The sequence below is a fragment of the Podarcis pityusensis genome, assembly GCF_964106645.2.
Source record: "Podarcis pityusensis genome assembly, chromosome: 14".
Classification (NCBI taxonomy): Eukaryota; Metazoa; Chordata; class Lepidosauria; order Squamata; family Lacertidae; genus Podarcis; species Podarcis pityusensis.
In genome coordinates, this window is record NC_138039.1 from 35,955,901 (window position 1) to 36,084,998 (window position 129,098).

General features: G+C 45.1%; 2 protein-coding genes across 7 annotated transcripts; one reads left to right on the forward strand and one right to left on the reverse strand.

Moving 5' to 3' along the window:
- Positions 1–17,074: 17,074 nt before the first annotated feature.
- ACAN (aggrecan) lies at positions 17,075–102,764 on the forward strand. 6 transcript variants are annotated; one of them, XM_080980232.1, is made up of 20 exons: positions 17,075–17,452; positions 46,742–46,820; positions 55,834–55,910; positions 57,024–57,410; positions 58,605–58,779; positions 60,211–60,338; positions 61,387–61,680; positions 63,011–63,493; positions 64,311–64,485; positions 69,327–69,454; positions 71,534–71,827; positions 72,948–73,127; positions 74,381–76,768; positions 77,331–77,444; positions 84,052–84,165; positions 90,468–90,626; positions 91,430–91,512; positions 92,797–92,941; positions 95,633–95,815; positions 98,888–102,764. In XM_080980232.1, exons 3-20 carry the CDS (start codon positions 55,841–55,843, stop codon positions 98,974–98,976), a joined length of 5,589 nt encoding a protein of 1,862 aa, XP_080836358.1. In that variant the 5' UTR covers positions 17,075–17,452; positions 46,742–46,820; positions 55,834–55,840; the 3' UTR covers positions 98,977–102,764. The 6 variants fall into 6 exon arrangements, with proteins under 6 accessions (XP_080836358.1, XP_080836356.1, XP_080836359.1 ...); XM_080980230.1 differs by lacking the exon at positions 46,742–46,820; XM_080980233.1 differs by lacking the exon at positions 46,742–46,820 and having other exon boundaries at positions 57,027–57,410.
- A 2,589-nt stretch (positions 102,765–105,353) lies between these two features.
- Positions 105,354–117,930, reverse strand: HAPLN3 (hyaluronan and proteoglycan link protein 3). Its single transcript, XM_080980507.1, has 4 exons — positions 117,743–117,930; positions 115,421–115,789; positions 110,246–110,548; positions 105,354–106,972 (listed from the first exon to the last, which is right to left on the reverse strand). The coding sequence occupies exons 1-4, from the start codon at positions 117,861–117,863 to the stop codon at positions 106,692–106,694; spliced, it is 1,074 nt and encodes a 357-aa protein (XP_080836633.1). The 5' UTR covers positions 117,864–117,930; the 3' UTR covers positions 105,354–106,691.
- Positions 117,931–129,098: the final 11,168 nt, after the last annotated feature.

Consider the following 129,098-nt stretch of genomic DNA (forward strand, 5'->3'; position numbering starts at 1 on the left):
TCCCTGTTCACAAATATTGACATTGCAGTCGGTGAGTCCAGTGCTAGGAATAACATTTCTAAGGCTGGCTTTAATCTGACAAGCCTTTCAGTTAGTTGAGTAGCAAGAAGAAGAAAAATCAGTTCCACTCCCCACTCAACTCATTACATCAGCCGTTTGGACATGAGGGTGTAGAACTTCTGATACCAAAATTCTCCCTCAGGCAATTCTTAAAGGGCTCGGAGAAATCTTGTTGAGTTTGAACTATACAGCGTAGTTCAGACTTTCCCAAACTGGTACCCTCATAAGAAAAGCTCTGCTGTATTTGGCCAAAGATCCACCTAGTCCAGCATCAGTTATCTCAGTGGCCATGGGAAGCCCACAAGCAGGACTTGAGTGCAATCGCTCTCTTCCATTTGTGATTCTCTGCAGTTGTTATTCAGAGGCAATCCTAAACTGAACTGAACTGCGTGGGCTAGCTGCTTCCCTCCCTCAGTCCCCAGGCAGCCAGGCCAGGCTGGGCCACCGATACCACTGGACACTGAGATCCAGCGCCGAGGGCCTTCTGGCGGTTCCCTCATTGCGAGAAGCGAGGTTACAGGGAACCAGACAGAGGGCCTTCTCGGTAGTGGCGCCCACCCTGTGGAACACCCTCCCATCAGATGTGAAGGATATAAGCAGCTATATTCTCTTTAAAAGACATCTGAAGGCAGCCCTGTTAAGGGAAGTTTTTAATATTTAATGCTGTATTGTTTTTAACACTTGATTGGAAGCCACCCAGAGTGGCTGGGGAAACTCAGCCAGATGGGCGGGGTATAAATAATAAATTATTATTATTATTATTATTATTATTATTATTATTATTATCATTATTATTATTATCATTATTATTCCATCAGAATTATGGCAAGTGGCCTTTACGGAGCATCATTCCCACTTTCCTTGCACGAAGCTTCTACAGAGGTTAGACTACATTCAGTCTCTACTGAGTATGTGTTCTGATTTGATTGCAGGCCAGTTATACAACTTTGCACTTCCTCATCACTTTCCTAACTGCAAAAAATTAAATAAATAAATTCACACCATACATTTAAAGCACATTTAACACTTGTGGCTTCCCCCAAAATAACCATGAGAACCGTAGTTTATACCTTTCAGAGCTACAGTTCCCAAGACCCTTAAGAAACCACTGTTCCTATTATTATTCGGGAGAACCCATGCGCTTTAAATGTATGGTCTGGATGTGCCTTAGGGCAATTGATGACTTCGGTCCACTTTAACTGAGCAAACCTAAATCTCCTACATTCCCTTTAATCCCTTCAGCAAAAGAATGACAGCCTGGAGTCACCCTCAGTGTGCCTGTGTTGACAACACCATATTAATGTGAATATGTGAAGCTTTGCAGAGTAGCAAGGAAATAACAAGAGACACCTGGGGAGTAGAGGGCTTTATTATTAGGACATTATTCATCTGTTTTCTGACCATTTGTGTGTATGTCCTGATCTTATAGTCTTGGTGGAAAAGTAAATGTTCTATGTACCAAGTGACACATTCTAGGCTTCAGTCGGAATTCCATAAAAAGATTCCACTAAAAATATTGGGAGGGGCAGATCCTGAAGCCAGTGGTCCCTTCTACAGTGAAATGAATAAGGCAAAAGATGAGGGAGGGAGGGAGGGAATATACTAAGAATATACCCAACGCGGGAGGTAAGTGAGGCATCTGGCTTCTTCTCCCTCTAGCTGTGTCATGGTCTGGAAATGTGTTGGACCACTACACTTTCAGGGATCATTTCTATAGCGTCAACCTGGAAAAGCGTGCTCAAAAACTGTACTCAAAATGGTCCACCTAGTCCAGCATTCTGTTCTTACAGTGGCCAACTGGATGTTTGCAGAAAACCTTCAAGCAGAACCCAACACACAAGCCCTCTTGGCCTCCTGCTGTTTCTAGCAACTGGTATTCAGAAGCATACCACCACCGACGGTGGACGCAGAAGATAGCAATCACCAACCAATCACTAGCCAGTCGTAGCCTTGTCCTCCATGAATTTCTCTAACCCTCTTTTAAAACCTTACAAGTTGGTTGCGCTCACTGCCTCGTGTGGGAGCGGGCTCTTTAGTTTAACTATGCACTATGTGAAGAAGTACTTTCCTTTGCCTGACCTGAATCTTCCAGCAAAATCTCTTGGGGAAGGTAGCAACAAGATATCTGAGGGAAGCTTATTTTGTGGGGGGGGGGGGAGCCATATCTCTAATCTTCTGTGGAAACGCGATGTTCAAATGCAGCCACTATAGCAAATAGCAGCATTTTCCTGGCCAACTGTAAAAGTAAAAGGACCTGACCATTAGGTCCAGTCGCGGATGACTCTGTGTTGTGGTGCTCATCTCACTTTATTGGCCGAGGGAGCCGGTGTACAGCTTCTGGGTCATATGGCCAGCATGACTAAGCCGCTTTTGGCAAACCAGAGCAGTGCACAGAAACGCCGTTTACCTTCCCGCCGGAGCAATACCTATTTATCTACTTGCACTTTGACATGCTTTCAAACTGCTAGGTTGGTAGGAGCAGGAACTGAGCAACGGAAGCTCACCACGTCATGGGGATTCAAACCACCGACATTCCGATCAGCAAGCCCTAGGCTCTGTGGTTTAGACCACAGCGCCACCTGCATCCCTCTGGCCAACTGTATTATAGCTTAATTTATGCCAGTGGCCTGGGTAACACCAAACTGTAAGGAACCAATCCTCTCATGAAGAACCACAAATGAAGTAGGGGTATGATTTTGCATGGTTTTCCATTCCACCTTGTACTCATCGCATGCAGCACTGTTTCTGTTCCACCACAGTTTGTCTTCTGCCAAAAACGACATTATTTGTCTTGCTGGCCTCTGTGGTTCAATTACATAAATTACACAGTGACTTTCTCATTACAGTGGTACCTCTACTTACAGACGCGATCCGTTCCGGGGTGCCATTTGCACCCTGAAAAGTCCATAAGTAGAGTGGCGCTTCTGCACGTGCGCATGACGCAATAGAGCGCTCCTGCACCTGCGCGTGTTGCGAAACCCAGAAGTATACACTTCCGGGTTTGCCGCATTCGCAACCCGAAAATCCGCAACATGAACCTAACTCAACTAGAGGTACGACTGTACATAATTCCACTTCACTTTCCACCTCACCCTCTGAGAATTTGTCACTTGGTCTGTCCCTGCTCTGCCCTCTTCATACCTCTTCTGGTTCTGGGAGACCAGCTTCTCCTCCTCTCCAGCATCCACTTCTGCCTCTGATTCTGGACTGCTCTCTATCACAAACTTTTCCTGCTCACTTGAATCATGTTGCCGGTCCAGCTTCCAACACCCCCTTTTTCCAGTCTTCTCTCTCTTCTCCCTGTCACCCTCCAGTCACCTGGGTGTGAGCCTTCTCCCCTTGGGGGTTCCCCAGCAATGCAGTTCTCCAGCCAAGAAATGTGTACAAAGAGGGACATCATGGGGGGGGGGGCATGGGAGGCTGCCTAAATCCAGTTGCTGGTCATCATCATTGTGGGCCCCTCCAGATCTATGGACCAAAGTGCCAATCATCCATGGCTGTTGGCCATGCTGGCTGGGGTTGATGGGAAATGTAGTCCACAACATCTGGAAGACACCATGTTGGGAGTGGCTGCCGAGACCACATAGCACTGGTCCTGAAAGACCTACATTGGCTCCCAGTACGTTTCCAAGTATAATTCAAAGTGTTGGTCTGACCTTTAAAGCTCTAAATGGCCTCGGCCCAGTATACCTGAAGGAATGTCTCCACCCCTATCATTCAGCCCAGACATTGAGGTCCAGCGCCGAGGGCCTTCTGGCGGTGTCCTCACTACGACAAGTGAAGCTACAGGGAACCAGGCAGAGGGCCTTCTCAGTAGTGGCACCTGCCCTGTGGAACGTCCTCCCACCAAGGAAATAAACAACTATCTGACTTTTAGAAGATATCTGAATGCAGCCCTGTTTAGGGAAGTTTTTAATGTTTGATGTTGTTGCTTTTTTATTATTGATATTGGTGTTCTGTTGGGAGCTGCCTAGAGTTGCTGGGGAAACCCAGCCAGATGGGTGGGGTATAAATAATAAGTTATTATTATTATTATTATTATTATTATTATTATTCCTACTCTGGCCTATAACTGATCATGTGCTGCCTCTAGCTTGGATTATGGGGAAAGGGAAATGAATTGCCACACTCATGGATGTCCTTGATCACCCAAACCTTTTCATCATAGCCAGGTTTAACATCATATGTGTCATCCAAAAGTACTTGTCAGTTGACAAATTAGCCTACCCAAATTGACCTTATATAGACCAGGAACTATGTGTACTTGAGAAGCAATTCAGAAGTCCACTCCCCCCCCCCCAAAAAAATCCCCTGTAAATATCAGCTACCCACTCGGAGACCAATGGAGAAGAATTTCCTTTCCACCCTTTCATTTTTCTGTTCTGTTGTGCTGAACTTGTTCCTCTCTATGTTTGGATACACTGGAGGGAACTTGTGGTTATATGGGGAGGTAGGAAAGGGAATGTCCCACTTCCTGTTTCATTCCTGATTCCAAGTGTCACCATGTCAGAAAGGGACAAATAACAACATGAGGTATGCAACCACTTTAAACAATGTTCTTTAGCTGAAAAATAAGTAAATAAAAGACTCCCACCACATGATCCGCTGATCTAACGATCTGCTGGCCTGCTATTCATTCTGTGTCCATCATACTAGTTTTGAATCCTTACCAAAAATGAAAAACGCTCCAGATGGAATTTCTTTCCAGACACTGGGGTTCCAATCTTCCCCCCTGAAATGGTGGGATAGTTTTTTGGGGTGTGGAATGGGGAATGAGGGGGGCAATTGGGGGACACACTGTATGCTTTGCATTCCTTTTTAAAGGAGAAGGGCAGGAAAATGAATTGAACTGCTCTCCCTCCTTCAGGTTCTCCCACCAGGCTATGTACACACCAGACACGACTTCCCTCAAGGAATCGTGGGAACCGTAGTTTTCTAAGAGTGCTGGGAAACATAGTTCCATGAGGAGTAAATAGAATTCTTTGGGGAAAGTCATGTGCTTTAAATGTTCTTTAAATGCATGGTGCATAGACAGTCAGAGACAGTGTGAGCTACCTGCTACTGTCTGGTTGGCCACTATGAGAACAGGATGAGGGACTATATTTGCCATATGTCTGATATAATAGGGCTCTTCCTATGTTTTTTAAATGTTGACTTCCTCCCAAGGGATGCACAGCTGGTCTCTTCAGTCGTGTCATTTGAAAAAACAACAACTTTCAATGCCTATTTGTTTCAGGTAACAGTTTTTGAAAGATGAATTTTTTTTGTCACGACTGGATCTTCTTTAAAATATTGCTGACGGTGTTTTTTTGGGGGGAGGGGTGTCATAGAAGCATAGAATTGTAGCATTGGAAGGGACCCAGAGGATCATCTAGTCCCACCCCCTGCAATGCACTAATATGCAGCTTTCCCTTAAGGGGATCAAACTTCAACCTCAGCATTAATAGCACCATGCTCTAACCCAGTCTGGATTATATTCATGGGTTCCTTCCAGGTCTGTAATCCTGCATCTGAGGTTAGAATATACAAAAGGAAACCCATATATATAAAAGGAACAGTTTCTTTGCAAGATACTGGCCTTGGCTGGGCAGATAAATACTTCCATTTACATGTCTAAAGAAGTTGCTCTGTTGCCATAGAGACAAATGGGTGGGTCTTTTCCCATCTCACCTGAATGGATTGTCATCCTAGAGAAGAGAATTACAGGTGGGGAAGGGGCTGTGTGTGCCAGTTTTAGCTGATGCTGGAAACTGGAGACACCGAGGCATGTTTTGCTGTGTGCTAGGGAACCTAATGGAGAAGCAGTATCTGTTGGGATGTTAATGCTGTGAGCCCTTCCATCCTATGCTCAGGATGTATATATGCTTAAATAAAACTATGTATCCCCGAAGACACAGCAGCCTCCATTGATCTTCATTCCAAGAAAACCAAACCCTGGGTAAGCACAGGTTTTCCTGGAGTCTCTTGCCATTTGGAGATTGTGGCATGTACCACTGTTATTTATTTTTAAAAACCTGATTGATTGATTTCTCAGATCCAATACAATGCTACATTACAAGTCGTATGCAATGTTAGTAATACTTGGAGCAGACCTACTGAAATGAATTGATGCAGGGGGCCGCTAGGGGCGCCTTGGAAGATGGCTGACAATACCATCTATCCAGCTTGCACGAGGTAATTAAAGGCTGATTATGGGGAGTAAATCAGTCTCCCTCATCTTCCCAGGGAAATGGGAAGATGCTGCCCTCGCCCACGGTTGCTATAAATCACCCCCGAGTTCGGATGAAGGAGGGGGTGAGAGGCACTGGGCGGATAGCCCTCGTACAGGCTTGGAGCTCCCTGAAGCTGCTTTCAGGAGTGAACCGGGTTGCGTTGCTTAAAAAGAAGAAAAAATGGGAGAAGTAAATGCACATGCTTCAAGAGAGGTCAGGAGTGTTTTTATCTGCTAATAATTTTACCACTGAGATGAAGAAGATCGGGACGGAAAGAACAGAGATAACATCAGAGAATTGCAGACATGTTGGTAGGTGGAACAGAATGGAAAGGGGGGGGAAAGACTTTCTATTTTTTATGTGATTATCTAACAATCCTCCCCCTTAAAGAACCGTCTCAATGACCAATTTGCAAGTGGGACTAAAAATGAACTGGGGGGGGGGGAAATAATATGAATTAAAGGTTTTATTCTGTGAAAGATTTGGAAAGAAAAGAGGCTCTCTTTGTGACGCAGCAAATGTGATCCAATATGGACAGGCAGACCTTTGCTGCATGATATATGGTCTAGGGAGGATGAGCCGTGGACTGGTTATCAGCTTGGGATCATAAATTTGAAAGGGCTATTATCCTCCTGGAGGGACTAATTTACGATGCAGCGGGTCTGGAAAGTTAATGAGCAGACATTTAGACTGTATTTCATTGGAGTGGAACAAGATGGCGAATGTCTGCTCGAATGCCTGCTCGAACGGAACGCCTGGACTATTGGATTTCTGTGAGAGATCTACGAGAGAGCATTACAAAGTCCACACAGAGATATAAATAAGACTGTTTCTTTCAATCCACTTGTGGAGAGAACTCGGAGGTGACTGAAAAGGAAAATGAGTAATGACAAAGAGTCGAGAAGATGTGACTGGAAACATCATTGTAAACATGAAAGCAGCAGAAATATAGATGATTGGACTCCTGCCGATCGCGAAGCATGGGTACCCCCCTCAAAAATTTATAATTCGGAAAACATTTGGACTTTATGATGTGTATTGATATAATTTGGACTAATTGGTATATGTTTAATTTGGTAAATAGAAACTTAATAAAAATTATTTAAAAAAAAAGAAATGAATTGATGCAACTCCCCTAGGTTGATTTATTTCAATGGGTTTACTATTAGTTAGAATAGGGGTCAGCAAACGTTTTCAGCAGGGGGCCAGTCCACTGTCCCTCAGACATTGTGAGGGGCCGGACTATATTTTGAAGGAAAAAAATGAACGAATTCCTATGCTCCACAAATAACCCAGAGATGCATTTTAAATAAAAGGACACATTCTACTCATGTAAAAACATGTTGATTCCTGGACCGTCCACAGGCCGGATTTAGAAGTTGATTGGGCCGGATCCGGACCCCAGGCCTTAGTTTGCCTACCCATTGTGAGAACTTAGTTGGAGACAACCCTATGAAATTTTATGTCGGCATTCTTGTTTGTCACCTTGAGAGGGCTTCTCTCCTGCCTCATCCTGGGAAGGCGGTCTATAAATACAGCGGTACCTAGGGTTACGTACTTAATTTGTTCTGGAGGTCCGTTCTTAACCTGAAACTGAAGCACCACTTTAGCTAATGGAGCCTCCCACTGCTACTGCGCCACCGGAGCACAATTTCTGTTCTCATCCTGAAGCAAAGTTCTTAACCCGAGGTACTATTTCTGGGTTAGTGGAGTCTGTAACCTGAAGCGTATGTAACCCGTGGTACCACTGTATTCAAATTAAATAAATATAAAATATATAAGAACGGAGTAGACATGTGATGGAACAATGCCTCTGTTGAGCTACCCTCAGACCTCACTTCTGTAGCTAAGGAGAGAAGCGTTTCATGGGCACAAATATCCAATACAGCAAAAGCTCTTCACCTGAGGTAATCCCACCATTCATCTCCAAGGTCAACAGAGAGCTGTTTATACAGTGCTGAACTAGGAAGAAAATTCTGGGAGAAAAGTCAACAAGGGAGATGTCGTGTGTCCGCCTGCACAAAAGACACCATTTTCTCCTACTTACCTGGTTCATCTAGTGACAGGGCAAACATAAAATTAGCCCTGTTTTCATTTGTTCATTAGTGCCAGTCTTTGCTCTCTCTCTCTCTCTCTTTCTGAGTTTTCAGACCTGTGAGCAGCAGAGAAGCCAAAATAAAGACAAGGGAGCAGCTTGATGAAGAGGTGAACCACAGCGAATGGGCAAAGAAAGGTTGTGTGTGCCCAGAGGGCTGGTTCCAGATTTGAAGAGACCCCTCAGAAAACCACTCTCTGATTAGCTGCTCTTACATTCAGGGAGCCTGGCTGTGGACTTACCTAGCAACAGCGGTGGACAGTGACAAACGGCCATTTTAGATTTCCCACAGTGCCCCTAAAGGTAGCATGACTCTGAAGCATTGTGGGAAACAAGCACTCACACAGGAGGTTCTAGGCAGGTGTTGATGCTAGTAGGCACTGCCAGGACCTCAGCATCTGCCCAAGGATTCCAGGTGCTGAAACCAGGCCTGTGTTCAGCCCAGGGGAGTGTCACATCCACAAAATAGTGGGATGCAACATTGACAAGGTGGATGTGAGATCTAGTAGGGCCTAGTGGTCAGTCTGTCTCTGGCCTCTGCCGCTTCAGATATAGGTAGCTGTGCTACTTTGGAGAACAGCGCTTATTTGATGGGGCCTTCTGTTTGAAGAGTTGTCTGACCCAAGTCCAGATTAAAGATAAAGAACTATAAGAAGGGAAAGCTGGGAGGTGGAGCTTGAAGTTGCCCATCAATTGTTAGCCATATCTGGAAAGCAGACAGAGCAGATGTACAGGTGTCCTGGTCTTTCCTGTTATGGTGATATGAAAAAATACTGAGAGTCAGTTTGATGTTGTGCTTAGAATGTTGTTATTTATATCTCTCAACCACTGAAAACACCAAGAGGTCTTCTATAATGCTTTTTTAAAAAGGCTCTACGCCAGTGTCCAGCCTATGCCTGTATAGAAAGGTGTGTCTTCAGCTGGTGCCTAAATTGCATAAGTATTGGCACCAGCAATTTTTCAGAAGCAATAAAAAGACACAGAAACATTTTTCCAAATAGAATAATGGGAATACCTAGAGAAGAAGCAAATGTTGGCCTGCAATTGTTCTGGGCTTGGAATTATAGTAAAGAATAAAGTTTAATATTGGCATAGCATTTCTGAGCGTTTGATGCACGTCATGTGAATTTTCTAGTTGTAAACCCTTAAGCCACAGAACCTAGGGCTTGCCGATCAGAAGGTTGGCGGTTCGAATCCCCACAACGGAGTGAGCTCCCGTTGCTCAGTCCCTGCTCCTGCCAACCTAGCAGTTTGAAAGTACGTCAAAGTGCGAGTAGATACATAGGTACCGCTCCGGTGGGAAGGTAAACGGTGTTTCCGTGTGCTGCTCTGGTTTGCCAGAAGCAGCTTAGTCATGCTGGCCACATGACCCGGAAGCTGTACGCCGGCTCCCTCGGCCAATAAAGCGAGATGAGCGCCGCAACCCCAGAGTCGGCCACGACTGGACCTAATGGTCAGGGTCCTTTTACCTTTACCTTTAACCCCTTACGAAAGCCTTGCAAGATAAGTGGGATCACAGGAAACAGGGGAAGCTGTCTTATATCATTGATCCATCTAGCTCAGGACTGCCTGCACTGACTGGCAGAGGTTCTCCCGGGTTCCAGATAGCAGTCTCTCTCCAAACCATACTTGGAGATTCCAGGGATCTTCTGCATGCCCTACCACTGAGCTGAGGCCTTTATTATTCCCTATATTGAATATGGGGAGGACTGGGGCTGAAGCGAGCAGCATCATATCACTTGAAACAGTCATGGCTTCCCCCAAATAATCATGGGAGCTGTAGTTTGATGCAGAGTGTTGCTAGGAGACCTCTATTCCCCTCACAGAACTACAATTTCTAGAGTGGTTCAACAACCAATCCCTCATCCCATGGAATTCTGGGAATTGTGAGGGGGCCTCCTAACAACTCTCAGTACCCTTAAAGGACTACAGTTCCCAGGATTCTTTGGGGTAAGCCATGACTGTTTCAAGTGATGGGACATTGCATTAACTGGGACCATGAGAGAGTGTGTGGTTTGCCTCAGGCCACCTTGCGAGTTCACAACAGAGGCAATGCCTGAACCAAGGATCCGAACCAGAGCTCAGCTGCTTTGCTGCAGCAGTTACCAAGCTGTGTCTTGCTTTTTTCCTCCTGGACAGAACCTAATGAGTAACTGGAAAGATACAGAGAGAATATGAGGGACAGGGGGCTGGGAACAGCTTCTAAATAAACCCCGCTCTGTGTAAGCAAGGCCCATCCTTCCTGGAAGCCTCCGCTTTTATTTTTGCCAGGTGATGAATAAGCCACAATATTGGGGTGGTGGTAGAGAGGGAGGTGGGAGGCGGGGAGGGGAGAGGACTGTGGCTGTTTACAACTAACCTTGTAAGAGGTGCCCAGTCTACGCAAGGAGAAGGAGCCTCATTCAGAGCCAGCCGCTGCAGGTTAAATAGGTGCATTGTCCCGGGGGCAGCAGGCTTGGGCCAAAGCAAGGTTACCAACCTGAGGCTCCAAACTGCCAGGCAGCTAAAAGGGGAGGGATTCGGCCGCTCCCAAATATGTGCATGAAGCTGTCGCTTGTGAAATGAAGAACAGGGAGAAATTTGGGTTTCGGGTTGGGCTCTTGAGATGCAAGGACCGAAGAAGAGCTGCGCTGGATCAGGACAACGGCCCATTGCAGGGGGAGCCAATGTGTTGCCCTCTGGACCCCAACTTCCAGCAGCCCCAGTCAATGCAGCCTGTGCTCAGGGGTAGTGGAAGTGCTTCTAGAAGGAACCACATTGGTTACCCGTGGTCCAGCTCAGCTAACAGTAGAGAAACAGAGGACACCCAGGTGCCTTTAAGCTGCCCATCAGTAGGCATGAAGGCATTGCTACCCAGCACTGGTATTCCATAGTCATACTAAGGTAAAGGTAAAGGTACCCCTGCCCGTACGGGCCAGTCTTGCCAGACTCTAGGGTTGTGCGCTCATCTCACTCTATAGGCCGAGAGCCAGCGCTGTCCGCGAACACTTCCGGGTCACGTGGCCAGCATGACAAGCTGCATCTGGCGAGCCAGCGCAGCACACGGAACGCCGTTTACCTTCCCGCTGGTAAGCGGTCCCTATATATCTACTTGCATCCGGAGGTGCTTTCGAACTGCTAGGTTGGCAGGGGCTGGGACCGAACGATGGGAGCGCACCCCGCCACAGGGATTCGAACCGCCGACCATGTGATCGGCAAATCCTAGGCGCTGAGGTTTGACCCACAGCCTTTTCTCTACGATTTTGTCTAACCATTCCCCTTTAAACCCATCTAAAATAGTGGTGGCCCTAACTATACCTATTGTCAGTGAATTCCATACATTATGCTGTTACAAAAGGTGGGTGACTCTGCTTCTCTCTGCCGAGTGGTAACAAAATTTCAGGGGGTTTGGTACTCATCCATGGTCTGTGTTGCTTTGGAGAATTGAGACACAGCAGAGACTGTTGCAGCTTTAAGAAGTATGATTTATTCACCTATTTACACCTTCATTCTGTATGGAGGGAGTCCAGATCTTACAGCATAGTCATTTCAAGAGGGGCTTGTCCCCCACAGCAATGCAGCTAGCCTTCAGCCAGCCTGCCCAAGATGGATCCCAGTCATTCTTCCTCTCCTTCTTCTTCTTCTTCTTCTTCTTCTTCTTCTTCTTCTTCTTCTTCTCCTCCTCCTCCTCCTCCTCCTCCTCCTCCTCCTCCTTTCTCTCCAAGGCAAAATATTCCTCTCAAATGGCGCATTAACCCCATTAATACATTTGCTGCTCTTCACAAGGCCAGCCAGGCTGGTTTGCATAAACCAGCCCAGGGTTTCCCTGTCTGGCACAACTCTGCAGCTTGTAGTTTCATCCATATCCCAATTAATCAAAATCCTACCATTTATTAATTTCTAGGGCTTTGCCCCCCCCCCCGCCCCATATGATAACAATGCACTGACCCACAAGTTATTTTCAATTCGTGAAACTGTTCAGATGGGCAAGGTCTGCAGAATATTTGGAGGTCTGGGAATTGTGGCTCTGGGGGGAGGGTCTCCTAACAATTCCCAGCATGCTTAAAAAACTACTGTTAGAGTGGTACAAAAGTGCTTTAAATGTGTGGTGTGGACATGAGCCAAGTCTCTGTCAAAATCCTGGCAGTTACAGTTCCCAGACTGTCTTCAAGGGTAGCCCTACACAAAGACCGTTTTAGTAATCTAAAGTAGCAGTAATCAGGGTGGGCATGAAGCTTGGATATGGCCAGGTGTGGGGTTTTTTAGAAAAGGCAACAGCTGAAGCACCAGCTGGCACTGAATAAAAGCCCTGCTGCTGCCACTTGGACATCTGGTACCAATGCTGATTTCAGGAGTAACTCCTTCCTTCCCCTCCCCAAACTTGTGAATGTGATCTTTGAGGGGAATGCAACTCAACAGAGAACAGATTGTATATGGGCACTCAGATCAACAGAACCCCAGCCAAGAGCATTTCACTGGCTGGACAGGGGTGGGTGAATCTGTCAATTTCGGCTTCTGTCCATTTCTCATTCCTAAATTCCTCTCTCTAAATTTCTGCATCAGTTTGCAGCAGATGTTTTCTAAAGCCCTCGTGAAAATTTGCCAGCATTTTAGTGCAAATTTCTCCGAACATATCCGTCTTTCTATGCAGTTGGACCCATGTTTGCAAGCAGTTTCTCCCAATACAATGCATTTTTATACGTTGTTTTCATTAATATATGCATTTTATTATTATTTTTTCATTAGTTGGCTGGAGAACCACCTCACAACATTTACAGAAGTGAGAATTTCAAAGGATGGCTTTCCTACAGTTCGCATATTGTTTCAGAAAGTGCAAATTAGATAGGTTCACATTAAAATATGAACTGTACCAAATTTCTCCTCTATCCCGTTGGCTGGATTAAGTTGTGGTTTGTTTGCCCGTATCCACTCCTCCAGCAATAATGCCAAACACTGACTCCATATCTTCTTCAGAACCTCCCTATGATGTGCTCTATGTGGGGCTTCCCTTGATCCAGAAGCTGCAATTAGTGCAGAATGCTGCAGCATGATTGCTGGCCGGAGAGAGATCTGTCAGCATATGACACGTTTGCTCAGAGACCTGCACTGGTTGCCATTTTGCTACTGGTGGGAATTAAAGGTGTTAGCATATCAAGTACGTAGCGGCTTGGGACTAGTTTACTTGCAAGATCTCCTTACCTCATAATATTCCCACTTGGTAGAGAATGAGACTATTAATCTCAGGACTGTGGCTTCGAACATCATGTTGGCATGTTGGTCTCTTCCAACTCTATGATTCTGTGATCTGTGGAACTGCCACATAACACTCGGTGAGCGTTTGTAAGGAATCAATCTTTTAGTTTGGCCATAGCCCCACTCTAAAAAACCCTGCCTTAAGGCAGTCTCCTTCACGGTACAGTGGTACCTCAGGTTAAGTACTTAATTCGTTCCGGAGGTCCGTACTTAACCTGAAACTGTTCTTAACCTGAAGCACCACTTTAGCTAATGGGGCCTCCTGCTGCTGCCGCACCACCAGAGCACAATTTCTGTTCTCATCCTGAAGCAAAGTTCTTAACCCGAGGTAATATTTCTGGGTTAGCGGAGTCTGTAACCTGAAGCGTCTGTAACCTGAAGTGTATGTAACCCAAGGTACCACTGTACTGTTTTTATCGAGTGCTTTTGTTTAGAAAAGCCTATCCAGACATGTAGAATATTGATAAGTTTTTATTTGGTTTCTTAGCTCACTGATGATTTTAAATATGTTTTGAATGTGTTTAATAGTTGCTTTTCACCGATAATTTTATTGTTTCCTTCCTTTGGTAAAGCACCTGGAGGTTTCATGACAATCAAGCAGTATATAACCCTTGTGAATTAAATAAATGGGATCCGAAAATCAAAACAAGAGGGAAGAGCTGAGTGTCAACAGACTGCTAATGTCTCTTCAGCACAAATTATACTTTGCATCCAGAAAGTTCAGCCCTTGACATCTTCAGTGAAAGGGGTCAGGTAGCATGTGAAAGACCCTCTGTCTGAGACCCTTGAGAGCTGCTGTGAATCATTATAGTCAATACTGGTCTTTGACAGAGAAATACTCTAACCTGCTTTAAGGCAGCTTTCCCACATGTCCCTGTATTGAAACTCTGCAGTTCTTGGTGGCTCTGTTTTACAATATTTTTATTTTCTGTTTTACAATTTAAAATACTCATTTTACATCCTTAAGATATCAGTGACTTCTCTTCTCTTTCCATGGTTCATTTTACATATCATAAATCCCTGCATATTTTAAAAAAACTATACCATTCAGTATTCCATTATTACATCCCTCAAAACTTGTTTACACTGTTGTATTTATCTTAATGCTGCCAGCGTTTTCAGCTGTACACAATTATTTCCCATATATTCAATAAATGTTTTGCAGTCTTCTTTAAATGTGTGCTCTTCTTGTTCTCTTATTCTGTATGTTAAGTCTGCAACCTGTGCATATTCTGTCAACTTAAGTTGCCATTCTTCTTTGGTTGGGACCTCACTCATTTTCCATTTTTGGGCTAACAAAACATGGGCCACAGTAGTAGCCCATAACCTTTTTTGACACCTGGGAATTTCAGTGTGAATTATCCCCAACAGAAAGGACTCAGGTTTGGGGGCGGGGATTACTTTTAAACATTTTTTTCAATTCATTATGGATCATTTCCCAATACTCTTTTACCCTTTTACAAGTCCGCCACATATGAAAAAACATACCCTCAACCTCTAAGTGCACACACCAACATATTTATCTCAACTGAAACGAACAGTGGTCCTTCCAGTTGCTTCTCACTGAAGCACTTGTTGCCAGTTTTCCATCCATCACACGTATGGCGCTTCCAACCATATTCATTCATTGATTCATTTGTTTTAGAAAATAGTAACTGCAAAGGTATAGAACAGGGATAGTACTCTTTATCTGCCCCTCAGAGCTCTCCCCAGGCCACAGCCCTCACTGGCACTGACTCACACCCCCCCCCAAATGTTTTTGCCTGGCTGGAATGTGTCCTTGAACTCTGATAAAGAACACTGATAGATAAATATATTGTTTCAAAAGTCATACGCCGCCCCCACTCTCTGCAAGATTCCTGGGGGCTCAAGGCACTCATCCAGGACCTGTGTTCCTTTGGAGAACTGAGACACGGCAGAGACTGTCGTAGCTTTTAGAAATATGGTTTGTTCACCTATTTACACCTTCAGTCTGTATGGAGGAGGGCCAGATCTTACGGCATGGTCATTTCAAGAGGGGCTTGCACCCCACGGCAGTGCAGCCCTGGAGTCCAAGCCATCTCTCCCAGCCAGCCTTCAGCCAGCCTGCCCAAGATGGACCGCAGTCTCTCTTCTTCCTTCTTCTTTCCAGAACACCCTGCTAAAAGTTCTCTTTTCCTATCACCTCACACCCAATTACCCTGGTACCCCACTCTCTGTTCACATCTCAGGGCAAAGGGGGCAGGCGAAGACAGTTCCCATGCATTGCCAATGACCAGGTGGTTTTGCATAGGCTGGCTCAAGAATTCCCCTGTGGCTTGTATTTCTCCCTTCCCACATCCCAAATAATCAAAATCCTACCACTTATTAATTTCTAGGGTTTCAGGGCAAGTTCCCGCTCACAAATCCATCACAATATACATGGCACCAATTCTTCTTGCTCCCTTCTCGCTGCATCTTCCTAGCAAGGTACCATTTCCCACTAAGTTCTGTTCAGGACCAGCACACGACAGGACAAACTGAATGGTAACCTCAGCAGAAGTACCTATGGGCTGCTTGGCCAGTGTCTTCCCACTGGAGAGGCAGTGTGGTGTAGTGGTGAGAGTGTCAGACCAAGACCTGGGAGACCGGGGTTCAAATCCCCACTCTGCCATGAAGGTCACTGAATGACCTTGAACCAGCTCACAGCCTCTCAGCCTAATCAACCTCACAGGTTATTGTGGGGATTAAATGGAGGCGGGGATAGAACAATTTAAGCCACCTTGAACTCCTTGTGGGGACGGAGGGAGGTGAAGTATAAATGCAATAAATGAATACTAATTAATATTCTGTGTCTGTGTAGCCGGACGCCTGCCAATTGCACCCTAACTGGAACCCTCCGAACTTTCCTCTCTTCTGCCTGCCTTGCATGTTTTGGGTGACCCCCTACGGAAGATGCTCCAAATATTTATCCTGACAGCTCCCTTAGCCAGCCTGCAGCATTATTGACTGCATTGCAGGCACCCTCTCTCTCATTTTCACCCACTCGTCTTGCTGAGAGATTTTAATTAGATATATCTCGATTCTCTCTCCTCCCCCCCACATCCCCATTTTTGCACAAGTCCTGGTTCTTTCTTCAACCTCATTCCTTATATTCTTCCTTACTTTCAACCACTTGTGGTACATACTTTGGCTGCTCTCCCTCCAAACAGTTGTTTTGTTTAAAAATAAAATAAATCCCCCAATTCCCTGTTCTCCCTATTCAGGACTTTTGGTCATCCTTTCTTTTTCTTCTGCCCCCCTCTCCCTCCCCCCCCCAAGAGGTTTGGCTTCTCTTTTCTCTCTTACAGCCCTCCTTTTGCTGCCTCCCACCACCCTCCTCTTCCCCACCCAAGCTCCTGTCTTATTTTTCCTGGATTCCTGCCTACCTTGACTCAAACTTTTCATAGGAGGATTCAGTGCCTTTAGCAATCTGCCAGCTATAGCAAGAGGTATCTAAGGAGGGACAGGAGGAGTCTGGAAGTCTCTTTTCACAGCCAGTAGCAGCTCAACGTGGGCTGTTGCTTAAAAATCTCTCACCCCCACCCCTTCGCTCTTTTGATTTTTTTTTCCTTCCAAAAAATCAACCTTGCTGCTGCTGCTGCTGCTTTTGCTGCCACTGCATGAAAGGAACCTGACGTACCAATAATTTTGATTTCTTCTTGGGAGGTTAATAAACCAGGGAGGGGGGAAAGCTCTATCCACAAAACAAAAGCAGGAAATCTCATCTGGAGGCTGTGAAGGGGATCTACAAGGGATTGCCGGACGTTGTAACCTCTTTCTTAACACACAAGAATCCTTATTGCTCTGTTAGGTGTATGGGACTTAAATTCTTGAAGCACTGAATTTGTTGAAGGTAAGCATGTATTTTTCCTTTTTTGCTGTTAAGTATTTTATTTTTAACCAAGGTGGGATGGATTGGATGTTTCCCCCTAGAATCCCGAGGCAGTGGTACCTTTGAATGGCATATGCTTGGAGCATTGAACAGGGTTGAAGGTTTCATGCCATGCTTGTAGAATTCCTGGAGGGCTCTTGCTGACCACATCCTTGGCCAGATGAGCTGTCAGTCTGATTCAATGGATTATGTATGTGCAGGAATGCAAGAATATGGGGTGGTTTCGACACCCAACTTGTTGTAAAAAGTTGCACCCCAGAAAAGTTTGTTCATGTCAGAGAAGCGTGTGCATGTGCAATGCCCACTGTTGCCAAGCAACCAAGAAAAAAATCAGACTCTGCCAGCAACTCAGTCTGTTGAAATTTCAAGGAAATAGATCTATAGTCCAAAGAAGGGCATTGCCTAGTTTGCTTGCTAAAACAATAATAATAACAGACTCTGCTTATAATGAAAGAATAGCTGGCGCACAAGACGTAGAGTAGGGTTAGGGGTCAACCGCCCAGCCCTCTCCACAATAAATGATGCCATCTGAATACAGACGGCACTTTAGTGGAAAATTTATTCTGCAAGCCTCTTGTTTTCCATCAGAAAAAGTTTCTGTCATTGTCCCTCCCTACTCCACCCCAGACAAATATCATCGTATTTTTATTTATACCATGCCATGATCATACTTACAGCACCTTGTAGAGTTACATGGAACAGCAGCATAGATGGGTCCCTGTCTGCAAGGAGCTTACAATCCACATAAATCAGAATGAGGGGGAAATGAGGAGAGAATGAATGCTGACAAATGTAATTGATGCTTCTGAAATCCATTCATAAAGCAGGATTCAACTCTTTGTTTTTGATCGTGAAACAACAGCATTTGTACATCTCCATCTTTTCAAATCTTCAGCTTGCCTCACGAAATTTGCTTCCGTGGCTTTGGCTAAATTCAGTGAGAACAAATTGTATCCAGTCTATTTTTGCTCTGTGTTAGTTCATTCAGATGTGTTCATTCATAAATCTGTTCTCTCCTGCCTCCTCATCATTCTGTAATTTTTATTTTTTTAAAAAACAGCAACACAGAAACAAATCTGCATTTTGTATGCATTTTACTCTAAAAATGCATTTCTTGTATATGTTTTATTTCCAAAAAGCACTTTATATACAGCATGGAATTTTATTTTTTTTTTTTGGGGGGGGGGTTGAGCCGAGAATTGTATAACAAAATTCAGAGAAATGTGAAAAGCCAATGACAACTATATTCTAATATGCCTATTAGTTTAGGAAGTCCACATCAGAACAGTTTGCTTAAAAATGTAGACCAAGTTAAAGCGTCAAGCATTTGTATATGGAATAGCAGTGCACAACGACTATGGGGTGAATTTACCATAGCTCGGCCTAAGTTTAGAATTGGGCTGCAATCCTAACCATATCTACACAAGAGGAGGAAATCCTATTGAAATCAATGGGGTTTACTCCCCGTTTAAGTGGGTTTAGGATTACAGCCTCAGTTTATCACATAGGCACTTCTCACTCTTTCTTCCATGGAGTTGTGAGTGGCGCGCATGGACTCTTCCTAATTTTTCCTCACAACAGCTCTGTGAGGTAGGCCACCCTGAGAGATAGGGATTGGTCCATTGTCATCAAGTGAGTTTCGTGGCTCAGAGCCCATGTCCTCAGCCCACTTCCCAAGCCCACACTGCCTGCCTTGGTCAATGGTGACTCATAAAGCAAAGCACTGATACCAAACAGCAAAATTATAGATTTGCTAATAATGTATTTGCAAACCGTTCTGCAAAACTGGAAATTACAGAGCTCACCGCTGTTGAGCAAGATTCAAAAATCGCTATGCTGCAAAACCAAGAATTATCGGATGTGTTTGTACTTTGATGTCACCTCCTGGTATAATCTGTCTGTGACTTCCATTATATGTGAGGGTGATTGTGTAGTTAAAGAGGCTGTAATTACCATAGGATTGTGTGGCTGGTGAGCTCAACACTAGTATAAATGATGGATGAATGGCTGCAGGAAAGGAGGGGGGAGTATGTTTGTCCTACATTCTAAAATAAAACTTAAAAAAAAAAAATCAATAGACTTGGGCAGCTAACAGGGATTTGTTGCTGTTGAAATATGGTTTGTTGCAAGGTCTACAGTGACTTGGCATTCTTTTAAAGTCCAGGGATCTGCTTAGAATCTCTAAATACCCGCCTTCCTTTTGAATGAATGCACAGAAAGTGCAATTTTTCCAAGCTGCGGTTTCACGTTGAAAAGAAAGTGTCGTTTCTACATGGAGACTGCTTTTTTTCTTCTTCTTTCAACCCCTTCATTACTCATGGAAGTTTGCATTTTCAACCTGATGCCAAAACCTCACATTTTCCCCCTACCCTATCCAGTTAGAAAGTTTCTTTTCTCTATGGCTCTATTAGTCTTATTTATTTTTTTAAAAAACTTCTTAGACTTCTTCCAACAGCGGTAACACTCAGAAGGAACATAATCTGTTTTTTTTTTAATGGTTAAAGCAAATTGCTCACTTCTACAAGTCAGTCCAAATTGACTGTGTAAATCGTAAAGACGAGCAGGAAAAGTTATCAGGTGCTTTTAAAAAAGCAATTGTTAAATCCATCAGCATTGCCCACTAGTGCTTTGAAACGATTATTGGGAGGGTAACAGCAATTTAGCCAAATGGTGTTATTTACTAAGAAATTGTATATCACTGGAATGAGGAGGAAGCATAGAGAGATCCCTTAAGGTCTTTGGCCCCTGTGCATATAGAATGAATTCCCCCTTCCCACTTTCAGGTTTGTCTTAATAGATAGGAGGCAACTCTGTGGCAGTAGAGGCAGGTCCCACTGCTATCACAACGTTGTCCCAAAATGCCTGGGAGAAAATGCACTGAAGAACCTTGAGGAACCTGTAAAATGAACCAACACAGTTACCTTTCTAGGAGTATACAATAGCCATGTGTATCTATGGGAGAAAAGTCATAGTCTGTGCTAATAAATATCATTGGGATGCACTTAAGAAGAGGGCCAGTGTGGAGCAGTGGTTAGAGTGCCAGACTAGAACCTGGAAAACTAGAGTTCAGATCCTTCCTCAGACATGAAGCTCGCTGAGTGACCTTGGGCCAGTCACTGTCTCTCAGCCTAACGTACCTTACAGGATTAAACAGTGGTAGGAGGACTATATACCCTCCTTAATTGAAGACTTAAATTTTGATCTGCTACTTCAGTGACCATAATGCCTTGGGAGGAAGTGGACAGGTTTTGCACCAGCCCTGAAACAGCAATGAAAAAGATACTTACTAGTGTCACTGAGGTAGGATATTGTTTGTTGCGTCCTTACTACAGAGGACAAGCATAAGTTGTGAGTCTTTTGACTGGCTCTTCTGAAAGTGGTCCATGAGATCAAAGAAGAAGAAGAAGTCATGGGTCATGTATATGAGGCCTAAACTTTATTTCACAAAGAGACTGGATGTGTACAAAATAAGGATTTAGTTTTTGGCCTTGTTGGGTCACACAACCCAGCCAATACGCAGCACCGGATTCTTAAAGAAAAATGAATAGTTTTTGTTACATACAAGAACATGTAGACACTGGGGTTGAGGGGGTGGGACAGGTAAGTAAAAGAAGGCTTATTCACACCTCCATTTGCCCTGCCATTTCCCCCCAGGAACACTTATGGTATAGCACCGAATCAGAACAAATGGCAATCCATTTTTCAACAGATTGCTGTTTGTTCTGATTTAGCGCTAAAGAGTGTGTTTTCTGGGGGAAAGCAGCACAGCAAAGGCAAAACTACTCAGACCTGTGCTTACTAGGCATGAGACAAGTGGAAGTACGGGCAAGCCCAAAGAAATGGTGGAATAAAATAATAACAATAAACCAGCGGAGCAAATTTCACTTTTTCTTCATTGAAGCATCAGGTTCTGGTGAAAACAGTACACTGAGGACTTTGCATTGGCCCTGCCAGATCTCTTCCTACTCCTTCCCCTGGCTTGTCTAATTTTCCAAATCTCCAATCTCCTAGTTTATATTGGCTCCTCCCACATTTTGCCCTTGCTCGGCCCCCTGATGCAACAATCCTTCAGGCTCTGAAGCTAGACCTTTGCCTTGGCTTTTCCCTTCCTGGATCCACCCACTAGATCCACCCCTTGATCTCCCCTCAAGACCCCCCCCTCACTGCCCCTGCTTTGCACCCTCCTTGAGTGTTTTATGCCTTGGTGAAATGTATCCTTGAACTCTAATAATGCTTCTTGCCTAGGCAGAGGATAGAGACAGGCAGTGCTTTCTTCTGGTGGTACACAACAATATGCAGTAGTATCATCTGGTGTGGGGAGAGGGAAGGAGGTGGGAGGGCTCTCAGACCCCATCAGAGCATGACACCTCCTTCCCCAAGCCTGGGAAGTGTTTGCTCAGCTTAGGGGAGGAGGCACGATGCTCTGACAGGATCCTGGAGCCCTGCTGCCACCTTCCCAAGCCAGACAGGGAAGGCCTCTTCACCTGGGCAACAATGGGAGCCAGCATGGTGTAGTGGTTAAGAGCGGTGGACTCATAATCTGGTGAACCGGGTTCGCTTCCCCGCTCCTCCACTTGCAGCTGCTGGGTGACCTTGGGCTAGTCACACTTCTTTGAAGTCTCGCAGCCCCACTTACCTCACAGAGTGTTTGTTGTGGGGGAGGAGGGGAAAGGAGATTGTTAGCCACTTTGAGACTCTTTAAAGGTAAAGGTAAAGGGACCCCTGACCATTAGGTCCAGTCGTGGCCGACTCTGGGGTTGCGGCGCTCATCTTGCTTTATTGGCCGAGAGAGCCGGCGTACAGCTTCCGGGTCATGTGGCCAGCATGACTAAGCTGCTTCTGGCTAACCAGAGCAGTGCACGGAAATGCCGTTTACCTTCCCGCTGGAGCAGTACCTATTTATCTACTTGCACTTTGATGTGCTTTTAAACTGCTAGGTTGGCAGGAGCAGGGACCGAGCAATGGGAGCTCACCCCATTGCGGGGATTCGAACCGCCGACCTTCTGATCGGCAAGTCCTAGGCTCTGTGGTTTAACCCACAGTGAGACTCCTTAGGGTAGTGATAAAGTGGGATATCAAATCCAAACTCTTCTTCTTCTTCTTCAATGCCCTGGCAGGTGGGTGGGCAGGAAGGGGAGTGTCAAGCAGCTCACCTGCCTTCACCACCCAGCCTTGGCATCAGGCCACGCCCCTCCCACATGTGCTGGCCTCGCCCCCTGCTTGCTGGTGAGTACTAGCCCATTTTTTCTAGGAAAAACCCCACTGGGGACAGGTATGTGTGTAGAAACTAGACTACTGTATAAAAGTAAAAAATCGCTTTCATTGCTCTGCTCACTTTTGCCTCCGGCCAGTGTCCACCTCTGGCATGTGGCCCCCAGAAGGCTGCGCACATGGTAATGTGGCCCTCAAGCTGAAAAAGGATCCCTGTTGCTGCCTTACAGAGACTTCTGGGAGATGTAGAAGAGGAGAAGTATCTATAAGAGAATACACTACATTAGATCAAAACCTAAGCCCACTCTTACATTATTATTTTTCTAAAATGCATATTTATATAAATGAACTAGATCCTTAAAATCCTATTTAATCTGGACTTTAAATGTGGAGGGTCACCAAACAGCTCATGCACTTAATAGCCGTCTTCTCTGGAGAAGGTTTGACATAGAAGTGTAGCCTCTGCTTCCCCTATCTCCTTGCTCCTGTTGTCACTGGATGCTTCAGCAGTTGTAGCTGAATCAGAATTATGATGAGGAACCTCTGCATCTCCATACTCAAGCTGGTACCCGAGGTGGGACCTTTTGCAGAAGTTCAACATTTCTAATTACAACACTCCCATTTTCAGGGTTCATATGCTCAAAGGAAGCGTGCAATCTGCTCCTAAGAATCACACGGTGCTCATGTCTACAGGTTGGCTGAAATTTATCACCTGCAATAGTGCTAGCAATGTTGACCAGGTTGTGGGGCACCTGAACTACATCTCCCATTGGACCTAGCAAGCATGGTCAATGGCCAGTGGAGATAGGAGTTGTAGTTCACCAATGTCTGAAGTGCCAATGGTTCCCCAGAATGGAAGCAGGCCCACAACTCTGATGCTGTGTCCTTTAGCCCTTTGTTTTGCATCACTATATTGTTTCACCTTGTCCTGGTTCTGCTGGTGAGCACAGGAAGTTTGGTGCATGGATGGGCACATCTGTCAGTTTGGAGAACATCTCAGTTCCTCATTTTTCCAGTCCTCCATTCTCCACATCAGTGTGTGATTGATTGATTGATTGATTGATTGATTGATTGATTTTTGATCAGCATTTTAGTGCAGATTTCTCCTAATACTTACTTTTTTTTCTTTGCAATTTTGCAAGGCAGTTTCCCCTGGTATGATATATTTTTGTATGGTTTTTTTTACTAATATATGCATTTACATGCACACTTTACTTGGCTGGAGAACTGCATTGGAAAAACCTGGAGAAGTGCCAGCTTTACAGGATGACTCTGCTTCGGTTTGTGTGTTGCTTTAGAAAGTGCAGATTAGGTAGGTTTGCCTTCAAATGAAAACTTAATCAAATTTCACCCTGACCCTAGTTTGGTATGAATCTGACAAGAAAAATGCAATCTGGGAAATGTCTCCTCTGAAATTCTGCATGAAGTAGGTCAATAGGCCATAAAGATCTTTAATAATTCTATTTTCCAATTCTGCCTTTCACAGTGAGCTGCTTGTAGGGTTTTCTTCAAACAGCGAAGGAACACCCAACCCAGATCCAGTCCCAAATCAATTTGAGGCATGGGGCAAATGTTCAATTGGGGTTTTGAGAGGGGGGTGGAGATGCTCTACCTCCTTCCTTGCAGGGAACGTGCTTGTGAATGATCACCTGCATCCTGCAGAATTGAATCCTTTGCTCACCAGCTAGTGAGTGGAAGTTTCAGTCCTGCTGGAGTCTGCTTCCCCAGCCCATTCCCTGTGGTGGAACATGCTGGGGCTGCCTGCCTCTCATTCCTGCCTGACATTCTGCCCCTTGACAGCCCCAGATCACTCTGGGTAGTCCAATGTGGGGTGATTTGAGGCTGTTTCCACCCAACTCAGGAAAAGCCTGGAGCCCCCACCATTTGAGCCTGATTCAGTTCAAAATTTGGGCTTTGGCCAAATCTGGTACACAGCCCTAATCATCAGTGACTTGAGCACAAAGGTTTGGAGTACATGTCTCATGCATCAATGCCTAGCTTGGTCCAAGGATGGTGTGCTAACTGAAGAGGTCATGTTGGTTGATCATCATGTGAAGGTTGGGTCCATCCATAATCAGCACGTTCCTGATATAGCGTTCCACATCAGAACCCATATTTGGCCAGTAAAACTTTGCACATAGAAGTTGTTTGGTCCATAGAACCCCATGATGCATCTTATCATGAGCCACCTTCAATCAATTGCATATCTTAGATTCAGGAATAGCAGCTGCAGCAGGCATAACAACCCGCTCACCTCTTGACAGAACATCCTCATGGACGGAAATTTTGCCAGAGGCAAAATTGGTTATTTAATAAGATGTATACACCACCAACAACAAAATCCTCCAAGCAGTTTACATGCTTGAAAGGGTGCAACTAGCTGGGCACTTTCTGTATGATCAGTTGCCAGATTGAATAATATGTTTCAACGTAGCGAGAAATACATCCTACTGATATCTTTTCTTCCAAGAGATAGTGCCTTGAACCACAAAATACACATGTTGACAGCCTTAACAAGGAGTTTCACCCCATTTCAGAGAGTGTAAGATGTAATAATAAAATCAACTGTGTTGGGCTTCCTAAAGCTGTGTTTGATAGTACAAGCATAGTGTTATCATCTCCCAGTGAGATGCTGAATGCAAGATGGTAAGACATTGTTTTTAGTTGGTTGAAGCAGGTGTATGAGTACTTTGTGATCAGTCAACAACACAAAACGACATCCCTCAGAAGCAAGCATTGCAATGTTTTATGAACCATACATGCCACCGAGTTTTATGTTCATTCTGTGAATACCGCTTCTCTGGAGTAGAAAGGGGAGCAGCTGGCATTTACTACAGGTTTACAAGATTCAGCTGGTTAAGTCTGTAGCAAAATGACTCTTAGTCCAACACCACTGTCCCTCAGTGTTTGGTACATAAAGGTTATAATAGACAAGACAATGGTCCTAGGTTGGTGCAATTTTCAGGTGCTGAAAAGGTGGCACTGTCACTGTAGAACAGTTTAAGAAAAGCCCATTTTAGTCCAGAAAGTGGTTCTGAGTGGTTCTTTCAGATTCTTAGGTTTTGGAGTCTTTAAGAACTAAAGACTCCATTTGAGATCTGATTCACTGACTCTCCCTTCTGAAAAATAAGTACGACAAAAGCAGTCTTCTAGGCAAGTAGATGTTCCCCATGACCAACATACAACAGTATTTTTCTATGAGAACTGTGCTTCCCAGTAACCCATAAACATGAATGGATGGAGCTGAGCATAAGTGGTTTTTGTTGTTGTTATTTGTGGGCAACAGCCTTAATTGTGTAGTAAAGTTTGGCACTAACAAAATTCCTTTCACTCCCAGTATCAATCATCATCTCTGACTGCTTCCTGTTAACTTCCACACTTCCTTTCCCTTTGTAATTCATAAAATAAACCAGGCCCTCTTCCTCCTCCTCATTTTCAGTTGCCAAGGCAGCTCATACAAGTTTGTCCAGGGCAAGCCCTATCATGAGGCAGAGTGGCACAGATGCCTCAGGTGGCAGATGCTGAGAGTTATAAAGCAGGCAGCTGTGTAGCCAAGTGATCTGTCCTGTGAGTCCCTAAGCTAGCCTACTGCCCTTAGGTGCAGTGAAGGATGCTGTCCCATGTTAAAAGGAAGTGCCTGTGCTGGTGGTAAGGAAGGCATATTGTCCTTTGCCTCAGGTGTAAAAATGTCTTCAGTTGGCCCATGATTGCAGTTAGTCTGCATCTCTGGCTTTTTTTGTGAGAAATCCAAGTTCTATGTCCACTTAATTATTTGCAATATAAACAAGTAGCATTTGTTGTGCCACACTGCTCTCAGGAGTGGTTCAGTTATCATTAACATTATCATTATTATATATTTTATTACCCACCCTTCACCCTATGGTCCCAGGGTGGGTCACAACAATTAAAAAACAACATTAATTAAAAAAAAAATGCAATATTTAAAACAACAAGCTACAAATGTCCAGTTTGGTTCTCTCTCTTTCTCATTTTTAAAATTCAATTCTCCACATTTCTTCAGCAATTTCTTTTTCAAAAAAAATCCTCTTGAAATTCTACAGCATTCTCTTAAAAAATACATTTTTGTATGCGGTTATGACTTTAAATGCAAACCACATTTAATTTCTCCCCCCCCCCATCCCGAGTGGCAGCCAAGATTATCAGAGCTTGTCTGATTTGTATCCTGGGGTGCAGCATCCCTTGTGATTGCTACATTGCTGAGTGACACAATTAATGGACATATCTGCAGTCACCACACATAGCAGCCATTAGGCAACTTTATTCTTGAACTCTTTCATACAACCTGGCCATAGTAATTGCCTTCTCTGGTGGCTGTTCATCCTGCTGCAGAAATTTATAATGTAATGTTTTGTGGATGCATTTTCCCACCACCTGATTCCTAAATCGCATAAGCTTCTAATTCTCTCTGCTGCCATGATTTAGCTAGTTATCATAGGCATATATAGATTTGCCCAGAGCTTGTATTAGGTGTCCAAATTTAAATATTTCAACCACAACATTTGTGTAGTGAACTACTTACTGAGGCAAATCTAGACTGTGCAAATTGGAGGCGGGGGAAGTCAGTTGTAGTTGATCTCCCAGACACTGTGAGAGTGTTGCCCTTCTGAAAGCATCATTTTTCTTGTCCAGTTTGGCAGTGATTTTATAAAATGTCAAAGAGCCCATCGATAACTTATACTCAGTATACAGTCATACAGGATATAGTCATTAGATTCTAGAGCACCATGACCTCAGTGAGCCATGAGGACACAGTGTTCCTGAATTCCAGCTTTGTCACCAAGTTGTACTGTCTCTTTGAGGCTTCTCTAACAATGACATCTCCTAAGGCCACATGAAGGGAACTTTTGGCCTCCCATCAGCCCCAACAAGCATGGCCAGTGGCCAGGGATGATAGGATTTGTTGTTGAGCAACATCTGGAGGGCCAAAGGTGCTGATGGGAGCTGTAGTTCAACAACATCTGGAAGACCATAGGTGTCCCACTGCTACCGTAGACAGTGCATTGTTTTGACATTTTTATTCCTGTAATGCTTCTTCTAATCTCTAGCCCTTTTGTAGCCACACCACCTCTTCCCTCCTTCCTTTTACTTCTTGTGTCCCTTACAGCCTCAGTGGGGAGCCTCTGACCCTTGACCCTAATTAGACCCACAAGGCCTTTGCCTGCAAGGCTATTTGGGGCAAACTACACCCTCCTGTTTGGACGCGGGTGGCGCTGTGGGTTAAACCACAGAGCCTAGGACTTGCCGATCAGAAGGTCGGCGGTTTGAATCCCCGCGACAGGGTGAGCTCCCATTGCTCGGTCCCTGCACCTGCCAACCTAGCAGTTTGAAAGCACGTTAAAGTGCAAGTAGATAAATAGGTACCACTCTGGCGGAAAGGTAAACGGTGTTTCCGTGGGCTGCTCTGGTTCGCCAGAAGTGGCTTAGTCATGCTGGCCACATGACCTGGAAGCTGTACGCCGGCTCCCTCGGCCAATAAAGCGAGATGAGTGCCGCAACCCCAGAGTCGGCCACGACTGGACCTAATGGTCAGGGGTCCCTTTACACCCTCCTGTCAGTCACCTGATCTCAGATGACTTCAGTTGTAAAGAACCATTAGCTCCAATCTAAGCACTAAGTGTTAACTTTGGAGATAAGGGGCGGTGCCCAGTGGTCTCTGTCTGCTAGCGCAAAGGCTCTTGAGCTAGCAGATGAATGAGTTTTGATGCTGCACAACAGAGGAATCCAATGCAACAGTTGTGCTAGCAGACACTTGTGGTGTAACATAATCTATTGCACAGCAGAGCTACAAGCAAACTGCTTATGCGTTCTCTTGTGCAACTAATGTTCTGCTGGCACCAAAGCATTTTGCCAAAAGAAAAAGTCAAAGTCACTTAGTGCTACATTAGATACAACCCAGTGGGTCTTTGATCTTAGAACTCAATAACCTTCTGTTATTTGTGTCATTTTCACTCACACCAAGATTAGCTGCCTCATTATACATTGCTGAAGGTTCTCCCCACCTGTTCTTTGCTTTTTGGTTTACTCCTCAATAGCCTCTCCCATTTATTTCAAAGCCAATAGGGTGTTAAGGAAACATATATTTGAATAATGTTGGCTGTTCAGAACATACCTCACAAGCTTCAGTGTGTGAAATAACATGATGCCCATAACATGGTGCTCTAGTGCACGCACACACACACACACACACATTCATACATGCATAGATACTAGAATCAACACACATACATTACACACTCAAGCATTTCAACTCTAGAGCAGAGGTGCAGAGCTGGGTCTTGCCAGCCGGTCAAAAATTTATCTTCCCCCACTCACTGTAGGCCAAGTTGAAAATAGGTTGCCATTTTCTGTCCATGTGGTTTGAAATCAAACCAGGTGGACAAAGGCGCAACATTGCACTTTGCAAGTCCCACGGACCAGGTGATCATAGGTTATTAGGAAGCCCTGGGCACAGCACTTTAGAAGCCCTGATGATCACCTGATTGGTGGGTAGGGAAGGAGGAAAAAATTAGGTTCAGTACACATTTAAAGTCAACTTTGTCAAATCCACACCATGCGAACCGAAACACAGTGATCCTTCAAAATTTGCACCGACCCGAATTTTGCGATGCAGTTCTCCACCTAACCAATGTATACCAAAAACATACTTATATTAGGGGAAAGTGTGCATAAAAATGAAGATAAGGGTGGAAAGGAAATACAAAAATGCATTGGGGGAGATTGCACTGCAAAAAATGTGTATGTTAGTCAAAACAGCATATAGGAATGTGGTTTTTATGGGAGAAATTCACACTAAAATGCTGGTGAACCTTCTTGAGGATTTTTTTTAAAAAAAAAAATCTGCTAATTGATGTGAAAGTGTAGAAAACTGAGTTTAACATCAGGAAAATTAGAAACTGACAGATCCTTCCAGCCTTATTGGAGGGGCTTGAAACACACTGTGTATGGGGCCTTACACAGGTATTGGCAGGTGCTGTTCATCAGTGGTGTCTGTAAACCCTCTTTCAGCCCTTTTCCTGTCCCACACCTGGCATCAGGTATAGGGCAGGTAGGCCTGGCTTAGCCAATATGGTCTAAGTAGTCATGTGGATCAGAGGTTCCCCACAGCTGCTCTGAAGAAAAGTAACAGGAAGCTGCCTCGTACTGAGTCAGGCCATTAGTCTACCTAGTTGAGTATTATCTAGTGACGGACAGTGGCTCTCCAAGTTTCAAGGAGGGTTTTTTCCTAACCCTAACCAGAGATGCTAGTTACAGATAGGTAGCCGTGTTGGTCTGCCATAGTCAAAATAAAAAAAATCCTTCCAGTAGCACCTTTAAGACCAACTAAGTTAGTTCTTGGTATGAGCTTTCGTGTGCAAGCACACTTCTTCAGATATCTGAAGAAGGTATCTGAAGAAGTGTGCTTGCACACGAAAGCTCATACCAAGAACAGAGATGCTAGGGATTGAACCTGGGACTGTTTGCATGCAAAGCAGATACTCTGCTGCTGAAACGCAAGAAACTCATCTTCACAAGGTTAACCAGACATCACAAAACAGCCAAAACAGGAGCAGCGATTAGATCAAAGTATGTTATATAAAGCAGTAGGTATAAGGTGGGAATAAAAACAGCATGGAAGTGAGGGTGGGAAGTCAACATTTTTCGGAAAAACATGTATTGAAATATAAGTAAATTTGTAAAACCTGTGAAATCTATAAAAAAAATACATGTCCAAAACAGGAGCAATAGCTTACTAGAAAACTGACTGGAAAAAGAAGCATGTATTCTATTGAGGCATTCTGCTTCTCAGTCAGGGCTGGGGCAGAAGGCTGAGAGCCCCAGTAGGTAGAGCCAGAGCCAATGACAGACAGAGCCAACTTAATCTAGAATCATAGAATTGTAGCATTTGAAGGGACCCTGAGGATCTCTAACAGTTCTACAAGGGGCAACACTGAAATGAAGGAGGAGGACTGGTTGTAAGTAAGAAAGCAGGCAGGTACAGGCTGGCTGAGGAGAGGATGAGGCAGGTGAGCCAGTGACCCATTTGCTCTCATGCAACTGCCTCTGCTGTTTGTTCCTATATCCCATTCCTCTCCTCCTTTTTTCATGCCCCTGTGATCTCCCAGCCTCGGTCCAGTATACCTGAAGGAGCATCTCCACCTCCATCATTCTGCCCGGGCACTGAGGTCCAGTGCCTAGGGCCTTCTGGCGGTTCCCTCGCTGCGAGAAGCTAAGTTACAGGGAACCAGGCAGAGGGCCTTCTCGGTAGTGGCACCCACCCTGTGGAACGCCCTCCCACCAGATGTCAAAGACAAAAATAACTACCAAACTTTTAGAAGACATCTAAAGGCAGCCCTGTTTAGGGAAGCTTTTAATGTTTAATAGGTTACTGTATTTTAGTGTTTTGTTGGAAGCTGCCCAGAGTGGCTGGGGAAACCCAGCCAGATGGGTGGGGTATAAATAAATAAATTATTATTATTATTATTATTATTATTATTAATAATAATAATTATTTTCAAATCCTGGGGGAACCCAAATACCACTGGACAAACCCGAGCAAACCATTTGCATTTATCCTGGCCTCTATTATTTGCCCATTTCGTGTGAGCCATACAATGTAGGTTTCCTTGGTGCAATGGTGTGTGTGTGTGTGTTTTATTACTGGCACAGTCCCACCTAGATTTCTTGAGAAGAGGCACATTTGTATGCAGCCACCGTCAGCTTCTTAAGCGCCTCCATACCGTTTCGAAAATCAACAGGAGCTTTCATAGGCTATGAATGAGACATCTTATCTGTCCTGGTGCTCTAACCTGCCCGTTCCCTTCGCCTTCCCCTTGTTGCATTGCAGAAAGGTGCCTGGCCACCGCAAGGTGCCACTGTCTCCAAAATCAGTCACCTCCCTCTCCCTCCTCCTCCTCCTCCTCCCGCCAGTCCCTCCACCACTCAGCTCCTGTACAGCAGACAAACCGGTCACTGTGTGTGTGTACCCTTCGCGGCCAGCTTCTCAGCAAGCAGCAACAAAAGCTGTGTTCATTGCAAAGCCTGGACCACATACGGTGCCAGCTTTCAGCCTCTGCAGAGCAGCTCTGAACATTCAAAGTCCTTTAAAAAGAGCAAGAGTTGGGGCCGGAGCAGGGGTTAAGGAGAGAGAGAGAGAGAGAGAGAGAGAGAGAGAGAGAGAGAGAGAGAGAGAAGGTGGAATGAGAAAGAGAGTTGTTATATATTAAATTAACTTGAGCACCATGTAACAACGGAAACTGCACAGTTTGCTTTTTAAGAACTCACTGCCTCCTTGTGCGAGAGCAGAACAGATCGCCCTGTGTGTGTACGAGCCTGAAGTTCTTCGGTCTTCCATCCATCTGTGTGTACAAGGGGGAGTGGGTGTGACTGGCTGCCTCTGCCTTTCCCTCTCAATGGGCTTACAGTGTGAGATGTATAGAAGCTTTTTTGTTGGGTTCAGGAATAGATGGGCCTTTTTATTTTATAATGGGAACTATCCACCTCTTTCTCTGAATATATATATGTGTGTGTGTGTGTGTGTGTGTGTGTATACACACACACACACACACACACACACACACATTGGTGCAATACATATGTTTGTGCATGCAAATTGTTTTCTCAACATAAAATGATCACATCCCCTTCAGTTTCAAAGGAGTTGCAGGGAATTCAGAGTAGGATTGAGATGGCTTCTAAAACAATTTCCCCCCACCCTCACATGTATATTTTACTTTAGATCTCTGTGCAATGTAGGGTTGTTGTCAACAGACCAGAGACTGAAGGGTGGCGGGGCTCAACCCACCCACTGTTTATTTAGCTTTGGACCGAAGCCAAAGGAACAATTTGTGCGGTGGGCTCCACCTCCCAGGACCCAATTCAACCTGGGCTCCACCCCTATCTCTACCCACATACTGGAACTTTTGATTTCAAGAATCAGCAACTCTGTTTTGATCCACCCCAAGACTCAGTAAGGGATACATTCAAGCTTCTCTCTTATTTTGCAATGCCAAAATATGGCAGTAGCCCTCGTGTCTGTCAGGAGAACAAGGGAAATTGTGTTTGCCAGTGTTCCTGGCACCTTGCTTGTGGCTATAGGTCCTGACGAAGGAGGGAGAAGAACCCCCTCCTTCCTCAATCTTTATCCAATAGCTGTCTAAGCAGTCGGAGAAAGGAGAACTGAGTCCTGGACTTAAATTCCAGAATATTAATTTTTTTCGGTCCTGTGGCTGCGTTAGATGCTAACATGTTTGTAGCAAAAAAATGTTATGTTTTCTTTTAATCTGGAATTGTTCGCACTCATCCTCAACATACTGTTTTTAGTCTAGATTGAGTCTAGGTGTGCATTCATACAGGTCAGCTTACACCTGTTTTCAAATGGACATACTTCAGCGTAATGCAGAATCAATCTGCAGTGAGCTTTACTATTCAGAATGAAACCAGTTTCACAAGAAGCACATTTTAGGGACAAAAAAATATGCAATAGATCTAGATTGTGCGAGGACAAGCACTCAGTCTCCATGGATTCTAAAATAAAATGCTATATGTACACAGCCTATATTCTCCTTCCCAGCTTTTTAGAACTCACTCTATAGAAAAATCCATAAGGGGAGAGGGAGTGGTACATCAGAATAGAAAGCTGGCTGGATCCAAAGGAGAGGCCAATGAGCAGGAGAGAGTTTGTCATATGCTCATACATCATAGATCTGCATTTCATGCACATGTTCTTCCATCCACAGGAGTCATCCCTGCTAGTTATTAGATGTCTTCTAAACACTGCATTAGTCAGAGAAGCCTTTCAGACCTGAGATTCTCTGCCAACCAGCTTGTACTGAATTACTTGAGGTTTTTAGTGTTTTTGCTGTGTACCTCCTTGTGATATTTTTATATGAAAGTATGGTTTATAAATGTTTAAATAAAAAATAAATAAATGGAAAGGAATTCAAAGATATCCGCAAGGAGGCAGTGGTGTAGCGTGGGTTGCCACACCCGGGGCTGTGGGGAGGGCAGGGGGTGGGAGGGAGGAAAACAGTCAGAGTATGTATTGTAGGCACAGAGATAAAAAGAGTCATTTTGTTGTCTAGAGAGGTCACTTCCTGGTTCACCGGAAGCATGATGGAAGTGCAGCACCAGGTGTTGAAATTTTGCGCCCCTAACAATGTTGCGCCAGGGGCAACCGCCCCTGTGCCCCCCCCCCCATGTTACACCCCTGCAAGGAGGGGAATGAAGGATTGGATAATTTTTATTAGCATTACTCAAATGTACTTGACTTTCTTGCGAAAAATTAATGATGAAATAGTAAAGCTCTCACAGAGCAAGCTTGGACCCCAACTGCACAATACATTTAAAGCAGTATCATGCCATTTTAAAGTCATAGCTTCCCCCAAAGAATCATGGGAACTGTTGTTTGTTAAAGGTGCTGAGAGTTGTTAGGAGACCACACTTCCTCTCACAGAGCTGGTTTTCAGAGTGGTTCAGTACGTTTCCAAGCACAATTCAAAGTGCTGGTGCTGACCTTTAAAGCCCTAAACGGACTCGGTCCTGTATACCTGAAGGAGCGTCTCCACCCCCATCGTTCAGCCTGGACACTGAGATCCAGCGCCGAGGGCCTTCTGGCGGTTCCCTCATTGCGAGAAGTAAGGTTACAGGGAACCAGACAGAGGCGCCTGCCCTGTGGAACGCCCTCCCTTCAGATGTGAAGGAAATAAGTACCGTATTTTTTGCTCTATAAGACGCACCAGACCACAAGACGCACCTAGCTTTTGGAGGAGGAAAACAAGAAAAAAAATATTCTGAATCTCAGAAGCCAGAACAGCAAGAGGGATCGCTACGCAGTGAAAGCAGCAATCCCTCTTGCTGTTCTGGCTTCTGGGATAGCTGCGCAGCCTGCATTCGCTCCATAAGACGCATACACATTTCCCCTTACTTTTTAGGAGGGAAAAAGTGAGTCTTATAGAGCAAAAAATACGGTAGCTATCCTATCTTTAAAAGACATCTGAAGGCAGCCCTGTTCAGGGAAGTTTTTAATATTTAACGCTGTATTGTTTTTAATACTTGATTGGGAGCCGCCCAGAGTGGCTGGGGAAACTCAGCCAGATGGGCGGGGTATAAATAATAAATTATTATTATTATTATTATTATTATTATTATTATTATTATTATCAATCAATCTCTATTCCCTAGAAACTCTGGAAACTGAAGATCTCTGGCATCATCTTCCCTCCCCCCAAAAAATAAAATATGAATGTTGGGGACTGTAGTTTATCCACCGCAGAGCTGCACATCCCAGCACTCTTAACAAACTACAGTTCCCATGTTTCTTTTAATGGTGAGGAAATGTGCTTTAAATTATGATGTGCGCCTTTTAGAGGCGGACTTGTAGTGGGTCAAGGCAACATGGTCTGTGTCTCAGGGAGGTTGTGAGTTTGATAGGCCTGTCTTGTGAGACTTGACACATCTCAACATGCATGGCAGACCTAAAGTTGCCTTAAGGACTTTGGAGGGGGGTGTCTGGTAGATGAGCGATTTGAAGAGGTGTGGGATTTTGGTGACAAAGGAGGCATAGAGAGCCTCCAAGGGCAGGGCATTTTCTATCCATCCTAGCTGGTGCCAGTGCAAGGAAGGCAAACAGAGAACTATTTGTGAGTCAGAAAGGCCTGCTTGCCTGCCACAGACAAGATGTTTGTGTGGCAGGAAACTAATGAGAGACCGAACATTGGCTTTTAACTTGAGGTGTGGCCATTTAAACCTGTTCCGTTCATCTGGCGTGTGGTCTTGTTTAAAATGCAAATGTGACTCATTCTGCTCTTTACTCAGGAACATGCTGACTGGAAAATAACTATATTTGAAAAAACTGAAATAAGTGTGAACATGGGACATTAACAGCACTAAAAATGTCAAGATTACCTTTTGTTTTGGAAGGTTCTCTCCTTGTTTGCTTTTCTTTCACTTTTGCTAAAACTTGGGCACTTCAGCTACAGAAGCTGAGGGTTAGAGCCCTGTTCAGGAATGCTAAAAGTGGGTAGGAGGCTGAGGCACACTCCCAGTGCCCCCATCTGTGCCATCTCCATGTCAAACAGTCCCACATTGAGAAGGAAGGTTTGAAGGGAAATTTGAAGGGTGTTCATACCTGAAAGTGCTTAGAATATCCTCCATGATCAGAAACCATACTGTATCAGTGCTCCTGGTCACAACAAGGATCCTAAGCACCTTACAATCTGCTTTCAGATTTTCCCTCTCGGTGTGGGAAAGTTTGAAGTCTAGCCGGAGCTCAGTGAGGTATTGGGGGGGGGGGTATCTGTATGTATACGCATTTGCCTACCCTCTTTAAACCCATGTGCATTCACCCAAACATCTCAAGAAGACTTATTTCCCCCAAAAATCTGAACACATCTTTTCAAGATGTGAAATCTGCCTGGATATTATAATTGAGCAAGTCAGTTTACCAGCCAAACTTTTCATGGTCCAGTTCTGCTTCTGTCCTCCTGATCTGTGAAAATGAATGAAGACCTTGAGGTAGGAGATGAGACCTGCCATCTGAAGAGAGCACTGAGGCACTCCATTTCTACAATCAGGCATGGCATCAATATATTCAGCATCTGTTGGCAGTTGCCAAGGCCCCAGATCCCAGAAAGGTCCCACTGGCCTTGCTGTCTGCAAGCCACGATTTTAATATCCCACAATGTCCTTGACATAGTGCCTTTCCAGGAAATTTCCAGTGTGGTCCCACCACTGCTGTGCTGTATGCCTTCTGCATACAAGAATATCCTTTGCCAAAGGTCTCCCTTGAATCCCTGTATGTATCTATGGTGACTCATTCACAAAGCTTAGTACCTGATGAAATTCAGAGGTGGGCAAATTGTGGTCTTCAGCCAGGGCCGAGTTTAGGTTTGATGAGGCCCTAAGCTACTGAAGGTAATGGGGCCCTTTATATGTCCAGCTGTCCTTTGTCAACAACAAATTGTCGCTGTTTTTTGTGTTGAATATATGGTAGTTTATGGACCTAATAGGTATCTAAAGCCATTTGTACTAACAAATAGGAGCCTCCACAACACAAAACACTGTTGCTGTATGTAGGTTTTATTTTATTTGTTTTTTATCTTATATTTTGGAAATGTACATCCAGGGTTTTTTTCCCTTTAAATTTTTTTTTGGCCCCCAAGAGAGTGGGGCCCTAAGCTATAGCTTGTTTAGCTTATACATAATTCCGGCACTGTCTTCAGCCTTATTTCATGCAGTCCTTAGCCTACATTTAAAAGCAGTTGAGAAATCTCTGAGGGAGGTCCAAAGGCTGGTAACCAAAGAAAGAACCTTTTCGCTTGTGGCTCCCTGACTGCAGAATGCTCTCCCCAGTGAGGACTGCCTGGTGCCAACATTAACATCTCTTAAGACCTGTATTTTCCCCCACACATCTGAAGGATTATAACTAGTTGGCTGATGGACTATTTGATGCAATAGCATTGCTGCTGAAGTTTTCTCCTGGGACTCTTTTGGAGTTATTGCTTAGAGACTTCTCATAGTCAGTGACTAATATGTCAAATCATTAATTAATTAATTATTGTCAATATGTCATTAATTATTGTGAATAATAATATATAGTGAATCACTCACCTCAGGCAGTAGGTGCTGGGGGCTGGGGGAGGCAGCAGTGGTAGACCCCCCCCCCGGCTGTTCCTCATGAGCCGCAACACCAACAACCATTCCCCTGTTTTGGAGGACAATCCTGTGTGGAAGAGGTGGAGAAAATTGATTCATTTCACATTTGAAGGCAAACCTCCCTAATTCACAATTTCTGAAAGAATATGTGAACCAAAACACAGTGGGGGATTTTTTAAAAAAAGATTTGCATTTCTTCAATTTTTGTAATTCCATTCTGCAGTGTACAGAAAAGCATATTCAAAAATGCACCACATTAGGGAAGATTGCTTTGTAGGAATGTGTAAATCAAGCAATATTGTTTATGAAACCGTATAAATGAGAAGATATTAACACTAAAATTCCACAAAGACGGCTTCTTCTTCTCAGTAGTGATGTATGGAAGTGAGAGCTGGACCATAAAGAAAGCTGATCACCGAATAATTGATGCTTTTGAATTATGGTGCTGGAGGAGACTCTTGAGAGTCTCATGGACTGCAAGAAGATCAAACCTATCCATTCATAAGGAAATCAGCCCTGAGTGCTCACCGGAAGGACAGATCCTGAAGCTGAGGCTCCAATACTTTGGCCACCTCATGAGAAGAGAAGACTCCCTGGAAAAGACCCTGATGTTGGGAAAGATGGAGGGCACAAGGAGAAGGGGACAACAGAGGACGAGATGGTTGGATATAGGGTTCTCGAAGCTACCAGCATGAGTGTGACCAAACTGCGGGAGGCAGTGGAAGACAGGAGTGCCTGGCATGCTCTGGTCCATGGGGTCACGAAGAGTTGGACACGTCTAAACGACTAAACAACAACAACAAATTAATATTTGAAAAATGAGAAACTGAGAGCCAATGTGGTATCGTGGTTAGAGTGTTGGACAAGGACCTGGAAGACCAGGGTTCAAATCCCCCATTTGGCCATGAAGCTCATTGGGTGACCTTGGGCCATTCACTGTCTCTCAGCCTAACTTACCTCACAGGTTGTTCCGGAGATAAAATGAGTAGGGAGAGAGCCACGCACATCATCTGGAGCAAATTGGAGAAGGAGGAGTATAAATTCAATAAATGAACAAAATGGACTGATCCAATACCTGTGAACACCGTTCAGCCTCCTCAGGGGCTCTTAAGATAGCTTGCTGCCCTCAAGTGTGCTGGAGGATGCTGTCATATTGCCAGTGTTGTAGTTAAGATTCAGCAGCCCATCCAGCTGACTTCTGTGGAATTGGGACGCAGGTGCCATCTTTGTATCAGGCAGCAAAATGACTTGGGTCAGCCCTGTCATCTGAAGTGACCAGTACACCATTGGCTTTACCGCATGCTTTTTTGTGGTGGTACTCACCAGTACCTCCTCTTTCAGTTATCCATGGCAGCCATTTTGTGCTGACACCCACAGCACTTCTTCGTTTGCAAGTTGTACACTTTGCTACAATTCCACTCCACTAGAGGAGTGTTCGTTTAATTTTAAAAAGGGGGAGAAGGAGAGATAGTTAAATGAGCACTCCTCTACTGGATTTTTTCTTTTTTAATTTTTTTTAAAATTGTGCTACAAAACAAGCAGATCAACAGGGAAAGGTACATCTATTGTTTCCACTTTCAATTTGTAGTCTTTTTCACAGTTCGTTTGCATTTGGTGAGAGACACTTTTGTCATAGACATCTTGCAGTTGGGAAAGAGAGGGGGGAAAGAGAGATATTCTATTGCCTATTATTAGTGTAGGGATTTGTGTCAGCATCACATGGGTAGGTCCTTTATTTATTTATTTATTTATTTATTTATTTTTATTGAGCTTTTTACTTTTTTCATAGAAAAACTTCTAGGATGGCGTCACTGAGGTTCAGCGACGTGTGCATGTGTTGTTTACATTTTTTTTTAAAAAAAATGTTTTTCACCGTGTCCCATTTGTCTACAGCATCTAGCCCAGTTGGATTGCTCTAGCTGGATCACAATAAAACAAGATTCACTTTGTAATGTTTTGGAGTTTCCTGGGAAAGATTGGTTGTTAAACCACGCTGTAAATGTTATTATTTGGCAAAAGTCATATCGTAACATTTTAAATGTATGGTGTGAATGTGGCTGTCAAAGGAGGAGCCTGGAGTTTATAAATATGTGACCTTAGTAGTCAGAAGCACATGGCTGGGGAAACTTTGGCCCTCCAGATGTTGCTGAACTCCAATTCCATCGGCTGCAGTCAGCATAACCAGTGGTCATTGTTGATGGGAGTTATAGTCCATCAACATCTGGAGGGTACTTATAGCAGATGCATAGAAGAAAGATGTGGTAGTTTAAACCTCTTTCTGGGTAATCTGATGGCTAAATGTGTGAGAGATCATTGAAATGCTTGCACTGCTGGGAATTATTATTTTTTAATCAATTCTGCTTAAAAGTTGGCATTGACCTGAAATGTTATCAATAAGCTATTGCAGATTTTTTATTGTTCCTTTTTCACATTGTCTGGATTGTCATTTTGCTATTATTAACTTCTTATTTGTTGTTGCTAGCCCTTCTGGGCTTCCTCCGGGAAGTAAAAACAGGACACAAAAGCTAAAATGAAATGAAATAAGATCAGGCTGTAAGTGAGTTTACTGAATGTACCAGCTACACTGAGGGAATCTTTAAAGCAGTTGCTCCTGATGTGCTTTTCCTTTAACTTCCTCCCTTCTCTTCTTTTGCAATTCAATCATTGTCAGGCCAGCAATGAAAGGCTTTCCCTAAAGTCTTTGTTGTACCTGATAGATGGGTCTCTTCATACCTGACCCAGAACAAGCGCTTCTAAACTATCTCACTTCGGCCTTTTGTCTTCTCTGTGCTTGAGCAATTTGGCTCTGTTGAAATAAACCACTGTAGATAATAGGGAGGGAAATTAGGGAAGATTTATTTTGCAGATTTGTTTTGCACTTGGAGTTCTGCCCCAAAAAAGAGAGGAACAGACTTAACCAAAGGTAGCTATTTATTGATGGGATCAGCTGACTGAAAAGGACACCATTTTGATTAAGCGCAGTTGCTTGAATGCATTAGTCAGAGCAGCCTTGCATGGTTTTTGACTTTTCAAGCTTTGAACACAAGTCTAACAGGCTTAGAGGCCTGGTACTGCAAAATAGGGTGGGGAAGGAGGAGAGATTGTCACTTTGTCTCCCACAATACATAAATGGAGGTTGCATTTCATACTCTCCAACATTTCTCTGATGAAAATCGGAACGTCCCATTCCATAATGATAATTTTACTATTTATACCCCACACATCTTACTGGGTTGCCCCAGGCACTCTGGGTAGCTTCCAACATATATAAAAACCTAATAAAACATTAAGCATTAAAAATCTTCCAAAATACAGGATTGCCTTCAGACAGCTCGGGGGTCAGATAATTCCATACCCCCCCCAACATTTCTCCAGTGAAAATAGGCACATCCTAAGGAAAAGTGAAACATTCCAGGATCAAATCAGAAACTGTGATGGCTTCTCTAAATCAGGGACATCCCTGGAAAATAGGGGCCCTTGGAGGGTCTGGTGTTTGGCTTGATGCTCCAAGTGCAGGACTGAATTAGGAATGGGTGAATCTGTCAGTTTTGGTTTCCCATGATTCCAGTCTTAAATTCAGTTCTCCACATTTCCATAACAGTCTGCAAATTCCCTTTTTAAAAAAAAATCCCACATGAAACGTTAAAAGCGTTTTAGTGCAATTTTCTCCAATATTTTTATACCGTTGTAAACCACAAGGATATGTATTTTATGATGTAGCAGTATATACCGTACATATTTTTATAAATAAACAATGTGTGCATTTTTGCATTTTTCCCTAATGTGGTGCATTTTTGTATGTTATTTTCAATAACATTTCCATTTTTATGGATACTTAACCTTAGTATATGCACTCCTGTAAACATTCCTTAGCTGGGGAATTGCATTGCAAAATTCAGAGAAGTGCAAATTTCAAAGTACGGTTGCGTTTTTGGTTCGTGTATTATTTCAGGAAGTTTGATTTAGGTAGATTAGCCTTTAGATGTGAATGGAATGGAATTTCTCCTCATCCCCAATTAAACGTAAAGGGACCCCTGACCATTAGGTCCAGTCGTGGCCGACTCTGGGGTTGCGGTGCTCATCTTGCTTTATTGGCTGAGGGAGCCGGCATACAGCTTCCGGGTCATGTGGCCAGCATGACTAAGCCGCTTCTGGCAAACCAGAGTAGCGCACGGAAACGCCGTTTACATTCCTGCTGGAGCGGTACCTATTTATCTACTTGCACTTTGACGTGCTTTTGAACTGCTAGGTTGGCAGGAGCAGGGACCGAGCAACGGGAGCTCACCCCATCGCGGTGATTCGAACCGCTAACCTTCTGATCGGCAAGTCCTAGGCTCTGTGGTTTAACCCACAGCGCCACCCGTGTCCCTCATCCCCAATTAGAGGTATATATTAATGATCTCAGGGATACCCAGAGTTGTACCTTGGAGAAGTCCAGTCCTAGATGTTTTCATCTCAAATAGGGTAACGTACCTGAATGACTGATGCAGCAACCTGGAAAAGTACCCTCTGGGCACCTTACTTCCAGGGAATGAAAGCTGGGGGTTTTAAAAGGGATTTTGAAGATGACAAAGAGAGGAAATGTGTTGCGATATAAGAATAAAAGTTCACACTCCCTCTATAAGTGATGCTTTGCTTATGGTGGAGATGGGAGGCAACAGCCCAAAGCTATGAAGTGGGAAGAGTCATAGCTCAGTGGTAGAGCATATGCTTGCATGCAGAAGGCACCAGGTAGGGCTGGAAGAGATGCCTGCCTGGAATTCTGGAGAACCGCTGCCAGTCACTTCAGAGCTCAGTGGACCAATGGTTTGACTCAGCACAATACATCCTCCTATGTTCCTAAGTGAAGTCTCCAAAACAAATGGGTCACTTCCACATGATCACCTGCCCTTGAATTCAAGAGCAAAAAAAAAAGTGTTCCTTTCTTAAATGCTGCTTAGTTCTTAAGGAACAGTCCACACAATCAGATTTTTTTCCTGGACAAAGGCTCTGCAGTCAGAAACTAGGAATGCACAAGGGGAGGAAATTATACCCCTTCTTTGACTCCAGTAATGCACTCCAGCCATGGCCACGGTTAAACGTTTCATTCATCCTGTTAAGTCATTGCTTGGAATTAAAATACCTTTTTCCTCATTGCTGATTAGGAAGGAGTTTGTTTGTTTCAATACAGTGGAACCTCGGAAGCCAAACACCTGTAAACTTGAACGTTTTGGCTCCGGAATGATCAAAAACCGGAAGTGAATGTTATTGTTCCAGTTTTCGAATGATTTTCAGAAATTGAACGTCCAACGTGGCTTCCATGGTTTTCGATTGGCTGCAGGATGCTCCTGCAGCCAATCGGAAGCAGCGCCTTTGAAGTCAAACTTTTGGAAAGTTGAACAGACTTCCGGAACAGATTCGACTTCCAAGGTACGTCTGCAGCTCCCATTGGATGCCATTTGCCATTCATGTCAAGGGGAAGCGCAACTGTCTCCTCCTTATAACTTTAGGGAACTGTGCTAAGTCTCATAGTAACAACCATGGCAATAGTCATGAGAGCCACCGTTGGGGATGAATTCCTCCCGTAGTGTGTGTTGCATAGGGTGACCTTGAATCTTACTTTATAGAGGACAGCCCAGTATTTGAAAGCACCTTCTGAAGTTCAAATGTGTTTTAGCGCAGAACCACGCCATATATTCAACATATATGACTTCCCCCATAGGATCCTGGGAACTGCAGTTCCCCCCTCACAGGCCTGAAATTCCCAAACTATAGTTCCCAGGATTCTTTGGGTAAAGTTGCATGTTTCATAAATGTGTTAGCTGTGCTTTAAAATGTATTGTGTGGATCTTTCCTTGGATTAAGGCTGGATCTATACAGATAAAAAAAACGCTATAGAAAATAACGCTATAAAAGCTCTTAATGGAAAATCCCATTGGACGATGGATTACTGCTCCACAGCACCATCTGGTGTTGCATGTTTATAATGCAGTTATAACAATATAATGGACAAGTGTAGCTAAGTCCCAAGACGGGACCTTGAAGCTGCCCATTAGCAACACCTGAGCAGCATGAGCAGCAGACTGAGCAGGTAGGACACATAACACCTGAGCATGACCATCTTCCCTGCTCTGGTGAAATTTATTATATTTAAATGATAGTAATTTTTCTACACATATAAACTGTCAGGGTTGGATTCAGGCATAGGACAGTGACGAGAACAATAAATCATCCAAGGCCAGTGAAGTTAGCTCTTTATTCAAGGAAACAAACCACAGCTCAGTCCTAGTGGTCTCAGCAACTCTTTCTAGGAGGTCTTCCCCAAGGAAGCAGTTGCAAGGACTGAAAGTCCCCACCTTCCCAGTGCCCTAATACTCTTCCTCTCCAGGGTCTTCCCCACACAGTCTGAGACTGTGTCTGCACACAACCATCCTCTTCTCTGCCTGTTTCATTTCTCAGTGAGTTTTAGGGGAACAGGGGGAGGGGAACTGGTCACAGCAGGAGGGGGAGACTCCCTGGATTCTTCAGCATCCCATCCCCACTCTGCCTCTTGGCCACACTCCCCTCCTGCCTCTGCCTCAGCCTCGAAGTCTGAACTGCTCTCTGCCACAGTCTCTTCCTGCTCACTAAACCCTGCAACCTCTCCTGCTGCTGACACCTCCTCCTCCTGAACCAGCCACTTACCGGGTCTCAATTTCAACTGCAGTGCCGTCCCAGCTCTCTGAGTGTTAAAACCTGCCATGTCCTAACTAGGCAAGCTGCTTGATTTAAAACCCCATTTGGCTCTCCGCCCAAACTGCAGCCTTTGCATTTGGCATCTGCAGAAGGGTTTGTTTTCTTAGCTGATTCTCTCTTGGCGTTATTTGGACGTCACCCATGTATCTTCGGGTGTTTGTGCTGCTGAGACTCAGAGGCAGGAGGACTTGGATACGGGCTCGCTTTGACAGCATTCAGCCCATCTCTGCGGGTTCTCCTTTCTTTCTCTTCCCCTGCTTTTTTTGTTTGCAGGATGGCTGCCAAGGATGGAACACTTCCCATTTAAACGGCTGCTTAGCTCAGGAGTCACCAAAGTGTGTCCACCAGTATCTACTACAGTGTTCGCAAAAGGTCTCAGTAAATAGCCCCTCCAAAATCGACAATGCATGTGAGGCTGCCTGTTCTTCCTCAGTTCCTGCATTGAGTTGGAACAAACTAGTTTCATAGGATCATCTATTTGTGAAGAGCTCTCCATACTTTGCCATGATGAAGGTTTCAGATTCAATCCCTGGTGTTGCCAGCAGTAGCATAGTGGCAAATTCGGAAGTGCAGGGTCCTTCATGATAGTCACAGCCACAACCTTGTTAAGATTATACAACCTTCTACAATAAACTTACAATTATACAACAGCAATAATTAGGGATATTTAGCAATGGTCAATCCAGATCTCCAGGTGTCGCCTTTCAACTAGATCTAATATTTTCTGTGCACATACATGAGGAAATGGTTTGGAGTGCTCTCATAGCTTCTTTTGGAGTGACTTTAGTTGTGTTCTCCATGAAGTCCCATTGCATATCATACCCTTGAAACTGAAGCATCTTGTGTTTTCAGTGTCCCAGAGTGTTTGCTTTGGAGCATACAGTGCCTAAAAAGCTCCCAGTTCCTGCTGATTGGGTAATACTGGCATATCCTAGACACTTCAGTAGGGACTCCGCTGCAGAAATAGTAATGGGTGTTTGATACCACCACCACTGCATGAATGGATCTTAGTTATTTCAAAGTTCTTGGATAGAAGAGCTGGAGAAATCTTTATACAATCTTGGACAAGCAGCTTATTTATAACCTGGCTCATTCTGAGGTAGCATTGTACATCAGCTTTATGCCAGAGTTTGGAGAGATGATCTCCCCAGTACTGGATTAAAGTTCATGCATAGTGAGCTACAGAGTAGAGGCCCTGTGACATATTCAAGGTCCTTGTGGAGTATTTTTGTTTGAATGGCCGTCATCATATCCTCAGTGGTGGAGCTTCATGCTCAGGCACTGGGGGGTGGAGAGCAGGAGGGGGCAGGACTGGCGCGTGTCCTGGGGGTGTGGCATGGCGCCCAGCACGGGTTGGGGAGCAGCTACGATGGCACCCCACCGGGATCGCGCTGCTGGGAGCGGTGCGCTCCCCCCGCACTCCTCTTCCTCTGCCAGTGCATATCCCTGGCCCTGTATTCTTTTAAACTTCTCCATATCCCAAAGATGCTTTCCAAAAATGCTTCTTGAACTTCACGCTCAGGGCCAATCTGCTGCATCAGATCAACAGAGGAATAGACTACTGAGGAAGCCTGGTGGCGCAGTTAACCAAATGGTCATCAATTGCAGCAGCAGCAGCAGCATTTTGAGGGATGAAAATGCTCCAAATGCACACCCACCAATGATGGGATAGGGATATTTGCCTTCTTCGCATACCAAGGATGAGTGTGGAATACCCATCCCTTCCTGCTACAAATACACAACCTGTCACGCATTGCCAAAAGCTGTTGCCTGCCTGCTAAGCAGTCTGTTCATTTACTCTGTGATAATTTGTCCTGTGATGGAACTATGAGAGTGCTTGTTCTTTTGGCTACAGATATATTAGAAAAACAATATTTGTTTTCCCCCCCCCTGCAATATTGCTATCAGAAGCCTCAGCATCTGAAACTGAGACGGATTATATCTCTGTGTAAATTACTGAAAATTATTTCTAAATTTGCACCTAGACATACACATTAGCAGCTGTAAATTTCATGCCACTCGGGGCCCTCTTAGGAGCCGACACACAACAGAACACCCTGGTGCTACAATCCAAATTACAATCTTCCTCCGTTTTGGTGATGCTGTGTAAGCGATGATATGTGAAAAGCCACCATCACATTTCGAGTGTCTGGGTTTGTTTTTGTCTATGTATTAAAGAGCAGCTGCTGTGTAGAAGATGGGGTGGGAATAAAGATCAAGCCATAGGGGCTGCTTTTCCAGAATCTACGTACCAAACCACCCCATCACAAGCTGCCCTTTACCACAGGAGACAAGCATTACCTTCTTCCAGTGCCATGATATTGTTTCTTGGTTGGTGGAAGAGCATCATTATGACATGCACACAGATTCAGCAGATGAAGCAAAAAGCTTATTTCCTCTCCTGCGTCAAGCCTAGAGGGATGTGTTGGCTGCCAGCTATGTCACCCACAGCACCGGTTAACTCTGCTTGGTCTCGCGTCTTACCGCTGAGCACCATAATGGCCTTCAATAACACAGAACGTTGTGTTTTGTCTTTCGGCATCTGCGTACATTCCTTTTTCCGGCAACCTAGGAAAGCTAAGGCAGATGCTTCCATAGAACCATGCGTCCAGCTTGCCCTGCTTACTTGCTGCCTTGAAAGGACCCTACCTTCTTTCTCCTCTTTTCTTGAAGGACCCTGCTAACCTCTAGTCTGAAGCAGCTAGCCCTGGAGACTTAATGGAGATTCAAACCTGCTGACTTCTAGTTCGAGGTAACCAACCAGCTGCCCTTTGGTTTTGTACGTTTCTGGGAATGGCATAATAAACCTGGAGTCAGAAACGGGAGGAGGAAGGAAGCAAATAATGAAGATAGGGTTAGGGTTAACCCTTACTGTGCTAATTCACCTTGTTGGGTCACCTTAGAAACCCACCAGTTAGGTAGTTTTAGACTCTGGGTTTATGGGTCTTATGGATGGTTTGCCTCCAGAAATTTGTATTGGTTTGTTTACTTCAAAATGTGGTAAACCAGCCCTGCTGATCTCATTCTCCTGAGCAGGGCCTTGGACCTCTTGCCCCCAAATTCTACCTTAACAGCAAGCACGGCTGGTATCCACTTGATGGGGAAATAATTTCTCGAGCTGGTTTTAAGGCAACAGCCCATGCAGTATTGCTTTCTTTCTTATTTGTTTATTTGTTTTTTTTAAACTGAATGGCACACTCATGGAGATGTTTAAAGGAGGGGAAAGATCCTTGAGTTTTCAGCAGCTGCACTCCAGCCTACTATTATATAAGGAAACATGGTCTCTTGTGTGAGAGAACTTTTGATGGACATTGGGGTATTTAAAATATGTGTGTGTTGTCAGAGACAGAGAGGAGAGAGAGAAAGAGAGAGAGAGAGATGTTGGCTGTCATGAATATTATAGTAGAAAGAGAAACCCCCCTGGGCTAAAAACCTATCTCCTTGACATTGTTTATAGCAGAACAAGAGCTCCTCAGAGTACTAATTGCTTTAATAGTGTAAGCAAACTCCTTCAGTTACTTGAGGAAATCTCCCTGTTGAGATAAAGGTCTTGTTGAAGCTAGCATAACACAGTAGCTGAGCCTGCAGTACTTTTACTCATTTACCTGGGAACAGTGCTTTGTTTTCTAAAAATTTTTTTAGGGGAACTCTCATTTTCCTACTCATATTGAAATACTGCCCCTCAATGAGGCCAAACTCACATTCACAAAATGTTTAGGGGTATGCGTACCTCTGCATACCCCCCGGGGGGGGAGCACTGCCTGGGAGCAAGTCCTATCAAACTCATCAGGACTTACTTCTGAGTAGGCAGGTGTCAGCTTGCATTGGAAGAGTCTTGCACTCCGACTTGGGAAGCCTCTCTTTTGAATCTTGGGTCTCTGCCGTGAACTTACTATGTAGCCTTAGGTAAGGCACAAATACAGTCAGCCTCCACTCCTCATCTGCACTATAATATAACTCACATCTGTACTCACTTCACAGGGTCATAGTGAGGACTGAAGCAATGTGTCTGAAGTGCTCTGATCCCTCTGAAGCAGGGTTTAGGGCCTGTCATCTTCCAGATGTTGTTGGATTCAACACCCATCAGCCAGCAGAGCCACGAGTCAAGGCTGATGGGAGTTGTAGTCCATCTGGAGGGCAGCAGTTCCCCATCTCTGCTCTCAAGTAGTGTAGAAAAGCTAAGCTATTAATGATGTTATTACTGTGGTGTATTCTCCCTGGAATAACTGAGCACAGGGGGCACTGAGGAGAAAGGAGGAACATACCAAAGCTAGGCTTCCCCTTTCTAATCTCATTTTCATATTGGACAGCACTCAAGAATTGTCAACAGTTGCTCTGCAAGGAGAAATTGAGCAGGTGGAAACTTTTCCTATCGCTGCACCTGTGGTGGCGATAAAACTTCACCTACTGAATTTCTGCCTGTTGTGCCCATTAAAGCAAGGATGGGATGGGGAACTTCCAGTGTTGTTGGACCACAACTCCCATCATCCCTGACTATGGGCCATGCCAAGCAACAGCTGGAGGACCACAGTTTCCTCATCACTGGTTAAAGGCACAGGAGCCATTCCTGGGTGTGAGTGTGTGAATTGTTTGCAAACCAACACAAGCTTTCCTAATTGCTACCCTTGCCAGACGCAAAAAAGAAAATAAGCTGTATAGTTGGCATGAGGTGGACTTGTTTTCTTTTCTTTTTAAATATATTTTAATATTTTAATGTTTCAATATTTTAATGTTGTATTTTAATTTTGTTTTTAAGTTGTAATCATTCAACTTGTTTTTATTATTGCTTGTTAGCCACCCTGAGCCCGGCCTTGGCTGGGGAGGGCGGGGTATAAATAAAAATTATTTTTATTTATTTATTTATTTATTTTAAAAATGCATCTGCAGGGACCCTGTTTTGAATGTTTGCCTTCTGTTAGGATCTATCTTTTTGCTTCCATGCCACAGGACCAATCATGGTCAAGGTTCTCCACATCTGCCTTTTAAGGAAAAACAAACAAACATGGGGCCTTCCAGTCATGAAACCTTGAGCTTACATTAGACCACATCTGCACAGTATATTTAAAGCAGTATCATACCACTTTAAACAGGTATGGCTTCCCCCAAAGAATCATGGGAAGTATAGTTTGTTAAGGCTGCTGAGAGGGTACCCCCTACTACCCTCACAGAGCTATATTTATCAGAGTGGCTTAACAATTAATCCCTCTTCCCAGGGAACTCTGAGAAATGGTAGGTCTCTGAAGGGACCAGGAGATCTCCTAACAGCTCTCAGCACTCATAAAATTGTATGAGCCATGCAGGGGAATTCTCTCCTTTATATGCTAGTTTTCTGAGGGCAAGGGTTTTTGCACACAGATATGTGACCCACACACAGGGAAGCCCCACTCCAAACATTTAAAGCACACCCATTGCACATTGGAAGCACATGGCTTTCAGTTCTCAGTACCCTTAAACTACAGTTCCCAGGATTCACTGGGGGAAGTCATGTGCTTTAAATGTGTGGCGTGGATCTGCCCACACACATACCTGCAACCTGAAATGGTACAGTCCAGGAAAAGCTTGACCACTGCATCCTGCTGTATAAACATGGCTCTCAGCGAGAGAAAAAGCAGACCCTCTTGTATGGCGAGCGCCAAGAGGATATATTTTCTTTTTCCATGTGCCCAAAAGGGAAAGCTGTTCCAAGCAAAATGTCTGGGTCTGAGGAGTTTCCACCACAGCGGTTGATCAGGTTCTTGTTGAGACTAGCACTGTGTGCAAATGGCCTCTCAAAACTCTCTTCACTCTATTCGTAGTCTGAGAAATTAGAAAGGGTGAACCATTTCATTGAATCTCTCTAGAGCAGTGGTTCCCAACTTTTTTGGGCCATGCCCCACCTAAGCATCTCTAAAATCCTGATGGTACGGTGGTACCTCGGGTTAAGAACTTAATTTGTTCTGGAGGTCTGTTCTTAACCTGAAACTGTTCTTAACCTGAAGCACCACTTTAGCTAATGGGGCCTTCTGCTGCCGCCGGGCCACTGGCGCGCGATTTCTGTTCTTATCCTGAAACAAAGTTCTTAACCTGAGGTAATATTTCTGGGTTAGCGGAGTCTGTAACTTGAAACATCTGTAACCTGAAGTGTATGTAACCCGAGGTACCACTGTAATTCTTATTATTCAAAAAGTGGACTCCTATTCACATGGAGGAAGCCTAAAAGGCCATTAACAATTGTTAATAACTCATTCTCGAATTGCCCCACTTAAAAATCAAATTGCCCCCCCCTGGGGCATGTGCCCCATGTTGGGAACCACGGCTCGAGAGAGAGGAGAAATTCTCCAACAGTTTCTCAAGAGTGAGGCTCACCATTAACAGTGACAAGAACTCAAAGGTGTTTTTCTTTTTCTTTTTTGCTGCCACTGCAAATGAGGCCAGTAGCAAATGCGCCTTCTGCCTGGCTGCAATTTGGTCTCTTCCAAAAGAGAAGTGTCTCACAAGGGGAGGTGGAGCCACTGGACCAACTTCCTGGCAGCTGGGTCAATTTTGCCTACCAAAGGGAGAGCAGGAGGTCAGCGTGGGGAGGTTAGTGTGGCCCAAACGCACTACCCTCTCTCATAACACTAGCACTCATGCACAGTGACACTGTGTTGCCCCTAAGATGGGGGGAGGCATCATGCATATGTGGAATGCCCTCCCATCAGATGTCAAAGAGATAAACAACTACCTGACATTTAGAAGGCATCTGAAGGCAGCCCTGTTCAGGGAAGTTTTTAATGTGTGACATTTTAATGTATTTCTAATCTTTGTTGGAAGCCACCCAGAGTGGCTGGGGAGGCCCAGCCAGATGGGCGGGGAACAAATAATAAATTATTATTATTATTCACGTCCTGCGCACTTCACACAATGTCGCAAACATCTCTGAACGCTCCCCAGGCCGGTGCATCCTTCTGCGACGTTGCACTGGGGCCCCTCAATATTGGGAGGGCTGAGCCCCCTTCAAACAATTATTGAGAGTTCGGAAGACAACTCCACCCCCTTGAGTTGGCGCACCTGCTCATTGACTATCAATGAAGCTGAATGTTGGAAAATTCACAACCGATAAAAGAAAGCAGTGCATAGTTAAGCTATAGAAATTGCTGCCACAAAAGGCAGTGATAGCCACCAAATCAGATGGCTTAAAAAGAAGTCATGGAGGATGAGACTATCAGTGGCTACCAGCCATAGTGGCTAAGTTCTGCCTCGAGGGCCGGAAACTGTAATGTTTCCAGCCAGTGGGTTGCAAGCTGACCTTTGCTGAATCACACTACCATCTTTTCTTTCGTATATATATTTTATTAAATTTTCTGTTTTCCAATTTAAGATACTCATTTTTACATCCTTAAGATATCAATGACTTCCCTTCTTCTCTTTCCATGGTTCATTTTGCATATCATAAATCCCTGCATATTTTACAGAAATTATACAATTCAGCATTCCATTATTGCATCTATCAAAGCTTGTTTACACTGCTGAATTTATCTTAATGCTGCCAGCGTACACCATTCTTTCCCATATATCCAATAAATATTTTCCAATCTTCTCTAAACGTATGTTCTTCTTGTTCCCTTATTCTATATGCTAAGTCCGCAAGCTGTACATATTCTGTCAACTTCAGCTGCCATTCTTCTTTAGTTGGGACCTCGCTCGTTTTCCATTTGAGGGCTAACAAAACATGGGCCGCAGTAGTAGCATACATAAATAACCGCCATCTTCTTCCTGCTGTGCTCTCTAGCTTTTAGGACCAGCTTCCAGCTTTTGGCTCCATTTGTATAGTTGCCTCAGAGGCAGCTGCTTCCTTCACCCATTGACACAGTTACCTGGTGGTGGTGGTGGTGTTGCTAATCTGGTTGCAGTAGAGGCTGCTCCATTAAGACAAATGGGGCACTGCCCCACAAACCCCCAGCTACCCTCAGCCAGTCCTCACCTGCCTGCCTTCTTACTTACAAGCAGCCAGGGGAGAGCACAGCCTATCAGCTTCCTCCTCTTTACCTTAGTGCCGCCATTGGAGAACACAAGACAGAAGAGAATGGGTTGACTCTGCCTGTAATTGGCTCTCGCACCACCTGCTGTTGGTCTCCCTGCCTTCCGCCCTTCCAGTCCCAAAGGGCACCACCCACTGCTGATTGGCTCCAGGCAGCTGCCATTTAAGTTCCAGTACTGTCTCAAAGCAGCACCACATCACAGGTGCTAGAGGAATTAACATGGTAGCCAGGGCCAGCCCAAGACTTTTGGGCACCTGAGGCAAGACATGCCACCAATGCTTCCCCATGCAGATCCAGGCACATGCTCCAGTGGAGAGGTAGGCGCATACCATCCAAGCTGGTTTGCCTCATGTCACCTCATTGGTGTGCCAGCTGTTATGGTGGCAAGCTAGCTTAGGGGCTGCAGGGCAGACCACATGGCACACCTTTCTAGCCACTTCCCCCCCCCCCTCAGAATTTGCCGTCTGAAGCAGCTGCCTCACTCTGCCTCATGATAGGAAGCTACCAGACTTAGTGCCAGAAAAAAATTAAAGGAGGTCCTGGAAATGTGCTTGGCTGCCCAAGAGCCCTTCTGGAGTAATGGGGTCCTGGTAGATGCCAAAGCATATCACATGGTGATGCCAGGACTGTTGTGTTAGAAAGAAAGAAAGAAAGAAAGAAAGAAAGAAAGAAAGAAAGAAAGAAAGAAAGGAGAGAAGGCGAATGACTGGGTAATAGACAGCTGGGTAATAGACCTAAACAGCTTGTTAACATTAATTGCAGCTTACTGAAAGTAATCGCAGTTTACTGCACCTTTGGGGGCAAACAGTAGCTCTGGTGGGGGTGATTTTTCTAGCAGGAAACCAGCACAAGGAACAATGTGGATCAGAAGTGTGACGCTGTATTAAGGCACTGCTGGCTGCTTTTGGTTCAAAACAAAAGTGAATTAATTAGACACACACGCACACAATGTGCTTTGGCTCACAAAGTCCTCCTGTCCTGTCCTCTTTGGGCAATTGATGATCCAGAGAGAAATGGAGAAAGATAGGCCTATTCAGAAAATCGATTTATAGGCTGGGTCCTGGGTGCTTGAAGATGACAGCTCTAAGCTATGTTTTCTTCCAAGAGTGAAATGCTAGCTCCCATTACAGCAGACGCGAGGTGCACCCAGTGAAGACCTGTTCTCTTTATGGGGCTTTCAGATTTTCCAAAATCTGGCTGTTCTTTCCAATGTAAGGTGCACATTTACTTAGACGGAAATCCCTTTGCATTCGTTTGTATAAAACTCAGACACCTTCAGTGCATCCGTGCGTTCAGCTAATAACCTGGTTTTGCCCTCCAATGCACACATACCTCTGCCTAATGGGGCTGACATAAATAATTCTGCCAGCTCCTCCTTCTTAGAATATAACTTGGGAAACAGGCTGGTCCAAACAGATCCTTATTTCAGACGCTCCAGGTATCCCTATTTTCCAGGGACATCCCTGATTTAGAGAAGCCGTCCCAGTTCCTGATTTGATCCCGGGATGTCCCACTTTTCCTAAGGATGTCCCTATTTCATTGGAGGGTAAGGAGTTATCTGACTCCCGAGCTGTCTGAAGGCAATCATGTATAAGAAGGGTTTTTTCAATGTTTAATGTTTTATAATGTTTTTATATATGTTGGAAGCTGCCTAGAGTGGTTGGGGCAACCCAGTAAGATGAATAGTAAAATTATCATTATGGAATGGGACGTCCCTATTTTCAGTGGAGAAATGTTGAAGAGCATGTTATTTTGTTTCAGTTAATTTGATGACCAAGGAATTGTGGCAATTAAAACAAAAAATAATAAGGACAGGAGAGAAGAGCATCATCCCAAGTAGCTAAATGTATAAAGGAGTTTCAGTCTTGGGGTGGTTTGGAAGCCGGTCAGAATGGAATAAATTTCTTATTTTTGCTACAGCTGAGAAAACACACACACAAAAAGTCACAGAAGTATATTTATTTCTGTATTTGGGTTCCAGCGTTTGCCTTATTTAAGAAGGGGGGGGAGATGTAAAACGAGTTCCTCCCCTGCCTAAAAACTATCCCCTCCCATTTCCTGAAGCAAGCTGGATTTTGAACAGAAAAACTCTCAGTTCTAGGAAGGCATCTTGTGAAAACAATCAGGGATTTGTTCACAGAAGTGTGCACCAAATCACGGGACCCAAATGAACCAGAGCTCCTCCACATTTCCTCCGTTATGTTAGAGCCCTGTTTGGGCAGGACTCCCCAAGCATCAGATCTCTGTTCTGGCCCATGGTGTGGTTGAGGGGTCACAAAATGAAACTGACTGGCGGTTGGTCCAAGTTTGATAAACCAATGTCCATTTTTATGCCATATTTATTTACTTACAGTAAGAGGCGGGGCACCTCAGACTCAGGAGCCAAATGTGGCCCTCCACACCTTTCAGTGTGGCCCTTGGGACTATTCCCAGGACACCCTCTTCCCCAGCCACACCCCCTCTTATCAGACCACACCCTTCTCCAGCCCTGCTTTCCACCCTCCTTAAGTGGTTTTCCCATCTAGAATATGTTTTTTAACTCTGATAATGCATCTTGCCTACCTGAATAGAGGAAAGAGAGAGAGCAGTGTGTCATGTTGTGTAGAAAATGGTCTGCATTCCTGACTACCAGCACCCAATTTTGCAAGGGGTGATGATGGCTGCTTGCTTAGAAGGATTCCAGAAAGAATGATAATATGAACGCCAGTTGCTTGGGAATACAAGAGGGGGGGAGTCTATGGCACTCACAGTCTGCTTGCAGTCATCCTAGAGGCACTGCACAAAACACAATGCAGGAATTGGTGGGCTTTTGGTCTGGTCCTGCAGGATTTTTCTTATGTCCTTATGGTGCTCAGATGCAGAAAAACAGATGACTAAGAGGCCACAATAGAGGGGTGTTTTGGTTTGTTTTTCGATTAGTATAGAGAGAATGGACTCACAATTTTTCTCCTTGTCTCATAATACTAGGCGGATCACCCAATGAAAGTGATAGGCACTAAGAGCATAGGAACAGAATAAGAGCCTGTTGGATCAGGCCCAAGGCCAATCCTGTTTCCACAGTAGCCTACCAGGTGCCTAGAAAAAGAAGGCCACTTTGCTGAATCTTCTCTGAATATCATCCACTATTTTCATGTGTTGGCCACCACTTTCTCTCCAGTTTGTTATGTCTTTCTATATGCTGCACCTTCACCAGAATTGGTTCCAGGATGTTTTTTTACATCATCATGATAGATTGTATCCAGCTAAGTTCTAGTTGGAGTACAGCCACTGAAATTAATGAACCTTAGTTATTCACATACATTCATTTCAATGGGATTACTCTGAGTAGGCCAGCATGGTATAGCGGTTAGCAGTTCAGTGTAGGACCTTGCAAATCAGGGTTCATCCTCACTCAGCCATAAAGTACAGTGGGTGGCCTTGGACCCAGTCACTGTCTCTCAGCCTAACCTGCTACACAGGGTTACGTAGGAATAAAATGGAGAGCGGGTGAACCAAGTTTGCTGCCTTGAGCTCCTTGGAGGAAAGGTAGAAACAACAACAACACTGGATACAACCTAATTAACATTACTAATTAGTAATATATCAGACAGGGAAGGTTCTTCTCCCCCATTGTCATTTCCAGATCGCCCCTAGTTGAACTGACGCTTGCTCCACACCTCTCGCAAATACAGGAGCCACTCTCACTTCTTGCCACCTTCGTTCCACAAAAGATGGTGCTGTCCATTTCTCTCTAACACAGCTCTTTTGTCTTTGTGCTTCTTTCAGGAAAACAATGACCACTTTTCTACTAGCCTTTGTGTGTTTGCGAATCATCACTGCAGCTGTCGCTGTGGAAGTTTTAGGTATGTGAGACCTCCGGAGCCATCCTTAAAATATATGAAGTTTTGTGTGTGGATAGTGTTAGGCCTCAAGCCCCTTCCTGTGAACAGTATCCTGTTCTCACAGCGGCCAGCCAGTTGCATGTGGCAAACCCACAAACAGGACCCAAGAACAAGAGCACTCTCCCTTCCCCTAGTATTCAGAAGCATTACTGCTTCCAAACATGGAGGCAGAATCTAGCTACCAGTGGTGTGAGGTCTATGGACATGGGGCACTAGGCTAGTCCCTTACATGTTCCCAGTAGATTAGAATATTAAAGCCTAGCACCTCCTTCCCAAAGCCTGGGAAGCTTCTACCTGGCTTAGAGAGGGAGGCGCCAGAGCCGTCTTTCCCATTGGGTTTACTGGCGAGTTGTGCCAGGGCGCCGGCCTCTCAGGGGTACCCCAGTGAGTGGGGGAGCTGCGCAGCTTTGCCAGTGGCCTCCCCTTTCCCTCCTGCATGTCTGCCAGCTGCGCCCCGTCAGCCATATGGCTGGAGGATGTGCAGCTACCTTCCCAAGCGTCCCCTGGAGGAGAGCGATCCCCGCAGAGGCTTAGGATGGAAGCTGCGCCCAGCCAACTATATGGCTGGCTGATGTGCAGCTACCTTCCTAAGTCCCCACGGGAGGCGAGCAATCCCCGCAGAGGCTTGGGAAAAGGTCAACAACTCTGGGAAATGGGGGGGTGGCGTCAGAGGGAGCTTTGAACCACAGCACCAGATATGCTTAAGACGGCCCTGGGAGGCACGATGCTATGACTGAGTCCAGGCCCTCCCACCATCTTCCCAAAGCCTCCCCAGCTTTGGGAACGAGGCAGCAGGACTCTAGTATCCTGTCCAAGGCCTGGCGCCCCCTTCCCAAAGCCCGGAAGTTTCTGCCCGGCTTAGGGAGGTGCGATGTTCATGCGTGCAACATCAGGACATTGTGATGTGGCACACATGATGTCGGGGGCCCCATCACCTTTGTAAGCTGGTGCCTCTAGGCCTAATGATGCCCCTATGAAAGATTTCACCGCATGCCACCAATAGCCACCATGCCTAGCAATGGATGAATGCTGCTGATTTCTGCCTCTCTCACCTCCTCATCTTCTTGGAATCAGCAGATCATGGTGCCACACTGAGTGTGAGCATACCTTTACACTCCCCCCTGCGCATTCCCCTGGGAAACACCCTGACCATCCCTTGTTACTACATTGACACATTGGAACACGTCACCACGTCTCCGTTCACCCCGCCTCTGACTCCGCGGATCAAATGGAGCAAGCTTTCGGGCGGCAAAGAGGTTGTCTTGCTGGTGGCCATGGATGGGCACGTGAGAATCAACACTGCATACCAGGAGGTGGTCTCTTTGCCCAATTACCCAGCCATACCCACTGATGCCACGCTGGAAATCAAGACACTTCGCTCCAACGATACCGGGATCTATCGCTGCGAGGTGATACATGGCATTGAGGATAGCCAGGACACCGTAGAGGTGAAGGTAAAAGGTAAGGTTGCATCTTTTCCTGTTGCTGCCGCTATGGCTGACCTTTTTGAGTTGGGTTATCCAGATGGCCATGCACTTCACACAAGGAGTGGTTGCCAGGGCAAGCTAGCAGGGCTTACCGCACCTTCCACTACTGGCATTTCTGCAGCTTACCAGGAGGCAGTGAGTTTGGCGCGGCCCACCGTCACCAACGGCTGTTAGATGCAAGAGAAGTTGGCAACCATGGAAGTTTGCTTCTAATTGCAAGAGTGGGGGGATTTTGACAGGCCCGTGACATTGTCAGAGACTGGGCAGAAGAGGAATGGTGGAGACCTCCTCCCCATCCTGACCCTTACCAGGGAGGAAGAAGAGGAAGATAGTATAGATTTACAACAGGGGGTTGAGGGAGGTCGCAGCTCAGAGGCTGATGAAGGGGGAAGTTGGGAAATCATGGGAGAGCAACACCTAGCTGAAACATTGTCATTAGAAAGCTTTCCAGGCCCTCCATACCCCAGAACCCGGAGAGCCTTAAAAGTAGGAGAGCAAAGAACTCAAAGACAGAGGACACTTCTCAGCACCCGTAGAGGAGATGATGAGAATGAGGAATGAGAAAGTGGGAAAGACGACGGGTGCAGAAATTTTAAAAAGGCTGTAAGAAACTTTTCCTTGTCTCTATAATTCCTGGGCAACCAGCCGGGAGCCGCTGACAGCATCCTGACAGACATGGGGCAAAACGTTTAACTGCATTCTGTGCTTTCCATGGTAGTAATCCTGTTCACCTATCAATTGGTGTTAAAGGTGGGGGGGCAAATAGACTGATCAAATGGACTTACCCATTTAATGTCACCACCATGGTCACCACCATGGTACCTTTCCCCTGCCCGTCCTGAAATTTGACTTGAAAGAAACATTGTGTTGTATCCAATGAGAATAAGTTGCGGTGTGTGCTTGGTTGCAGCGTGTGTGTTTGTGTGCGGTGCCCGCAACACTTTCTCCAGTTTGAAGGAGGGCCCGTGGGCCTCAAAAGGGAAGTTTATGTGTTTCAGACCTGCAGGGACCCAGAAGCAAGCACACAGGCAACTCTAGATTCTCTGCAGTATCACTCCAGTTCCTGAAAATCCTAAGTCGCTGCCCTCTGCCTCACTTATATTTTAAACTCAACTGGTTTGGGTTATTTACTGATGCATGTGTGTATGTTGGTGAATGTGTTTTCCAGGCATCGTGTTCCATTACAGAGCCATCTCCACCCGGTACACTTTGGACTTTGAGAAGGCTAAGCAGGCCTGCATCCAGAACAGTGCTGTCATTGCAACTCCAGAACAGCTTCAGGCTGCCTATGACGATGGCTTTGACCAGTGTGATGCTGGATGGTTGGCTGATCAGACAGTCAGGTGAGTGCTGGCAGGGAATTATATGAACAAACCACAGGGGAGAAATTGGTCATTGGGGAAAATTCAGGTTATCATGGACAAGGAATCAGAAAAGGGTCAGAGGTCAATGTGACTAGGGGCTGTTCCACACCGCTTTTTGCTTCTTGCAGCTGTATTCTGCAACATGGCATTGGGTATATTGTTGATTTTCCAGCTCTTTTTGTACTGCAGTACCTGTTGGGTTATGGAACTGTAGCTTTTTGACCCATATACCCTCATGTTATATCAGATTTCATTCACACCAGCGGACATCACAACTAACGTCACTGGACGTCGCTATTCTTCCATCTTTTCTGCACATGCGTGCTCCTTTTCCCTCATAATTCCCCCCTGAAAACAGCAAGGAAGAACTGCATGTGGGAATGCCACCCCAATTTTCATCACTTTGCTCCTGCAATTTCCCAGGTTAATGGAACATCCCCCCCCCCCAATCAGATCAAGGGATGCACATTGGCCTTCTCTCTCAAATTTCATATAGATGCTAAAGAGGTTTGGAGTGGTGATGACTGACCAGGAACAAGAGCTGGGGGTTGTAGTGGATGACTCAGTGAAGATATTGACCAAGTGTGTGGCAGCTGTGAAGATGGAGAAGTCCATGTTAGGGACTGGAAATTAAACAGCCAATATCACAATGCCGTTACACAACTCTATGTTGTAACCACACTTGGAATACCGTGTACACTTCTGGCCATCCTCACCTCCACAAGGAAGTTGTAGAGCTGTAGCAGGTTCAGAAAACAGTAATCAAAATGATCGAGGGGCTGGAGCAACTCCCTATGCGAAACAGTTGCAACATTTGGAGGTTTTTTGTTTAGAGAAAAGGCAATTGAGTGGGTACGCTATGGAGGTGTCTAAGATCATGCATGGCATAGGGGAAGTGAATAGGGAGGTGGTTTTCTCCCCCCTCTCTCATACTTTTACATCCTGGGGATTCAGCATAGATAATATAATTTACTTCTTCAAGCAACACAGTCGAACTATGGAAACTGCTCCCACAGGGTGCAATGATGGCTACCAACTTGGATGGCTTTAGAGGAGGATTAGACAAATCTATGAGGTCAACACTGTCTATGGCTTGGCTACTTACCCTGATGCCTATGTTCTACCTCTACTGCTGGCGGTAGTATAGCAAGTGGGGACAGCTGCTGTTGCATTCAGGTTCTGCTTCCAGGCTTCCCATGAGCATCTGTGATGATGCTGGACTAGATGGGCTTTTGATCCAGCTGCTAGGCTCTTCATACATGCATAGGTGTATATCCAAATTCTGCTTAGGTTCCCTTTGCTCTTCAAGATACTACCTCCATCCCAGCACCATACAGTAAACAGTATTTCTCCACCCCACCCCCAGGCAACACAGTCTTCTTCTTCTCACTGAATCTCTCACTGAATCAGGTACCCAATGCACCATCCCCGGGAAGGTTGTTATGGTGACAAGGATGAGTTTCCTGGAGTGAGAACATACGGTGTTCGTGAGACGGATGAGACATACGATGTGTATTGTTATGCAGAAGAAATGGAAGGTAATTGTTTCTTACTTATTTAACACTTATACACTCCATTTGCCACCTCAAGGTACTCATGACAGTTGGTGGTCTGTGGCCCTCATGTGGTGCAGCAGACCCCTGGGTGACTTTACATTCACGAGTTAGCTTCTCCAAGTGCTCAAGGATATCATTTTGAATAAAATATACGTGCAATCTTATCTGCCCCAGTGGTGGTGAACCTCCAGCCCTTGGAACAAACTTCACCTGTCACGTCTCGCCATTTAGACCACAAAGCCATTTTCTCCAAGCCATGACTACCTGCCCCACATCTGATGTCATATGTGATGCCCGGAGTCAGGCAGGTAAAGGTGGCTGCAGGGGGGAGGAGGATTAAACTCCCCAAGGAAACTGGCTGGCCTTGCAGATTGTAGGGTTGGACCCCGTTCCCCAGGCATCAGCTGAGTTGAGTCTCGCTTGGTTCAGTCTCGCATCAGCCAGTTCAAATGACATTTTAGTGGCAACTCTTAACTATATAAATCTCTTTGGCTTTCATCCAGTATCTTCAAACTATCTTTCCTATTCATGACATGCTTGCCATTTTGAATCTCCTCACCTCTGTTCTGTTTGACCCCTTGACCTTGTGAACTATCTAAGAAAAGGCCAAGATCACTGTGTAAAAAGGAAAAGATGCAAACCTTCGGCTAATCCTTGGTTTAAGTACTTTAGATTACTGCAGTTTGTGGGAGAGCTTCTCCTGCAAATTCCAAAGATTTCAGAAGCCACAGTAACTCAGATCAAGGCCTTCAGTGTGGCTGTCCCTGTTTTGTGGAATAGCAATCCTGTCAAGACACGACAGGTGCCCACTATCTCCACTTTCCAGAAACAATTGAAGACATTTTTGTCCCAATAGGCTTCCCCAGCTAGTTAAACCGGTCTTGACCATGAGTGTCCAATTGTTAGGGTTTGGGCTCTTGTTGTTTTTGTTCTTTTAACTATCTTGTGTGTAAATTGCCTTGAGACAGTGGTTTAGAGGGCAATTAATAAATCAATTGTAATAAATAATAATTGCTGTGTGTGATTGCAGGGAAAGTCTTCTATGCCACATCCCCGGAGAAATTCAGCTTCCCAGAAGCTGCAGAGAAATGCCACCGCCTCGGCGCTCGTTTGGCAACGACGGGAGAACTGTACTTGGCCTGGAAAGATGGGATGGATGTCTGCAGCGCTGGCTGGCTGGCAGACCGCAGCGTCCGGTATCCCATCAACAAGGCACGGCCCACCTGTGGCGGCGGCCTGGTCGGGGTGCGCACCGTGTACCTCCACGTCAACCAGACAGGGTATCCTCACCCCCATTCCCGCTATGATGCCATCTGCTACGCTGGTACGTGCTGGGTCCCAAGTTATTTCTTCGTACTTTCCTAGATGCAAGAGTACAGAAGCATGAGAGTCATCAGCCAATCTCCAGTAGTAGTCAGTGGGTTATCTAACCTCCTGTCACCATCAGAACTTGCACCTTTACTGGGTGGAAGAGGTGATGGGACTGGGAGAGACACCTATTGTCAGGGACTGGGCTGAGGGGAACGGGACTGAGGAGGAATGGTAGAGGCCGGCCGTCCTCCCCTTGAACCTTTTAGAGAAGAGGAAGGCAGTAATAATAATAATAATAATAATAATAATAATAATAATAAATGTTATTTGTACCCTGCCCTCCCCGGCCAGAGCCGGGCTCAGGGTGGCTAACACCAGTAAAATTACAGTAAAAACATAATGGGGGGGGACAATTTAAAATACAGGTTAAAATGCAATTTAAAATGCAGCCTCATTTTAAAAGTAGCCCATAGATCAAAACCATAAAGGGAGGGTCAGACTGAGTCCAAACCAAAGGCCAGGCGGAACAGCTCTGTCTTGCAGGCCCTGTGGAAAGATGTCAAGTCCCACAGGGCGCTAGTCTCTTGTGACAGAGCGTTCCACCAAGTTGGATCCAGTACTGAAAAGGCCCTGGCCCTAATCTAACCATCTTGCAACTTGGGACCTCCAAAATGTTGTCATTTGTGGACCTTAAGGTCCTCCACAGGGCATACCAGGAGAGGTGGTCCCATAGGCGGTCCTGTATTGAGTTACAGCAGTGGTTTGAGGAAGGTCACAGCTCAGAGACAGGTGAACAGAAGAGTTGGGAGGTGTTGGGAGGACAGAAGGGGGAGACAGAGACAGAGCAGCCAGCTGACATGTTATCACTGGAAAGCATTCCCGACCCCCCCCCTTCTCCCAAAACCCAGTGTGCATTGAAAGTGGAACAGCAAAGGACTCAAAGACAATTAGCCCCTGGTGGCCACCATAAGGGGAAGTGCTGTTGCTAGGAAGGGGGGAGGAGCTCAGCTGGAGCAGCGCCATTAATCTAAGAGGCAGCATACAAGAGCCTCTCACTGTGAATACCGAATAAAGACTCGGTAAGAGCTTCCTTGTCTACTTCCTTGGCTGTCTGCTGTGAGCAGGGGAGGATCAGAATTCACTGTAGCCTGACACCCATGGAGAGCCATTGCTAGTCAGTGTGGACAATACTGAGTTAGATCTGTCCACCGTGTAAATTTCCTATAAACCCCCCTGATGTAGCATTGTTTCAGGACTTTGGGGGACCTAAGGCTGTAGCCTGGCAATGCTTTGTATTCTTCCATTGCATTCATATCCCATGAATCCTCACTCTTTCACCCTAGGTCGCGACTTGGACACAATCATCCATGAGAACTTCACCGGCGAGATAATTGATGAACTGGGCAGTGGCTTCACCATCCAGACAGTCACTGAGACAGATGTTGAGCTGGAATTCGCACGCAACGCCACCGAGGAGGAGGCCCGAGGCAGCATTGCCACCTTGGAGCCAATAGACTTTACCGCCTCGGAGGTGGACGAAGGCTTCACAGCAACACCAGATCTCTTTGTTACTAGCTTCGTTGAAGAGGCAGAGAACAGGACAGATGTGGGGATCTGGGAGGGTCTAGAAAACGCCACCTTCTCGCTCCTAGATGCTCTTCCCACCACTGATACCCTGGAGGTGAGCTCGGTGGAAGACAGCTTGTGGGCTACCGTCACGCCAGGAGTAGACTCCACCTTGCCATTTACCGGGGAAGATCAAATTGTGCCGGGAACAGCTGCTCCTGATATTGGCCTCATTCCTGGGCAACCCATTTCTCCCACAGGTATGTAGCAATGCCTAGTGCTATATGCAAATGCAGGGTAACAAAATCCACCTGATTCAGTAGCCCACTGCGGTCCACAACAAATCACATAAGAATGTAAGAAGAGCCTGCTGGATCCAGCAAAGTCCCATCCAGTCCAGCATCCTGTTCTCACTGTGGCCAACCTGAAACCCGTAAGAAGGACCCGATCACACCTAGAAATGGACAAGTCTGGCAATTCCAGGTTCCCATTTTTCCAATCCGGTGTTCACCTCTCCAGATTTCTCCATCAGCTAAGAAACCTTCAAAAAAAATGATCTCATGAAAATTTGTCAGCATTTTAGTTGCATTTTTCTGAATATACACGTTTTTGCACGCAATTGCCCCTTATCTAATGCAAATTTTGTATATTGATTTCACTGAGACACACATTATTATGCATACTTTCCCCTATTGTATAAATTTTGGGGCACATTATTGGGGTTGGAGTGCTTCATCGCAAAATTCAGAGATGTGAATTTCAAAGAATAGCTGCATTCTGCTTTCCATATGGTTTTAAGAAGTGCAGATTGGGTAGGTTCGCATCAAAAGGAAAAAGCTAACTGAATTTCTCCTACATCCCTAATCACAAATATTTCAAGGAAAACAGGACGGAGCCAAAACCAGTGACATACACTCATCCTCCAGAGGCAACTGCTTTTAGAGTCGGTTTCAATTCTCCAGAAACACATATTGAAATTGCAGAAATATTAGCACATCCCTAGGGGAAATGCAATGCAAGTGTTGATGGGTTCATGCCCAGTTGCCCCTTCAGTTGTTTTTTCTTTTCCTTCAACAGGTGTCATCTTTCATTACCGGCCATCCACCAACAGGTATTCCCTGACTTTTGTCAAAGCTCAGCAAGCTTGCCTGGATAATAATGCTGTGATTGCCACTCCTGAACAGCTGCAGGCAGCCTATGAGAATGGTTATGACCAGTGTGATGCTGGCTGGCTGAGAGACCAGACGGTCAGGTAAGGACAGATGATGACCCAGCAAGTCCAGTGGGAAGGTTAATGAGCAGGGTATTTTTCGCCTGCAGGGTACATGATGAAGTGGTGGGATGGATGCCATCTTCAAGCATTTGAAGAGCTGTTGTGTTGATGATGAAGCCAAATTGTTTTCTATTGCTCCAGAGAATAAGGATCTGAATTAGTGAGTTCAAATTACAAGAAAGAGAGTTTCAGCTAAAGCAGGGGTAGGGAACCTTGGGTCTTCCAGATGCTGCTAAACTATAACTCTTGCCTTCCTTGACCTCTGGCCATATTAGCTGGACTTTATGAGAGCTGGAGTCCAAGAACATCTGGAGATGAACAAGGTCTATGTCTCTGACCTGATGAGAATTGGAGTCCAATAGCATCTGGAAGGCAATGGGGTGGTGGCTCCGCCCACCTGTCAACATGGCACAAGGTGGGGGGCAGCTCAGAATCCAGCCTGATAGCAAGCTCCTTTGCTCTCCCCTAAGTACTATAACTTACAGAGAGCTGGTGTGACATAAGTGACTAATATTTTGCAAATCCCAGAGCAAATTGCATGCAGCTGCCAGTCTCAGTGTCAGTATTTGATCAGATGATTCTTCTAAGACTGGAATGGTTCTTGTAAGATGAATGAATGAATGAATGAATTTATTAATACGGTCACAGACCAGCATCAACACACACAATATCACAGATCACAAAAAAAGAAAAAAAAATATCAGAAATACAGAGGACAATATGAATATAACAAGGATTTAAATATAAAAAAATAAAATTAATTATTAGCGTGCCCCCTGTAATTAACATTTAGGGGTTTGGTCATTATGGGATACCACTTGCTTCCTGCGATTAATTGCAGACGCACAGAATTTGGCTACATTTAATGTAGTCTTGGGATTCTTGTCCTCTAGCAGTAGTTTTAAACTATGGTGTTCCGATTCTTTCCTGGACTTTTGCAAAACAGGTGTAATAAAAGTCAAACGTATATCCTCATAAAGACGACAACGTAATAGTACATGTGAAGCAGTTTCAACTTCCAACGAGCCACAAGGGCAGACCCGTGCTGTGTATGGTTTACCCTCAAATCTGCCCTGAAGTAAGGCAGAAGGGAGAACGTTGAATCTGGCGAGGGTAAAAGACTGTCTGTATTTGGGTACCTGAAGACCTGACAGGTAGTTAGCTGGAGAGAAACCTCTCCCATGGTCCCTTATTGCTGGATGTTTGATCATTTCGCTCATGTGGCATTGTAATTCTACGTCCCAGATACGCTGGCGAATTGTAGTCCTAGCTTTCTCGAAGCCTGTCGCTATCAGGGTCTGCTGTGGGATCCCCAAGCCTTTAAGCTTTTCCAGCAGTGTAGCTTTCCATTTGGATTGGTAGGTATCTAATAAGGTTAAAGGTGCCAGCCCAACCGGGAAGAAAATAAGCTTTAGCCAATAATGGATCTTCAATATCCATATCCGAGTACTGATAGGAATTTGCCCAACCTCCAAACGGACCGCTATGTTGGATACGCAAGAGGGGATCCCCAGCAGGCAGCGGAAAAACTTAGTTTGGAATGCCTCTAAGAGAGTAAGGTTTTTAAAGCTGCAGATCTGGGATCCATATAACAATTGTGATAGTATTTTGGCAGCAAAGACCTGGGAGGCTGCCGGTATGTGTTGGCCCCCTTTCCCATAGAAGAATCTTATTAACGCTTTGGTAGATCTTTCTGCATTTGCAATAGTATTATTAATCTGAAAGCGCCAGGAGCCCCTTTCCTGGAAGGTTACACCCAGGTATTTAAAGGTTGCTACCTGTTCTATTGAGCGATTGTCTATTCTCCATTTGTGCCTCCTCCTTTTTTTAGAGAACACCATGACTTTAGATTTGTTGTAGTTAATTGTTAGTTGTTCGGTGCTGCAGTATTTGGTAAGAGATCTCAAAAGTTTTCTTAATCCAACACAAGAAAAGGAAATTAAAACTGTGTCATCCGCATATAAAAGGACCGGGAGGGGCGTACCAGCCAATTTGGGGGGATGGGCATTTTCTTTCTCCATATTTCCTACTAGCGAGTTGATATAGAAGTTAAATAAAGTAGGCGCAAGGACACACCCTTGCCTGACCCCCTGATGGATTTGGATTTCCTTGGATAGGTGGCCCTGTCGGTCACACCTTACCCGGATCCGTGTATTTTCATATAGACTGTGGATGAGATACAGTAGGTGTTTGTTTATATTTGTGGCGCTTAGCTTTCCCCAAAGCCTGTCCCTCGGTATTAAATCAAAAGCAGATTTGAAATCTATAAAGGCCACGTATAGGGAACCTCCTTTTCTTGATGTATATTTCTCCGCAAGATGTTGGAGAACAAGGCCCTGGTCTAAGGTTGACCGATTTGCCCTAAAACCAGCCTGTGCTTCTGAAAGAATGTGGTCTTGTTCCAACCAGTCCACTAATTTGTCGCATAGGTGGGCAGCGTACAATTTGCTAATGATACTTAGGAGGCTGACTGGCCTATAATTAGCCGGATCTGATCGGCTCCCTTTCTTGAATAAAGGGATGATGATTGCTAATCCCCAGTCCTCAGGGATAGTGGCCGATTGATCTATGCTGGTAAATAGGGCAGCTAGCACAGGGGCCCACCATTCAACATTAGCCTTAAGGAGTTCCGGTGTAATGTTGTCTACGCCGGGTGCTTTTCCAGGTTTAAGGGATTGGATGAGCCTATAGATCTCTTCAGTTGCTACTGGGGGCCATTCGGCGCCAATATCAGTCGGAGCTGGGGGCAGGGCCTGCAGATGTTGATTTGATGTATATAAAGATAGAAAGTAAGCCTCCCAAATCCCAACCGGTATAGTATAATCAATTTCAATCGGGGAGTCTTGCCAACTTTTCGCGACTATTTTCCAAAAAGTGGCTGAGTCTTTCCTTCGAGGGGCTTCTAATAAACGTTGCCACTTGTAAGATGATGTTTGCTGTGCCACAGGCGTGCATCTTTAAAAAACAAAAAAGGATTCTATTTTCTTTAGACCTATTGTTTCTTCTCATATGCAGATATAATAATAATAACAACAACAACAACAACAACAACAACAACAACAACAACAATTTATTACTTATACCCCATCCATCTGGCCGGGGCTTCCCAGCCACTCTGGGCGGCTCCCAACAGAATATTTAAAACACGGTAAAACATCAAACATTAAAAACTTCCCTAAACAGGGCTGTCTTTAGGTGTTTTCTAAAAGCCAGGTAGTTGTTTATTTCCTTCACATCTGATGGGAGGGCATTCCACAGGTTTAAGCATTTAATGAAACTAAAATACATACAATTAATAAATGAATGTTCATTTAACTGAGTGGCATTGCTGGTGATCTCATTTCTACTATTGCTACTATCTCTACCATCAATGTATTGATCTACATTGGGGAAAGGCTGTGGCTCAGTGGGAGAGCATCTGCTTTGCATGGAGAAGGACCCAGGTTCAATCCCCGACATCTCCAGGTTGGGCAAGGAATATCTCCTGCCTGAAATCCTGGAGAGCTACTGCCAGGCACTTTGGACAACACTGAGCAACATGTTCTGCCTTGTTATTAATCAACTTCCTATGGCCACTACTGAGAAGGTGATGTTTCTCATGTGGCCAATCTAATTGAGCTTACAGTCATGCCTGTGCAATTGCCGCATCCGTTCTGCATTGGGAGGAGACATTTCTTTAGTGTGGCTTTATCTGTACTTCGGATCTCCTTGCCTATTGACAACTAAGCAGGTGCCCTTGGTGAAAGTTTTTAGGCACCTGTGGCCCTCAAGGCCTTTTTTGCAGCCCTCAGCAACATTTGACACCCTCCAGCCCTTGCACTGCCTTCCCAAAGTTGGGTAATCAAGGAGATGGTTTTTGGGAAGGAGGTTGTGAGGGCCCTAGCAGAGTCCTCCTGTCTCCTTCCCAAAGTCTGATTTGCACTTTCCCAGCCTTGGGAAGGAGGAAGGAGGGCTCTAGGACCTTGCCAGAGCCTCGCTCCTCACTTAGCGGGCTTTGGGAAAGCAGTGTGGAGGCTGGGGAGGGGGGTGCCAAATTTTGGCCTCGCTGTGCCCCACACATGCCAAGGCTGCTTCTAAAGTACTCTTGCACCTCCCTTTGTATGAAAAGTTGGGCTGCCCTGTTTTAGACACCTGCTGAAAACTTTTTTGTTTTGTTTTGCCAAGCATACCTAGAAATATAATGAGTTACCCTATATTTGTTTTAAAAGTGTTGTTGAGTTTCTATTTCCTTTTAACGGTGGTGGTTTCATGCATATTTGTTTGTAATTGGTTTGTGCATCTTGTTGTTGTTTAGTCATTTAGTCCGACTCTTCGTGACCCCATGGACCAGAGCACGCCAGGCACTCCTGTCTTCCACTGCCTCCTGCAGTTTGGTCAAACTCATGCTGGTAGCTTCAAGAACACTGTCCCACCATCTCATCCTCTGTCGTCCCCTTCTCCTTGTGCCCTCCATCTTTCCCAACATCAGGGTCTTTTCCAGGGAGTCTTCTCATGAGGTGGCCAAAGTATTGGAGCCTCAGCTTCACAATCTGTCCTTCCAGTGAGCACTCAGGGCTGATTTCCTTAAGAATGGAGAGGTTTGATCTTCTTGCAGTCCATGGGACTCTCAAGAGTCTCCTCCAGCACCATAATTCAAAAGCATCAATTCTTCGGCGATCAGCCTTCTTTATGGTCCAGCTCTCACTTGTGGATCTTAGCTGTGTTTTATTTACAGCTTTATTTTGCACACCACACAGAGAGCTCTTTGATCAAGGGATACATCTTCTAAATAGATGTGTGAGATCTTGGGTAAAAAAATAACAAATGTCTTTAATGGCCAGGTACCCTATTGTGGTTCCACGGAGCAAATGTGAAGGAGACAAAGATGACATCCCAGGTGTACGGACATATGGCATGCGCCCAGCATCCGAGATGTTTGATGTCTACTGCTATATTGACAGACTGAATGGTAAGTTTTCTTCCATAATTCCTGTGTTGGAGGTAGGGGAGTACAGTGCATTTGAATGTATTCATGCACCAGACACAGTGCCGGATTTACGTATAAGCTAAACAAGCTATAGTTTAGGGCCCCACTCTCTTGGGGGGCCCCAAAAAAATTTAAAGGGAAAAAAATTGGATGTATATTTCCAAAATATAAGATAAAAAACAAAATTAAAGAGTGCTTGTAGACTGCCTCTATCAGGCAGCATAGACTAAGGGTGTGAGTCTTATGCCTACTGATTGATTTCATGTAATACATAATTTATTTATTTTGATCCCATTATAAAACTACTGTAGAAAAATATTCATCTTTATTATTTAGTAGGCCTATATTATTATTTACTAGTACGTATAGTTCCCTATTACCCCCACTTGCTACTATAATACTATATATAAATATTATAATTATTTAACACAAAAAACAGCAACAATTTGTTGTTGACAAAGGGCAGCTGGAGATATAAAGGGCCCCATTACCTTCAGTAGCTTAGGGCCTCATCAAACCTAAATCCGGCCCTGGCCAGACATGTTAATATTCTGGTCACCTCACCTCAAAAAGGATATTGTAGAGTTGGAAAAGGTTTAGAAAAGGGCAACCAAACTGATCAAGGAGACAACGCCTACAGCGTCTGGGACTTTTTAGTATAGAGAAAAGACAAGTAGGAGGTAACATCGTAGAAGTTTATGAAATCACACCTGGCATAGAGAAAGTGGTTGGAGAGAAACATTTTCCTCCCTCTCCTATGGCACTCATAAACATCCAATGGAACTGAATGCTGGAAGATTCAGGGCAAGCAAAAGAAAGTACCTTTTCATGCAGCACATCGTTAAACTATGGAACTCACTGCTACAGGAGACCACCAACCTAGATGGCTTTGGAAAGAATTAGACCAATTCATGGAGGAGCGGACTATCGATGGCTGCTAGCCATGATGGCTATTTCTGCTTCTACAGTCAAGGGCTGAATACAAGTTTCCGGAAACCGTAGGAAAGGAGAGTGGTCTTGTGCTCGCATCCTGCTTCTGGTTTTCCACAGGCATCTGGTTGGCTGCTGTGAGAACAGGAGGCTGGCCCATTGGCCTGATCTACCAGAGCTCTTATTATGATCTTATATTCATGGGAAACAAATCTGAGTCAAAATGAGGGGCATAAGATGCCATTGTTTCTGCTCTGCCCTGTATAAGTCACAGGCAGCGCTCTTCCCATTCCATGGCAGTCCATCTTCCATCAAGTGGTTTAACCATTTTTAACGATCAGCTTGGTTTGCCAAGCTGTTAGACTATGCCAAAATGGCAAAACTGACCAGAAAGCTCAGGGATCAAGAAAACAAAAACTTCAAGAAAGAATGGGGGGAAATTTATAATTTACTTAGGAGATCACTGTAAGCAGATGAAAACATTAGCAGGATTTTAATCTAACTTCCAGTGTAACAAATACTATGGACAATATGGATAGATACAAAATATAGACTATGAAGTGATATCCAGTTGAAAATGTTGACAACAGGACCCATGGAGGGGATGGGGGAAGTCTTGAGATTCAGAGAAATCTCTCTATATAGATATGTATTTGGTTTTGTTATAAATTTATATTTGTACAATCAAATAAAAATGATTTAAAAAAAACAATTTTAAACAACCAAACCCTCTTCCTGGGGAACCCTGGGGAACCTTTCTGAGGGGAATAGGGGTCTCCTAGAATTATCAGTACCTTTGCCTATATTTCCCAGGATTTGGGGAGGAAGCCATGACTGTTTAAATTGGGATGGCGATGCTTTAAATGTATAGTGCAGGTGGGACCCACATTAGTAATCTCACTGTCCCCCATGGTGAAATTTCATCACTTACATAATTTGCGTATTTAATTACATAAATTATTTGCAGACTGAAAGCAAAGGTGAACAGCAATCATATTTGCTGGACTAATTTATGTTCCACACATGGGACAAATAAGGGAATGTCAGCAATTTCCACCCCCCATTTCCATTTCCATAGGACCTCTCCAATATATCTAGCCAGAACTCACACGCTTACTATTTTATCTCTAGGTGAGGTCTTCTTCGCAACACAACCAGACCAGTTCACCTTACAGGAAGCTCAAGAATACTGTCGGAGCCAGAATGCTACACTGGCTTCAACTGGTCAACTCTATGCAGCCTGGAAGCTGGGTTTGGATAACTGTCGGGCTGGCTGGCTGGCTGATGGCAGCCTTCGATATCCCATTGTTCACCCACGTCCTGCGTGTGGTGGGGAGAAGCCTGGTGTGAGGACCACCTACCTATACCCCAATCAGACGGGATTCCCTGATCCTCAGTCAAAGCACCACGCTTTTTGTTTCAGAGGTACTGTCCGGGAGAGTGCTGTTGTGATCAGGTCATGCTCACAGGCTTCCCACGGGCATCTGTGAGAACAGGATGCTGGACCAGATGGGCTTTGAGCTAGCAGGCTCTTCTTCTGATGTTCTTGTGTCTCTGTGACTCATCACAGAAAGTTTTTCAAGCACTACAAGGCCAGAATAATACCACATAATATATTCCAGAAGAGAAGAACAATGTGAATTGTTTTAAAATGGGGAAACTGTAAGCCACTTTGAGTCCAAGCCTGGGAAAAAGGCAGGATTTTAATATTGATAGTGGCATTGGTATTGGTATTGATCTTGTTAATAATTTTATTATTTGTACCCTGCCCATCTGACTGGGCCGCTCCAGCCACTCTGGGTGGCTTCCAGCGTATCCAGAAGTATAATAAAACACCAGACATTAAGAACTTCCTTATACAGTGGTACCTCAGGTTACATACGCTTCAGGTTACATATGCTTCAGGTTACATACGCTTCAGGTTACAGACTCCGCTAATCCAGAAATAGTGCTTCAGGTTAAGAACTTTGCTTCAAGATGAGAACAGAAATCATGCCCCGGTGGTGCGGCGGCAGCGGGAGGCCCCATTAGCTAAAGTGGTGCTTCAGGTTAAGAACAGTTTCAGATTAAGAACAGACCTCCAGAACGAATTAAGTACTTAACCCAAGGTACCACTGTAAAGGGTTGCCTTCAGATGTCTTCTAAAGGTTGTATAGTTACATATCTCCTTGACATCTGATGGGAAGGCGTTCCACAGGGAGGGTGCCACTGCCAAGAAGACCCTCTGCCTGGTTCCCTGTAACCTCGCTTCTTGCAGTGAGGGAACCACCAGAAGGCCCTCGGAACTAGATCTCAGTGTCTGGGCTAATGACGGAATTGTAAAAATAAAAATAAACAACAACAACAAACAATGTAAAACTTTTAGCTGAGGAAATGAAATATGGGTGTCATGATAGACTAATGAGAATTACATTGAGTTGGGCATTATTCATTCAGAATTGAGGGTATTCCAAAAATTCTCCCCACACTAAACAGGGTAGACATAAGACATCTGAGACAGACAGGACACTCTTGGATATTCACTGTGATGTTTTTTGTCTTTCAGCTCAACCATCTCAGTATGAGGACATAGAGGAAGAGCTCATTGCAGCCCAGCTAGTTCCTGGGGTCGAGGAAGTCCCTTCTGGGGAGGAAACAACTGTGGAAATGGAGTTTGCCACTGATTCTGAAAATCAGACCGAGTGGGGAACAGAAGTATTTCCAACAAACATATCATTGTTGTCTGGTATGTTGGGCTCCATGGTTATAACTTTGCAGCCCTATTCAGAGGTGGCTCTAACCATGTGCTTCCTATGTTTGATTAACATAATGATTCATGTAGACCAAGGGTGTGGAACTTATGGTCTCCAGATGTTGTTGGCCTATTAGCTATGCTGACTGGGACTGGTGGGAGTTGGAGTCAACAACATCTGGAAAACAAGTCCTATGAAGAATGGTTGAAGGAACCAGGGGAGAAGACAAATTTGAGGAGACACGATAGGGCTGTTCAAATACCCAGAGGAACGTGACACAGAACAGGGCAAAGATTTCTTCCCTGATGCCCTAGAGAACAAGACTAGATCCAAAGAACTTAATTTACAGGATGGTAGATTTAGAGAAGGTGCCTGCCTGATCTATAATAGGGGAGATCTCCACACTTAAAGGGCCAATTCTGACATTGTACAGAACAGACCTGCTGACAGGATGCCTTTTCCTGCAGAATACAGCAATAGGTGTGGCACGTAGGGGATGAGACAATTTTTTAGGTATTCTGGGTATCCTGATCGCAGGCTGCATAAGGCTTTGTACCAGCAGTACCAGCACCTAGAAGTTTGACCAGTAGCTAAATGGCAGCCAACGCGGTTCTTTGCACAGCAGTATGGTGATATTCTGCCCTAATGAACAACCAGGTCTCTGTCTTTTGCACTAGCTGCAGCTTCCAGGTCAGCCTAAAGGGCAACCCCATATAGAGCACATTGCAGTACAGGCAACTCCCCCATTTACGCCTGTTCAATATGTGCATGACCGTGCATACGTGAGTTGCTCCAAACTCATAAGTGAGCTTAAAACGTCACAAAAATGTTACAAAAAGGGACAGAATGGGGCAGTTGCAGGCTTTTTCCAGTGGTGTTTCAAATATATGTGATTTCACGGACATGTGCAGTGCCTCAGAATGTGACCCCCACATAAATGGAGGGCTGCCTGTAATCTAATCTGCCAATGACCAGCACATAGTCAACAGTGGAACACGAGGTATCTGCAGTGAAAAGGATCCAGTAGCAGGCAGTGGGTGAGACCTTCTGTTTGAGTTCCTGGGCTGCCATAGCTAGTGAGAGATGATAATGGACAATTGATACTAAAAAAAGAGTTCAAGCTGATGTTTCTCTTTATATCATGTGAGGAAATGTCATAGTGTCCTTGAACAATATTTGTTTAATGTTCTCGTTCTCTCTCTCTCTCTCTTTCTTTTTCTCTCTCCCACACACTTCTGTTTTTAAGTGATTCCATCAGCTGTTGCTCCTATTGATGCCATACCTAGTGAGACAAGTGTAGAAGCTCCAATCACACAAACATCTGCTTCTGGGTGGACATCTGGAGCTCCAGATACAAGTGGAATGTATGAACCTAGTGGAGAACCCTCTGGATTTGGAGAAAGCGGGTTTCCTTCTGGAGCCACAGATTTCAGCGGACTCCCTTCTGGTGAGAGTGGCCTACCATCAGGAGACATAAGTGGCCTGTCTTCCGGTGATATTGAAGTCAGCATTTTACCTTCTGGAGATGAAGAACTGACATCAGGGATTGGCTCAGGAATCCAAGAGCGAGTACCTGGACTTCAAGAAGGCAAAGGGATTCCAGAAATCAGTGGGTTGCCTTCTGGATTCAGTGGAGATGGTTCTGGTGTGGACTTTTTCAGTGGCTTACCATCTGGAGAGTATGATTACAGTGGTCTCCCATCTGGATTTCCCACCGTGTCCCTTGTCAATGCCACATTGGTGGAAGTTGTCACCACAGCAACGGACAAGGAAGTTGAAGGGAAAGGAACAATTGGTGTCAGTGGAGATGGAGACTTATCAGGGTTGCCCTCTCCTGGATGGGACATGAGTGGCATAACCAGTGGGTTACCCTCAGGATTTGATGTCAGTGGAATACCTGACATCAGTGGGTTTTCCTCAGGACTTGATATCAGTGGGGAGCTGCCTAGGATACCTGATTTCAGTGGATTACCATCCGGACTTGACGCTAGCGGACAACCATCTGGCCTACCAGATATTAGTGGGTTGTCCTCAGGAATTGACTTCAGTGGGGGACATTTTGGGATACCTGATATAAGTGGCTTCGTTGACTTGAGTGGCCAAGCTTCCGGTACTGATGGAAGTGGTGAGCCTTCAGGGGTTACCTTCATAGATGCCAATTTGTTTGAAGTGACAACTCCTTCAGCTAAAGAAGAAGAAGGCAAAGGATTTGTAGAAATGAGTGGGTTGTCTTCAGGAGATGAAGATCTATCAGGCACAGTGTCTGGAATGTTAGATGTGAGTGGTCAGCCTTCTGGCCAAATAGACTTCAGTGGGTGGACTTCAGGATCTCATGAAATTAGTGGACTTCCAAGTGGACTAACAGACATTAGTGGGGAAAGTTCTGGTGTTGGTCTCACCAGTGGCTTGTCATCTGGAATTTATGATTACAGTGGGCTCACGTCTGGGTTTCCCACGGTCTCCCTTGTGGATACAACTTTGGTCGAAGTTGTAACACAGCCATCAGTTGCCCAGGAATTTGGAGAAGGGACATCTGGGATATTAGAAATCAGTGGATTTCCTTCAGGAGATAAGGAGGCATCTGGAGAACCATACGATGTGACAACAGTTAGCGGCTATCCATCAGGAACAACTGACATCAGTGGAACATCATCGGGTGTTCCTTATTTTAGTGGAGAAATTGCTGGTGTCACTGACCTAAGTGGAGAGTCTTCAACTGTAGCTGGTACTAGTGGTGATGCCTCTGGAATCCCAGAAATCACCTTAGTAACTTCTGATCTTATAGAAGCTGTGACCAGCCCTGCAGTTTCACAGGAAATGGCTGGAGGAACAGAGGCAACGCATCCCCATTTTTCAGAATCAAGTGGGGAAACCTCCACAACTGGTGGAGAGACTTCTGCATATCATGAAAGTACCATAAGCCCACCTGAATATCATGATATTAGTGGTGAAACATCCACATTTCATGAAGCCGGTGTAGAAACCTCTACTATTCATGAAACCAGTGGTGAGATATCCACATTTCATGAACCTGGTGTAGAATCCTCAACTGTTCATGAAACCAGTGGTGAGATATCCACGTTTCATGAACCTGGTATAGAATCCTCAACTGTTCATGAAACCAGTGGTGAGATATCCAGGTTTCATGAAGCTGGTATAGAAACTTCCACCATTCATGAAACAAGTGGTGAAGCATCAGCATTACCAGACAGCCACCATGAAATGCCAACCCTTTATGAAACGGGTAGTGAAACATCAGCATTGCCTGAAAGCCATACAGAAACATCTGGAGTACCTTATTTCAGCGGATTGCCCTCTGAGGCACTTGAAGAAAGAAGCCAGATTCATGGGGATAGTTCTGGGCCACCCCCTGACCCTGCCTCTGATGTTCCGGAGAAAGCTCTGCTGCCAGATAGTCTACCAGGAACCAGTGAACCAGATGCTGAATTAACTGCACACTCCAAGCATCTAGAAGAAGGCCAGGTTGAAACAGAGGCCTATACACACAAAATACCAGGTTCGGAAACAGAAGGTGCAGCTTTTCCAGAGGTTCCACCAACACCTCCAACTGCCACTGATGTTCTGCCTGAAGTTTCACCAGAGGTTACAGATGAGACTGAATCTACTACACAAGGTACAGTTAAAAATATGGAGTGGAACCCCCAATAGCTAGCCTTGGTTATTTGAATCTCCAGAATGCTCACACTCCCTGAGGTGGAATCTACACACATATTTTAAAAAATTGTGAAAATTCATTTTAAAAAGTGTTTTTAAAAATACATTGAATTTTCCATAAGGCTCACCATCGCCATCTAGTGTCACATTGTATATTGCATTTAAAACACACTTCAAATGTTTTATTTGCAGCCATATAGCTGAGCCCTGAGTCTCTCCCAGACCAACCTTTATCATACTGCCTTTCATCAACAGAACATTATTCCTGTTCATCTAAACCAGTGGTCAGGAATCTATTTCAAACTGAGGGCCACATAGTCTTTCTGGGAATTTCTTTTTGGGGGGAGGTGAGAGCATGACTGAAGGCAAATGTGGGTGAAGAAATGAATGACAGGCTTCACCTGTCATTGGTTCTACTGCCACCTACTGTTAGCCTCCCTGCCTTCCACCCTACCAGTTCCAAAGGGCACCAGCCACCACAGGAAGGGATCATTAATGCTTATCTCCTTTCATGGTTGCAGTTATGCCCAAGACATGTGAAGAGAAACCATGTGGTGCTGGAACCTGCCAAGAACAAGATGGCAGCGTCACTTGCGTGTGCCCACCTGGGTATATGGGTGATCGCTGTGACATAGGTAAGTCCTAACTTCTTCTTAATATGGAGGTTGAGACGGTAATATCACCCCACCAAGAAAATGTTATTGCAAAACTGTGTTGCTTGTTGGGCACGTTGGGCAAATATCCCAGGTTCTGAGCACAGAGGCAGAACCAAGAAACAGAAGAACAGATAAGCTACCCACAATGCACTATTGTTACGTTTCTTTGTTCAAACGCACATGGAACTACAGATCTGCTCTACTGATCCACAATTCAATAAACAACGAATGCAGCTCAATGCAAACGGATAATAATCCAAAATTGATGGCTGTCAAGCATCAGCCCCGCAACAGCTGATATACGTAACCGCACTGGGAAGAGAGTTTCTCACCCAGTGAAGCATTCCAACCCCAGGAAGGAGGCTTCATTCATAGTTCTAGCTGCAGGGCAAGTGGGGCTGGACTCACTCAGCCCAAGATGGAATACGCATGCCTTTGTGAACAGCAGCACTGCTTAGAGTGGTGTCACTGTGCTTTAAATGTATGGTGTGAATGTGGTCTCTGCCTCTGTCTCTTGTCCTGCATACTAACAGTAGTAGGGTTACCGTATTTCAAAAAGTGACAATCCGGGCAGAAAAGTTGCTGAGCTTTTTTGGGCAAAGTGGTTGAGCTTTTGGGGGGTGGGGGTTGCCGTACGTCTGGATTTTCCTGAACATGTCAGCGATTTCTGCCTGGACACTGTTTCCAACTGCCATATTCCGGCTATGTTCAGGAAATTCTGGACATATGGCAACCCTAAATAGTAGTAGCCCTTTACACCCAATACACGAGGGGTTAAAAAAAGAAGAAGAAATTTTCCTTCTGAGGAAGGAAGCTCTTATTCTGAAATGTTTCCCAGCAGTCCAGGACTATTCACTGAAAACCATGTTCTTCTGGAATGTAACTCACAAGGGAGTGTCCATCAGATCAGCATCCTTACGCATTCTGTCTCTAAAGCCAAACCATTGGTAATCTTGAACATTGTCTACAAAGGAGAAGGGAAGAGGGAGGGGATATCTATCTATCTTTCTATCTGTCTATCTGTCTATCTATCATCTATCTATTATCTATCATCTATCTATCTATCTATCTATCTATCTATCTATCTATCATCTATCATCTATCATCTATCATCTATCATCTATCATCTATCATCTATCATCTATCATCTATCATCTATCTATCTATCTATCTCTATCTATCATCTATCTATCATATCTATCTATCATCTATCTATCTATCTATCTATCATCTCCATCCATCTTGGGTCTCCAGCTATTTTTGGACTACAACTCCCATTACCCATACCTAGCAGGACCAGTGGTCAAGGATGATGAAATTGTAGTCCAAAAACAATTAGAGACCCAAGTTTGGGAAACCCCGCTATAGAGGATCCCATGACTGCTTAAAGTGGTATCATAGTCTGTGATGGACCTACAATTTTGGGGCCCTGAAGCTTGAACTGTTTTGGGTTGGGGGGTTTCACAACCAGTAACGAGGTCTGAATAACCACTTTTATCTTTTTCAATGGGGCTGTTCCACAAAAGATCACCACTTTTAAAAAAAAAAAATTAACTACTACATCTCAGATTTTGATTAAAATCGTTGTACATGTCAAAATTATCTCACATGTCAAAGTCACTGGCGTGAATAAAAATTTCCTATCCCTTTAGTTTTCGAATTCCTGCAACACACCACCTGTAGAACATCTGTGCTACTGAAGCTCAAACTTTGGGATTGGGACACAACAAAAAATTAATCAATTTGATTTGTGTGACTCAAATTGGATGTACTAGCCCCTCCCCCCCCAAAAAAATTAAGCAGCGTGGACTAAAGTCGTTTCTGGGGCCCCTCTGCGTTTAGGGGGCCTGAAGCTTAATCTTCTTTAGTTTTATAGTAGATCCACCCTGATCATAGTGCTTTGAATGTATGAGGTACTTCTTCACACAGTGAATAGTTAAATGATGCAATTTGCTACCACGAGATGGATCAATGGCCTCAACTTAGCTGGCTTTGAAAGGGGATGAGTCAAATTCATGGAGGATAAGGCTATCAATGCTTATCACCAAGATGTAATACCTGTCTCCATGTGGAACAACCCAGATGCCCTTCTCCATCTGCCCCCGCCACAGGAGATTCAAAGGGTGGCAACACAAAAACGGGCCTTTTCAACGGTGGCTTCCCGCTTGTAGAAACACTGTCCTCAGGGTGGCTCTCCAGGCATCTTTTATATATTTCTAAACACCTGGCAAATTTTTGCCTTTTTACAGAGGCTTTTGGCCCTTAATCTGAAGGGTTTTCAAGTATTTGTGGCCTCTTTCAGTGTGGCAGGATCTGTAAGATCTTTGTATACAGGTGGGGTTCTTTCGTTTTTTTTTATTGATTGTGTTTGTTGGAATCAGTTTCAGTATTTCTGTTGTGTCTGTAAGTTGCTTTGAGTCGTTTCCATTATCATGGCTATGTGCTACATAGGGACACGGGTGGCGCTGTGGTCTAAACCGCTGAGCCTCTGGGGCTTGCTGATCAGAAGGTTGGCGGTTCGAATCCCCGTGATGGAGTGAGCTCCCATTGCTCTGTCCCAGCTTCTGCCAACCTAGCAGTTCGAAAGCATGCCAGTGCAGGTAGATAAATAGGTACCACTGTGGCAGGAAGGTAAACGGTGTTTCCATGCACTCTGGTTTCCATCACGGTGTCCCATTGCACCAGAAGCAGTTTAGTCATACTGGCTACATGATCTGGAAAGTTGTCTGTGGACAAACACAGGCTCCCTCGGCCTGAAAGCGAGATGAGTGCCGCAACCCCATAGTCGCCTTTGACTGGACTTAACTGTCCAGGGGTCCTTTATCTTTACCTTTTACTATACCTCCAAGGTCTAGGGTGATATGCCTCTGAACATTAGTTGCTGAGAATCACAAGTGAGGAAGAGTATTATTGCACTTAGGTCCTGCTTGTGGGCTCCCTGTAGGCACCCAGTTGGCCACCGTGGGAAGAGGATGTCCAACTAGATGGAACTTTGGTCTTATCCAGGAAAAGCTCTTCTTATGTTCTTACAGCGCCATCTACTGTTGCTCCTCCTTCCCTTTGCCATCACCTGCTCTCTTGCCAGGTAAAAAGCCAGGAAGCAGGTAGGCCGAGGCAGCAGCAGCAGCAGCAGCAGCAGCTGCTCCTTCATCTCACCATATTGCCATTCCCTTGCTTATATCTTCTGGGCCAGAGGAAGAGATAAAGCAAGCAAGCAAGAGATAGAGGTGAAGAGGAGGAGAAGCAGGTTCAGGGAATTTGCAGCAGTCACACCCTTCTGGGGCGTGGAGCTCAGCAAACGCTGAACCGTGCTGACTCCCAGTGCTTACCTGTTCTCTGCTGGTAGGTCTTTTTAGAGTAAGCACTTTACATCACTATACCTTGGAGGGTTTTTCTGTATAAGAGAAGAAGTGGCAAAATAACGTTTCTCAGGAAAGTGCTATAGAGCCACATTCCCTGACAGCTAGGGATGGGTGAAGCTGTCAATTACATATTCTCTCGGTATCTCATTTTTTCCAATCTTAAGTTCTCCACATTTCCACATCAGTTTGCAATTTTAAGAAAAAAAGGTTCCCGTGAAAATTCATACCACTTTGCTGCAAATTTACCCTAATATACAAATTTTGTATGCAAATTTTGCCTGATGTACACATTTCCTAATATTTATATTTCCCCATATGCTGTGCATTTTTATGCTACTTTTCACTCATATGCACATTTTTGTGCACACTTTACATGACCATGTGCATTTTGGTACACATTACTTGGCTGGAGAACTGCATGGCAAAATTCAGAGAAGTGCAATCTTCAAAGATCCCTGTGTCTCAATTCTCATATTGTTTTGGACAGTGCGAGTTAGATAGATTTGCCTTTAAATGTGAACTGAATCACCCCCCCCCCCATTCCTATGTTTTTTCTAAGATTATAGAAATTTCTTGCAAACAAACCAAACTAAATGAAGACTGGATATAATCTCACCTCTGTGTAACCTTTGCACAAGCAAATCAATAAATAGTTCATCAGCTGGAGCACTTATTCCCTAACAGCCAGTCTACGCATACTTCAGAATTCCATGGTGAAGTTTTTTTAGATGGGAGGAGAAATGGCATGATTGCCTGTTCACTGTCAAAGAAAAGGAGAGAAAACCACCATAAGTTACTTGTGCAAAAGCCATTTTTTGTTTTCTTAGCAGATACAAGTGAGAAAGGAGATGTGGCTGTGGGGTGCAGAGAAATTTTTGATTCAAGTTTAGATGGGTTTTCTATAATGTACAGGCTGTTAATTTCCTATGCTGTTCCTTTATTTTCTTTAGCTCATCCACACTTCCTTTTGTGCTGCAATTTCCAGGAAGAGGTCCATGCTTTATTATACCTTTCATGTCTGAGCATTTGTTTGTTTGCTTTGGTCTCAGCACTTTCCCCAGGAAAACCTGCGTTTCACCACCAAATCGGAGAAAACGACAATCTGCAGAAAACCTGATTGCCGTTTCCTCCGATTCAGCAGTAAACGTGGGGAAAACACACTGAGGCAAAAAAGCAAAAAACAAAGCTTGGGAATGGATCTTTAAAGCCCCAACCTGTGCCTAGAAATGCAATACAAAAGGAAGTCTGGATGAGTCCAAAGTTGGAAATAAGGATGTGGCTGGTTATCTTCTCTTATCGCTTGGCTTGTGAAATGAATGTGTGATGATGACCAGTGTCTAAGGCTCTGGATAAAAATGAAACAACTAGAAGCAGACAAAGGCCCCCTCTAGGCTGCCAGTGTTTTGTGGGAGAAACTCAAGAGCATACTGGGAAATTTAGGCGTGCGCAATTAAAGTGGATTGAAGCCTTCTGCTGGCCTGGGGCAACAGATCCACGTTAAAAAAAGAAAAAAACAGACTTTTTGCAGTTGTGGAATGAATGGCTGACTAGTGGGAAGACGTATAAACACACCACGAGCAAATCAGGATGAATGGCAGTACAGAAGAGTGGCTCAGGAACAAGGTGCTGCTGAGAACATGCTCAGAGACCAAGAACTTGCTTTCAGTACCAGAACTGGAGTTGCTGCATGGATCCATTCACACATACACCTACTTCTGTTTGCTCCCAAACTTTCTCGATTTCAGCAGTCAGATTTTGGAGAGGAGTTGAAAGGCGCCTTTTTGGGGGGGGGGTCACTCTTCTTAAACCACTGGAAGTTGCCAACCCTCGCTGAGCTACTGCAAGTTACCCATAGATGACCCAGTAGATCCTGATTTGCCTCCCGCCCTCTCCTGGTTTAGACATGCTTCCTTTCTGCTGGATAACTCTTTCATCAGCTCATAGAATCATAAAATTGTAGAGCTGGAAGGGACTATGGGGGGTCACCTAGTCCAAAGCAGGAATCTTTTGCCCAATTCAGGGCTCAAACCCACAACCCGGAGATTGTCTCAGGCTCTACCGAATGATAGCTAGGTGATCAGAGGGGTGAGAAAGCCACAAGCAGAGATGACCAAATGAAGCAGACAACAGAAAGTCATGGCAATAACTGATTTTGCAGGGTGTGCTAAAAAGACTTGGAAAAACTGGAGCTCCTTTTCATTGATAAATAACCTGTAACACCAAGACCTATAGGGCTCACCAGCTTGGGAGGGGGCAAAGCTAAGATTGTGGGTTTTTTCTGCTCTAGATGAATTAAGATCTTGCCTCCTGCCATTGCATGTTGAGAAACATAACAATATCATAGCATTATTATCATCATAATCATTTACCTGTCCTTCACCTTAAGGTCCCCAGGGTTACAACAATTAAAACAAAATATTAAAAACAGTTTAAAACAACTTGCAAACACGGAAACATGGTGGATCCTAACAAAACAAACCTTAAGTGTCAACAGGCAGGGTAAAGAGGGGCACTTTCAACATTTGCTGTGTAATGAAGGTGCCAGAGAAACTTCTCTTCCTGTCCTTTAGGACTGTTACTTAACCATATCTCCCTCCTCTGAATTTCCAGCATTTGTTATATAAAATAAAAAGTCTCTGGAATTATAAGGTTGTTGTTTTTTAACTTGTGGGCCTAAAGGAGAAAAACGACAGTGGCTCACTAATACAATTAAATAACTTTGCAAACATATGAAGCTCCCTTTCCTGACTTCGGTCCAAGGGTTCGCTTTTCCATTTAGGTCCTCTCATCACAAAAATGACCCACAATTTTCTTTTATCTTCTCTCCTTTATGAGCATGTCTATGTCCTGGGTAGCCCATCACAATCTTATAGATCTTGAGTGCCTCCCCATCAAAGTACTAAGCTGCCTTTCTTTCTCCCAAATGCAAGCAGTCGTTTGCCTCTATGGTTGATCTGTCATCCCTGCTAGCAAGCAAAAGGGAAGCCCTCCTATCACATCCTAGCCTCCCCTTCCCATTCCCCGTTCCTCTTCTGCTTCTTTGGCGGTGACCGTTCTAAGGTGAAAGCTGGTGCCCGCTTCCGAGTTTTCCCCGTTGCCTCCAAACCATCCATTCATTCATTCTTCCTGCCCTGCCCTGCAAGGCAAGCAAGGAAAGCCTTTCTCCTGCTGATGGACCTCTTTCCAGAGCCTGAGTCCTAATGGCAGCCCTTGATTTCTTGCAGACATTGATGAGTGCCACTCCAGCCCCTGTCTGAATGGAGCTACCTGCGTCGATGGCATCCACACTTTCAAATGCTTATGCCTTCCCAGCTACGGAGGGGACCTCTGTGACGTTGGTACGCCCTGCCTGCCTGGCTTCAGCTAATCGTACTAACAGCATCCCTTCTCTCTCCCCTGGGTTGGGAGGAGTGGGGAGACATCCTCTCTATCTGATACACACACACACACCCATCCCATCCTCATCTAACTCTTTAATAACTGTAATTAAAAAAAAACCCCAGTAGAAACTGCAACAGAACATTATGGAGTGCTGCTGATGTTCAGGACTCTAGCTTCTCCATCTCAACTCAATGTTTTCTCATTGCCCTGCCAAATATCTAATCTGCATACCATGACCACTGAACATGCTCAGACCTCTCTGAGCTAGCCTGGGATTCCCTCCCACTAGAGTTTTTCACCGGTTTTTGTTTGCTCATATGTCTGCAAACTTTGCCGTTTCCCCTAAGCCTGCTGACGGATCTCTCTGGCGAGCTCATGCTGGTGTCATTTTTCGCTACGTACATAATCGACAGCACCTGAAGCTTGCATGTTAGTAATAGAAGGAATTGTTCATTTTTGCCATAAGGAAAGCTGGTTTCTTTGCTTACCAGCCTATATTTATCTTGTGTGTGGCAAGGAATTTCCATAGGTAGTTTCTGTCTTTCCCTTTTTATAACTCTTAAGACTCCTGGGTATTCTCTTGGTCACACTTAGAAACCAAAGGAAGCCTTCGTTGGGCAGTTCCCAACATTCTTTCTCTTGGTCACATTCTTAAATGTCCAAGCTTATGTCACCCTTCCAGCATTGTTCCAAAAACACAGGGTGGGATTATGGAGGTCTGACTCAAACCTACTGGACCCTACTGAAATGTGTAGAAGAAAGTAAAGGAGGCTGAAATCTGAGGTGCAATTGGGGAAAGGTGAAATATGTTGCCTTACCTCTGCAGCTTTAATCCCCTTGGTTATGTGTCTAAATGTATCCCTTCACTTTCTTCCTATGAATGAGTGGATTCACTTCTAGTGGGCAGAAGTGGGAGGGGGGGAGTGCTACATTAAGGGAGACGGCCCTACCATTAGGCTGAGTGAGATGACTGCTTCAGGAGACAAATGCTATTTGTGGCAGTAGCAGTACACTGTTTCTCCTTCACCCTTCTGTTGGTTGACAAAACTGTATGTGGCACAATGGCCCACTGTGCATGCCCCTAACTAACCTTCAGCATTACTTCTTCTTTTTTTTTTTTGGTGGGGGGGGCACTTCCAAACCATCATTTTTCAGATGGAATTCAATCACATACCAGCAAATTAGGTAAAGGGACCCCTGACCATTAGGTCCAGTCGTGGCCAACTCTGGAGTTGCGGCACTCATCTTGCTTTATTGGCCAAGGGAGCCAGCGTACAGCTTCCGGGTCATGTGGCCAGCATGACTAAGCCGCTTCTGGCGAACCAGAGCAGCGCACGGAAACGCCGTTTACCTTCCCGCTGGAGCGGTACCTATTTATCTACTTTCACTTTGAGGTGCTTTCGAACTGCTAGGTTGGCAGGAGCAGGGACCGAGCAACGGGAGCTCACCCCGTCACGGGGATTCGAACCACCAACCTTCTGATCAGCAAGCCCTAGGCTCTGTGGTTTAACCCACAGCGCCACCAGCAAATTATGGTTGCACAATTATGTTTGAGTGGGTGGTCTTGTGCAATAAACTCGCTTCCCAAAATGACTGGATTCTTTGGGATGGGGAAATGCCCTGGGATGATATTTGCTTTGATGCAGCCACATCCAACCACCCCACAAATGAATCAGGATGAATGCTCCTTAAACAGGCAACCCCATATAGCCTCCTTGCAAACAAAGCAGGATGAATGCCCAGTAAATTGGTCAGCTGGAAGCTGCCTCAATCAAAGCCAACCAGTTTTCTCTACTCTTTTCATAATGGTATAAATTCTGGTTATTCCTACCATCACTACCACCCCAGTTTGTTTATAAGTTCCAAACTTTAGCTTTTCCTCATGGGGAATACTCCAGCAGCAAGGAAAACATGATACCACTCCATGTGCCAACACGGATGAGTTCCTTGTTGGGGACAAAGAAGGAATATTTCTTTTCGAGCTGGGCTACGGAACTTCCCTTAGGAGCCTCAAGTAAAAGCATCCATCCGTCCATCCCATCTTCTTACTAATAGGCAGGCAGGATGAATTCACATCTGATGCCTCCTACATCTTTCTTCCTCCCACCCACGTTACTTGCAGAACAAGCTGAGAGCAACAAACAACCAGGCAGGGTTTTTGCCTGTTTACCTTGGCAAACAGGGCCAGAAAAGAAATGGACTGTGTACAACAAGGAGGGAGATGCTTTCTTAACCCAAGGGCCACATTTCCTTCTGGGAAATCTTCTGGGGGGGCGTGTGGAAGTTGTGAGTGGGACCAGGGACAAAAGTGGGAGGAGCAATGAATATAAATGTTACCTTAGTACATTCAGGTTAGCACATTCAGTATCTTCCTTCCAGGCAAACAAGAAATATTAGGAGAGTTTGCGAACATGTCAGGCAACTCTGGGGTTGCGGCGCTCATCTCGCTTTATTGGCTAAGGGAGCCAGTGTACAGCTTCCGGGTCATGTGGCCAGCATGACTAAGCCGCTTCTGGCGCACCAGAGCAGCGCACGGAAATGCCGTTTACCTTCCCGCTGGAGCGGTACCTATTTATCTACTTGCACTTGCTTTCAAACTGCTAGGTTGGCAGGAGTAGGGAACGAGCAATGGGAGCTCACCCTGTCGCGGGGATTCGAACCGCCGACCTTCTGATCGGCAAGCCCTAGGCTTTGTGGTTTAGACCACAAAATCTACTGATTACGGTATGTGGTTTAGGCCAGCATAATCTACTGAGATCTACCTTCTGATCGGCAGGCCCTAGGCTCTGTGGTTTAGACCACAAAATCTACTGATTATGTGGTTTAGACCAGCATAATCTACTGAGGAGGGTCCTGCTTCTTACAATATGCTCCATGGATTTCCACTGCCCTGTTAGGCATATTTAAATCAGCCTAAAGTTCTGCTCCAGCTCACTGTGTCCTAGATGCCATCTGCACTAGACATTTAAAGCAGTATCATACCACTTTAAAAAGTCATGGCTTCCACCAAAAGAACCTGGGGACTGCAGTGGGTTAAGGGTCGTGAAATCAGGTTCACCTAGCTAACCCAGTTTCTAGTATTACAAAACAGAGAGAAAAAGCTATCTCCATTGGTGTTCTACATATAATTCATAATTTTGTAATTTCTCCCTTACTTAATCATCATTTTTCTAATCTACAAAAAAAGCCCCTAACACTTTTGCTTTCCTCATAGTGAACATTCTCCAACTTTTGATCATCGGAGTGATCCAACACAACACAAAATATATTTACTTTTATAACAAAGCTAGATATGTATTATCTGTTGACCACAGCTCCAAGCCATGGCTGTTTAAAGTGGTATCGCAGTGCTTTAAATGTATGGTGTGAATCTGGCCCCAATTATTATTTTTTTAGGGCCTAACACAGTCTTGCAGCGATTTCTTTACCTGCTCACAATTTATCTCAGAAAACTTCCCTGCTCCCTCAAGCTCAGCTTCTTGGAATACAAGCGACTGACCATGTTGCCCTGTTCCCATTTTGGCAGTCTTAAAAGGCTCTTCCATTCTCCCCCTGTCTCTTTGGCACACTGTGATGTCCTTTAATGGGCTTTCGAAATTTTGCTCAGCTCTGTAGGGAGCCTCCTCGACAGGGAAGTCAATAACTCTTCTTGTCTGAGAGGACAACTGTGCATCACAGCAAAGTGCAACATAGGCGTCTACACGGCGGGCAGAAGACATTTTCTTCTCTGAGGTGGAGCAGCAAATGGGCTCCCCTTCCAAGTCAACATACATAATACCCAAAGCTGATCAAGTTATTTTGGCACCTAAGCAGAAGAGGAAAAAATTCCCACAAGCGCCTCTCTTCCCTGCCTGGCAGTGAAAATGCAACTGAAATATACTCAGAGTCGCAAAGTGATTTCATGCTCTTTATTCAGCTCATAGTGGTGAGGTGGAATGAATGAAAGTCCCCTCAAAGTATCTGCTTTATATACATTATTTACACAATGGGCTGCACATGATTGGCTAATTCTGGAATTCTACTGTAAGCCAATCAGGTTGTGGATTCACTTATATCTGGAGCATGATTGGGTGGTTCCTGCCAACCAATCATACTGCTGCATTGTTCTAGGACCAATCAGACTGCTGCATTCTGAATCCTATTGTTCTAGGACCAATCAGACTGCTGCAATTTGGATCCTATTGTTCTAGGACCAATCAGACTGCTGCAGTTTGGATCCTATGCAACTCAGTACATAACAGCAACAATAATAAATTAAATAGCTAACCTTTTGCTGACCTTCCACGAGGCCCAAAATCAGCTGCCTAAGGATAACTGGCTCGTTCTGCCTATGTAGCCAGAAATTGCAGTTGTTTGCAGGAGGGAAAACCCTGCTCAGAGATTTGCATGGGGCTGCCATTTTGTCACTAGGCAAAGTTGAAGGTTTTTGCCATCTGCATATGAAGCGCTTAACAGTTTGGGACTAGTTTGTTTGTTTCTTTTATTATTTATTTGATTTATTGAATTTATATACCGCCCTATACCCAGGGGTCTCACAGAATAAAATCAAGGGGATTACCTTATTCCAAATACACTCACTTGACTCCTTTGATCTGCAGAACTGGCACTGTTAGAGGTGCCACATAATACTTGTTCCACACTTGTGAAGTCTTTTGGTATAGCAGCACCTAAACATCAGAACTCCCTGCATATTGACATCAGTTAGGCGCATTTGCCGTAACCTTTTCAGACCTTGTTGAAAACGGAACATTCTTCAGGCAAGCCCACCTAGAAACATAGAAGCTGCTATGTGTTGTAATCATCTTCTATTTTAGTTTAGCAGTTTATTTTAATTTTAGCTTTGTTTAACTCTTTATTTTAATTATTTTATTATTATTATTATTTTAATACATGATTTTTAACATTGCCGTTCTTTGACCATTTTGGCTTTATTCTGTTTCTGCAAACTACTTAGAGGTTCTATTTACAATGAAGTGATACATACATTTTGTTAAATAAATAAATAAATAAATGTGTGTGCATATATTTTTAAAGCATATGCAGTTATTTGATATATGCGTGTACGTATTTAAAAGCATTTCTAAGCCACTTAATATCTGAAAATCCCTAAGTGGTATACAAAAATAACATAAAAACTAGAAGTTAGCATTATGAAAAAAACAGGTAAAAGCAGGTACAGGTAAAAGCAGAAATCTAGTAAAAGCAGGATCCAAACTTACGAGTCAAAAGGATGCATCTTTTCAAGATACCTGAAGCAACTGTTGGATAATGCTTCATGTAGGGCAGAGAGAAGACCATTCCACAGTGGCAAAAAATGCTTGTTTTAGGTCCCTGCCCTGTGATAGTCTGTAGGGTATGATGCCATGAGTAATATTATACGTCTCTACAAGGGCAGGCAGTATTTCTTCTTCTTCTTCTTCTTCTTCTTCTGGTTTTTATTTACACTTTTCAAGTTCATACATTTCATTAGTTTTACAATATATTTAACATTTCAAAGTTTGACTTCCTTCCCCCTCTTTCTGCGGTTCCTTAAATTTATTTTTTAATATCTTCGGCATATCCAAATTCATTTCATTTGCTCATTTAATTATCTACTTTAAATATATATACTCTTATGAAACTGCAGGTTATTACAATAATCCTGCCAATGTTTCTATCTGTTTGCAATTTATCTGTAAATATTCAATAAACCGTTTCCATTCTTTTATAAAAAGTTTGTTATGATTTGTTCTTCTTCTTCCGGTAAGTTTCGCCATTTCTGCATATTCCATAAGTTTCTGTATCCATTCTTCCTTTGCTGGGACTTCTGCTTCTTTCCACTTTTGGGCAAGTAACATTCTTGCCACTGTGGTAGCATACATAAATAAATTTCTATACAATTTAGGTAGTTCTGTCCCTATAATTCCCGAAAGTAAAGCTTCTGGTTTTTTTACAAAAGTTATTGAACATCCTTTTCAATTCATTGTATATCATTTCCCTGTAAGCTGTAACCTTCCTACAAGACCACCACATATAATAAAAAGAACCTTCTTTCTCTTTACATTTCCAACACTTGTTTGATTTAGATTTATACATTTTGTCACTTTACTCGGTGTTAGATACCGACAGTACATCATTTTCATATAATTTCCTCTTAAACAATAACATGCTGTAACTTTTATATCCATATAAGGCAGGCATTATTTCAGGTAACCTGGTCTTGAGTTGTTCAAGAACCTTTGCTTCTTGTTCACATGCATTCCCTCTTATTTATCTCCAGATCTGGCAGAATGTGAAGCAGGCTGGACCAAATTCCAAGGCAACTGTTACAAGCACTTTGAAGAAAAGCACACGTGGGTGGATGCTGAGAACCTCTGCCGAGAGCATCAGTCTCACCTGAGCAGTATCATCACTCCTGAAGAGCAGGAGTTTGTGAACAGTAAGTGTGGTGATTTGAGGAATATGCAGGGCCAGAGATCCAGGTTGCACTTTCCAAACAGGTGGCATTGGCTGATCAAGAAACTACAAATTCCTATTGAGTTTAGAAGTAGAATCAAAACGCTGCAATTTGCAGTCATTCCAGATTGGTTGTGGGGGGAGTTGTGGGGGGGTGGTGTAGTCAATTAATGCATTAGTGGTAGAATTATACTGGGCCACTCATCCATCATTCCGTTTTATTTGTCGTTTTATGATGTTTCCCCAGTGTTGTCATATTATTGCGGGTGGTGCTGTGGTCTAGACCACTGAGTCTCTTGGGCTGGCTGATCAGAAGGTCAGCAGGTTCAAATCCCCGCAACGGGGTGAGCTCCCATTGCTCTGTCCCAGCTCCTGCCAACCTAGCAGTTTGAAAGCACGCCAATGCAAGTAGATAAATAGGTACCACTGTGGCAGGAAGGTAAACGATGTTTCCGTGCGCTCTGGTTTCCGTCACGGCATTCTGTTGTGCCAGAGGCGGTTTAGTCCTGCTGGCCACATGAGCCAGAAAGCTGTCTGTGGACAAACGCCGGCACCCTCAGCCTGAAAGCAAGATGAGCGCCACAACCCCATAGTCGCCTTTGGCTGGACTTAACGGTCCAGGGGTCCTTTACCTTTTTACCTTACCTGTCTGGAAGAGCACCCAGACGCAACAAAAGGGGAAAAGGAAAGAGTGGAACATTTGTGGTGTGAAAATTTGCAGGATTTCAGCAGGAAGTTACAGGCTAACTTTCTAATCTTTATGCTCTCTCTGTCTCTCCTTTCTAGACAACGCTCAAGACTACCAGTGGATTGGCCTTAGTGACAGAGCAGTTGAGGATGACTTCCGCTGGTCTGATGGACACTCCCTTGTGAGTTACATTCCAGAAGGACATGGTTTTCAGTGAATGATCCTGGGCTGCTGGGAAACATTTCAGCATAAGAGCTTCCTTCCTCACAAGGAAATACAATTCTGGGCTCTATTTATTTTTGCCCCTCGTGCCCAAGAATGAAAGGGGCTTCTGTGTTTTGTGGGAAAGGACAAGAGACAGAGGCAACATTATCACAACACATTTAAAGCACTGTGATACCACTTTAAACAGTCGTGGCTTCCCCAACTGGAAATTGTAGTTTAAGGGATGCTGACAGTTGTTAGGAGACCTCTATTCTCCTCGCTGAGCTCCAATTCCCAGAGTTCTCTGCAAAGAAGGATTGGTTGTTTAACCTCTGGGAACTGGAGCTTTGTGAGGGTAATAGGGGGTCTCCTAACTACTCTCAACACCCTTAACAAACTACAGCTCCCAGAATTCTTTGGGGAAAGTCCTGACTGTTTGAAGTGGTATCATAGTGCTTTAGATACATGGTGTGCTTGTGACCAGAGTTAGGGCTGGCTGCAGGTTTGATTGGGGCTTTGACCACTTGCCCTTCAGAGCTGCCAAGTGTCCTATAAGGAGTTGGGCATATACAGGTACCTGCATGGCATTCGAATATTTTTGCTGGCAATAAGCCAGGCATAGGCAACCTTGGCCCTGCAGATGTTTGGGGCCTACAATTCCCATCATTCCTGACCACTGGTCCTGTTAGCTAGGGATCATGGGAGTTGTAGTCCCAAAACATCTGAAGAGCCAAGGTTGCCTATGCCTGCAATAAGTGGTAGTGGCTGGTGCTCATTGTGACTGGTAGGGTGGAAGGCAGGGAGGCCACCAGTAGGTGGAGCTAGAGCCAACAAGAAGCAGCGCTAGAGACAATAGAAGGTGGAGCAACTAATCCTCATTTTGTTCCCTTCCCTTCTACAAGGAGCAACATCAAAACTAAGGGTAAGGAACCTGGCAGGCAGTGCCAGCCTCTGGAATGGTAATAAGAAGGCAGGCAGGTGGGGCTGGCTAAAGCCAGACAGAGGTTGGTGTAACAATGCCGCATTTGCCCGGCTGGGCCAGATTCCACTGCCTGCAGAGCAAATAACAATAAGCCCCTCACTTTTCAGGATTATGGTCCCACCCTCACTTGCGGGACCCTGCAAAAACAAAACAAAAACCCACAGGTGATCTGATGGCCATTTTCTCCACCATTGGGTCTTATTAGACCCTAAGGAAAAGCCTCCCCAACTGTCTTCTCTGTCTAAGTTCCAATACCAGCTTCGTTCTCATCTCTCCTAGCAATATGAGAACTGGCGGCCCAACCAACCCGATAATTTCTTTGCCAAAGGAGAAGATTGTGTCGTAATGATCTGGCATGAGAAGGGAGAGTGGAACGACGTCCCCTGCAACTACCATCTCCCATTCACGTGCAAGAAAGGAACAGGTAAGGCTGGATTCCTGGCAGCAAGAGGTCTATGGGACAAGGAAGGATGAGATAGCAATCCTTCCCAAGGGCACTCGTGCAGGTGTGGGGAAATCTTTGGCCGTCCAGAGGTTGCTGAACTACAATTTCTAACAGTTCCCCAGCAAACATGGCCAATGACCAAGGGTGATGGGAGTTGTAATTCCACAACATCTAGGGAGCCAAAGGTTCGCCACACCTGCTGTCATGTGTGTGACTTGGGAGATCTGCAAGTCTGCCGTGTGAAAAAAATTCAGTAATTAAATCGGGTATGGGAAATGTGTTTCCAACCCCAGATGCAAATTGATTTCATTTTCCACCAGCCCCTTTGAAACCGTTTGAAGGCTAATGTCTGGGAAGGGGCATCAGTCTAGCAACATCAGCCACATGTTCCCCTTTCCTGAATTACCGTATTTTTCGCTCTATTAGACGCACCAGACCATAAGACGCACCTAGTTTTAAGGGGAGGAAAACAAGAAATAAAAAAGCAACGCAAAGCATCCTGAGCATCTCCAGGGATGCAAAAGCCAGGGATAGCCGTGCGAAGCCTCCGCAGGGCAGCAGGATCAAGGCTCCCCACTGCCCTGCGGAGGCTTCCCGCGGCTAAGCCAGAAGCTAGAACAGCTAGAGGGAGTACTGCGCTGCGCTCCCTCTAGCTGTTCTGGATTTTGGATAGCCCCGTGAAGCCTCCGCAGGGAACGGGGATGAAGACTCCCCGTGCCCTGCGGAGGCTTTCCGCAGCTATGCCAGAAGCCAGGACAGCCAGTGGGATCGCAGTGCAGCGATCCTGCTCGATGTCCTGGCTTCTTGTTTGGCCGCGCACAGCCTCTCCCGGGCAAGGGAAGCCTTCATTCCCTGTCCATGAGAGGCTGCGCGCAGCTAAGGCTCCCCCAAGAGCAGCGCTCCCTTTAAAGAGCGTGCGGAGTGTGTGTGCGGCTCTTTAAAGGGAGTGCAGAGCAGAACCTCCTGTCTGCATTTGTTCCATAAGATGCACACACATTTCCCCTTACTTTTTAGGAGGGGAAAGGTGCGTCTTATAGAGCGAAAAATGCGGTAAATTTTCCTCATAGGGTCAGTGACTCACACAGAGATGCAACAAGCGAAGTTGGAGGGCAGGAAACGTATTGTGCGATTGGACCATTCAGTCCCTCAAATGGCAGAAATCTGCCAGGGCTTTCTTTTCTCGGATAAAGCTGCTCTAGGTGGAAGTGACCTACTCAGAGTTAAAAGCATGCTTTGTGTTGGAGAACTGCGTTGCAAAATTCATAGGAGTGTGAATTTCAAAGGTCCGCTGAGTTCCACTATGCACGTTGTTTCAGGAATTGAAAATTAAGTAGTTCACCTTTAAATGTGGCCTGAATCAGATTCCCACCCACCCCTACTTCTCTAGATGCTAGTTAACCAGTTGTTTATAGCTCTAATCCTGGCTGCCACATTTAACAAAAAAGATGGCCATCTGCAGCCACTGAGCCTGGCTCATGGACCAGGCAACAGAATGCTCTTAGCAACCTTGGCGTCTGAAGGTCTCATAGACCAAACAGCAGACAAAGGCTTTAGTATGGAATCCCCCTTCCTGCATGGAACCAAAAGTCAGAGCAAGGATAAATTTTCAGAGAATCCGCTCCTGAGCCCAAGAAGTGCAGAGAACACCAACGGCATTTTAAGGACGGGACTAGCATCTCATACTTGCAAATCCCCCAAGATCTCTGTTTCTAACCTAGTTCCCCAACCCCATTAAAAAAAAATATTGAAGCACACTTTTTTCCTGAACCAAACTTCAATGTTTGCTTCACTCTTAACCCTCAAAAGGATTTGCTTTCAGGTTGTGAAAGCAGAAGAACTCTCTGGACTCAGAGCATCCTCCTGCGCTGCTAAGTAAGCAGGGATGGAGGAGGAGCTCAATTCTGTGTGCCTCTAAAGGAGAATTTACCAAATTTTCAAAAGAACGTGGGAGCCAAAGTGCAGCCATCCTTTGAAATTTGCACTTACTGTACCTGAATTCTGCAATTTACTTCTCCAGCCAAGTAATGTGCATAAATATATGCACACATATATTTGTGAAAAGGACATACAAAAGCGTGTTAAATTAGGGGAAGATTGTTTTGCAGAAATGTGTAAGCTATTTGTATGCAAAATTGCATACAAAATTGTGTGTGTGTGTGTGTGTGTGTGTGTGTGTGTGTGTATTAGAAGAAATTTGCACTAGAATGTGCATAAATTTACATTAGAGCTGTGAAAAACAGACACAATTAAATGTGGAGAAACTGAACTTAAAATTGGAAAAATGAGAAAAACGAGCGACTGTTCTGTGTATGACTCCTGAGTGTAAGGAGACAGGTACTGAGCGGCCTCGACAGACGTCCTTCTCTGAGCTCAGGTGACTGATTCTGCTGCATATCTGTATCAAGAGCGACTGAATGTTACAATCACACCAATGAAGAGACAGAGCAGAATTAGACAGTCAAATTGGATGCTGATGATGTAATGTGAAAACCAGAGCAGTAAATCATACAGAGACACAGCATCCTATCAACTGGTTAGCAATATGGTGTCACACATTTTTAATATTAAAAGTTCTTGCGATGATAGGAGAAGAAGGTTAGGAGTATCACACCAGCCACTGAGCTGCTTTGTGCTGAAAGCAACTTTGAAGGCTTTCTTTTCCTCCACCAGTTTCCTGTGGAGACCCACCCGTAGTTGAGAACGCCAGGCACTTTGGAAAGAAGAAAGACCGCTATGAGATCAACTCCATGGTGCGGTACCAGTGCAATCAGGGCTACATTCAGCGCCATCTGCCCACCATCCGGTGTCAACCCAACGGGCACTGGGAAGAGCCACGGATAGCCTGTATTGATCGTATGTAATGGTCTATCTTATTTGTACTGTGAACCAATATCCTGATTCAGTATAAGACAGCTTCCTGTGTTTCTGTGTAACCTCCATGCAAGTTGTATGCGAATGTATCACCACAAATGCTCAATAAATAGTCAGTCTCAAAACTCCCAGGGACAGAGAGTGCGGAAGAGTTTATCCAACTCCCATTTGAGTTAAACAGATGGCGTGTGTATGCAGTCCATCGACCTTTGCCAGCCAGTAGTTGACCCACACTTTCCAGGGGAAATTTCCCATCGCTTTTCTCATTGGACTTCTTGTGGTTAGAAAAGCGATGAGATATTTGCACTAGAAAGATGTAGGGTGATGACCAAATTTTGTGCAAATGCACAGCTATACTGGAAAGGCCTTCATGAATGCAGTACCTACACTGGACCAGAATGCTCTCTGGTACACCCAAGTATTCTTCTCTAGCTTTTTCTTCCTAATTAAGAATGATCAGACAGTTCACACCCACAGCAAGGGAGAGGCTGGCTGAAGCTTCCTCATGAGTGACAATGATGCTCTTAGTTAAAGCTCAGTCTGACAAGGACTCCAGGTCTACCCCTCTCCCAGGCAGAACTGGCTCACAAGGGCCAGCTGGATATTCAGCTTGGGGGACGCTTCATTCCATAGCGATGCCAACAGCTGGCAAGTCCTTCTTGGCCAACATGCTGTGCTCAGCAGACTCTCTGTAAGTCTTTGAGTTCTCTGGCTTGTGAACGGACAGAGGGCAGGGATAAGATTTGCAGGGGTAGAGGAGAGGCAGCTAGATGGAAGCTCCCATGCCACCCTTTCAATTGGCTAATAAAAGGTTTGGGAATCAACTTAACTATGGGTTTTCCTTTAAGGATCCTGACTAGGGATGGGGGAGAAGTTCAGCTCAGTTTGCATTTTAATGGGGACCTCCCAAATTCACACTTCCTGACACGATACACAAATCAAAACCATGCTGTCCTTTGAAGTCCACACCTCTCCTAAAGTTATGGTGCAGTTTGCCAACCAAATGATGAGTAGGAAAAAGTGCACGTTAGGCAAAAGTGTGCATAAAAATGTGCCTTTTCCTGAAGATATGCAAAAATGCATTATGTAGCGAGAAAATGGCTTGCAGAAAAATGTGTATATTAAGACAGAATTGCATGCAAAATATTAAGAGAAATGTGCACTAAATGCTGCCCATTTTCATGATGACTTAAAAAAAATATATCACAAACTGTTGGGGAAATCTGGAAACCAAACTTCAGATGGGGGAGATGAGAACTGAAATTTACAGATTCACCCATCCCTCTTCCTGAATGTAAAGTACCGTATTTTTCGCTCTATAAGGCGCACCAGACCACAAGACGCACCTAGTTTTTGGAGGAGGAAAACAAGAAAAAAAATATTCTGAATCTCAGAAGCCAGAACAGCAAGAGGGGTCACTGCGCAGTGAAAGCAGCAATCCCTCTTGCTGTTCTGGCTTCTGGGATAGCTGCGCAGCCTGCATTCGCTCCATAAGATGCACACACATTTCCCCTTACTTTTTAGGAGGGAAAAAGTCAGTCTTATAGAGCAAGAAATACGGCATTCGGGGAAAAGAAATACTAAATAGATCCAGGGTTGGGGGCATGTTTGGAAAAAATAGGCTTGTAGCCAATTAAGTCTTACTCCATTGAAATGAATGTGCCTAAGTTAGTTATGTTGATTAACTTTAATGGGTCTGCTCTGAGTTGGACTGGCATTGAATACAACCAATAACTCTTCCCTTCTCCAGATTTAACCTACACACCTCCTCTGACCCTTGGGCTGTCTGGGGGCACTCTTGCATTGGTTGAAGATACCCACATCCCACCATCAGAGGTAGCCAGATGTTGTTGACTACAATGCCCACCATCCCTGACCATTGGCCATGCTGACTTGGACTGATGGGAGTTGAAGTTCAACAACATCTGGAGGGTGTCACATTGGCTACCCATGATGCGGGTAGCGCTGTGGTCTAAACCACTGAGCCTCTTGCTGGTTGGAAGGTCAGCGGTTCAAATCCCCGTGACGGAGTGAGCTCCCGTTGCTCTGTCCCAGCTCCGGCCAACTTAGCAGTTTGAAAGCACACCAGTGCAAGTACATAAATAGGTACCGCTGCAGCAGGAAGGTAAACGGCATTTCCATGCACTCTGGCACTCATCACGGTGTTCCATTGCACCAGAAATGGTTTAGTCCTGTTGGCCACATGACCCAGAAAGCTTTCTGTGGACAAACACTGGCTCTTTTGGCCTGAAAGCAAGATGAGCGCTGCAACCCCATAGTCGCCTTTGAGCGGACTTAACCGTCCAGGGGTCATTTACCTTTACCTTTTACAGGTGTGGCTCAGCTGGCTCTTAGCTCTGTGAACACTTTGTGCAAGCAAATCAGAAGGCTAAAAAAAAAGGCCATCTGGAGGAGCCCATTGTCAATGAAGTAGCTTGCTTTAAAAAAAAAAATTGTCACAGGGCAGAGGTTGTTTTGAATTTTGTATCAGGCACCAACGTCTCTTGGGCTATTTTTTTTTTTTTTCTGGATTCCTCCTCCGCAAAGAGAAAGCTCTCTTCTCTTCTCCAGCTATGGCTCCTTGAACAGGGAGCAATGTAAGAGAGTCTGCCTCATGGGCTGGCGATGTCTCGGCCTATCAACCGTTATTGGAAAGGGCAGACTTTATTCCCTCACCCCACCCCACCCCACAACGGACAGTAGCAGAGTTGTCTGTGGCACCCTCAAATCTCTTTCCCCTTAGTGTTAGGTGGAAGGGACAGAGCCTGCGACCAAGTGCCATAGATGGGGGCAAACCCACCCAGCTGGTTCATTGGGTCCCAGAGCACTGGAGGTGAGAGAAGGCCTGATTGTGCGATGGTGAGAATGCTGGCGCCATGGCACGTTCAGCACGGCCAGCCGGAGAAACAACATGCTACAGCCTCGGCAGTGTTTTTCCAGAGAGCAAGAGGGAGAGAGGCATTTGGTCAAGCCAGCTGAGGACAAACAGGGCCTCTGTAACCTCTATCCCTAGGTAACAAGGTGCCTTTTCTTCTTCTTCTTCCCCTCCCACAGCCTCCACCTACAAGCACAGACTACATAAGAGGAGCGCAAGGACTCGATCAAGGACCAATGGAGGAATGGCGCAGAGACCCACCCATTAAAGAAGAGACAGAGAGAGGAGATAAGAGAGAGAGAGAGATTTTATGGAACAGTTATATTAACAGATTCGATTTCTTCTTGTTGCTTTTTTGTTGTTGTTATATAAGGGGAAAAATATATTAAAGAAAAATCCACCTTGTGCATATGTAAAAAGAGAGAGACAGAGAGAGAAACTTTTGCAAAACAGCAAAGCAAAAGCTTTTTTTTTTTTTTTTTACTAACCGTCTGGATCCAATTATCTTTGTGCCTTTTCGGGGAAGGGGATGGAGAGGGTCGCAAGAGGGTGAGGGTTAAGTTAAATAATAAAGAAGATTTGCTATTTTTTTGTGGGGGAGGTCCTGGTTTTATTCACAGGCCATGTAATTATTTAATCTGCAGGGTGGACAAGACTCTCTCTTTTTCTTTTTCTTTTGTAAGCCGTTGTGTTTCTCCTTCCCTGTCCCACTCAGCTTCTTCCCACTGTTGCAGCTTACCTTGTAGGGTTCAGAGGGAGCCACTGGGAATGTGTAAATCGAGAGAGAGAGAGAGAGAGAGAGAGAGAGAGATGAAATGGGCTGAATCTTTTCAATGAGAAAAGGAATGGAAAAGAGGATTTCCGCCTCTCCCAGGGAGGTGGGGGAAACAGCCATTGCTCATTTGGAAATGTCAATTCTTTTAAATAAATGCAAAATGTAAAATAATGTGTGAAGGCTGAAATTAACCAGAACATCAGACTAGCCAGAGTGGCATTCATATAAAGGATGAAGGGCACAGTTAAAAGCTGGACCTCTGAAGCTGTTTTAGTTCTTGTCAGTTTCCAGCTACTCTCGGCCAATTTCTCCTCCCCTCCAATTTTATTTTATTTTATCTCTAAAGTTGTGTGAAGGAAATGAGAGAGTAAATGACTGGAGCAACAAAATTCAGGTCTTGTTACTGACAATTGGCAAGCCAGCTTCATATATACACCTATGAATCAACCTTAGTGGGTCGTTCCAGAGATTCCCCCTCAAGTCCCAACATGCTGAATGCACAGAGGCAATATCTGTTTTCAGCCGCTGTGTGAATGAATGTAACCGCTTTGTAAGCTGTCCGTCTGTATCATCCTGTCAGGTGTTGATCATTGGGCCACACTCTTTGATCCCCAGAATTTTGTTGAAACAAAAGTGTAGTTGAAACAATACTTGACAAGAAGTTACAGAGGTGCAACTTGTGGTCAGTTACCATGTTGGTCAGTGGTCATCTGTATTAGCTTCCTAGCTCAAGTCAAATGCTGTTGCAAAGTTCTTAAGCAGGGCCCAGGAAGCTGTCATATCCAGTTGGGCCATAAGGTCCATCAAGCACAGCACTGTCTACATCAGGGTTTCCCAAACTTGGGTCTCTAACTGTTTGGGGTACTACGATTCCCGTCATCCCTGACCACTGGTCCTGCTAACTAGAGATGATGGGAGTTGTAGTTCAACAGCAGCTGAAGACCCAAATTTGGGGAACACTGGTACAAGCATAGAATCATAGAGTTGAAAGGGACCCTGAGGATCATCTTGATCCAACCCCCACCGATGCAGGAATATGTAGCTGTCCCATAAAGCGATCGAACTTGCAACTTTGACATTCTCAGCACCATGCTCTAACCAACTGAGTTATCCGGGCTGGTCTACACTGACTGGCAGGAACAGCTTTTGAAGATTTCAGCCCAGGGCTTTCCCCAGCCCTACAGGGAGATGCGAGGGATTGAAACTGGGGCCTTCTGCACTCAAAGCGGATGTTCTCCCGCTGAGCCATGGCCCTTCAGTTCAAAGCATGATAGCATCCTCAGCACCGGTAACCAAAGATAGACTTCCTCTGCCTTTTGAGGCTCCCTCTCGTTTTTAGCTACCGTGATTGGCATCTGCCCCATAAAACTGTCTAATCTAATAAAAAAAAGTGGGGGAAATAACACCCAAAGCTTTTAGTCAAATTTATTCTGGATGATGAGCAGGTCCAGGAATTAGATGCATTTTTTCATGCAAATGTGTGGGGCAGTATCCAATGTAGTGCTAAATTAAAGCCACTTAGTGGCTAACTTGTTCCTCTGGAGAAATGTTTTGTACCAGCAGGATGTTGTGTTGTGCGAGAAAATGCACCAGCAAGTGGCTGGTAGCTTTGCTGCACAATAGATTGTGCAAGCTGTTGCACAATTGAGTTTCTGGTTGTGCAACTGTTTCCTGCAGTGGAAGACTTACAGAGTTGGAAAGGGACTACAGAAGCCATCTTGTCCAACCCCATGCAGTGCAGGAATCTTTTGCCCAATGTGGGGCTCCAACCCACAACCCTGAGATTAAGAGTCTTATGCTCTGCTATCTGAGCTAACCCGGTTGTGTTGAATTAAAGCTCGCCCTTGCACTGGGACAGAGAACACGGGATACAGACCATGGCTACTTCACATTTAACCCCTGTCTCTAAGCAGCTCAAGGGGCGCGGGTGGCGCTGTGGGTTAAACCACAGAGCCTAGGACTTGCCGATCAGAAGGTCGGCAGTTCGAATCCCCGCGATGGGGTGAGCTCCCGTTGCTCGGTCCCTGCTCCTGCCAACCTAGCAGTTCGAAAGCAGGTCAAAGTGCAAGTAGATAAATAGGTACCACTCCAGCGGGAAGGTAAACGGCGTTTCCGTGCGCTGCTCTGGTTCGCCAGAAGCGGCTTAGTCATGCTGGCCACTTGACCTGGAAGCTGTACGCCGGCTCCCTCGGCCAATAAAGCGAGATGAGCGCCACAACCCCAGAGTCGTCCGCAACTGGACCTAATGGTCAGGGGTCCCTTTTTCCTTTACTAAGCAGCTCAGGATAGCGGACAAGGGTCCATGCCGTTTTATCCTCACAACAACCTTGTGAGGTGGGTTTCACTTCCCTCTGTTTGTTCCGAACCTGCTGTCAGTCATTTCATTGGCTTATTTCCCCTGTCAGAGTAATGCTTGAATTATGCAGAGGGGGGCAGGAAGGTTGTGGCGTCCTTCGTGAAGTCTACAAAGTCCATCTTTGAATTTCTCTACTTTTAGCCAAACATCCCACTCCGCTTGCCATAGCTTTCTAAAAAAAAAAACCACAGGTGTTCAGGAGCTGGCACAAAACAGTAAGGGGGCTGAGCCCCCTCTGGCCTGCGTATAATTTGAGCCACACTCAGCTGACAACATCATGGGTTTGTTTCTTTGGCCATCTTCTCCCTGCTTTCCTGAGTGCATCTTAAAGATGCAAGTAGAGGACATAGAAATAGATCTATAACGCAACTTCATAAGCCTGTGTCCCCCCACCATGGCTGTTTCCTTACCCCCCCCCCCCACCAGGACATATGGAAAAGCAGCTCCCATCCTGAGATGGCGCTCTCTCAAGGGGGACCGTGCCGGGCACTTGAGTTCCCTGCACCTATTTATATATATTTTTTAAAAACCATAATGGTAATAATTATTGAAAACAAGGAGAAAACTGGTCATTTTTACAATAATTTAAATGGACTCGCCAATGTCTCAAGGATGCTGGTAGGAGCCTGGCTTTTGATGTGTGTTCTGTTTTCAAAGTGGGGGGGTGGGAATGGTCTGGGGGTGGGGGGATGTGGAATGAAGCAAAGAAGAGCTTGCCTGATTTTTTTGTTTTCTGTAAAAATAAAAAAAAAAGAGGTAGGAAGAAACCCAACCCAGAATATTTTCTTCTTCCCTCCTTTTTTTTTTTTTAGCAGGGGTGGGGGTGGGGGGTGTTTAACTCTTATGCATAAAATGCAAGATTCAAAATTAAAACAGCTATCGGCGCTGTTGTGAACCCTGTAAAATAAAAGTTTGTTGTATTTTATCCTTGCGGAGGTGCTGGTTGCATGCTGTGTGTGTGTTCTGTGTGTGTGCATTTGGGAACACATGTGCACACATCGTCGCAGGTCAGAAGCCACGTTACAGAACAAAGGGGTTATGTCAAAAGCACAGTGGTGGAGTTTAGGGACTGTAAATAAACTTATGTATTGATCAGGACAAGGCAAAGGCATCCAGTATAGACTGCAATCACTCCCAGCCTCAAGCAATGCAGGGCTGCTCTGCAGGAAAATAGGAAGCTGCCTTTTGTCAGGTCAGAATAATTCTCCACCCAGCTCAGTACTGCCTACTCTGACTGGCAGCTGCTCTCCAGGATCCCAGGAAGATGTGCTTCATGTGACTTCCTTCCTGGGGCCTTTTAACCCCTTACATGAGGGATGAGGCACATGTAGCTAGACTACAACTCACACCATTCCAGACCACTGGGCATGCTGGCTGGGAGTTTGATAGGAGTTGTGTTTAGTTGTATTGCTTTTTTTAACCTATTTTAGTTGTTTTGTTGCATATCATCTCAAAATGTATATGAAAGGTGATTCATAAATGCATAAGCAAATAAATGCGAAATGAATAAGTAACTGGAGGTGCCAAGGATCTTAGATCCTCCTTCAGGCAAAATAAGTGATCTGCTGCTGAGATGTGACCCTGTACTGAGTTGGGCAAACATACAGGCATATTGTCTGTTCAAGCACCGCAGATGTCATAAGTACTGTACTGTCATAAGCAGTTCAGTTGGGCCTTTGCTCTTTGCCCAACTTTTGTAACTGCCCAAAGCAGTCTCCTGCTATATTGTTGGGGGACAAATTTGATTCAGTGTGCATTTAATGGCAATCCTACCAAATTTGCAGCTTCCAAAGCAATGCAGAAAGCCATCCCTCAAAATCTGCATGAGTTTTGCAATGCAGGTCTCCAGTCAAGCAATGTGTCCAAAAATGTATACGCTAGGGTAATACATGCTTTAAATTTATACTAGTGACAGTAACATAGAGAAGTGCATTGTATTGTGGGAAATTGCTTTGCAAAAATATGTATATCAAAGCAAAATTACACAGAAAAATGTGGGTATTAGGAGAAATTCGCAGAAATTCGCAGTAAAATGCTGGTGAGTTTTCATGAGGATTTTTTTTCTTTATAATTCAAACTAATGTGAGAATTGAAAAAGGAGAAACAGAGAGAAACCAAAATTGACAGATTCCTGCATCCCTAGCTCTGTCAGAAAGGAAACTGTTAGGTTGGCAGAAGCTGGGACAGAGCAACAGGAGCTCACCCCATCACAGGGATTCGAACCATCAACCTTCCAATCAGCAAGCCCAAGAGGCTCAGTGGTGTAGACCACAGCACCACCTGTGTCCCAGTGCAAGTACAGTGGTACCTCGGGTTACATACGCTTCAGGTTACATACACTGCAGGTTACAGACTCAGCTAACCCAGAAATAGTACCTCGGGTTAAGAACTTTGCTTCAGAATGAGAACAGAAATTGTGCTCCGGTGGCGCGGCAGCAGTGGGAGGCCCCATTAGCTAAAGTGGTGCTTCAGGTTAAGAACAGTTTCAGGTTAAGAATGGACCTCCGGAACGAATTAAATACTTAACCCGAGGTACCACTGTAGATAAATAGGTACTGCTGCAGCGGGAAGGTAAACGGCATTTCCGTGCGCTCTGGTTTCTGTCACGGTGTTCCGTCACACCAAAAGCAGTTTAGACATGCTGGCCACATTACCACATGCTGGCCAACGCCAGCTCCTGAAAGCAAGATGAGCACCGCAACCCCATAGTCGCCTTTGAATGGACTTAACAGTCCAGGGGTCCTTTACCTTTTTTTACCTTACCATAAAGGAAACCTGCATCTCAGCTATCTCAACTGCCTCTTTTGGGGTTCCATCAGAGTCCAATGGCCCATGTGCGCCACATGAATGAACAAAAAGAGCAGTGTGCCTATTGGGTTGTCTGCCTTAAGCATCATTGTGTCTTTGCAAAGCTCATCACTTACATGTCCCTGTCAGGCTTGCTTCATTATTAACAGAGAAGGAGGAGGCAAACAAACCGCGGCAAACTTTTTAGAATTCATTACATGAGTTGGGAGCTGGATTTTAATTAAATATTTAAGCAGAGAGTTCTTTGATATGCTGTGCAAAGGTAAGCATGGGCTTTTGATTAAATTGTTGGCGCCTACATGAATGCAATTCATTCAGGGCGCCTTCCACCAGGCTCGTGGCCTCTCTCGCGTGCATGTACATCCACACCCCCACACCACTATTTCCTTCCTGTTCTTCCTCCCCCCACCCCATTCCCTGATACATTTCACTTTTCAAAAACCCCTTTCTATCCCAGATGTTCGTTCTCTCCCTCTCGCCCTCGCCCTTTCACACACAGATGCATACATTCACCAGTGTGTGTTATTTCGGCTCCGAAAGCTTTCCCTAACAGTAGAAAGAGGACTTCCAGATCTGGCAGCTTCCACTCACGCCCTGAAAAAGTTGTTTAGTGTTTGTTGAACGGATCCTCCAAATCAGGGAGCCACTCCCCCCCCCCCACACACACACATACAAAGTGCAACAATATCCCACAAATTCCTTGGGCGGTTTTCTTAAGGGTTTTATTCGCAAACGTCCGAGAAACCCCCAAGTTTGAACAGCAAAACCAAAAGGTGAGGTACACACAAGAATAGAGCACGCAGATGCCAAAGTATGGCAACTTAGAGAGCTTTCTTTAATAGTGGCAAGGTAGTTTCACGTAAGGGTATAAAAGGCAGTTCCCTATGTGCCTGTGATGTGGGAGGAGGGCATGGCTAGCCAACAAGAACTAGAACATTCCTACAAAGTGAAGATACGCTGCAATGTTTTGCTGCAGGTCCCACTTGTATGCTCTACAGGCCCCCCCAAAAAAGAGACATTAAATGAAAGACTATATTCACGTGTCCTGCTTTTTTTTTTTTTTTAACAAAAGTAGGCACCAGCATGACCATCAGGGTCAGGACCTTGCTACAGGGGGAAGAACCCCTTGCCAGAGGTCCTACTTGTGTGTGTGTGTGTGTGTGTGTGTGTGTATCTCCAACCTGCAGAGGTAGACTCCTGTGACCCTCCTGATGTTGCTCTGATTCTAGGCATGCTTACTCAGAAGTCAGTCCCTTTCATGGCCATACCCTCTCTTGCCAGGCCACACCCCTCTCTGTAAGCCACACCCCTTCCCAGCCTTGTTTCATGCCCTCAAGTGTTTTTGCATTGCTGAAATGTGTCACTGAACTCTGATTACGTCTCTTGCTTCTCTGGAATGAAGACAGAGAGGGGCATATGTCGAAACAGATGTACTGTACAAAGCTATATTTTCCTTCTGGCCCTTCACGGCACTGACAAGAGGTTGCCCAGGGTTGAATATAGCCCTCTGGCTGGAGAGTTTCCCCACCCCATCCTAATCTGTAAACACTGGATTTACTAGGAGGCAAAGCCATTGTGGGGTGAGGAGACCTTATTCTAGTAACTACTGGGAACCTCCCATCGGGACTGGGAATCCTTTGGCAAGATGCAGCGACCACAGTACAGACCTAGCTGAGCACGAGACAGTTCTGCAATCTCATCCATAGATCTCAACCTGAGCCCGTTCCAGAAATCAGATGACCAGACAGAAAAACAACACTAAATCTCAGGAAGGGTTTCTCTTACCACTGGATTAGACGGGCAGTGGAAGTGGAAGAATCTTAGAATCAGCACCAAGTCCACTCCAAGGCTATTCTGTGGGGCTGTGCAGCTTTCCTCCCCTTTCGTTACAAAAATGTAAAAAAACAAAGCCCAAGAGACACACACAAAATAAAACATACAATTAAAACTGCCCCCCAAGACTGGCCCTTTAAATAATAAACTCTAGGTGGGCAACAGAAGGATATTGTCCATTGGTGCACAGTGTCCATATATTGGCCTTCCTTCAGCTCATCTTGTAACAGTAGACTCCAAATTTGCCAACTTTGGGGAAGCCAAAGCTTCTGACCCCAGGTTCCGGGGGACCACAGTTGGGCCGGGGCGAAGTGATGGGGTAGCGCACACTAGCATCAGCCAACCAGCCGGCGTCGCAACGGTCCAAATTAGAGAGCTTCCATGCTGAATAAAGTTGGCCCACCTTGGCAATCTCAGCGCCATCGTCCTGGCATGCTTGCTTGGCTTCCTCCAAGGTGAGCTGCTCGCGGCCGGACAGATAGTAAACCGTTCCTGTTGGGAGGGGGCAGAGAAAGAGTTATGGAGCAATGCAGGAAAATCCCAAAAGAGACCCACTTACAGATACATATCCTGCTTTTTTCTTCCTGTTTAGTTTATTTGGGGTTATACTGAATGCTAAGTCCTGCTCAGAAATGACTAACTGAAGTTAATGAGGATGACCACCCTGGGTTCATTCATTTCAGTGGGTCTAATCTGACTATGTAAGAAGGCTGCTGGATCAGGCCATCTAGTCCAGCATCCTCTTCTTGCAATGGCCAAGCAGATGCCACAAGCATGACCCCAAGCACAAAGTCCTCTCCCTTCCTGTGGGTTCCAGCAGCTGGCATTCAGAAGCATTGCTACTTCCGACTGTGGAGCTAGAGAATATCCCACATGGCTAGTCGCCATCGATAGCCCTCTCCTCCATGAATTTCTTTAGTCCTCTTTTAAAGCTATCTAGGACTAGCATAGGAACGCGGGTGGTGCTGTGGGTTAAACCACAGAGCCTAGGGCTTGCCGATCAGAAGGTTGGCGGTTCGAATCCCCATGATGGGGTGAGTTCCCATTGCTCAGTCCCTGCTCCTGCCAACCTAGCAGTTCAATAGCATGAAGTGCAAGTAGATAAATAGGTACCGCTCCGGCGGGAAGGTAAACAGCGTTTCCGTGCACTGCTCTGGTTTGCCAGAAGCAGCTTAATTCTGCTGGCCACATGACCCGGAAGCTATATGCCAGCTCCCTTGGCAATAAAGCAAGATGAGTGCCGCAACCCCAGAGTCGTTTGCGACTGGACCTAATGGTCAGGGGTCCCTTTACCTTTAGGACTAGCGTTGGCTATCACCTTGGGTTTGCAGACCCTAAACAATGGTCATATGGTAAAGCAGGAGTCACCAGCCTTTTGCAAGCCAGAGAAAATGTTGTGGGCGCTATACATGTGCTACAACCATGCATGCACCACACTACACAAAGCGCCCCCCATGCACCACAAGGACATACGCCAGCATGGCCTAATGGTTAGCATGTTGGACTAGGACCTAGGAGAGCAGGGTTCGAATCTCCACTCACTGGGTGACCTTGGGCCGGCCACCATCTCTTAGCCTAACCTACCTCACAGGGCTGTTGTGAGTATGAAATGGGGAAGAGGGGAACCATGTACACCACCTTGAGATCCTTGGAAAAGTGATATATAAATGTAATAAATAAAAACAAACAAATAAAAATATCCTCTCACTCCTCCTCTTCTTCCCTTCCCTACTCCCTAGTTACCCTTTAGCCTTAGCTTTTTGCTAGCCTAATTGGGGAGTTTAGAAGGATGTTGTTCTTTCTTGGAGATTATATTGTGGAGAGAAGATTCTGCTTCTTTCAAGCCTAATTATAGCTTTGGAGAATCTGATCCCTCCCACGGTAGCTGCCAAGAAGCAGAGAAACAATTAAAAGTTCTTACCACGTAATTTATTAATATTCGCAGGAAGAGACGAAGGAATGCGGTCTTGCCTAATAATGGCATTGCTCCAAGTAAAGTCCCACCCCCTCCGTCTCTCCTATTATACGTCACCCCTGTGTCAGCTAATCTGAGCTTTCTGCCTCTGAGCTCTCTCAATGCCCACCTGGTCCTGGGAAAGGGAGGATCAGGAATGCTGTCTCTCCCCTTGTGCTTCTTCTTGCTGTTCCTTTTCCAAAATTTCCCAGTTTCTCCCCTCTGCAGCCTCTGAACTACGGCCTTCTGCAAACCGCTGTTCTAAATCTATACTGTCCTCCTGTTCTCGGGAAGGTTCAGGAGAAAGGGGGGGTGGTACCCACCGTTCCTCCTCAGTCCAGTCCCTGACACAAGGGGGGGGGGGGAGACCCTAAAGGTGTCAGGTAAGCCTATTTGAGCACATGTCTGCTTGTGAGAGCCATGCTGGTAACCCATGCAGGACAGGGTTATCAAGACAACCACAGCACAGAGGAGAAAACACAGCCTAGGGGAACACAAATTGTGCTTTTCAGTACCAAAGTCCATGAACAGTTACAGGGAGTTAAATGGAGAATTTAGACTCCAGAACTCATCTTCCCTTTAATGATTGCTCTTTGTAGTACAAATAAAAAGCATACTCAAAGCAGCATACTGCATTTAGAGCATTTCATTAAAACCCATCAAATACAAAAGCAAAAGGAAAGCTACCCAAATCCATTAACTACCGTAAAATGAAGCTCAGGGTGAAACAATCAACAGGAGTGAGATGAATTCCAACCTCAGCTGAAAGCCAGGTGACGGTTTTAAAAGCTCAGATGAGAGGGAGCCAACCAAGACTTATCTTGGGTAGGGATTCTGCAGGCTGAGCGCCTCTAAGAGTAGCAGAATGCATAACAAGGTTTGTGATGTTGAACTGAATGAGAGGTTTAGCTGTATCTAAAAAGTCCCAAGTTCCACACCAAGGACATCTCCAGCTTGACCGGAAAGGTCTGTTGCTTGTAACTCAGGAGAGCGGCTGCAGGTCAGAGTAAACAGAACCAAGCTAGATGGATCAAGTCCCAATCAGCAGCCTAGAGCAGGCATAGACAAACTCAGCCCTCCAGATGTTGTGGGACTACAACTCCCATGATCCCTAGCTAACAGGACCAGTGGTCAGGGATGATGGGAATAGTAGTCCCAAAACATCTGGAGGGCCAAGTTTGCCTATGCCTGGCCTAGAGGCTGTAGTTTGAACTAACAGCAGTCCTCAAAGGCAGTCCCGTGCCCGGTGCATTACCGTATTATTATTATTATTATTATTAAATTGAATTTATATTTATTGAATTTATATACCACCCAGGGGTCTCAGGGCAGTTCACAGAATAAAGTCAAGATATAAAACCACAAAATACCTAATAAAAATAAAAACAACAACCCAATAGCCCCCCACCAAAACAACAAAAACACATTTTAAAAGAGTAGAGAATCTAAATCGGATCAACCAAAGGCCTGGTTGAAAAGGAATGTTTTTGCCTGGCGGCTAAAGGTGTATAATGAAGGCACCAGGCAAACTTCCTTGGGGAGAGCATTCCACAGACGGGGAGCCACTGCAGGGAAGGCCCATTTTCATGATGCCACCTTCCAGACCTCTCGAGGAGGGGGCACACAAAGGAGGGCCTCAGAAGATGATCTCAGGGTCCGGGCAGGTTCATATGGAAAGAGGAAGTAGTCAATCTGAAATCGCCAGAGTGGGGACATACAGCCAGGCCAGAGAGGACATGCCCGGGCCCACCATCTCCCCATCCCTCCTCTAAAGTAGCCTGGCTGGTGAACGATGGCAGAGAACAACTCACCTTTCAGAGCAGAAGAGAAACAGAAGACGTCGAAATGATGGAGGTTCCTGTGGCGCTCTCCATAGTTCCGGAGGCCAGGGGCCATGTGTTTGCCTCCACAGGGCTCCCGTGGCACAGTGATGGGGTACTGGGCTGTGCCGTCCGTCAGCCAGCCTGCGTTGCACCAGTCAAGGCCCTCCATCCAGGACTTAAAGAGCTGCTCAAAGGAGGCCATCATGGCATCCTGGTCCTCACAGGTCTTCTTGGCCTCATGGAAGTTGAGCTTGTAGCGCCCACGTTGAGGCTGGTAAGGGAACACCACCCCTGGGGAAAAGAAAGTTGCTGAGTGAGTACAGGAGGAAGGATCACTTACTGAGGTGTGAGGAACCTATGGCCTTCAGAGGTTGCTGGACTCCAGCTCCCATCAGCCCCAGCCAGCTAGGCCAACAGTCAGGGGTTGTCAGGGACTGGGCAGAGGAGGAATGGTGGAGACCGCCTCCCCATCCTGACCTTTCCAGGGAAGAGGAAGACAGTCTAGATTTACAACAGGGGTTTGAAGGAAGTCACAGCTCAGAGGCAGATGAGGGGGAAAGCTGGGAAATCATGGGAGAGCCAGAGCAACACTTGGCTGACACGTTGTCATCAGAAAGCATTCCAGACCCTCCATCTCCCAGAACCCGGCGAGCCTTAAAAGTAGGAGAGCAAAGAGCTCAAAGAGCACATTGCAGCACCCGTAGAAGTGACGAATGAGGAAGTGGGAGAGGCAGGGGGGGAGTTTCACTCGGGACAACGCCATTATCCTAGAAGCTGGCTTCTAGAGCCTCTCTCTGTAAAGTTTGAAATAAAAAAGGACTGCAAGAAACTTTCCCTTGTCTTTATACTGTCCTGGGCAACCAGCCGGCAGCTGCTGACAGCATCCTGACAGAGATGTTGGGAGCTGCAAGCCTGCAGCATCTGAACTACACATTTATAGCAGTCATGGATTCTCTGGGAAGTGTCGTTTGTTAAGGGTGCTGAGAGTTGTTAGGAGGCCCCTATTGCCTTCTGAGAGCTCCAATCCCCAAAGCAGTTTTAACAACCAGTCCCTCTTGCCAAGAAACTCTGGGAATTGTATCTCTGAGTTTCTGTCCCCAAGAGAGGTGCACACAAGGCCTTTGGCTTCTTGTGAATTGCTGCTCACTTTCTTCCGGTGACATAAGAACATTTAGAAAAGTCTAAACAAAAAATGGGACACAAATTTTCATGGCCCTCTATGGTGGCTCATTCACCAGAAGTCATGTATTTAGTGTTAGCTCTGGAAGTGTGGTGCCGGAGGAGACTCTTGAGAGTCCCATGGACTGCAAGAAGATCAAACCTATCCATTCTGAAGGAAATCAGCCCTGAGTGCTCACTGGAAGGACAGATCCTGAAGCTGAGGCTCCAATACTTTGGCCACCTCATGAGAAGAGAAGACTCCCTGGAAAAGACCTGATGTTGGGAAAGATGGAGGGCACAAGGAGAAGGGGACGACAGAGGACGAGATGGTTGGACAGTGTTCTTGAAGCTACTAACATGAGTCTGACCAAATTGCGGGAGGCAGTGGAAGACAGGAGTGCCTGGCGTGCTCTGGTCCATGGGGTCACAAAGAGTCGGACACAACTAAACAACTAAACAACAACAACTGGAAGTGTATGCTCAATTCTGACCAAACTAAACTTACTAGAGCAAAATATAGAGCAGGAGGGATCTCGATGTGAAATATATTGACCTTATTTTCAACTCTCCTACCCCACTAGTGAGCTTTATGGATAAAGAGGGATTTGCCCTCATGTAGGGTTGCCATATTTCAAAAAGTAAAAAACCAGACACAAAAGTTGTTGAGTTTTGGGGGGTTTTTTCTCCGGGGGGTGGGGGGTGGGCAGAGTGATATTCTGATTTTTTTGTTCATTATTTTTGACAGACGAATCCTGGATATGTCGAGGAGTTTCCCTATAGCTTCTTGTTTGCCACTATGGGATCTGGGATGCAAAACTAGGTAGGTCTTTGTTCTAATTTGTTGGTTGATTAATCATTATAATAACAAAGCTAAAGTAGGCTTCGTTGTGAACCCACAGTGTACGATGGTTTTAAAAAGAGAAAACGCTCATCTTTCAGTCCATTTAGTCAAACAGCATACAGCCCGGCATCGCAACAATATATAATCACAGGATGGGCTCCTCACACGGGGAGGGGGAAAATGCTTAATGTATTCCCACAGAGCCTTTCATCTTGGATGAAAGAAGATAGAGAGAATTTTTTTAAAAAAACTGAGAAAAATGACAGGCTACTGGTGACCTCTGGTGGCCAGAAATAGGTATATACTCAGCAGTTCTGATAACCGCCTCCAGACTTCTTAGAAAATCCCAAGGATTCTACCTGCACAAAGGTGGAGTCCTGTTTATTAGGAAGCGGGAAAAGGACAGTTTCATGGGTGTAGCCGGGGGGCACAAGTATTATTGAAAAGCATTGAAAGTACTCAGTTATCTGAGGTCCCCCCGCCCCCCAGCTTGTAGAAGCCAGCCCCGCACAATGTCCTATTTACAGGGTAATTTTACCAGTGATTTCCCTAGAAAAACTCAGCAAGTTTGATTTCCTTAAAAAAAGCTTTAGATCCACCCACCCACCCAAAAAAACCCAAAAATCCTGGTTACGTTCACGAACAGTTCATTCATGTTTCCAAATAAAATTTGAGAGAGTGATCCAGAAACATTCAGTTCGCCATCTGCTATGTGGCTTCTATCTCATGCTGCTGATGGTTAGGAAGATTCATCAAGCATCCATAATATTAAGTTGTTTGGGCAGTCTAGCATCAGAATGTTAAGTGGGGGAGCGTCCATCACAACAATAGTGCTGTGTAAGTATGGGATTTGAATTTTTTTTTTCTGAGCTATTAATCACCTTCCACATATATGTCCCAAGATTATGTACAAATCATAATAAAAACAGCAACAACAAAAAACTGTTAAAAAGAGCAAGTGATTTTTTTAAGCCCACCCAGGTATTTAGAAAGCTAGTGTGTGTTTAAAGCTTTAAAACACAAAATTAAAATATTAGACAACTGTGTGAGGGGGGGATGGGGGGAGATCAGATCTCAATTAGAGCAGGAAGAAGTGGGACACGCAAACAAAATATCTGTTTTAAATTGATTGCAGAGAGAGAATGTATACATCAAGCAACTGTTAAAGAGGTCTAATGATGATATCTTTATTCAAGAACTTTGCCACTTGCTCTGCAACTGCTTCAGGGCCCCAGTAAGTCAAAGTGATCTGACGACACACAGAGGAGCAAATAATAGGATATATTAGATATTTCCCAGTCCCTTAAGAAAAACTACAATAGAAAAGTACATGCAAGATAGATGCCCCTTCAGCATTGTGGCAACGGGCAGCACCTGTTGTTCTTTGGGGTTTTATTATATCTGCCGTCGAATAGATTAGAGGGGAGAACATTAAGCCTTACCAGAAAGGAAGCTTCCCTGTATTTATGGAAGATTAACCATCCCAGAAGGGATGCGGGTGGTGCTGTGGGTTAAACCACAGAGCCTAGGACTTGCCAATCAGAAGGTCGGCGGTTCAAATTGCCGCGACGGGGTGAGCTCCCGTTGCTCGGTCCCTGCTCCTGCCAACCTAGCACTTCGAAAGCACGTCAAAGTGCAAGTAGATAAATAGGTACCACTCCAGCGGGAAGGTAAACGGCATTTCCATGCGCTGCTCTGGTTTGCCAGAAGCAGCTTAGTCATGCTGGCCACATGACCCAGAAGCTGTATGCCGGCTCCCTCGGCCAATAAAGTGAGATGAGCGCCGCAACCCCAGCGTCGGTCACGACTGGACCTAATGGTCAAGGGTCCCTTTACCTTTACCTTAACCATCCCAGGCATGGCATTCTGTCTTTACAGCAGGGGTGTGATTTCCCAGTGACTGGGGGGAACAAGTCCTCATGCAGGACCCTAAAGATCTGGGAGATCAGAGACTTAACCATTGGTTTGGCTCCCTTTAATTCCCTGCTTAGCAGGTATGAGGGTGAAAGAGCAACTGAGCTAGCTTTATGCACCGCAGCCTTCAACCAAGGTGATTCGAAAGAATCAAACATTGTCTCGGAGACGAATGAACTGGGAGTGAGCACAAAGCAACAACAGAGCCACAAATGGATGGAATAAATCCGCAATCAGCACCCCCAATGAATTCAAGCCAACTTCCAGTTTAAGAGTAGCTCCAGAAACCCACCTGGGAACCCAAAACATTAGCCTAAGGGAAAAGTTTGAACTTACGGTAAGTTAAGCCAAGATAGCTACTGGAAGGGGGGGGAATCCACCCTTTGTGGCAGAGGGGATGTGAATTTTCGCTCCCACATTTTGTTACACTTTGATCCGAGTGGATATTTCCTGTACCCTCCTGCCTATAGCTTCGTAAAACCATACACCCAGATACTGATACAAACCATTGTCAGCCTAAGGGCCACATCCCATTGTGGGAAACCTTACCAGGGGCCACATGCCATTGGTGGGTGGTGCCAGAGGCAAAAGTGGGTGGAGCAACGCATATACATTTTAGCTTTGTAGAGCAGCCTACACAGGCACACACTATCTTTCTATCCTCCATAGGTAAAGGGACCCCTGACCATTAGGTCCAGTCATGGCCAACTCTGGGGTTGCAGCGCTCATCTCGCTTTATTGGCCGAGGGAGCCGGCGTACAGCTTCCGGGTCATGTGGCCAGCATGACTAAGCCACTTCTGGCAAACCAGAGCAGCACACGGAAACACCATTTACCTTCCCGCCAGAGAGGTACCTATTTATCTACTTGCACTTTGACGTGCTTTCGAACTGCTAGGTTGGCAGGAGCAGGGACCGAGCAACGGGAGCTCACCCTGTCGTGGGGATTCGGACCGCCGACCTTCTGATCGGCAAGTCCTAGGCTCTGTGGTTTAACCCACAGCGCCCCCTGCGTCTATCCTACATACAGGCAAGCAAAAGGCAGGATTCAAGAACACTCTTGGAAGGTGCAAAGCAGAGTGGGGCAGCAGCATGGCCTGGGAAGAGTACTGAGGGATAGATAGAGAGGCTTGGAGGGCTGGATTTGGCCCCAGGACTCAGCTTCGTCCCCACCGCGATCCAGAATATTTCAGAATTTAGTTTGGATTATGATTTTTTAAACGGCCACTGAATGCACCGTCCCACTCACCTTGGAGCGCTAGCTCCACAATCGCGCTCTCATCTTCCAGGCCATCGATGACCTCGCAGCGGTACTTGCCAGCGTCGTGCAGGCGCAAGTCATCGATCACCAGGGACGCTTCCTGGTCAGGCGCCTGCTGCAGGGTCGTGCGCCCCCGGAACCCCCCAAAGCTCCGCTGCTTCAACCCAGACGCCACCAGCACATCCTGATCTTTGGTGTTGTCCTCCCGCAGCTTGGACCACTTGACGCGGATCTTCCGCGGGATGTCCAGCTTGGGCACATAATGATAGCGGCAGGGCAGCACGGCGCTGGCGCCACGGTAGGCATAGACGGCATCCGGGGAAGTCTCAACCATCAGCCTTACAGCACGGAACTGAACTGCAGGGGTTGAAAAACAGGGTATGAAATACAGTGGTACCTTGGTTCTCAAACATCTTGGTACTCAAACTCCTTGGTTCTCAAACAGTGAAAACCCGGTAGTAAGTGTTCCAGTTTTCAAACATTTTTTGGAAGCCAAACGTCAGATTCGGCTGTCGGCTATTGTTTCCGGGGCACCTGCACCAATCAGAAGCTGCGCCTTGGTTTTCGAACATTTTGGAAGTCAAACAGACTTCTGGAACAGATTAAGTTTGGCACTTTTGATTTTGCTATTTATTTTGCGTTTTTGTTTTTGAGGTGTTTTCAATTACAGTGGTATCTCTAGATGTGAACGGGATCCGTTCCGGAGCCCCGTTCACATCTAGAAGCAAACGTAACTAGCGATGGCACGTCTGCACACGCACGCATTACTTTCCGCCGCTTCTGCACATGCGCGTGACGTCATTTTGAGCGTCTGTGCATGCGCAAGCGGCGAAACCCAGAAGTAACGCGCTCCATTACTTCCGGGTTGCCGCAGAGCACAACTCGAACGCGCTCATCCCGAAGCACATTCAACCCCAGGTATGACTGTAATTTGTTTTTGTGACTTTGTGGAGCCCAGTTCAGCTACTGATTGACTGATTGTGTGACTGCAGAAATGGATAAAAGCCCCCCATCCAAACAATGACTACCATCAGTGCAGGTAAGAAGAAAAAATAATTTTAATTTTTATCATCTACAATACTGTCTTATTTATTTTATAGTACAGTACATTGGTTATTGCTTTCATTTTATGGATCAATGATCTCATTAGATAGTAAAAATCATGTCTCCCCTCGCATTACCCACTTTTTTATTATTCTAAACTAGAATGCCATATGAGCAACGGCATTCACAACCCAAACATCCAAGGTGCCGATTAAGACTGGTAGGGCAGGAGGGAGGGAGGCCAACAGTAGGTGGCGCCAGAGGCAATGCCAAGCAGAGTCAACCCATTCTGGTTTTGCCCTCCCTGGCGAGTGCTACAAAAGCAACACCGAAACTTAAGAAAGGGAAACTGACAGCCAGGGACATGCCCTGGACTGGTTATAAATAAGAGGGCAGGAAGATGGGCATTGGCTGAGGGCAGAATGAGGCAGCTGGGACAGGGCCCCATTTGCCCCAATGGAGCAGCCTCCTCTGGGATTAGGTTCTCATGGCCTGCTTTCCACATCTGTAAAAGTAAGAACACTCCTGCTGGGTCAGTCAAGCAGCCCACTTAGTCCAGCATCCTCACTGTGGCCAACTAGATGTCTATGTCAAGGAGCCTTCACAGCAACGGGCAATCAGAGACACATTGCCTCTACAAGTATGAGTAGAATCATAGAATTGTAGAGTTGGAAGCGGCTGGGATTCAACCCCCCTGAACGCAGGAATCTTTTGCCCAATATAGGGCTCAAAGCCATGACCCTGAGATTAAGAGTCTCGTGCTTTGACCATGTTATGTACTGAGTTGAATTGGATCCAAAAAGCAGCAGTCTGATTGGTCCTAGAACAATAGGATTCAGAATGCAGCAGTCTGATTGGTCCTAGAACAATAGGGTCCAGAATGCAGCAGGCTGATTGGTCCTAGAACAATGCAGCAGTATGATTGGTCTGCAGGAGCCGCCCAATCCAGCTCCAGGTAGAAGTGAATCCGCAACCTGATTGGCCTACAGGAGAATCCCAGAATTAGCCAATCACGTGCGACCCATTGTGTAAATAAGGTATATAAAGCAGATATTTTGGGGGAACTTTCATTCCTCCTCACCACTATGAGCTGAATAAAGAGCATAAAATCCACACTCGACTCCAAGTATATTTCAGACCAACTGAGCTATTCCAGGTCCTGACATCGCCTGGGTCTGCCACAGCCTTCCAGCCCAGCCCAGTTCCTTCACGTTCTCCCTTTTCAGGTGCTGTTTTGCTTTGTTTTCCCCCCTTCCCACTTCTTACCTTCATCGTCAGCCTCTCCTTTGTCACTCATGAACCGGTCATAGTAGAAACCATTGTAGAAAGGGAGGCCGCAGTAGCAGCTGCTCGCCTGCAGCAGCATCACAACCAGCAGGAAAAGCATCACTTGCGGGAGATTCTGGAACAGAAGCCTGTCCGTCAAAGGAGGGGAGTGGGGAATTAGCAAACTGGTTAATGCACAGAGACTGTTGTATGTGAGGGAGGCAACTTACACACACAAACAGAGAGAGAGGGAGAGAGAGAGAAAAAAATAAATTTTAAAAAGACAACACTTGCATAAATTTTGCACATACAAATTTGTACGTATAACTCACAATTTAGAAATAATTAGTGAAATTTCCTTGAGTTCTTTCATAGTCCATCAAATCTTTGTGTTCTCTATATTCTTCACAAGGTTAGTCTAAGCACAACCAAACTTTCGTATTTGAGCATTGCTGGTGTAAATATTCAAGCATTCCCATTGTTTCTATACTGTAGTTTGGATTTGTGCCTTATTAAATCCATCAATTTTGCTAACTCCAGATACTCACATAACTTACTTAACCATTCCCTTTTCGTTGGGATATTATTTCCTTTCCAATAACTGGCTACCAATATTCTCGCTGCTGTTGTTACCAGCAGAGCTTACTTTGGAGTAAACACGCTTAACCTTGCGCACGGTTAGACTGAATCACAGAAGTCTGTGCAAGCTCCCCTCTGGCCAACAGAGGGCACTTGATACCCACAAAGTTCCCTGCTTGCTCCTGAGCTCTGGAATTTGACTTCTTGGCCCCCTGCTTAGACAAAAATTTACAACCTATTTGAAACCATCACTGCTGCTGCTTGGAAAAGGAGGGGGCCTTGCAACTCCCCCCTCTTCCAGTCCTCTCCCATCATTGCCACACATACCAGATAATCCACACACTCAAGCTTTCAAAGAAAGGGTCAGATGTGGGTCAGATGTGGCAGAACATCTGCTTTGCGAGTGAGAGAGATCCTGGCATCTCCAGGTAGGGCTGGGATATGACTCCCTGCCTGAAAACCTGGAGAGCTGCTGCCAGCCAGTGTCCAGGCATGGCCAAACTTGGCCCTCCAGCTGTTTTGGGACTACAATTCCCATCATCCCTGACCACTGGTCCTGTTAGCTAGGGATGATGGAAGTTGTAGCACCAAAACAGAGCTACATAGGCCTTTAGTCTGATTCAGTATAAAACAGCTTTCTTTCTTTTTTGTTAGGGCATTTATTAATTTACCAATAAAAAACATCCAATTAACATATCAAATCACAATCCAATAAAAATAAAAAAATAAAATAAAATAAATCAAATTGTCTTCCAAATTATAATCTTGAATTATAATCTTGAAACAGCTTTCAAGCTCCCAACTCATCGCATCTAAGGCTGCTGTCTCAGCCACACACATTTTGAAGAGATGCTAAACCCTTCAATCATTAACACACACAGCAAGATAGCAAACTCAGGTCGTGAGTTATGATTGCTATGTATTTATCTTTTACAGTGGTACCTCAAGTTACATACAGTTCAGGTTACATACGCTTCAGGTTACAGACTCCGCTAACCTAGAAATAATACCTCAGGTTAAGAACTTTGCTTCAGCATGAGAACAGAAATAGTGTGGTGGTGGCGCGGCAGCAGCAGGAGGCCCCATTAGCTAAGTGGTGCTTCAGGTTAAGAACAGTTTCAGGTTAAGAACGGACCTCCAGAACGAATTAAGTACGTAACCCGAGGTACCACTGTATTGCATTTATACCCCACCTGGTTCTTCAAGGAGCTTCAAGGTGGTCACATGGTTCTCCTCTTCCCCATTTCATCTCCACAACAACCCTGTGAGGTAGGTTAGACCAAGAGATGGTGACTGGCCCAAGGTCACCCAGTGAGGTTCATGGCAGAGTAGGGATCCGAACCCTGGTCTCTCAGGTCCCACTCTAACCACTACACCACAAAGGGAACTACCAGGAAATTAGGAGGCAGTAGCAGGGTGCTCAGAGGACTCCCCGCCCCTCCATGCCTAGCAGAAGTCAAGACATCAGAGAGAAGAAACACCATCGTGCACCTATAGCAGCAAAACCGGATTCCTTTATGTGCCCCAGCTGCAACAAAACATGTCTCTCCCACATCCATCTCAAAAGACTCAGCAGGCACTATAATTCTTCAAACCGTATGACTTTACTCCCAAAGTCAAACCGTTTATCTGCCATCGTTTCCCAAGACAGAGAGATGCCAACAACAACAAAACAATATTGAGAGTGAAAATTTCTATGGGAGTAATTAAAAAAAACAACAAATAGCTCAATGATGTCTGAGCATGCTCAGTGACCACAAACTTCCAAGGGTGAGAGAGGGATGGAAAACCGGGGAGGGGAAACGGAATGGAGTTGACTCCTTCAGAACACTCCACACCGCATTATTTTTATACTGCCGTTAATTATTTGATTGCTTATGCTCCCTTCAACACAAGGTCCCTGGGCAGGCTACAGCAATTTAAAAATGCAATCAGTTTAAAGCAAATATTTTGTTTGCATGTTCCACTTTGTCCTGCTCTAATTGAGGTTTGATCTTCTCTCTCTCTCTCTCTCTCTCCTCTCTCTCTCTCTCTGTCTCTCTCTCCACCACTTATTTCTGGAAGGCTGTCCTGTTGAATTACTCACTATGAAAGCGTAGTCTAGCAAGCTCATACCCATCACATTTTGAAGACCAGGCAAAAGATTTAAGCAAATCATTCCCTCCGTTTCCAGTATCCAGAGGTCCAGGCAGGTAATATGTCAATGGAATAGCACTGCAGACAAGGAGATGGTTGGTTGTTGGTTGTTGTTGTTGTTGTTGTTGTTTAGTCGTTTAGTTGTGTCCGACTCTTCGAGACCCCATGGGCCAGAGCACGCCAGGCACTCCTGTCTTCCACTGCCTCCCGCAGTTTGGTCAAACTCATGCTGGTAGCTTCGAGAACACTGTCCAACCATATTGTCCTCTGTCGTCCCCTTCTCCTTGTGCCCTCCATCTTTCCCAACATCAGGGTCTTTTCCAGGGAGTCTTCTCTTCTCATGAGGTGGCCAAAGTATTGGAGCCTCAGCTTCACAATCTGTCCTTCCAGTGAGCACTCAGGGCTGATTTCCTTCAGAATGGATAGGTTTCATCTTCTTGCAGTCCATGGGACTCTCAAGAGTCTCCTCCAGCACCATAATTCAAAAACATCAATTCTTCGGTGATCAGCCTTCTTTATGGTCCAGCTCTTACTTCCATACATCACTATACATGGTTGTTGGTAGGTTTGGGGAAACCCCAAGGTTTGCAGAAGTGCAAAAAAACTATTTTGTTGGGACATACACTAAGAAGTGAAACGCCTGAATAAGAGCTGAACATGCAAAGTAGCCACAGAATGCTGACCGTCTGTTGGATGGGGAGGGGGACTGGGAGGGAGGGTAAATGGAATAGTGCATGCTAGAGGAGGGCTTGGGTAGGTGGCATCCTGTGCAGAAACACTCCACATTGCAACATTTTGTTGCTGCTCCTAGTAGTTGTTAACAACTGTCCATTTAACACAGAGTTAATGGAGTTAAGGCAGGCGTACCCAGGCAGGTCAAAAAAAGATTTTGAATTAAAACTGGTGGCTCTTTTCCACTGATATGCCAAAAGTGGTTTCTTTTCAGGGTGTGGAAAAATGAGAACCAGTAATTTATTTTTATCTAACAAAATCAGAGTAGTGCAGAACTGTAAAGGAAACCTCTGAGCGGTTTTCAAAAAACGTAAAATAGGCATTAAAATGATTGCTGGAAGTCAAAGTAAATAAAATAATAATAATAATAATAATAATAATAATAAATTTTATTTATACCCCACCCTCCCCAGCCAAGGCTAGGCTCAGGGCGGTTAACAACCAATAATAAAAATGAGTTGAATGAATACGACTTAAAAACAAGATTAAAATACAACATTAAAACAATTAAAACAAAAAATGCAAGAGTGTGTGTGTGAATCAAAAAACAATTAAAAACAACCTGTAATCTGTAATTACAGATTAAAATATATGCCTGGATAAGCCTGCCTAAATAAAAGCATTTTTAGCATGTGTTGAAAGGAGTACAGGGAAGGTAGTTGTTTGATGTCAAAAGGCAGGGAGTTCCATAGGGCAGGTAAGACATTGATTCCTTACGAATGTAGAACGAACATTGTGTGGCACTTGCAATAGTGGCAGCCCTGCTGATGCATTCAGAAAAACATGCCGCTCTGTGGGTGGCATTCAACTAAGTTTAACACAGAGAATACCCAATGAAATTAATGACCATGGCTAAGTTAGCGCCATTAATTTCAATATGTGGTATTCAGTGCTGGTCCTACTCAGAACACCCACTGAAGTTAATAGACATGACTAACTTTGATTCATTAATGAGTCTACTTTGAATAGGACTTAGTGGAATGCAACCCGTTCGGTCTAGTCTAAGTAGAACATAGTTGAGTACCACCCTGTATTTCTGCACAACAGCAATGTCGTAATGCATGACTACTCAAAAGTAAGTGTCATCAAGTTCAATGACACTGCTGCTTAACAACATATCCCTGTGCATGCCTGCTCAGAAGTATGCCCCATTGAGTGAAGTAGGAGCTTACTCCTTTGTAAATCGGTGCATGATTGTACCTAAATCTCTGTTCCGAGCATGCAAAGGTTCTGAAGCAGGGAATGAGATGGCCACCTGTCAGGGATGCAGCAGTTTACCTGTACTGGCAGAGGCTGGTCTCGATTACCTTCAAGGTCTCAACTCTACAATTTCATGTTCAGAAAAGGGGATCATGCAGAGAGACAACAGGCAGCCTCCTCCGGGGATAGAAAAGGCACTCCTGAGCCTTTACACATTGGTCCACTGGATGAAGAAATGAGGCCGGATTGCTCCCTGCTTCTGGTGGAGACAGACTGAAAGCAACAGTGAAAGACCAGACAAGCAATTCACAGTGAGGTGCAGTTGGCATGCCTGGTGTGTGGATGGATCTGTGCTCCCGGCTCACAGGAGCCTCAATTTATCTATTTCTCACATCCACACCAGCAGTCATCCTGTAGCCCACTGGTGCACAAGCGTACACTACAAAATCAGAAGTCGCATCCTGCCTGCATTGGGTTTCCAAGTCGAACCTCCATATTTAGAGGATTAGCAGGGACTTGTCTTAAAAGAACAGGGTGGGTGATTTTGAAACACAGTGTGAAATGACTACTAAATTCAGTGAGCATTGTGGCAACTTGAACCCCTGCACTCTGGCTCAAGGTTATCAAGAAGTCTCCTGGCCAGCAGGAAGCACCACTCAGTTTTTATGTATCACCTTTTGTATAACCCGAGTGTCGTCTACAACACAACGCTGAGCACCACTGACAGAAATTGTTCTGTTTTCTTGCATTCCCTTGAGTTTGCCCTTTGGCATTTCCCCCAGCCTTCTGTCTGTATTAATTTCTTACATTTATATCCCACTTTACCTCTGAGAAGCTTAAGAGTCTTCTCATTTCCATCTATTATTACAACAACCTTGCAAGGTTGGTTAAAGTGACTGATCCAAGGGTATGCAGCAAGCTTCCTGGCTGAGCAAAGCTCTGAACCAGGTTCCCCAGTCCTAGGGTGGATCTACACACAGCGGGGGGGGGGACGCTATAAATACAGTGGTACCTCCATTCCGGAGGCCCGTTTGCAACATGAAAAGAGTGCAACCTGAAGCGCCGTATCTGCACAGGTGCGCAGCACGATTTGGCGCTTGTGTGCACGTGTGAAGCGTGATTTAGCACTTCTGTGCATGTGCGAGCAGCGAAACCCGGAAGTTACCCTTTCCGGTACTTCCAGGTCGCCGTGGGATGTAACTTGAAATAACAGAAAATGAAGCAAACGTAACATGAGGTATGACTGTAAGTCAGAAATTAAATTGTTATAACAAAAGAAAAAAACTCTATGTAAAAATCACATAGAATTTTTTTCCCTCTCTGTCGCCATCTGGTGTTGCATGTTTATAACACATTCAAAACGTTGTTTTTACTAATGTAGCTGAGTCCTCAGTCCAACCCTAACTCTGCCCCGAGCCAAATTTGCTCTGCATTTTTTGAAGGGGCAGACACCAAAGAGACCAGGGAAGAGGTGTTTCTGAGAAGCACACAGTGAGGCATGCTACAAAATAGGAAGCCATATCTTGCCCAGGAAGCTGCATGCCTATTGCTCCAGGGTAACTTAAGTGAAACGTGGTACCTGCATATACAAAATCTATACCTTAGATCCAAAGATGCTAATGACAAAGAGTGGATGGGCATGCCCTGCTTGAACAGTTTCTGGAACCATATGGGGCTAGCCACAGTCAGATTACACAGACCTTATCCTGACCCGGCAGAGTAATTTTGATGTTTATATATGCTGTCAATTGAATCATTTATCCCTTCACTCAATCCAACACTTCTTACAATGCCCCCTCTTTGTTCTTCACTGGCTTCTCTTTCATCTCTCTCTTGAGCTTCCTAATTCCCACCAGAAAAACTCGCTTATAGGGGGAAAGGAAAACTCCTGTTACAGGAAACTGCCCCAGGACCCTATCTCTCCGCCAAGCTTACATGGGTCTCCTTACAGCCTCTTCCTGCATAAAATGCTGACTGTTCTTCCAGCCCCTTCCCCTACCTAAACAAGCTGGGGATTTCCTTTACAATCTGCCCCCCTCATCTAAACTGAGCCGTTATGATACTTGCTCCATTAGACCAGATTACATAAATCTCAGTGTAATGCTGACCTTCCCAAAAAACCTTCTGTGCCCAGATCAACAATTATAATTTTTTGGTGTGTGCTGTGGTGTGCCTTTAAAACACAACAATACAAAAACTTGGATGAATTTGCTGTGTGTGGTTTTTTTATCCTGTAAGGACAGCATCTACAGGGGTGAGTTGCACAGTGTGAATCTGTGCTGATTCTTCTTGGGCTGTACTTCAGATAGGGAGACCGAGTTTTTGTTCTGCCATATCTTCCATTATCACTGAAAAGGAAGAAGAATTAAATGGGAGGGGTGGCATTTGCCCTGAATTAGATACGCTGCATTTGGGAAGGGCAAATCCATAAATTTTGGGCTTGTTCAGTTTCCCATTATTCTGATATTAAATCTGAATCTTCACATCAGTCCCCATGAACAGTCATTGTCACTTTACTGGAAATTTCTCCTAACATACATTATTTTTTCATGCAAGTTTGCCTAAAGGACAGGTTTTTGCAAGCAACCTTCCCAACCGTAATGCATTCTATCACAGAATCACAGACTTGTAGGGCTGGAAAGGGACCACAAGCATCATCTAATCCAATCCCTACAATGGAGGTATGTTATCTTCACCAATAGACAGATTTTATGCATATTTGTCACTCTTGGCTGAGGAACTGAACTGCAAAGAAGTGCAAATAATTGTCACGTATTGTTTCAGGAAGTTCAAATTGAGCAAGTTTGCCTCTGAATGCAAATGGAACCAAACTCCTACCCCATCCCTTGGCTGGATATAGTCCAAACCAAGTCAAGCGTTTTAAGCCCGCAATGATACCGGCAGGAAAGTACAACATATGCTCAAATCTCAGCTGCTGAAATCCATGTCAGGTGGATGTTAGTCATTGCATCTTTCCTATAGTTGAGACAGAGTGAGAGATCTTCTCAACGCTTCCGTATTTCACAGGCCAATCCAAAGGAAGGTTACTCAGAAATAAGTCCCATGCAATTTCAAAGGAGCATCTTTCCGAGGCTGCACTGCAGCCTATGAGATGTCATCAAAACCACTTCCCTGGAAGTAAGCTCACCTAGGAATTTATGCTGTCAGATGCAGAAAGGACAAAGTAGCTTGCATACTTCTAAACTGGGTTGGGGAAGGTAAGATATTGGAGAGAGAATGACAACATATGGAAAGCAATATATTAAATAACAATGACAATATAAAGTGTTACTATGGAAGAAGTCCTCCATTGGTCTTCCGCTGTGGGAGCATGACCCTACTCAGTCACAACCTGACCCAAGGTGAGTCGAAACAGCAGCTCTACTGCCAGTAGCATACAAACTTTTGGAACAGTGTTTCCAGATGCATGTTTGGGTTAATCATCTGGAAAAGGTTGAAAGGCACTACATCCCAATGAGATTTTCATGTGCTTAGGTCTTGACAGCGGTTCTCAACCAGTGGGTCCCCAGATGTTGTTGGACTACAACTCCCATACATCACCTTGTCAACAAAGGTCCGTATAGTTTAAGCTGTGATTTTCCCAGTAGTGATGTATGGAAGTGAGAGCTGGACCATAAAAAAGGCTGATCGCCAAAGAATTGATGCTTTTGAATTATGGTGCTGGAGGAGACTCTTGAGAGTCCCATGGACTGCAAGAAGATCAAACCTATCCATTCTTAAGGAAATCAGCCCTGAGTGCTCACTGGAAGGACAGATCCTGAAGCTAAGACTCCAATACTTTGGCCACCTCATGAGAAGAGAAAACTCCCTGGAAAAGACCCTGATGTTGGGAAAGATGGAGGGCACAAGGAGAAGGGGATGACAGAGGACGAGATGGTTGGACAGTGTTCTCGAAGCTACCAGCATGAGTTTGACTAAATGACTAAACAACAACAACAACAACACAACTCCCATCATCCCTGAGCTCTGGCCTTGCTAGGTAGGGGTGATGGGAGTCGTAGTTCAACAACATCTGGGGACCCACAGGTTGAGAAAGGTTGGCTTAGGAACAAAGGGTAACTGTTAGAGTGCTGGACTAGGACCTGGGAAACCTAGGTTCGAATTCCCACGCAGTCATGGAGCACACTGGGTGACCTTGGGCCAGCCACTGCCTCTCAGCCTAACCTACCCCACAGGGTTGTTGTGGAGATTAAATGAGGAGGGGAAAACCATATGCACCCCCTTGAGCTCCTTGGAGGAAAGGTGGGATTTACTTGCAATAAATAAATACAATTAAAATACATGTTGGGCCATTCATTCACCTAGCTCCATTCTGTCTGCACTGACTGGCAGCAGCTCTCCAGGCTTTCAGGGAGAGGACATTCCCTGCCCTACCTGCAGATGCTGGGGATTCAACCTCAGTCCTCCTGTATGCAAAGCAAATCTCTGTTTCTGAGAGTCACTCCCCTCCAATTCCACTTTTTAAAAATTAAGGGTGTCAATGCAGGAAAGAATTTGGGACCGAAAGCAAGCACAACATTCGAGCCAATACATATATTTGCTTATTCAAAATTAATATACTTCTATCCCACTTTATACACATTTCAATGGGCAATAAGAATCCATTTATAATCAGAGTCTTTTTAAGTCTCGGGGAAATGGAAGGAGACTTGGTAATATTCACGGATATGTTCTACAAAAGAAGGTATCTCCCAACTGCTCAAAGTCCCCATGAACCATTTATGGGAGGCAGTAGATTCCAGGAGTGGCTTTAGACATAGACCAGAATTTCAGGTCTCATCTAGCAAGAAGGAGTAGGGATGGAAACCTTTGCATACCTACATGGGAAAAAGTCCCAGTTTGACTTCACAGTTAAGCATATGTGCACAGTCCTCCTCACATAGAATCCCAGGAGAGAGATCATCCTTTTCTAGGGCATCAGGTCATGTGTTTGTTTAAAAATCATATCACAATGCACATACTAAACTAGCAGAGTTCATCTGAGCTGACTGGTGGTATAATCCAAAGAATTTCATAGCAAATCAGCTGTGATGAACTCTGTTAGTTTAGTATATGCATTGTGATGAAATATTGCAGTTTGGCAAGTTACAAGTCTTCCTTGATTACCCAGGACATATTTGTTGAAACTGTAAAGGGATCGCATCAACAGTACCTTTAATCATGCCTGTTGCATTCTTCCTTTCCTTTCAAAGATGCACTTTGTAGCTCCCTCTGCTTTTACATGTCTTCATCCCTTCAACATTACCAGCTGTTTTGGCAATTTCACATGCAAAATTGGGCCCATCCATAAAGGGACCATTAGGTCCAGTCGTGGCCGACTCTGGGGTTGCGGCGCTCATCTCGCTTTATTGGCCGAGGGAACCGGCATACAGCTTCCAGGTCATGTGGCCAGCATGACTAAGCCACTTCTGGTGAACCAGAGCAGCGCACAGAAACACCGTTTACCTTCCCACCGGAGCGGTACCTATTTATCTACTTGCACTTTGACGTGCTTTCGAACTGCAAGGTTGGCAGGAGCAGGGACCGAGCAACAGGAGCTCACCCCATCGCGGGGATTCAAACCACCAACCTTCTGATCTGCAAGTCCTAGGCTCTGTGGTTTAACCCACAGCGCCACCCGCGTCCCTTGGCCTTAATATAGATAGTGAACCCCTTGTGTTTCCTTTGACTACCCCTCATCCACGTGGACTACCTCCAGCTCCTGCTGTCCCACATTTTCTGCTCCCTAAAACTGGAGATACCCTATGCAATCAACGTAGCTCTCCAATTCCGATTTTAAAAGCATGGCAAACTTTTGGATTTAGAAGAATATGTGGGACAGCAACAGTCAGAGGAGAATTAAAGAAGACTCAAGGGGCTCACAATCCCATAAAGCAGGAGGTATGGACAGGGTTGTGTTTAACAGCACAAGCCTCTCCATGTCTACTCAGAAGTAAGCCCCACTGAGTTCAATGGGCTCTCCTCCCAGGTATGGGTGAGATAGGATTGCAGTTTAAACCAGTTCTTGATGCAAAGGTAAAAATGAGCCCGTAAAAATGATGCAAAGGTAAAAATGGACTTTTCCACTTTGCTTCCTCATCCGAGCTCACATCACATCAACAGTATTGAAATCAGTTTGTGCTTAAAATCAAGAACCAGTTAAGAACCAGTTAGTCCTTAAGGCTGCAGTCCTGTGCGCACCTACCTGGGAGTAAACCGTATTAAACTCAATCAATGGGATGGTACTTTGGCAGAGACCTGGACGAGCTTGCAAGTCCGTCCGTTCAGAATGTGCACTGCATCGCCTGACCAACAATCACAGAAAATGCTTCTTTTAGCTCTGAGGAAGCGGCTGGAATAATTCCTCTTTTACACTTCGCTATGCCCAGAGCTCACCTCCCAATCATCAGGACAGCATTGATGGCATGCTCCAAGTTTGCATCCTACTCAGAGTAGACCCTCTGAAGTGAACGGACATGGCTCACTAAGGTCCATTCCTTTCGATGGGTCTACTCTGAGTGGGACTGAGGTGGAGCCACCCACCCCCCTGGATTTGATGGGACTCCCATCAATTCCTCCCTCCCACCCCCTCCCCCCAAAAGAAAGAAATCCTCTCGATGTCAACATGCCTCCAGGACATGTTGGCAAAAGGGCGAACTTCCTACAGCCGTGCATTTAAAAGCTTCTGCACACTTGCTCCCCCCCCCCC

Bases quoted from the DNA above. Each gene is read 5' to 3' on its own strand.
- ACAN (XM_080980232.1), top strand. From the start codon at position 55,841: ATGACCACTTTTCTACTAGCCTTTGTGTGTTTGCGAATCATCACTGCA. The intron at 63,494-64,310 runs GTATGTAGCAAT...TTCCTTCAACAG, and splicing joins GCAACCCATTTCTCCCACAG to GTGTCATCTTTCATTACCGG. The intron at 69,455-71,533 runs GTAAGTTTTCTT...TTTTATCTCTAG, and splicing joins CTATATTGACAGACTGAATG to GTGAGGTCTTCTTCGCAACA.
- HAPLN3 (XM_080980507.1), bottom strand. From the start codon at position 117,863: ATGCTTTTCCTGCTGGTTGTGATGCTGCTGCAGGCGAGCAGCTGCTAC. The intron at 115,790-117,742 runs GTAAGAAGTGGG...CAACCCCTGCAG, and splicing joins AGGAGAGGCTGACGATGAAG to TTCAGTTCCGTGCTGTAAGG. The intron at 110,549-115,420 runs GTGAGTGGGACG...TCTTTTCCCCAG, and splicing joins TGTGGAGCTAGCGCTCCAAG to GGGTGGTGTTCCCTTACCAG.